The sequence below is a fragment of the Tenrec ecaudatus genome, chromosome 12 (assembly GCF_050624435.1).
Source record: "Tenrec ecaudatus isolate mTenEca1 chromosome 12, mTenEca1.hap1, whole genome shotgun sequence".
Classification (NCBI taxonomy): Eukaryota; Metazoa; Chordata; class Mammalia; order Afrosoricida; family Tenrecidae; genus Tenrec; species Tenrec ecaudatus.
This window is the reverse complement of record NC_134541.1, coordinates 107,704,059-107,830,265: the sequence shown is the minus strand read 5'-3', so window position 1 is coordinate 107,830,265 and position 126,207 is coordinate 107,704,059. Positions and strand designations below refer to the sequence as shown.

The 126,207-nt window shown below is 49.9% G+C and overlaps 1 protein-coding gene across 1 annotated transcript; it reads right to left on the bottom strand.

Moving 5' to 3' along the window:
- Nucleotides 1–5,731: 5,731 nt before the first annotated feature.
- LOC142462461 (histone lysine acetyltransferase CREBBP) lies at nucleotides 5,732–118,091 on the bottom strand. Its single transcript, XM_075564358.1, has 31 exons — nucleotides 117,856–118,091; nucleotides 89,130–89,842; nucleotides 57,605–57,781; nucleotides 49,404–49,644; nucleotides 48,052–48,165; nucleotides 42,098–42,340; nucleotides 40,443–40,545; nucleotides 40,014–40,160; nucleotides 38,864–38,981; nucleotides 38,281–38,452; nucleotides 37,931–37,975; nucleotides 36,156–36,280; nucleotides 35,139–35,327; nucleotides 32,984–33,400; nucleotides 31,608–31,787; nucleotides 30,634–30,823; nucleotides 26,809–26,927; nucleotides 24,988–25,227; nucleotides 24,502–24,590; nucleotides 19,622–19,702; nucleotides 18,415–18,471; nucleotides 16,462–16,539; nucleotides 16,085–16,152; nucleotides 14,403–14,553; nucleotides 14,045–14,191; nucleotides 13,312–13,425; nucleotides 12,419–12,584; nucleotides 11,991–12,158; nucleotides 10,136–10,297; nucleotides 9,712–9,993; nucleotides 5,732–8,991 (listed from the first exon to the last, which is right to left on the bottom strand). Exons 1-31 carry the CDS (start codon nucleotides 117,938–117,940, stop codon nucleotides 6,925–6,927), a joined length of 7,248 nt encoding a protein of 2,415 aa, XP_075420473.1. The 5' UTR covers nucleotides 117,941–118,091; the 3' UTR covers nucleotides 5,732–6,924.
- Nucleotides 118,092–126,207: the final 8,116 nt, after the last annotated feature.

The following is a 126,207-nucleotide window of genomic DNA, read 5'->3' as shown; positions in this document are numbered from 1 at the left end:
TTTCTCAGGTGGCAGAACTCTCTCTCACCAGTAACTTCCTACCTGAGGCCCTGCTTCTGTTGTGAACGGGTGAGATCAGCCACACCACTGTATTAAAAATTGAAGTCTTTCTTTAACAGCTGGACCAAGAGTAGGCTAGCACCTGGAAACCTATCAATTCACAACAAAAAAGTTCCAAACTTTTTTTTTTTCCCCAAACTTTTTATAGTTCAAAATAGGCTCCAGGGGAGGATATTCTAGCTTTTAGATTCATATCAGGTTGGCAGGGTAATGGGGTTGGGCGGACCAGCACAACTGCAGGTGCTAATTCAAGGTTTCACAAGATAGTGTACAGTTCTTGTGAATTGGGCAGGCAGGGTTTGGAGACATCTCGGAAGAATCAAGGTCTTGTTGGGAGACCCGGGAGAGGGGGGAGGACTGCTAACTGCTAGCAGGGGTTAAAGGCAGTTTGAAACAAGATGGAGTTCCTCATGTTAACCGAGGTGACTACACTTCGGCATCCCACGTCAGAGTCCCTCACTAGCTTTCTCATCACACCCCTGGGCCTACAGGCCCTGCATACTCATTCCTGTATTCCTTCAGGTCTCTCCAGCTTTGTCTTGCTCCCCTGCCCCCACCCCCACCCCACTGTTCTCCTGTGCCACAGGGCCTGGCCCTAGCAGAGCCACTACCAAGATGTCCCCGAAGTCATGCATGACGGGGAGGGCTCATTAGGAAATCATGTCTTTGACAAGAGTTGGCACATTGGTCTGTGGGGTAATACATTTGCTTATCCGTGGCCATCGGGTCCATTCCTATTCATTTCAAGAAGAGGAAGTGGTCTCTGGCAAAGGGCAGAGGGAATCCTGGGCTTCAATTAACTTTGGTGGCAACAGGGGGACAGGGCAGAGGGGGAAGGCAGCAATACCGACAAGACCCAGGCTCTGGAGAAGGCAGGAGCCTAAGAACTGCCTCAGGTTCCAGACAAGGACTTCCCTCCTCCATCTGTGGCCTGAGGTCTTCAGAGAGAGAGATCTTTGGCCACAGATCCTCATGGCTCAGCGTCCAAGGCTAGCCCAGGACACTAAGGATTCTTTGGATGTCTAGCATTCAAGGATTTGCCTTGATGGGTCTAAGGGCAGATCAGTAAAATGGAAAGAGGAAAATCATTATGGTAGAAGTGCTTGAGTTCAATTATTGGAGACTGGTTTGGTGTTGAGGAACCCTGGTGGCATCGTACTTAAGCAATGGGCTGCTAACTATAAGGTTATCAGTTCGAAACCACCAGCCACTCCTCAAGAGAAAGAGGAATCTTTCTACTCTGGAAAAAACTTAGTCTCAGGAACCCACAGGGGCAGTCCTACCCTGTCCTATAGAGTCGCTATGAGTCAGAATTGACTCCATAGGAGTGCATGTGGAGTTGTTTGGCGGGGTGATTGGGGAAGGCAAAGGGAAGACCACTACTCCCCCAGATGTTGCTCCCCCACAACCCACTGGAGTGGCCTGAAAACTGCAAAAGAAAAGCCGAAATTCAACTGCTTTTGATCTTTCTGTTTTGTTTTGTTTAGAACATGAATTAATCTGGCAACATCCTCAGTTTCTCAGACTAGCTTAAAGCAGGATACTCTTTGGCAGAAGGATACATCTCAGCGTGGGAGGTCCCAGTTTGACCCCATGTCATGGTCTCCTATTATAAGGCAAGCTGATTTTTTTTTTGGGGGGGGGGGCGGAGGACAAGAAAAAAAATAAGAGTGGCAAGGAAAGATTCTTCCAGCCCTTCCTGAGATGCTGAGTGTTGTCAGAACATTCTGGAATGTTCCTAGTGCTCTAGCTCAGAGTGATGCTCTCCCAGGCAGGCTGACTGAAAAGTCTGGGTCTGGAGATGGCAGCTGCAACATGGAGGACCCCTACAGAGCTTCCGAGACAAGGACTCTCTCGGGTTTGTAAATAGCCTTCACGCCCAGAGAAGTGACGTCGGCAGCATTTTGGTGTGTTTCAGCGTAGTGTGGGCCCAGTTGGTGGTGGTGGCTGTCCAGATGTTGATTTCAGTGCACAGTGACCTCAGGTATTAGGAAACAAACGTCGCCAGCCTTGGACCGTCTTCTTGATCCTTAGTGTGCCTGAGCATTTGCGTGGCTGTGAGGTCAACCTGGTGTGTCTCGGAGGGCTCCCCCATTGTCCTGGCCCTCTCCTTTGCTGAGCACGCTAGCCTTTCCTAGCATTTTGGTTTTTTTTCTGATGATGTGTCCACAGTAAGTATTCAGTCTCGTCAGTCACACTCAAATGTAAAGAGCACTGTGGCGGCATCTCTCACACGGATTGGTCCTCTGTCATTCCTCTGGATGTACAACATTCTTCATGAACACTACTGTCCAAATGGATCCTATCCTGACCTCCTTTTTCATTGTCTGGCTTTCCCAGGAACAAGAGGCCTTCAAAAAGACCATGGCCTGAGGCCAGCGGAAGCTGGAGTACTTGTTTACTCAACTTGACCTTTATTTCCCAATCTGTTTGATGAACATTGGGCCCCAGCCAGGTGTGAGGCCTAGCCCAGGTAACGGCCAGAGCTGGCTGGAACCAGGCACTGACCCCCAACTCCCACATGTGCTGGCATTTCTTCCTGGGGTCAGGAATTGGACATCCTGGGACTTAGTGGAATAGTCTAAGTTCACTGGAAAACATGGGAGACTTCTCCAAATGGCCTTGTTCTGCCATGCCGCTGGCCACTTTGAGTTCATCAGGATGGGAGAGCCACTCACTGGCATCCACAGTGCTTCTGCCTACCTGAGATGGCATCCCAGGTACAAAGTGGGTGCCCTCAGGCAGGGGTCTAGCTCAACAGGGTGTTGGAGGGAAGGGCTCTGATGGGGGGAATGAAGACCTTCCCATCGACCCTGCTCCCTGACACCCAGAGCAAGGACTCCCTCCCAAGCCCAGGACCAGAAGTGACACTGTCCGTGGAATCAGAAGCAGCTGAGAGGACAGCACCCTCTAGGGAGCTTTAAGAGTGGGTGCTGGGAGGGCACCACTGTCTCCCAAGCTGGTTTGGAAGCGGGGGAAGTTCGCTAGCCCTGGTTTCTGGGCAAGGGGGTCTTGAGTGTGCCCCAGCCTCAGGCAGATGCTACTGTGGGGACACAGGCTGCGCACATCCATTCTTGTCTCCAACTGGGCAGCAAGCATGGGGCCATCGCCCTGTGCTTGTTGTCCCAAGCTGGTGGACGTGGGCACCAAGGCTTCCCCTAGGGGTCACCTGCTCTCATGTGTCACTCTCCAACCTTGCCCCTCACCCTGTCTGGGGACCTGATTTGCTAGAAGTCCCGCCCTGTTCTCATGGATTTGGGAAAAGGCAGGGGGCAGTGGGGTGGTGAGTACAAGGATAGACAAGAGAATATTGTGGAGAGAAGCGTCAAGTGTCTTCTCCCCCACATGCTGACGGCGAACATTAAGGCAAAGGCAAGTTCTGAGCCCAGGTGTTCTGTTCTTGATAGAAAAAGGGTAAGGCCTCATGACTCACTGTGTGGAAGGGAGGGGACAGCCTTGGCCCCACTGTTCTGGAGTTTAGTAGCAGCATCAGACAAAAGAGCACTGTAGCCAGCAGAGGGACCAGAGGCAGGAGTGCCCCTTCCCCAGAAACTGTCCCCTGCTGTCTGGGGGGTCATGGCAGATGCAAACTTGCTCACTAAAAGGTGAGGGGGACTTAGTGCCCAGGCAAGGGCAGCCCAGTTTAATGGCATCTGGAGGCAGCAGCAATTACGAGTTGGGCTGCTAACTGCAAGGTCAGCAGTTTGAGACCGCCTGCCACTCTGGGAGAAAGATGAGGCTTTTTATTCTCTCCAAGAATCCAGTTTTCCAGCTGTGTGCTCCTGCTGAATTCTCCAGCCTGGTACAGGGACTCTATGGGTTCCCAGCCCACCCACTGCAGCAAAACGGGCACTAAGCAAGTACAGGTGAGGTGGAGGGCAATGTGGTAAAGTTCCTCCAGGGTCCAATGGTTAGCCTGGAGCCTCGCCCACCCAGGAGTTCTCAGGCCTCAAATTCCTCCACTGCCCAAATGACCCATCTCCACATCCTTTCTTCAGTGCGGACAGTAGGGTGATACAGGAATATGCATGACATCGGCACAGGGCACCTCGCAGGGGTCAGTCTGTCTGTATGCTCCAGGGCTGGCTGATGCCTTCTGGTCCTACACAATCCTGATGGAAGCCTCAGAACGACTCTGGGGTGGGCAGCTACGGCAGCTGGCACTCAACCTTCTTCCCTTGGTGTATTTTCCCCATTCTGGGCTCGAAGCATGTGGCCCCTCCAATGGAGGTTCCAACTTCTCACAATCCCACGTAGTAAGTTACCATCTTCACCCTGAGCTCTCCGGGGGTGCGTGAGCCCTTCCCTCTACCTCATGTGACTTGATGGGATCTGTCAGTCACAGCATGCTACATACTCACAGACATGGCCCCACACTTGCGCTAGATAGTCGGCCGCTGAGGCTCCTCATAGGAGTGTGAGCTGGTGGGAAGCGTCTTGGAGTCCAGGCAGTGTCGCAGCTTTCACAGTCACTTCAAGTGGCGTCTTTTGGGTCCCATTTCTTCTCCTTTCACGGATACAGCAGGAGATGCAGCCCAGGGCTGGCTCTCCGGCTTTCTTACAGCAGCCCTGTGCCTATCTGCAGACCACACTTCGGATCTGACTGCTCAGGGCGAGGGCCAGGGGTGGACACCTGGATGTGTAGCTCTTCACTTGCACCCCCGAGGAGGATGCCCCATCCACACCCTGACCCTTGCTCCCTTCTGGTTTTACTGCTGGCCTCAGAGCTGTTATAGGTGGTAAAGCAGGCTGAGCTAACGGACAGGGACAGCTGACCTCCACTGGGGACAGAAAGGTCCTCCGAGTCCTTCCTGGAGTGGGAGGGGCCAATGGTCTGTCTTACCTGATACTCACCTAGACTCAAAATAGGCAACCTCATGCCAAATTATAGACCCCCTCCAATTTCTTACAAAGTTCCTTCAAATTCACATCCCTAAGTCAAATATTTTGGCCCACAAAGAGGCAGCTTGAGCCGTGATCCTGAACATAATAGCCCGTGATCTTGACCATGGGCCAGCCTGGCCGAGATGAGCAGCTCTGCTCTCCCTCCGAGATGTGATCCAGTCTGGAGCACTCGGCCCTTCCTGTGCCACCACGATGGGACCCTGAGGGCACAACTGGGGCTGGCGACAGAGTCCAGTCTCTCAGTGACAGAGCCTTTGCCACTGCCTGTCCCCTGCCACAATCCTCAGTGGCTGTGCCAGAGTCCTGCGTCCTCAGGACGGTTGGGATGAGCGGCTGAGCCCTATCAACCCTGTCTGGTGTTCTCTCCCCGTCGATCCCAGATCTGAGAAGCAGAACCCCACCTGCAGTCCCTGCAACATGCCTGCCATCAATCCTGGGGTGCAAGGCCAACCTCCCTCTCTGATCGCCCTCGGGGCTATGACAGAGTGGACAGGGAGCATAAGGGCAGTGTCGTACCAAGTGGTCACGTAACTGGGCGGATGAGCCATCAGTGAGTCTCAAATGTGTGGAGCCAGGGCCAGTCTTACAGCCCCAGCCTCTGGGAAGCAAGACTTCTAGACCAGTGGGTTGGCCCGACACAGGGTCCCCAGCTGTCCCTCACCCCCCACCACCCTGCTCCTAGTCTCACCCCAGGCCCACTGGCCCAGGCCGTATGTTCACGAGCGAACCACCAGAACCATGTCTGACAAAGGACAGACTCCAAAAATATATGTAAATAAATAGAAGCCTTAAACATTCTTACATGGATCTTAAAGAACAGAGTACATGTTAAAAACTTCAGTAATTTATATCAATTTTGAAGCGGTACTTTATATACAATGGGGAGGGGAAAAAACACATGCATAGTCCAAATACAATGTTGAAAACAGCATTTTCATAACAAAAAACCCCCGAACACTAAGTGTTACTAATAGCAATGTACATGGATTCAAGAAGGACCACCTCCGTCTGTCGCACACAGTTTATTAACAATCTGATGTAGGAAATGAGTTGGTACGTTACCATTCTATACAGTGATTGAATCTTCTTGAATTTCCTTATTTATAAGTCATTATAGCGCTTGCATGATTTACACTAGAATTGCTTTTCCTCATTTCAAGTTTCACGAAGAAGAAAGAAAAGAAGGCTTCTTCCCTAGGAACATTAGCATGGTCTAAGAGAGTGATCAACCCTATTTTTTGTCTAAAACCAGTTTTATCAGAGAAACAAAGCAACAATTTCTACATCTGCAAGACAAGAGTTTGGCTTCGGCCGGTATGTATAGATAAAGATGTGTGTGTGGGTGTGTGTACGCACGCACGGGTTGTGCGCACGCCGGAGCCCATCCCTACCGTCCAGGGTAATACTTGGAGAGCGCCCACAGAGTTCACTACAGAAAAGGAGAAAAGAACAAAGGAGAAAACAAAAAGATCTTCCCGTAACATTTGAAAGTTATCGGGATACATTATAAGCTTTTGCATTATTTCAGGAAATCAGTTTCTGAATATTATTTTTTTTCTTCTTGCTTTTAAACATACATGTTTAAAGTCTTGAAAATACAAATAAAAAATATGAATATAATGAACTTGTTTTTCCCCCTTTAAAAAAGGCATGAGTCACCTGCCATGACAAAAGAGAAAAAAAGAATCCAAACCAACCCCCACCCCCTAAACAAAAACAAAGCAAAAACAAAACAGAAAAAAAAACAAAACATAGAGAAAGAGAGAGAGAGACCAGATATTTAAATCAACTGGTTTTTAACAAAAAAATATATTCTTTGTATTGTTTCTTTAAACAGCAATCCCCCACCTTCCAGGGGCTGGAAGGGGCAGTCCCATCTAGGGGGAAAAGCACCTAGATGTCTGGGTCAGTACAAAAGGGCCGAGAACAGGAGGGGAGACTGGGCACCATCGCCCGCTGCTACAAACCCTCCACAAACTTCTCCAGTGTGTCCCCCGTGGTGTCCCCAACCAGGGACAGCTCACTGGACAGTGCCTTCCGGGTGGGGGTGTTCAGCTGGGGGAGCATTGCACTCTGTTCGGGGTTCCCCAGGTGCCCCTGATCCATGGAGCTGGCCATGGTGACGGCGAGTCCGGGGTGGGGGGAGCCAGTCTGGGGAGACACGTGGTGAGGCGAAGGCTGGGGTTGTATCCGTGGGGACGGGCTGGAATGTGGTGGCTGGGACTGAGGCCGTGGAGATTGGACAGGGGCCGGAGAGCGCACCTGGCTACTGAGGGACGTGGCCATCTGCTGGCCAGGGAGGTGGGAGGCCGGTGGCTGTCCTGAGAGCGCGTGCTGCTGGGGGCTCATGGGACTTGGTTGGCCGGGGGAGCCCATCTGCTGCTTTATCTGCTGCTGCTGCAGAAGCCGCTGCTGCAGGGCCTGTTGGATGCTGGCGGTGCCGTCGGTGCCCAGCCCAGGCTGCCCCAGCTGCCCCAGCTGCGCTGCCATCTGGCCCATGGAGCTGCCCTGCATAGGGAGGTGCTGTGGCATCCGCTGTGGCGGCATGGCTGGGGGGTAGCCGCCAGGTCCCTGGGGCTGCTGGAACTGGCTGTGCCCGGGCATGCCTCCGGCTCCCTGCTGCTGCTGCTGCTGCTGCTGTTGCTGCTGCTGCAGCAGCTGTCTCCTCAGCATCTCTCTGTATTGCGGATTCATGGTCGCCATGTTGGGGTTGTGCCCCGGGTTCATGATGCTCAGCGTCTGGCCTTGGGGGTTCAGGGCCCCCATGGCCTGCTGTGGTGGTGGCACGCCGGGCCGGGGCACACTGGCCTGCATGGCGTTCAGGTTCTGCAAGCCAGGCTGTGCGTGCATGCCGGGCTGGGGCTGCAAGCCGGGCTGGTTGGCCACGTACTTGGCTGTGCGCTGCTTGATGAAGGCGGCCATAAGCTGCGGGTTGGACTTGAGGATGTTCAGCACCTGCTGCTGTTGCTGAGGGGAGCTGGGTGATTTCAGGGTCCGCAGCAGGTCCTGCAGGGCGCTGGGTGAGATGCTTCGCGGCGGCTGCACGTTGGGCATCCGTGGCCCAGCCACAGCCACGGCCGACTGCGCCGGCATGGACATCACTGGCCTCGGCATGCCTGCCATTGGCTGCTGGGGGGGCAGTGGCCCCTGCTGCCACTGGCCCGGAGGCATGGTAGGCAGGACAGGCCCGCTGACCTGGCTGGGGCGAGGCACAGTCAAGCCCACAGGGCCCATCTGGTTCACAGGGGTCACCAAGCCTGTGCGGCCTGGGGGCATGCCGTTGTTGATGTTGACGCGGTACAGGTGCTGCTGCTGCTGGGCCTCTCGCTCGATCTGTCGAGCAGCCTCCACTGCTGCAGGCGGTGGCTGGGCGGGCGGTGGTGGGGCCGGCACCTGGGCGGTGGGCTTGCCTGTGGACACCGTGGTGGGGGGCTGAGTCCGGGCCACACTGGGGAAGCCAGCCGGGGACATGCTCACGGGCGAGGGCTGTGGCGTCTGGGGCGTGCTGGGCTGCTGTGTGGGGGTGCCAGGTGGCGCTGAGGTAGGGGAGGGCAGGCTCTGCTGAGGCACATTGCGGGTGTTCATGGTGGCCATGCGCCGGCGCATGAGCTGGGCCTGCTGCAGGCGGTGCTGGATCTGCTGCTGGCGGAGCTTGTGTTTGATGTTGAGGCAGAAGGGCACAGGGCATTTGTTCTCTTGGCAGTGCTTGGCATGGTAGCAGCAGAGGGCGATGAGCTGCTTGCAGACGGGGCAGCCGCCGTTGGTCTTGCGCTTGCAGCCCTTGGTGTGCTGCACCACCCGCTTCATCTTCTGGCAGGACGGCAGCGAGCAGTTGGCGTTGCGGCACTGGCAGGCGTGCACCAGTGACTGGATGCAGCGCTGGATGCTCAGGCGCCGTGACTCCTGGGGGCTCCGGGACTGCGGCTCGCCCTGGCTGCTGCCCTCGTCGTCCAGGCCCAGCCCCCACTTGACCATCTTGTGGTTGTGGCTCTTGGTGTTGTAACAGTTGATGCACAGGTCGTAGTCCTTTAGAGAGAAGCAGGGACACATTAGCGAAGGTGTGGGCCCTAACTAATGCCACCCCCACTGCCCAGGCCCCAAATCACACCCAGAGGACACGCACATCTGCTCCCACTCCTGCACTTAGAGACCACCTCTTGGTCTGCTCCCCTGAACCCTCTGCCCCCACTCCCACTGTAAGGGTGTCTGTGCTTCCTGGGCCCCACCACTTCTCAGAGGCTGTGTTGGAGCCAGTGGATGAGTAGGATGAGGGGTGAGGCCAGGCAGACAGTCTGCCTAAGGCTCCTGAGGCCAAAGAGAGCCACAGACTTTGCACTGTACACTCTTCCCCCACAATCTGCTCTCAGTGTCACAAAGTGCAACCCCCCACCCCGCCCTGCAGGGCCACAGGACAAGGCAGCAACTGCATACTCTCCCAGGAGGGGTGTTGTGGCTGGGTTGTAGATCCCCTCTGGGAGTCCATTTGAGCACCGCTCAGCATAGGCACCAGACACATTAGGAGGCTACCGTGTGGGTGGCAGTAAAAAGTGTAGCGGAGGGAAAGGAGGGCAACAAGGTGAAGTTCCCCTTGTGCAGAGTCCACTGGGCCTTGGGCCTCTGCAGAGGGGATGGTGCAGCAGGGGTGTAAGGACTGGTGTGGACAACAGAAGGGGCTCGAGATCCCTGAGTGGTCCCGGTCACCCAGCCAGACAGCCCTCTCCCAGACCCTGTGGCCTGGACACCCACCTCGCAGACGGTGCAGTGCCAGCGTGTCTCCACGTGGTGCTTGCATTCGTTGCAAGTATAGACGAAGCGGTCCTGGCCCTGGGTGTGCAGTTCCACCAGCATGCACAGAGTAGACCACTGTGAGCGGCGTAGCGAGGAGAACTCCCAGTGCTTGTCCCGGGCCAGCGTCAGGAAGGCGTCCCGGCCATCCATGAGGTCGCAGCTGAGCAGGGGGTCAGGGTCCACTATGGGGGGCAGAGTGTTGATGACAGGCCCAGCGTGGAGGTGGATCACAAAGAAGACCTGCAGGCAGAGTGAGACATGTTGTCAGTGCTGGCAGCTCTGTGCAGAGGGGCCAGGCTAGCCTCTGCTCATGGGAGATCTCATGGCCAGGGTGGAGAGATGCCAGTGGGGGATGGGAGTGGGTGCCCAGCACAGCTCCCACCTCCTTGTGCTTCTCCATGGTGGCGTAGAGCTTCTGCGACAGGTCGTTGGACACGTTGGGCACACTGGGCTTCTTCTTGTTGGCCCGGCTGATGCTGCTCTTGTTCTTGTTGGTCTTCTTGTTGTTCTTTTTCTTGGCATTCTTGCTATCACCCTGGCTGCCCTGCAACAACAGAGAGCGCTGTCAGATGGGCCCAGACTCCTCCCTGAGCACCAGGACGGCTCAGCTCCTGGGCCAGGGGGCCCGGGGAGGCAGCCCCAGGCAGGTGACCCTGGCCAGTTGCCACCATGGAAGAGACAGCGAGCGCATGGTTAGAGAGGTGCTCACTGCCTGACAGTCCCAGCACAGTCTGGCATCCAGGGCAGCCCAGCCCCTCCCTCACTACTATGACACGTAGGATGCACCAGCTCAGGTGCTTCTGGGAGATGGTTCCCACAGCGCCCCAGCATCCAGTGACTCAAAGGCAGGGATAGACCCCCTGAGGTCATCATAATCATGACCTCTGACCCTTCCTTTATGCTGGGGGTTATTAAAAAAAGAAATGAAAAAAAAATAGTTGCACAGTTGTTGTTGGTTTGAGCTCCCCTCACTGTGGGAATGGGTTCTTCAGGAACACCCCCCCAACTCTCAAGGAGACATCAGGTGAACCCCAAACAAGGCACAGGCCCTACAACAAAGCCAGTCTGAGAAACTGCTCGAGCCAGCAAGGGGCGGGCAGGCCATGTTGGCAACAGAGGACATGAGGGAGGGTGGGCTTTGGGCGGTGACAGCGTCACTGTTAACAACAGTCAGTCTGAGCAACAGGAAGGGCCTCGAGGGTGGGTGGTGCGGACTTCTGAAAAGCTTCTCGACTGTTCAGCAAATGTCTCAAAATTGCTCTAAAACAGCAGCATTGTTTAAAAAACTACAGGAGGAAACTGCCATCTTTGGACAAAGTTTAGAAAGCATTGCCAAATGATGGGGGAAATGAGACTCAGATTTCGCCACACCAAGGGGTGACCTGTGGCGTCTTCTTCCCAGACGGTCAGCCGGGGTGGCCACCCGAGTCCACAAGTGCATGCCACAGCTGTGACCCTCGTGACCAGCCAGGAAGAGCAGTGCCTGATGGCCACCATGCCATTCAAGCTCAAGGCGGTATATCAAAGGGTGACCCCTTCTCTGCCAGACCTGGTCTTGGGGCTCCCTACACAACTCCACAGCGTCCCCTGCACAGGCCATCCTGGCTCCACTCACAGCACTGGGGTTTACCCACCCCCCAGGGCCGGCTCACTTGCCAAGGGAGAGAGCAACGCCTCGAGCCCCAGTCACCAGGTATGGTGAAGACCTGCCGACACAGAGCCAACACGCCTCCTGGGGACGGAAAATCGCAGTCCCAGTGTCCTCCTCAGGTGCCCATGAGGCACTCGCTTCCTAATGTGGCACACGGTATGGAGGTGCCCACAGAGACCCCAGCCCAGAGCCCAACCACATCCTCAGGTTCTGTGAACACGCCCTGGAGCATGCTCCTCCCTCCCTCTGCTGTTCCAGCTCAGTGATGCTCAGGGGCGAAATGCAGGGTGCCTCCACCCATATCCCCTGTCACAGCTGCCAGGGCTCACCCCCCCAGTGCTGAGTGTTGCTCCCAAAACACCCCACGGGCCTCCCTGCTGCTCCCACCACTAGGATGTCTGGTCTGGCGGCAGCCCCACCCCCACCCCCACCCCCCACGGCAGGCATCCTGCGGTGCAAGGGGTTTGCTCAGTCACAGAGTCAACCTGACTCCCAGCGGTCCTACAGGGGTGTGGGGGCATTCACCTTGGGGGGGAGGGGGAACAGATGGATCGATCAACTGTTGGCCTGACCTCAGGGGTCTTACCTCAGGGGTCTCGCTGGCCGCTGTGCTCTCCTCCTTCTTCCTCTCCTCTTCTTCTTGCTCTAGCTCCTTGATGCTTTCTTCCAAGACATTGGGCCAGAAGTCCCCTTCAAAGTAGGGCAGCTCCTTGGCGCTCGTGAGCCTGTCCTCTGTCGCTTGTTTGAAAATGTCCTGATGGAGACAAAGCACAGTGGTGAGATGGCAGGGCCTGCAAACATCCTGGAAGATGCCTGCCTGCTGTGGTTACAGCAGGACTCTGTCTCAGGGGCTCCAGAGCTGCAGCACGGGGTAGCACCATAGGGGCATGGCGGATGGCTCTGCCTTCTTATCTGAGGCTTTTGATTGCTTGTGATTCCAAGTATACGACACCTGAGGACTACAGGCAGGGGCACAAGTGTACGGGGTCCCAGACAGGGGCAGTCCCCCAGTACCTTGTAGTCATGAATAATGCGCTCCGCGAAGGCCTTGTCCAGCATCTTCTTGTACCACTCCTGCAGACGTTTTGGCTTCGGGATTTTCTGATCCGGGGGGTGGCAATGGAAGATGTAGTCATCTCCTTCACTTGGGGGACAGGCCCAGATGTGACCAGTCACATATCTGCAGGACACACACACACAGTTCAGGTGGACATGCTCAGTGACACCGGGGCCTGCCCTTGAGGAGTGACAGCCACAGAGCCCAAGGCATTGCCACATCAGGGAGGCCAGCCCCTCCTACCCCCCACTTATCACCAGGGGCTTAGGGAAGTTGGTGGTGAGATGGAATTCTGTCTGTTTAGGCTGCATCTACTGGCCTCGCCCCACTTGATGGAAACAGTGAAGCTGACTGGTACCAGTTACTCCGGGGTGCACACACAAAACACTGTCATCTCTCCACACCCCAGAAACCAGGGAAGGGGGGAAGGAGAGAGATGTCTGTCAACTCGTTCCAACTTTCTCAAACTTGGGACAGGAAGGGAAGAGATCTAGCAACAGGAACAAAGGAACAAAGGACTGGAGAGAGATCTAACATGGAGCTACCCCCTCCCGTAGCAAGACTCCGCTTCACAGCCGGCCACCCAGAAGGGCATGTGTCTAAGGATCATGACAGCTGATCCTCTCGGTAGGGCTCACAGGTGCTGTATTTATACACCCAGAGCTGGTGGGTTTAATGACACAAATAAAATACACCTCCACAAAGATAAACACAAAACCAAAGGGCCTCCGAAGGAAAAGAATTCAGAGACCAGGCTGGAGCTCTGAGAGGGTTCTGGAACCTCCTGGAATGCTCTAAGGAACAGCATCATGCTGCTGGATGCAGCCCTTGGGCTGCAGAGCATACTCACCCCAGCTTCTTCACGTATTCAAGGTACCCGATGAGGATCTCATGGTAGACGGCGGTGCGGAGGCAGCGGGGTCGGAAGAAGTGGATGCTATCCAGGTAGGATATGTACACCCGCCTGGGAAGACGAGAGCAGTTACACAAACCCAGAACTGTCAGCTGGTGGGGCTGACCCTCAGTGAGCTCACAGGACAGAGAAGACCTGTCCCCCAGGCTGCCAAGGCCAGCGTCTTTACAGAAGTCATTGGCCTCATCTCTCCCCTTAGGAATGGCTGGTGGGCCTCTACCACTATTCACATGCCTGGCAGCTGAACCCTGAACCTGCTACACCACCAGGGCTCATTAGCCAAACACAAACAGCCCAAACAAGCTCCACTTATGTGGGCACCAAGCCCTCCTTACCGAGCGGTGGGGTCAGCACTGTCAAACCAAGTGCGGGGCCCTCTTGAGAGCTCCTCCTCCCTCTCCTGGTTCTTGCAGGAACAGAAGGGAATGCGTGGGGTGCACGTGGCCTTTACAGTGGCCTGGCTCCTTGAGCTGTTCCACGCTATCCCCCAGACCCCACTCTCCCTTGAGTTTACTGTCCTCAGACAGATGGCACAGGAGTTGGACGCTGACACAAAAAGCCCTGAAGGCTAGTAGGTAACTGGGGCCCAGGGCTTCCTGGCCTTGATCCTTGCCGTCTGCTTCCCCGACCCACTAGGCTACTGCACCCCACCCAGGCGGCGGCGAGCTACCTTGTGTTTGGTGGAGGGCAGTCGGAGCCGTACTCCTGGACGTGCATTCCGAAGAAGCACACGTCCACCCCGTCAATCTCCTCAAAGGCAAAGAGTGCTTTGGTTCGGTATGGGAAAGACTCAGACATCTCCCCAGAGTCCACAAACCTGGAACACAAGGACAACGAGGCTTTGGCAGGGTTGCTGGTGTGGTGCTGACCCACAGCCGCCCTCCTAAAGCAGGTGGACTCCAGAGAGCTAGGGGCTGGCCTAGCTGGTCTGTTGTCCATTCACTGCCTTCCAGAATGGGGAGGTGATGTTGGGGGGGCACCCTGGGTGGAGAGCTCCACCTTCACCTCCAGCACACTGGCACACACACCGTGACTTCATGCCCGGCTTGACCTCCACAGTCTTGTCCGAGCTCGCCACCACTCTGACGAAAACCTCCCCAGCTTCGGGGTGGTTCTGCCGCCGCAGGAACTTGTTCACACGGTCTTCCAGGTGGTTCCCCAAGCGAGTTGTCTGCAGCCCTACAAGCAAGATGGGTCATGAAGGGTGGCTGGGACCACCTGTGGCTAAGGAGCTCCACAGACACCCTGTCCCTCCCTGCCTTTGTGCTGGTGTGACTTCCAATCAAACCTCAGGGCGAACAGACGCACCTGCTCCCCTCCCAATTTTCCACCCCACCTTTGCTAGGCCGCCCAGATTTCCTCAAAACGGGCAGCGCTGCCCTTGGCACCTCTTTCACTTGTGACATCCTGTCCCTGCCTTTTGTGCAGCTCCGAGTGATCACATGCAGGACAGGGGCATCCCAGGGAAGCCACCGGGGGAGAAATGCTCCTTTTAAACCAGGCGTTCTCCACCAGCTTTCCATCTTACCCCAGTGCCAGCCTGGACCACGGTCCTGGATGAGCAGTCCTGCGCTGGCCCCTCTCTGTCTCTACACTCTCCGCCCTCTGTGGACAGGCATCCTAGAGCCCCATAAGCTCCCTCCCTCGGGCCTGCCCGACTGCACCCAGAACAAGGTTTGCTCTCCCTGCTGTGCAGTTTTGCAGGTGGCGTGTGCGTGTGTGCACCCAGGCACTTGGGGAGATGTCAGCCATTCAGGTCCAGGCCTGGCCGGCACACAGCCAGAACAAGCACTGGAGCGCAAGGTCTATGTCCAGGACGCAAACCTTTACTCCTGACCCTCAGACACCAAGAGACAGTGCTCGCACACTCCTACCAAGACCTCGGGAACAACAGAGACTCTATGGCCACTCCTGCCCCTGCACCGCGTGTGTCCCCGCAGAGGCGGAAAGGATATTCCCACCTCTCTCCAGACACCTCGGTGGGGTGGGGTGGAACAGCCGCATTAAAGGACCATGAAGTTTCCCCAGGAGCTTCTCGAAGGCCCCTCATACACGTGTAAACTGCTGAAGGAGTGTCCGTTCTGCTGTACTTCCCATTACACATTGCCCTCAGGACATGCCTCCCTCTGACAGGTTTAGTCACCATAGGCTGCTCTTTTTTTTTCCCTATCTGTACGCCACCAGCTGCTCAAGGGGGCAGGACAGAGCCAGCTGGTGCTTACGGCAGTCACTGGTGGGAATGGTGGCTGTGTGCCCACCACCAAAGCCCATCAGTGTGGGGGAGAGGGTGCCTCGTTTCTTTAAGCTTCGTGATGAGAGCTTTCTCTTTCAGAACTCACGGTCTGCTGTCCATTGGCCCTTTCACCCAAACCCTGACCATAAAGCAGCGGTTCTCAACCTTCCTCATGCCGCGACCCTTTCATACAGTTCTTCATGTTGTGGTGACCCCCAACCATAAAATTATTTTCATTGCTACTTCATTACTGTAATTTTGCTACTGTTATGAATTGTGCAACTCCTGTGAAAGGGTCATTCTACCCCCAAAGGGGTCGAAACCCACAGGTTGAGAACCACTGCCTTAAATGCAGCTGATGTTCACACAAAGACCGGGCCATGTGCTTCCCTAAGGGCCAGTCAGGAAGGCGACCAGGTCCAAGAAAGCAGCGCACAGTCATGCACCCTGGGACACAGATGCCTCTCGCCCACTTACTCTTGGCGCTGAACTTGTTTTCTTTCCGTGTTCTCCCAGTTTTCTTCAAGCAGCCGTCACAGACAAAGCTGCAGAGAAAACCAGGGGTGTGATGAGCCGGAAACGCAACCTACTGCCACTGAGCTCAGGCGGACGCCGAGGGGTCAGCACCCCACACGGCAGGGGAGAGCTGCTCCCAGGAAGTCTCAGGCAGCCTCCCCACCAGCCCCACCCAGGAAAGGGGCAGCCTGCTCTCCGCCTCCCATCTACAGCACTTGGTGGCCGCTACCCCCCTGCTGCTCAGCAGTGCAGGGACCAAGGCCTGAGCAGTACTTCCTCATCCCCCTCTGGTTGGTGCAGACTGGCTTCCCACCCCGAAAACACAGGCAATGACCCACCCTGAGGGCCAAATGATGTCGTAGTGCAGCACGCAGATCTGATGCATTTTCCGGCCACACTCCTTGCAGTCCACAAACCTGGAAACAAAGACACCAGCCGTCAAGCAGGGGTTCCATCCACATCACTTTCAGAGCCGCACCTGCTCCGCCCGTGTGACTCGGACGAAGGGAAAAGCGAGTCCTGGCCTGCTCACCACCCTCGCCCTCTCCTCCCAGTTGGAAAAAACAATGTCTGCTTTAAAGGTGAGGTCCCTGTGGCCACGCCAGTCTCTCCTGCCACTCTAATGGGTATCCCAGGGGAGGGGAGGCTCCAGACACTTGCTCTTTAGTCTTAACAGATTTCAGGACACCCTAACAGATTGTGAGCACCAGCCGCTGTAAGCAGGTGACAAAGGGCACCTACTGCCCATGGCTGTAACATCACCCAAGTCTGCCCCACTGGAAAAGCACGAGGGGGCAGTCTGCTCCTGATGACCACTGTGTATGTGTGTGTGTGTGTGTGTGTGTAATATGCAGACAGCACTTTATACCTGGGAGCCAAGCTTCCAGAGCAAACTCAGCTTTCTGCTCTGCTGCGTCTGCATACCTCCCTCCCAAGAGGCTAAGGGGACTGGGACACTCTACTATTCCCACAAGAGCAGGGCCAGGATGTTCCTTGCAAGCTCTGAACCCCTACCACCTGGCCAGACCCCACTCTAACCTCTTTCCAGGGGTGGATGGGCCAGCCTTCAACCCTGGTCTGTCGACCGCTCAGCCACACTGGTACCTCCAGTCCGCTGTCTATCCTTACCCACTACTGGCCTGGGTCCTTTTCCATTGTGACCTTCCCTGCACTTCTGCCCCAGGAGCCCAGTCATGGAGACCTCTCCAGACACATTCCAGGCCTGTGTGTGCTCACCGCCCCCCAGCTCCCCACATGAGCTGCGTCATGGCGGAATGTCCTGCAGATAAAATGTGTGCTCTCTTGACCCTCGCAAGGGAAGTTCACCAAAGTGTCTAGGGACCCTGCACTGATCTTCCTCACTCACTGACCAGCTGACCGGAAGGGGCTCATGCATGAGTCTCACAAGGCAGGAACCTGCTTCCCTGGAAGCTTGGCACATGCCACAGTCCACAGCACCCAAAAGCACTGAGCAGCCCTGCCTGTTGGCTCCCAGCATGGCCCAGGCATCTCGTGGGGACTCTGGGGGCCCTTTACAGGTTATTTTGGAGCACAAGTTGTAAACGCAGAGTCCTCATCCACCCCTGGAGCAAAGTCACGTGCTTGACAACGGCCTTGGAAACCGGACAAAACCAAAGACAATGGGGCAAGAGTAGGCCCGGGGTTCTGCTATTCCCGGTGAGAATGCGGTTTCTGAGAGGGTCTCCCTTCGTAAAGGCCCTTCAATGAAGCCAATGCCAAGTCAGCCAAGCACTGCTGCCTCCCCTCACCGCTGCCCTAGCCCCAATCTGTGAGTGTGTTGCACTGTGGAGACTTGCATGTGGCTGTGAAGCTGGAAGCTACACCACCACAGACATTTCAAATACCAGCAGGGTCACCATGGTGGGCAAGTTACTCCCTAAAGACTCGTGCACAATGGCTTCTTAAAGCGACGGTCACTATTGGGGATTGAGAAGTGCAACCCCTTCACTCATTAACGTTAAAACTGCTGTGACTGGAGGGGACGGCACCTACAGTCCCACTGGAGCCAACTCGGACCACAAGAGCCCTGAGGGACCGAGTACAACGGCTCCACTGGGTCTATGAGCAGCCTGCCTTCCCCTACCTGGTGGGTTTGAACCACCAACCATGGTTGGCTGGCAGCCCAATGCTTAAGCCACGACTAAGCGTGTGGGAGAGAAGCAGTTCTACTTGTGTGAGTACCAAAGAACCCCTCTCTACATGTCTAGCTCCATGAGACACATCCCAGTGTGACCTTCCTGGACCAGGGAAGCAAACAGCAGTCGACTCACGGTTCAGGGTCTAGGGTGTCGTTCTTCTTCTTTTCAAACTGGTCCTTTGAAATGGTCCTTAGTAAGAAAAACAAAAGGCGCGAGTTAACTGCCGTTTATCCGTTGAGTACCAGCTGGTGAGACCTGTGCCAATACCCCACAACTAACAAGCGGCTCCCCTTTATTGCTCTCCACACCTTGTTCTTCAAGTGGAAAGCAAAGGGTCAGCTGGCATGAATTCAAAGCTTATTTCTGCCGAAAGCATGTCCATTTTCTTTTCTCTTCCTTCCATGGAAGGCATTTCCTTCCAACTAGCATCGGCATTCACCACAGGAAATACTTCATTCACAAAGGGAAGGCCTGGGCTGGGAGTTCACAGCCCTCAACTGCTCTTGGTCCAGCTGACCCACCCATTAACAAGCTGCCTTCAACGCAGCCTTGCCAGCACCCACTTGAGGGGGACCATTGACCTGGGTGCTCACTGGGAGGAGGCAGCCTCAAGTAGTGAAAGCTCACAGAGGGCTGGACACTGGGGCTCAGGCTGGGGAGGGCAAACTCGCTGGCACTGGCAGCCCTGGGGGGCCGGCAGATGTTTCAGGAGTCCTGAGTATAGGCCCATCAGTATAGGCTGATTACCTAATGTGAAGACGTGCTACTGCCTTGCCAGCCTGGAGTTGTTCTACTACCCACTGCAAGGCCATTTCGAAGTGGGGGTAAAGTGAACACCACTGGTCTGTTTTAGAATCTGTGGGCAGGTCAAACCAACAGGAAGGAGACACGCTAACACCTGGGGCCTGAAACTCAGTTTTGAGAGTATTGGAATCATGTCACTAATCTGCCTTCTATTGGCTCGGTAACTTCAAGCCAAGCTGAATGTAAAGCCGTGGCTTGTACACGAGACCGTCCTTCGGGTACTGCCCTATCCTATGAACGTGGACCATGTGTTGCAGGCACCCCTGGATGCTGACCACCTCTCGGGAAGAGCAAGTCCCAGACCTGGGAAAAACCTGCATTCATGTCATGGGTGGGCCGTGCCAGAGTTGGAGGAGCCACCGGCATAAATGTGTGCCCTGGTTCAAACGTGAGAGCCGTTTTGTGAAGAAGCACATGGGCACAGAAGCCAGGACGGCAATAAGACCTTGCCTCTTCATCGTGGGAAAGGGGGAAAGTACTCAGAGAGGCTCCCTCAGACCCCAGCCCCCGGGACACAGGAGAAGATGGTACTTACGTCTGGGGCTGTGAAGGGTCGTCACCCAGGGTAACATTCTCCCCCTGGATCTCTGTGAAACACTTCTCACAGAAATGATACCTGTCAGCGAGAAGGCCATACTTGGGTGAACTGGTCCATCACAACACACAGCCACCCAAGCCACGAAGCCACCAATCACAGCAGGGCAGATCACCACGACGAAGGGGGGGCGTTGTTGGTTGATTGGTGGGTCAGTGAGCACAATGAGAGGAACAGGGGCGGGGCAGGGTGGGGTTAGAGAACGGGGAGGGGACAGATAGCACAGACAGGTAAGACGCACACACCGAGACAACACAGAGCAGAAAGCCAAGGCAAAGCATCGATTAGCGCTAGGTCTCATTGCACACGTCACAGGCCATCACCCTAACGACGACAGGGCCATCCGGCTCCAGGAGACCAGCCGTTCTCAAGGAGCTGGTAAGACGAGTTTTGAAGAGAGCCTCCAGTTAGGAATCTGACTCCTGTCGTCTCTTAGAGAAAATTGAATTCAGCTCCAGGATTCGAGATGGAAAAAATGGACATTGAACCAAATGGTCCAAACAAAAGGCCGTAAAAAAGGCAACTTAAACTTTCATCACTTTAATTTTTCCAAATGGCAAAATTATGCTCTGCAACAGTTCAGAAATTTGTTTCCAGCATGAAGCCAGCTCTGTAAATGTATGGAAGCATCGAATGCCCAGAACTGGTTTGAATTTTCTCTCGTGACTTTTCTCCTCGTAATCATTTGGTTAATTGGGCTACCATACACATGAAACCAAATCCATAATCTAGACAAACATTTAACAGAAAGGCAGTCGGGGTCAAAGACTTTCCAGCCATTTACCAATAAGTACAGACAGAAGAAGAAGCTATGATATATTGTATAATTTATACAATATATACAAACGTATTGACAATCTTGAGATGTTTCAGGTTTGGGTATAGAATTTCTGGTCCTGGACCACCTGCTGGTCAATCTGAGCCTCAGTATGGGGGGGTGGGGGCTCTGACGTGGCGGCAGTCCAGATTCAGCAAATTGGAAAACGTGAAATTTGTAAGGCACAATCTGCATTTGAGAAATCACCCATTCCCCCCCTCCCCCCAATTTTTGGTCAGGTCACTCAGAGCTTGGGCTCAAGCCATCAAACAGATTCGGTTAAAAAAACAAATAAACAACTATTAAATGCTTGGAAAGGTGGGGGAATAAAGAGGGGAGGAAAAGAAAAATGAAACAACAAAAAACCAACAAAAAAGCCGGCGACAGCTGCATAAACGAGATGGGCACACAGAGAGAGACCTGACAAGCAGAGGGCACAGGTAAATGCGGGTGCAGAGCTCAGGACTACAGCTACAAGGGGCCAGGACGATTAGTAATAAAGACACTGTCACGAGACTCAGAGTGCCACACTGAACCAACAAGTAAGTGCAGGGTGGGTGGGGTGGCAGGGCGACACGCGTGCACACGCGCACGTGTCTCCTCCCACAGCCTACTGCTAGCCTCGATGTGTCCAGCAAGCTGTAGACTGCCAACCATTTTTCAGGACGGACCCCTCGGGTCCCTTACGCAGCTCGAGGGCATCCTCTGGAAGCAGCCTGTGCGGGCCTGTCTGCTAAGAGTTTCTAGCTGGGCTGGCTGATTTGGGCCAAATTCAAGTCAATCAATTCTATCAAGAGCAAAAACCTGCACCAGGAAGTACCAAATTGACATTGCTATTTTAAGTGAATATATCTTTTTAAAAAAATTACCATGTATACTCGAGTATAAGCCGACCCGCCTATCAGCCGAGGCACCTAATTTTACCACCAAAACTGCATTAAAAGTGTGCTTAAAAACAAACAAACAAAAAACCCTCGGCTTATACTCGAGTACATACAGTAAGTGAATGCTATTAAATGTCTTCTCACTGTGTGCCACTCTGTCCAAGTTTTTAGTGAGACTTGAAAATCATATATTAGAGAGGATTTCCCTGTGTGGAAGGGGGCTGATATCTGTGGCCAGAAAGTAAAATCAAACTACTGAAATAATCAGAATACAAAAAAGTATCCCTTTAAGGCCAAGTGCTCCCCTCCTGAAATGTAAACCTGGACTTGAGAAACCACCACAAGGATTCCATGTGGGAACAAATGGATCCAAAATCTTGGACTAAGTCTTTGTTTTCATTCGGGCAGGATCACCCTAATAAATAAAGTAGCCCAGCAACATCCAGCAAGCAAGACTCCTAAACCCGCCATTTTTCAACAGAGACAGCTGATGGAGAAGCTAAGCACCGCTGACTGACGCGGTGGCAGACCCTGGAGTGTTCGAGGGCACCTAAACTCTCTACAACCCAGTTCCCAGTATAGAAAAATCACGAGAGACAGAGTTAATATACTCAATGCTTGCCTCCCCCAAATGCTAGAGAAATCAGAGAACACTACCCACGTATACTCTCGCAGGGCAGAGGGCAGTGCCCCAACTTCAGTCCCTTTGGAGAGTGCAGATACCAATAGAGAGAGGAGTTACGAGTCCAGACATCCCCCCTGGCAAGCAGAGGGGGCAGGTGTTGGGGCCAGATTTCACTCTGGCTCTCCAGACAAGGTTAGGAAGCCTCAGGCCACTCTGCCTCGTTTCTAGAAAGTGGGCACATGGGTATGGAAGGGTGACACTGAGCATCTGTGGAAGGGATGCGTGTCTGGGTGCCTACAGCTGGCTCCAAGTTCCCGCCTAATTTGTCATCAAATATATGGCGTAAGTTTTCAAATGCAGATTGTTTAAAGTATCCATTACATGTTAAATCGCTGGAAAATCTGTAGACAAGTTGTCCCAACATGAGTTACTTTTAAACTTTCAGAAGTATGGAAACAAGTGAAATTGCATACATGGCTTTAAGTAAGACTTTCACTTGTTGAGGGGTCTGGAGAACTTCTTACTGTCCTAAGAGCCCCAATAGTTTGGGACTCTACACATGCCAAAGCAATCATCTGAAGCTGCGCTAAGATTAAGATGCGTGTCCCACCCAGAACCTGGCCACTGCATTCTGAGAATGTCACCATGCAGGCTGCGAAGGGGCCCTGGGAGGTTCACTGAGAAGCAGTGTGCCCTCCGGTTTAAAAACACAGACCTCCAGTACTTGTGTCTCCACTCTTAAGGAAAACACAAGACTTTCTACTTAGGTTAAAAGAAAGACGTTCTACATTAAAAATACAGATGGAAATGTCCGAACTTCTGAAAGAGTGCTGTATTAGTACTTAGTGGAAGTTCAGGTTTCTAAGCCAGCACCCTCAAATCCCATCCGTTAATGTGAGCGGCTCTCCAGACAGGTTGGCAGGTGCCCAGAAAGCCCAGGCAGGTGAGGCCAACAAGAATGTTCCCACACACTTTGGAATCACCTGTGAGCCTGGGGGTGGCACCTAGGCACTGACAGGTTCTTTCTCCCTGGGCCATAGTTGGTGCCCCCACCCTCACCCCTGGAGCAAGGATGTCCTTTGAAGGTGCTGGGGTATTTTAAACTGTTCTCTGAACCATCGATAGCATCTGCATGCTAGTGGGTTCATGGCCATTATCTCATTGGAGTCAGGCAACAGACGGTGGCCAGCTAGGGTAATTCAGTGCCCTTGGCCTCCAGGGGCAAGATGGCTATGCTGGACATGCTAAGAGACATGCTCAAGGCCACAGGAGGAAAACAGTGAATGGAGGCACCGGGGCCAGAACTTCTAATAGAACCCAGTGTCAGGATGGGGCTGTGGGATCGTTTCAGCTTTGTCTTAAGATGTTTCTACTGAGAGAAGGGGAATCTGGTGGAAATTAAGCTCTGAAGAGAAAGGGATCTCAACAGGTCCTTTCACCTCCCCTAGTGCATCCTGGGGCTCCAGGCTTAGACACCCTTCCGGAAACATTTTTGTGTTACCTGTTCAACATGGTTAAGTTGAAAAATAAACTTAGAATAACTAGGAAAAATACTAGGAGGAAAAAGAATTTCAAAAATCGCAATGGTTCAGGACTGTGCAGGTAACTATGGGCCCACTGATCAAATATCTTATCTTTCCTCTTTGAAACATGGGAATATATATACTTGCTCTCCCCAAACAAGATCAGAAGAGTTGGAATGCCAGTCCCTAATGCTAATATTTAACACTGGACCTGAGGAAAGAAAATAACTTTGCGTGTCATGGGCTGAGTGTGACTGGAAGCTGCATTTGTGTGGGAGACCCCTAGCTAAAGGCATGCTTCCCATCTTCCCTCTGCTTCCGGTGGGCAAGCTTCTCTCCAGCCAACTCAGAGAAGGAAGGGCAAATAGTTCTCATGCACAACCTCTGCAAAAGCCTCTTTACAACACATGGGAACAAGTCGTTTCCTAACTCCACACCCTAGCTCAGGTCGTGCTGTGCCGCTAATTGAAAATTAAAATAATAAGGACAGGTTTTCCCCCTTTTCCGTTTTTTCTTTTTGGTGGAGGAACACATATCCAAGTCTTTCTGTCAAACTCAAGAGTCTGGCCAAATTCTCTAGACAGATTTTTTTTTGAAAACGGGCAAAACACATTTTATTTTCGAGTATCTTGGGGGTGGGAGTGGGACAGAGGCAATGTCAGCCCTTCTCAGAGTTACTCTCAGCTTCGGGCTCTTGCTTACATGGTGACATCTTAGAAAGACAGAATGGGCCCAATCCAAGTGGGGAAGCAAGCAACTTTTAAGCTTCAAATTTTATGCTAAAAAGGATTGGGGGGAAAAAAAAAGAGCATTACAATTGACAAACAGTGGGCTTATTTGCATGACCAAGAAACATGGGCATCATGGCTCTTTCCACCATGCCAACAGTAAGACACAAGTGCTATGCCCTGCCTCCCTCTGCTAAGCCACCATGTCCTCCCGCCAACCAGTGCAGGCCCCCGCGAGCTTACCTGTTCTGGTAGCTGTAGTAGGCAGCGTCTCTCGGAATTGTGCACAGCTGCTTCCCGTAACAGCACAGAGTCTGCGGGGAAAACTCATACTGCAAAACAAAGGGGGAAAATACTAAAAACACATCCTATCAATCCGCATGGAAATGTTCTAGTTCACTCTGGAGAGTGAAGGTTCAACTGGGAAATGGCTTCCTTTACTGTACAGAGAGACTTCTGGCAATTTCCACATGCCAGTGTGAGTATGGCCGTGGGTCTAAAGATGGTGGACCGAGGAGTTACAGCTAGAAATGCTACCAAGCAACACAAGGCCTCACCCAACAAGAGTCTCCTGTCACAAATCTTCTGGCAACCAATGGCTTTACAAAAGCTGAGGGTTCAATCGGGCACCCCCATCAGAAGGCTGACTCTCTATCGTGGTATAATCACCACTCTCGGACCACTTTGGGGAAGATTACCCAGGAAAGCTCACTGAAGGTGGAATTGTACCTTGCGTCCACAGCAGTAGCCAAGGTTCTGCATAACCGGATCAATCTCCTGTTCAAAGACCTCAGCAAGTTTGCTGCAAAACTTATAAACCCGAGACGTCTTCCGATTGTAGAGCCAGGCATTATTGAACATGAGCCAGACGTCGTCCACGTACTGCCAAGGCTCTTGGTACTGCCCTGTGTCCAGCTTTCGCTTGATGGTAGAAAGGTCCATGGGATTCTTCACAATGTCAAAATAATCCTGGAAAACAAAATAGTCTCTTAGTCTAGTGGGTCCCCAAATGCTAACTGCAGCCTGGAAAACAGTAAGTGAAGCCCAGACAGAAGGTACTGGAACAATTCTCATTCTGCGAGGAAGAAAGGGGCATGGGACCAAGAATCACCCTTAACTCCCCGCTAAAATTGTCGTCTGTTATTTTCCAAGGCGATCAAGTAACCTCAATGCAAAGTGAGTGTGCAAAAAGCATTAGGTGAACTGTGCAGTGAAACTCTACAAATAAGGATTGCAATCTAAATGAATTCTAAAACCAACATTCCACCAGACAACACGGAGTTCTAGAGGAACTCCTAATAAGAAAAACGAAATGCCAGCAAGAACAAAACCCAACTGCAAAGGAGAATCTTCTGGATCACCACGGCCCTTGTAAGATGACACAGGTATGTTCACATCGCTCACCAATTCTTTACACCCTTGTCTGTAGGTCAAGTTGCTCCCAAACTCCCAGACTTAAGGGGAGGCCCCTGAGGCGACTGGCACTAAATGGAAGGGTGTCTTCCTCCCCATCTTGCCTTGGGTGCTCCACAGAATGAGCTCCAATCCTCTCTCTCTCTCACACACACACTTTTTATTTTTTTTAACATCAGTCAGCTAAAGGTACAAGAATACTTTGCCCGAAGACCAGTTTTTATTAGAGGCAGATCTTCAAAGGAAGGGGGCTATTTTACTCCAATTTTAAGAGATAAAGCTGCAGATATACAAGAGTTTTGAGGAAATCTTCCCTGTTGCTATGAGTTATGGACTGAATTTGGTCCCCCTCAAAAAATTCTAACTCCATTTTGCCACAAACGTGTTGAAGCCTTTCATTTGTGTTGTAAATTCTAACCTCTATGCTTCGTAAGGAGGGAGCAGGGTGGTGTAGTGGGTTATGGGTTGGGCTTCTAGCCACGAGGCTTTACACTCGCATAAAGAGTTATACTCAGAAACCCACAGGGGCATCTCTACTATATCCTACATGGTGTCACTATGAATCAGAATCATCAACTGGATGACAGCAAGTCTGGTTAGTGTTTTATGCCTGGCGGAGTACAAGGAGTCCTGGTGGTGTATTGAGTTACATACTGGGTTGTTACACACATGGTCAACAGTTTGACTCCACCAGCCATTCTGTGGGAGAACCATGAGGCTCATCTCCTGTAAATCTCTAGTGATGTAAGTCTCAGAAAGAAACACAGAAGGCCAGTTTCAGTCTGTCCTACAGGGTCACTGTAAGTTGTAATCGACTTGGTGGCAGTGTGCTAGGTTTTTTAGGTGGTTAGAATCTGATTTGGGACTGGGTTGGCTTTGTAATGTTAATGACCTAGTGCTGGTGTGCAGTGTGTCTCCTGAGATATAAAAGAGATTGTACAAGCCAGAGATTAAGTAAGCAGTACAGGAAGAAGAGAGGTGCCAAGACACATGGCGGAGATCTCCGGAGAACCAGGAAGCAGAGCTGAAGGACAAGGATCTGCCTCCAGAGGAAAGCCTTCCCCTAGAGATGGCACTCTGGAGTTCACTGCCAGCTACCTCCCAATCTGAGAGAACTAGGGCACCATGGGAACTTACAGGAATTCCTAGGAGCTGGGGATCCACAGGCTGCCGAAAAGGCAAGGACTCTGGGTCCTGTCGGTACAGTGCTTCCAGAGTCGGCATGAGGGCCTGGCGCAGCTCCTCGGGCTTGAAGACTGAAATCAGAAAAGATCAGGGAGGCTTGGGTTACACGCCAATCAGACTCCTTCCCCTTCCCTTCTCCTGAAGCATCAAGTGCTGACCGTGGCACGCAGCTTCCTGGCACCTCCGGACCTTTGGTTTCCCCAGGAGCCTGTGGACATTCTAAAGCTACAGCGCAGGGCTTCCAAAATGCGGGACCATAATTCAAAAGAAAAAAGGGCAGCTAGGTCACAGGGCAACAAACCCAACAATGAGAGTCTACTTCTCCAAGGCAAGGGTTTCCAGTACAAGCAGTCTACACTGGGCTCCACAATGAAGCCAGCCCTGGGCTGGCTCCCAGAGCCAAGTAAAGGAAGGTGTCTTCAAAGAGCTTGTGAGGAACTTCCTTTACCCAAATTATTAATACATGATTAATAAGCCAATGAAGACAAACGAGTGATAAATAAATCAATCAACCTACCACCTACCTATACACACCTACATATATGATTCAACTTAGGAGCCCCAGTGGCATAGTGGTCACACATTGGGCTGTGATCCACCTGCAAGGCCAGCAGTTCAAATCCACCAGCTGCTCCGAGGAAGAGAGACAGGGCTTTCTACTCCCGTAAAGAGTTAGTGTCGGAAGCTCACTATGAGTTGGCATCAACTCAGTGACAGTAAGTGATCCTTCAATTTACACACACACGCTTGCTTCCAAAAATGTGGGGGGAAATTCCACAATCTCTTTATTCCATTGTTCTATGACAAATTTTTGGAAGGCCTCTTAGGGACAAATAGATATATTCTGTGGGAGTTCATTGCCATCAGCTCAGACGGCAGGCTTCCTGACTCCCCACTTGGGATGTGGAACATTCAAATAGGGCCCTTTGCAAGCACACACTCCCCAGATCTGGAGAGTGACGCGGAGAAATGTGCAGAAGGCTGGTCTAGCAAAACACCTCCAACAGTCACGCCACACAGGTGCCCAGACACGCTTTCTGCCGGCTAACTCTCCTTTCCTCCCGCTTTGTCAGGTATAGAGATGAAATAGTATTGTATATCCCATGAATAATACCTCTATTAGAAAAATGGTGATTTAGTTCATCAAGAGCATTTCCATTTTTCTACTGGAATCTATAGGCCCAATCTGGTCAGCCATTTGCTTCTGAATGATCCCAGGGATGAGAACAGATTTCACACTTAAATGGGGGGTGGTGGCAAGATATCCAGTCAGAATGATAGGCCTTTTACTGGGGCCTGATTTTTAGCAGGTCGCCCAATCATCGGTTGATTCCTTCCTAACCCGTGTGAGGAAAGCATCCTTGATCCTATGTCCAATGTAATGAGATTCGGAACAAACTGAAGGAGATAGAGGTCAGAAGCTACACTTGAACCCAGCTCTCTGCTACCCAGCAGGACAGTGTGCCAGGAAGGAGGACACTCCACTTCGCAGGCCCCCAAACCACATCCTTATAGACAAAAAAGCACTTCGCCACGCCTGCAGTTCCTCAGGTACGGCCCCTGGGGGCACCCTGTGCTGCTTAATAGGGTCGCCCCTGGCCACGTAGGGCAACTGACATTTAAATTCGTATGAAGTTAAATGGTGAATTTTACTAATTCCTCTTCTCATCACACTTCCAGCTCGCAACTCAGCCAATGTGGAGGAGAACTTCAATTTCTGTGGAAAGGTGTGGTGCCGCCTGCCGAGGGCTCGTCTGTGATTCACAATCACATCCACGATGCTGTTTTCGGAGGGTGGGCATTTGCACGGATGAGGCAAAAGCAATGATGGTAGGCCCCACCGCCAGAAAACCCTTCAAGGTGGCCGCTCCAAACTGTACCTCGTAGTCACTACGCCCTCAGCTGCGGCCACACACCCAGGAAAGAAGCGCCAGCCCTCCTCAGCACACCCTTGGTGAGGTGGTAAAAACAGCCCATTTCATCAGACCGCAACCGACGCATGCACGCTCATGCCCCCCCCTTCCATGTGAGTACGTGGGAATCCGCGTAAACCATTTCCACTGCAATGCAATGGTTGGTTCCAGAGCGGGACTGCTGGTTGCTGAAGTAGCTGCGGTGGTTTTTAGTGGTTGTTGTTTTCCATGCAATACCACAAAACTCAAAACAAACAACATCTGGCAGACATCACTCAGATCCGAGTATTTGGAAAAGTGAGTTGTCCCTTCAAAGGCAAATGACCCTGTGTGCTGTCGCTGGTGAAATGTGGGCTTTCAAACAAAAACTTTAGTTCTAAAAACATTGGTTTCTCAAAACTATTGAGCCTTCTGAAGAGAATATTACTGATAAGAACAAGTGTGATTTAACGAACCCATTACATAGTGAATGAAGCACGCCAACACCTGGGAGGTCTGTGAAACTAAGAGAAGCAGTCACTTCCAAGAAACTGTCACCACAGAGCATGCAGCAGGCTGCGGGTGCAGGTGCCACAACCCAACTGGTCTTTCAGAAACCATCATTACTTGATGGGGTTGGGTGTGGTACCAAATGAATCCAATGGTAGTTATGGGGACGAGGCTAATATTTGCTGCATTTCTAAATGGGTACTTAAAATCTGTTCTCAGGTATAAGTTCTTGGGCAGGAAATAAGGGTCGAATGAGCCCTGAGGGTGCAGTGGGTTAGGTGTTGGGCAGCTAACCACGAGGTCCGTAGTTGTAACCTACCAGGCTCTCTGAGGCCATCTGGCTTCTCCTTTCATAAGGATTCATGGCTTTGGAAATCCTAGGGAGCAGCTCTTTGACCAGCAGCAGGGTCGCTATGGGTCAGAGCTAGCTCAAGGGCAGTTGGCTTGGGTTGATGTACACCACAAACAAAAACTCCCTGGGGCCCTAAATGTTGGTGCTGGAAAGGAGTCTGGCCAGATAGCGCATTTGAGATGTGCTGAACCACAAGAGCCCTAGGGCCTCCTCCTGGCATCGCTCCTCAGAGAACGGGGGCTTCCTGAGCCCTTCCTGCCTCACAGGTCCAGCGTCAATCGACATTTTCCCAATTCCTTGTTACCTCCTTCAGTTCACCATGGCTCTAATTCCAACCAACTGTCAGCAGGTTCACCCTACACTCCCCACTTCTCTGATGCAAAGGACTCAGGTACCCCAAACCCACTCTAGGGAGTCACTGGGCCCTCCTTTCCCCATCACTCCATCGCTACCTTCCTCTGAGTACCCCATCCTTCATTTCTAATGCAAACCTTTCCTGATGGCGTCAGCAGCACCTCCAAGTCCAGCACACACTTGAACCGTCAAAGGCATTAAGTTTTCCTCAAATCAGTTTTTTGGTCATCTTTAATTAATTTTTCAGGTCTCGCTAAGTAACAACCTCCCCAAAAATGCTGTTTACGGGTGCCATGTAAGAGAGTTACTATTAATTTTAAATGGCTTATTTATGTTTTAGAAACTTCTCATTTGCTGCTCAAAGACACAGGTGCCAACTTCCCTTCTAGCTCGCCCAACCCTGAGCATCTCAGAAGATGCTTCCTGCACTGTGCTGGCCTCACTAGGAGACATAACTTCCCCTTCCACAGGCAGAACCTCTGGTTCTGGGGCTGGCTACAGTGTCCAAAGAAAGAAGTTCTGTGGGGGGGGGGGGGGGGGGGCTGCTGGCAAGAAAGATAAGGGGGAGATTGGACTGTGCTTCTGTTCTAGCGCTGTCCTCTGCATGGACTTACAAAATGAGAAAACTGCTTTTGTTCTGCTCAAGAAAGGGAAGCAGCGAGGACCTACTTTTTTTGCGTGGCTGCGAAGGTGACGTGGCCTGGGCGGCTGTGCCATGGGCACCACTCTCTTCCTCCTCTTTTGCCTCTGCTTTGACTTCAGGCTTCTTGTCCTCCACCTCCATCGGCTCTGCTTTTGGCTCGGCTGTGTCGTTTTCCTCCTTGACTTGGGAAGAGCCTTGTAAATCCCCCTCGATCATCTTGAAGAAAACAAAAGTGCAGGTCACAACAGATGAGTATCAAAGACCTTTCTTCTAACCTGGCTTCGTGGGGAGGCTCTTAAACTTCCAAATGGGCTCATTACAGAAGCCATGCCCGTCAGGGCTGCATTCACCTTTCCTCTGTCAACAGAGACACTTGTACGCAGCACTTGTACGCAGCACCAGGGCAAAAACCAGGCCTGGTTTTAGAGTCTTTTACATGTGAGAATGCTTACAGAAGAAGAGGAGGAGATTTCATACACGGCCTGGCCCCTGCTCAGCTGTTTTCACATAAGGCTAGTTCTAGCTCTCTGACAATCCAGCCCCGGGCAGCCAGTGGAGACAGCAGGGAGGGTGGGAAGTAGGAAGAAAGGACGTGGAGGGCTCAGGTGCAGACTGGGGCCAGAGAGGGTGGGCACACCATACTGGCTGAGCACCTGGTTCTTTCAGAATAGTCTGAAATCTGGAGTTTTCTCCGCAGTGGCCCAACTGGATTTCTTTACAGGCCGATGCTACCCATTCTGCAGTCCAGGCAATGAAACAAGGACGGCAGGGAGATGCTGGCTGATTCACTGATGTCAAATACACACGATGTGCTTCACGTCTGACTAATCAAATATTCCCAAACCTCCTCCTGAAGAATGAATAACCAACCTTCTACACAAAACAGGTGACCCAGATGCAAACGCTGAAAACAATAACCAGGGCATTTACAAGGTGTCCCTAGGAAGCCTGGGGGTACTTCTTCATGTAGACACCTGTGCCCCTGAGGTAGGGCACCCACCTCCGACCGAGCCTCCCCTTTGGGTTCACGAGGCTCAGGCTCAGACTCCTCCGTCTTGACCTCAGCCTTCACATCGAGCATGGGCACATCGGGTCCTTGCTGTTGGGAATTGGTTTCGGCGCTGGCCACTGAGGATGGGGTGGGGACCCTGTTATCGATGCTAGCTGCTGCCTGGGAAAGCTGTGGAGACACCAAATAAGATGCTATCAATGGTCTTCAACACGACAAGTCATCAGATGCATAACCTCTGGCTGACACCTCCCAGTGTTGCCCGACCAAGGAACCCTACTGGAGAGAAGTGGGGCCTGTTGTTCAAGCGGGGTTCCCAAGGAAGCCGGCCCCAGAGAACGAAGAGCGAAAAGAGGAGCACGTCCTGAGTTTTGACAGAAGACCATTCCCAGAAGTTTCCAACGCCAGCTACAGAACCTCCCATTTTAAAACGAATTTCCGCCACAAAGTACATCAATGATTTGGATAAAAGACTGAATCATAAATACTTAAATATATAGAAAAAGAGTATGTAATTAGCTGGAAATTATAGGGCAAGTGGTAGTGGTGGAGTAAACTGACAATAAGAGAAGGAAGCATTACAAGAACTGAAGTATTTCAAAGTCTTAGCCAATGGAGTTTGAATAAAAATGTAGGCAACATTAAACCGGAGGGGACCCTAGCTGGAAAGGGAGAGACGGAGGAAGGAGGAACCAGCATGTCCTGTTGGAGAAACACATGCAATGCCATCTTGGGGTTATGGCTGGGTTCACGGTGACATCAATATGGACCAAATAAGCCAAGTGCCCAAGAATAAAGTTCATGCAGCGAAGAGGTCCAGAGCAGACTGATGGGAAAATGGAGCCCGAGCTTCAGAGGGAGCAAGCGAGAATGGTGTGGCAACAGGACTGGCCTTGGAGCTCTGGGTGTACGTGGGGAGCAGCCCGAGAGTGACAGGATTACAAGCCTGCTCCGCCAACTCAGTTCATGAAGGAGAAAGGGGATTCTCCAGTCTGGGAAGAAAGCTGACAGCCAGGCAGGGGGACCAAACCGACCTGAGGCTGGAGAGAAATGGCCGGGACTCGGGGAGGCACATTTAGAACCAATCAGGGGAACACACTGTTCCATCCCAGACAGCCTGAGCTTTTCTAGAGATGACCTGGAGATAACTGCTTAGAAACTACCAGCTTCTGAAAGTGAGTTCCCTCGGGGAGGCTTGTCCTAAGTGCTCCCCCGTGGAGGCAATGTCAGGGTCGGGCCACTGTAAATTATGATCCACTGGTGGCACAGATCCTTCTGGGGGCTGCACCAGAGAGTGACAGCTGGCTGTTTGACCTGGCTGCCCTCCTGGTGCTCTCGCCTGTGATGGGGCTGTGAGGGGTGCTCACCGGCGTGCCTGGTGGCTGAGCGTGCACAGACGTTGGCTGCTGCTGAGATGACTGCGGGGTGGGGACCGATGGAGGCTGCACAGGGGTCGGAGGCTGAGGAGTCACCTGGGCAGGAGCTGTGGCCTGGACTGTTGGGGTGCTCTGGGTCTGGGTGGCACTGGGCACTGAGCCTGGGGTGGGGGTGGGGGTCTGTCCTGATGACGACACAGGGGTAGACGGCTGCGTGGGGGCTGCTGGCTGGGGAGGGGTCATCCCAGGTGGGGTCGGGTGCTGCAGAGATGGCATGCCAGCGGCCGTGGAGGCGGGAGGGGGCGTCTGGTGCAGAGGTGATTGGGTTACTGGTGGGCAAGGCAGTTGGTTGGTCTGTGGCCCCATTATGGTCAAAGGGTTCTGAAGAGCAGCCCCGGGCACCTGTCCCTAAGAGAAGAGAAAAGGAGAGAGAGCAGATTAGCATAACCTCCTGCTGAGTCCACCGAGTCACACGTATGAGGGGGCCTGCCTGCTGGCTTCAAAGGCACGTCCAGCCTGTGGCAATTCACCAGGTGCACACTGATCACAGTGCTCACACCTCCTGGGCAGGGGGAGCACTACAGATGCTGTACCTGCTCTGATTATAGCAGCACCAAGACAGACAAAAGACAGACAGACAGACAGACAGCATTTATCAGCTCTGTAACACAGCTCCTCATGTAGCACACACACTGGAAAAGGTCTTTCTCTGTTTACATTAAAAAGGGACTGAGACACTGAGATTTAGGACTTTGGGGTCAGTATGGCCATCTGACAGTCACCCAAACACACTGAACCTCACATGGGTGCTCCCAGACATTCTCGGTGCAAAGCTTGCTGGTGGTGTTGAAGCTCTGCTCTAGAGCACTGGAAGGCATACAATGGTCCAAGGGCTATATGTGGCTTGCTGCCTACTTTTGTAAACAAAGTTTTGTTGGCACACCCTTGCATTTACAAATGGCCCTTTTTTTGTGCTACAAAATAACACAGAGATGCCTACGGCCAGCAAAGTTGAAAAGATTTACTATTGGGCCTATTGAAGATAGAATGTTGTCTGTCCACGCTCCTTCCCCTCCACCCCCCAATTTTGTGTCAATCTGCTAGGTCATGATTCTCAATATTATACAATTATCCACCATTTTGCAATTTGATGTACTTATCCTATGTGCTGTAAATCCGGCCTCTAAGATGTTAATGGAGGCAGGGTACAATCTCTAGGACTAGGGTATCTGTTAAGCAAATACCTTTAGAGATATAAAAGAGATCACACAACTGAGCAGAAGTTAAAGGGCTCTGACTACCACTAAGACAGAAGAGCCAAGGGCAGAGCATTTCCTTTGGACCAGGCACCTTCGTGCTAGGAAACTCCTCAACCCGGGGGAAGACTGATGTTGATATATATATATAAAATCTCCAAGAAATGCTGGTCCTACAGATGCTGATAGAAGACAAGGACTTTTCCTCAGAAAGCCTTCCTCTGGAGCTGACAGCCTGAATCAGACACCTATCCTACGAAACGAGAGCACAAACTTCTGTTTGTTAAAGTCATCCACCTGAGACATTTCTGCGGTTACAATAGCCCTAGATAATGAAAACATGAAAAGGTTTGCTGACTCCTCTTCCAGAAAAAAGAAATGTAGGAAAAATAAGAACAAATAATTGTTTCATAAGTAACTCAAACATTATTTAAAAACACATTCAACAAGAGAGAGCTGGAGACACTCAAATTATCCAGTTGGTGTGAACTTAAAGTGGGTGTGGCTGAGCATCCCACCCGACAATCACTAGGAGGGCTGGCTAGGCCCCCTCCTGTGCTTTTAGCCAGGCCATTGTCCCTCAGGACCTCCTTAGGAATTAGAATCTAACACCCCCAACAAAAACCAGTAAGATAACTACAACCTCCAAAGTCCAAAGATACAACAACAAGCGCATCGAGACACAAAGCATCCCGCTTCTGCAGGAAGAGCAATTCCAAACCAGTAAGAGTTATAGGACAAATAGGAAAAAGATAAAGAAGTATAAGGCACATGAGAATGAAGTGTCCAGTTAGGAATTCTCGTCTTCATAAAATAAGACCTCCTTGTGCCAGTGGGGAGGCGGGAGGAGGCTTGAGGGCAGGACCCGGATGTCCAACAGAGGACAGTACCTGTGTTACTCCTGGCTGGGCCGCTGGCTGCCCCAGGCCCACGCTGTTCACGCTCATGGCCCCGCTGGACGATGGGAACTGGTTCTGCGGCAGGAACTGGCTCTGCGTGGGTGGCTGGGCCATCATGCTGTTGGTGTGTGCACCCATCATGCTCGAGGGCTGGGGCATTCGGGAAGGTGAGATGGCCATCTGAAAACCAGCAAAGTGCACCCAAGGGTGGCCATTCAGAAGCCTGGCCTACCCCTGAGGATCCCATACGGGGTCCCTAAGACTGCGCCTCGCTTCCTGGGGCAATCTCCCAGAGGAGCCAGTGTCCACACTGCTTTGAACAGAGGTCAGCAGCCAAGCTTGATGACTTTTCCGAGGTGTTGAGGAAGCATCAGCCTTAAGTGTCAACAGATATTGACTATTCTTTCCTGGTCAAGAATTGGTAGAGCCCCATCCCCTGTGAAAATGCCATTCTGCTATAAATCAACTGTGGCCACATCATTCTCCTTTCACTAGTGACAGCAGTAAAACACAGGAGCAATACAGCATAACTCAAATTTGGGTGAGCAAGTACCCCACGGTTATCAGATAACAGCGATGTGTTTCCAGTAACATCTGCGTCTACTTTCCAGGTCTCTGGTTACAACCCCACAAAGCCAATTATATTAAAAAGTCCAATGGCTTGTGATACCAAATGCACATTACTATTACTGGACTGTAACCTGGAAAGCTTTCGTAGGCACAGAAAGGCATACTCTCCATACAGGCACTCAGGCAAACACCGGATTGACTGATATTTCATACCAACTGTCACTAGCTGTTCATTCCCATTTCATTATACATTCAGTGTAGGATTAGCATTAGTTGATAATCTGGGGGCTGTCTGCATATAGTATGGGGTTCACACAACGTCCAAATCACATAATGACCTATTTTACAGAAAGCATGGCAACACATAACTACGTATATCTGAATTTTACTAAAGCCCAGACTTTCTTGGGCATGATCAAGGCAAGCCCAAGCACTTACCCCTGGAACCGAGGCCAGGCTATTCATCTGGACAGAGTGGTTCATGGGGGAGGCTGCGCGAGGTCCCATGGCAGCTTGTGGCAACTGCACGTTCCCCAAGGTCATTGGGTTAAACGAGCTCATCCCTGTAAGAAGGACCAACAATGGTTAAGAGATGCACCCACAGCAAAACAGAATCACATCTTGAAGAAAACAGGGGAGAAGTAATATGATACACATACGTGACACGTAAAATCAAAGGCATGGGGGAGAGAGCACCGAGACTCAGGAGACAGAAGGACTAAGGAAAAGGTGCAGCCGCCTCAGGACAGTGCCCCCACCATCCAGACACCATGCAAGCCCCCAACACCCTCCCTCGAGTCTTCTACCCCACCTGCTCTGAGCACCCTGGCTTCCATGTCTTCACAGGCATTGCTAGAAGACAGGATGTAAAAACTTGCTGTTCCACTTTGCAAGCATCCTGAGTGTGCAGAAAGTGCCAAGAGGCTGGCAGTTCTCAATGTCAGTGTCCTTTCTAGACTAGAGGATTCACCTCCTTCTCCACTCATTTCCCAGGGGAGCTCTTAACCCACAGCGAGGGGACACCACCCACTGGAGAACACTTCCAGCCTTTTGAGGGACCACAGTACTTTGAGAATTCTGAGGACTAAGAAGTGCCTGCCAGAGTGAATCTTGGGAAGTGCTATCTCACCACGGGAGTAGCTGCGAGGGTCTCTAAGAACCCACCTGCGGAGGCACTACCTTCCATGTCACCTCAGACCCGAGTACCAGCATAGACTCAGGAGGGCATTGCAGACAGTCTGTAAGAGAAACTTCCCCCTGCCCTCGAGGACTTTATTAACTAAGTCAGAGAAAAAGAAACTAAGAAACCACACCAAACTCAACACTCCACAGACCTGCACTGTGGGGAGAGGTTGTTGAGTGGTTAGCTGTGACACACCTCTTGCAGCATTTGGCTATAGAACTACCAGCAGTGCTTCCCACGGGGGCCATAAGCCCGCCCTCCAGCACTTTCCTGAGCCTCACCCCTCCTGTCCCAGGCCCAAGACCAGCCCTCAGAGCTTACTCTGGGATGCCAGTGCCTTGGCCACGGCTGGTCCAGTCCTCTGCACAGACAGCACCACAGCCTTCTAGAAGACATGTCTACTCCCTCGCCAGCTGCCTTTTCTTAGAACCTTCTGGATCACCACTCTGTCCCACAACCTAAAAATACATCAACTCTCTGTCCATCAAGGGCTATAAGAGCTTTCAAAAGTGGCCTTTCCAAATCCCCATGATAAAAAAATGGTGGCTTTGACCAGGGAAATTGTATTATATTCTTACATAAACACCACCTGGACAAGTTGTTTAGACTAGTGCTGCCCCCTACTTCCCAGGCCCAAACTAAGGCAGAATCTCTCCATCTACAAACTCTCCTCAAATGGAAGCCCACTGGGGCTTGGGTACCTGCTCTAGTTGTAGCACTTGGCATTCCTCACTTCCAGGGATGCTCTCCCACAGACCTGCCTGCCTTCAGAAAAAGGACCTGCCCATTACAAACAAAGGTGCCCCCTCCTTCCCATCTCATCAGAGCTCTTCCCTGAGTGACCTCTGAGTTTCTAAGGTCAGCGCTGTCCTGAGAATAGAAGTCAGCAAAAATAAACAGAGAGGAAAAATACCAAAGTGAGAAGGACCCACCACCACAGAAGCAACATAGAAAACAGAAGTGACAAGAACAAGACCAATGGCTATAGCTGCAGGAAACCCCAGCAGGACACAAGATGACCATGACATACCCTGAGAAACCTGCATGCGATTCACCGGCATGGGGAGAGGTCCGTCTGCATGAAGAGGGGAAGAGTTCATTAGATTCATTTTGACTTCGGAATACGGGATTTTCTCTGAGGATGATTTCAGTCTTAAAAGGGAAAATCCAGCCCATGATATTTTCTGATGGCGGTCTCCCCACGAGAGAGCTTCCACATTTACAAAGAGCCTGCGCACAGCTGGTGGCATTCCAGCAGGAGCAGCTCGGAGGTGAAGTCCCTGCCGCTGGGGCTTTGCGGCGAGAGCACTGCATTCTTAGGAATACACCGGGCAGAGGAGGGACCACACGACCCCACACAAGCTGGAAGGAGGCCCTTACTTGGAGGCCGCACAGGCTGTCCTGGTGGAATCCCAGGGGGCTGGGCTCCTGGGGCTGGGAGGGCTGGCTGGTTACCCAAGATGCCTTGCTTATGTAAACGTGACCTCCGCTTTTCTTCTAGTTCTTTCTGTATTTTGTAGATTTTCTCTGCCAACAAATGATAGTACTCGTCCTAAAAAGCAATGACAGTCAACATGAGGCGGTGAAGACTGTCCAAATTGATGAACGGTTGAAACCATGTAAGCTGCCAACGCCAGTTTGCATTTGTAACTAATAAACCAAAGGCCCCCATTCTTGCTGACTGTAGCAGGCAGTTGAACTACTCGCACACTGCTTTTATCCCACCGTTGGGAGCTCTGGGCCATCACTGCTGTCAGCCACAGAGCCGAGCCTTCTGCCCAAGGTCACCCCAGATGGCAGGCCATTTCATCTCCTTGTCCACCATGAGCGCCTTCCATAGGGACATCTCCCTAGCCTATCCTGGTGCTTCCTGAGCCCCAGGTTGGCAACCAGACAGAGGCCGCCACTAAGCCTGCTGAGTCTATCCATGCTATGGAGGCTGGGACAGTAAGTCGCAACCTACCCGGCTGTTAGCTGACTCATACATGTCTCCCTCCACTTTCTTAGCATAGGCGACCAGATTCTCCATCCGGCGATCCTTCAGTGCCGCTGGGTCAGGAGTTGGGAAGATGGCTTGGACGCTGAAAGAACAAAGCATTTCATCGGCCTTCTCCTGAATCAGTCTGATCCTCACAGTGGTGGCCCGCAACGAGGAGTGCAGCAACAGGTTGAAATTGCAAGCACCACTGAAGTCACTTCCCGGGAACAGTAGTGACCCCCATACCGGCCAGACACATTGCCACTTGCTAATAACTAAGTGCTGGGCCTGACACAAGAAGCATTTGATTTCAAACTCCTGACTTTTACACCATTACGAACCAATGGTTTGACTGACAGCTGTTTGATGGTAGGTGCTGGCAACCTTACGGGCAACAGAATGAAACGCACTGTCTGCGAGATAAGATGGCTGCTCTGTTTGCATCTCCTGTTAAACTAAGGAAGGAAAAGAACTCGAGGGGAATCTGGCCGGTTAACTTCATCAATAAGTTAACTGCCTCAAAAAGGCACGTGGCTGGATGGTGAGAGGACCAGCCATGCCACCGGTTTTTAGCTGACCACCTGCACCCGTGCAGCAGTGGTCTTCTTTGAATAAGGCACGAGCTGACACTGACCCAGACCAGCTCATATGCCCCACGGCTCCGAGGCCCAGGCTGCCCGCCCACCCAGGAGCCCTGCCTTTGAAACTGGCCATGAACAGCATTGTTCCGTGGTGCAGAACCAAAGACATGTCTATGCCCGGGGACCTGGGGCCTGAGAAGCCCTGCCCTACCCATTGGTGGTGGCTGTGGCTCTCAAAAAAGTATGCGGGCGGGGAGGGAGGGGCATAAATGAGGAGCTGAAACCAAGGGCTCAAGCAGAAAGCAAATGTTTTGAGAATGATGATGACAACAAATGTACAAATGTGCTTGACACAATGGATGGATGGATTGTGAGAAGAGTTGTACGAGCCCCAATAAAATGATTTGAAAAAATAATTAGCACGCGAGGACTATCATGGAAAGCCCAGTGGATGCCACAGGAATGAAAGCAGACACCCATGAGACTGTAAAACTGCCACATCGCTTTCAGCCACTGAGTCCCCCACCACGAGTAACTCCCAGCCAGACACGTACAGTTTATGCACGAGATGGCTGCGCAGGTCCTGAGTGACGTGTTCATGCCAGCCTTTCCGGACGCCGGTGCTGGAAGGTGGTGCTGCCGTGGGTATGGTGCTGAGGGTCCCCATGTTCCCAGAATTCGAGCCATCGTTCATCAGTGGGCTAGGGCAGAAAACGGAGCCTTGTCCAGTCCACTTACTGGAACAACTAGATGCACTTCAAGTCAGCTTCCTCTTCCACCAACTTGGACCCACACAACCACCCGGGCACCAGTTTCATCTCTCATCCACTCACAATCCTAAGAACGGCATCTCCACCCCTCACCCTGTTGAAATTGTCATCTGGACCACACATAAAAAGACCAACCAAGCCTTGGGAACTTCCTTGGTCAGTTCTCAAGTGCGATATCACTCCTACATGAACCAACTGAAACGTGGGTCTTACTTGGTGGCCCCGAGGGACGTTGGAAGAGCGGATTCTGAAATCAAGTTTGGTGGCTGCTGATCTGTTGTTATTCCTCCTGCTGGAATGTTCATTGGGTTCGTTCCTTTGAAAAAATCAAGGGGGGGGAGAGGCCATTAACCAATTAACAACTTTTTGATACCAGTCAACACACCAACACACACACACACACACACACACACACACACACACAAAATCTCTCTCTCTCTCTCTCTCTCCCACCCCCGTAAAGTAACTTGGATGCATTGGGCTCCTGGGAGATATGAGCAGATTCAGTGGGGTGGGTTCCTTCCCATACTCCCCTGGGACCATGTCCCATACTTCTATGGAGGTTCACCCCAAACCCACTGCCATCGAGCTGATCCCGACTCATGGTCACCCTGTAGGACAGATCAGAAATGCTCCCTAAAATTTTGGAGGCTGTCAATCTCTATAGGAGCAGAACACGTCACCGATCTTCTGAAGAGTGACTGGTTGGTTAAAACTGCTGACCTTCTGATTAGCATTCCAATGTCTAACCCACTACGACTAGGGCTTTTTGTCTGCGGCCAGTGGCTAACTATGGTCAAGGTCATAAAGAACTCAATGGCAGCCTCAAAGGAACAAGGTTCCATGGTTGTCAGACCCTAAACAACTGTGCTGACCTGCCACAGGTCTTTATCAACACCTCAGAAAAGAAATGATCGGAACTAATATGAGAGATTACAAAAACCTTAAGAGGGCAATGGTCCCGAGGCTTTCCTTTAAAGGAGGAATAAGGTGAGGCTCAGTCAGTTAGTGGTGTTACACCACCAATGAGCGGTGGCATTGGATCTCAGGCCTCCAGGCCAGCCTCTCAATTAGCTTCTCGTCCATAGCAAACGAGATGGTCCGAGCAATCATTCTGAAGAGTCCAGTGCTCACTTCAACCTCATTTGGCACCAGTCCTACAACACCACAGGCCTTCCTGGTACCCCATGTCGACGTTTCATAGGACCGACGTGTGGAGGAAACCATGGAGGGTGCATCTTGCAGAGGTGACAGACGTGGAGGTGCGTGAGCAGTGGTCTCGAGTGCCCAGTGATGGGCTGAGTAACAAGACACCACAGCATCTAGAAAGCTCAGATGGGAGGTCTTTGGCGAGCCCTGTCCAGCTCATGACCTCAGCTCGTTGGGAGCCGACAGACCAGCTTGCTGAATGCTAGCGCCAGGAGCCCACAGAGCCCTGGCCCAAGAGCCTCGGGCACCACTGCCCACTAGAGGTAGTGAGACCGGCTGTACACACAGACATGTTGACTCCTTCTTCACTCGTACTGTCCTCTCACGTCACACACCTGGGCTTTTCCTGACAGCTTGTCATCGTGGCCACTTAAAGGACACCATGCCGCCACTACATCCACTGCTGTCAGGCTACCTCAGACTCTTAGCTGCCCCTCAGGGTTTCTGGCACTGTGAATCTTTACGAGGGGACAGACTCACCTTTCTCCCACAGAGTAGCTAGTGAGTATGGACCGTCATCAACTTTTCCATTAGCAAGCAAGCAAGCACATAACCCACTGCGCCACCAGGCACCTGCCACCACCAGGTAAGAGTCCAGCCCGGCTGTCAGGGAAGCTGAGGGTGGGGGGTAGCAGCAGGGGAGAGAGGACTTCACCTACCCAGAGGATTGATAGGCCTCATTTGCTGGTGAGTTTGCTGCTGTGCTGGCTGCTGGCCGGGCACCGGAGGCTGCAGCTGCGTCTGGGGCTGGTTCATGTAGGGCAGTCCGAGGGCCGCGTATGCCCGCTGCATAGAGCTGGGGTCGATGGGGTTCGGGTTGCTTAGAGATGTGGCATTCTGCTGGCCTGTGCCAACAGATCCAATGGGGCTTTGAATTCCACTCGCTGGAGACCCCAGGATGGCTACAACAGAGAGAAAAACAAAAGGTACACCACAGGGGGAACAGCCTCTGTGAGTGAGGCGCAACTACAGTTGTACCCACAGCCAGTCACAAGGCACCCAGACAAGGCTCCGGGGAAAGGGGCTGTGCTGAGCTGTGAGCAGAGAAGCCCACCTGTTCATCTAGCCTGTCTGACCCTAGCTGAGGATCACAGGATCCGGGGCACGCCAGGCCTCCATCAAGAAAGCAGCAAACCTGAAGCCACAGAGAACCCCCTCAGCAAAAATGAGTATGTATCAGCCTCGAGACTCATGGAGTCAGTCCAAGGGGAGCAACCAACAAGTCACAATGTCCGGTTTTTGTGTTGTCATATTTATTGCACTATGCTAGGAACGCACCTCACACAGTGTGCCCCTCTGGGCCATTAGACCCTTCTGTTATTGGCGACTAAGCCACAGGAAGTGAGCGTCCACACAAAAGCATTGCATTTCCTTGGTACCTGCACGTATAAGGACACACCACCCACCAGCACCCTACACTGGCTACAGGAAACGATCTCAATGCACCGACTGGTCTGGCAGCTCTCATGCTGGCATCTTCGGGTCCGCTGCACACATCTATTGGTGCAGCAATAAGACATTCCCTCTGCTGCCCCAGGAAGACAAAGAAAAATTCTAACCCTCCAGGCTCCAGAGTTCCCTGAGGGTTGACTTCCACTCTATATTGTTGGCCATTTGAAGTTCCATCCATCACCATCCATCCAACTCCCCCCCCCCCCCCCCGATTGCCATCATATGTGAGTAGTGAACGCCTGGTGGGAGTTTCAGAGCACACTAATGAGCCTTACTCTGATGTGGTCCTTCCTAGCTAATTTGTCCACCTTTCAGGGTCACATCATGATGCCCAGTGATTTCTGGAATGGCTACAGAATGTGTGCTCGTGGATACGCCGCCCTAGGGCCCTTTCCCCCAAACTCAAGGCACCGCTAGGTGTAAAGGCCATGCTCGCACACACACCCCACGAGTGTGACGCTCGCCCGAGCAGACAAACAGCACCAAACCAAGTGGGTTTTTTAAAACCACGGTAATTACACATTCCATACTATTAACTTTTCTAATAAGGATATTCCGATCTCAAACTCATTAGCGCTCATTAGACACAATTATACCCCAAGCACCTCATTATTATAAATGAAAAGTAATTCCCAAGAGGCAGTTTATGACAAGTGTGTAGCTGAAATACACCATATCTACAGTATATTGAAGTCTTTTCGTCCAGTAGGTAAACTTTAAAGATGTACTGTACTTCTGAAATCAACATCCCAAATTTCCTAATAGAACTATGATGTAAGAGGGCCAGTAGACACTGAGGGACAACTTGTTCTGGTCGGTCTTGGGAACGGCAGGAGAGATCAGTTTGAAATTACGCTTGAGGTGCAGGGCAACCATAAGAAGCAGAGTGGGGAAGTGAGGGGATAAAGGAATCACGTAGCCTTGTATTCTGGACAGCAAGCGAGGCACTTACTGAGCATGTCTTCCCGTTTATGCTACTTTTCTCTGCTCCCCCGCATATGGCACCCATTTGGTCAAAATGCCTCATCTTTAGAGTGAATGTCATTTCTAAGCCCAGGCCACTTCTGGAAACTGTGGGCATAGTCGATGTATTTTGTATTTGCATTCAAAGCATTCATTTTCTAAATGTAAACATAATTTACACACACACTTGATGTGTGTATTATGCACACAGTGTATTATGCACACATACACACATTACTTTAAAGAAAATACACACCTATGAGAAGACCAGCAAATATTTAAAACCTGACATTTCTAAAACTTCTGAAGGAAAACAAATCACAAACAAAAGGGTCCCTGATATTTCCGTGGGGCCAAGTATGCCCCAGAAGGGGAAAGACAGGAGGGCACCCACCGCGGCGGCGGTGGACAGCTGGCTAGAAACGCAGTCCCTATGGACGGCCCCCAGAACTCTGTCTTTTGACCAGCTCCTTGGTGACGCTCTCCTGGCAGATCTGCTGACAGTGGGCCTTCTCTAACTCCCCAAGGTGCCTGCTGGGGCCCTGCGTCTCCACACGCGTGTACCCAGGAGGCATCCAATCCATCTCTCTTACTACATTCAGTAACTGGGCATGGCTCTGGGGTTTGGTGTGAAAAAACACAGTCTGTGCTCTCAGAATTCAGGGCCGGTGGATAGAGCAGTGGCTTCTCCCAAGTGTAGCGTGGGGACCATCACAGACAACACTTCTCCCTGTGCCCTCGTGGGGCAGGATCGGCAGGAAGCCACTGCGGGGTCTGCCTCCAAGTCTGAGCTCATGGGAGGAGTTCAGGGGCGTTGAGGTGTGGGTCTACTTGGTTTTGACGCACGGAGACCCTCTGCAAAGCACAGGGAAACATTGCCCGGTTCTGCGCCATCCTCACGGAGTGATGTTCGATCCCATCGTGGCAGCCACCGTGTCAGTCCATCTAGTGAAGGGTCTTCCTCCTTCCGCTGCCCGTCTAGTTTGCCATACATGGTGTCCTTTTTCAATGACATGTCTAACGTGTAAGAGGCAAAATCTTGATAGCCGTGTTCCCAAGGAGCATTTGGGCCATGCTTTTCCCAAAGACAGATTTGTTTGCTCTTTGGGTACTTTTAAAGTTCCTCGCCAAAACCATAATTCAAATGCATTGATTCTTGGGTTTTCTTTAGTCGATGTCCAACTTTCACATGTATAGGGGGTGACGGAAAAAACCATGGCTTAGGTCAGACACACCTTAGTCCTCAAAGTAACATCCTTGCTTTTCAACACTTTAAAGCAAGTCTTGTGTAGCAGATTTACCCAATGCAGTGTGCCTTTTGATCTTGCGACTGCTGTTCCCATGAGCATTGACTGTGGTTCCAACCAAGATGAAATCCTCGGCAACTTCAATCTTTTCTCCATTTGTCATGATGTGAGCTACTGGTCCAGTTGTGAGGGTGAGGGTTTTCTTTACAGTAAGTTGTCTTCCACATCGAAGCCTGCAATATGCACCTGCTTAAATAACACACAGCCACTTAGTAAACTACTGCACAAGGGGGTTGTGCGGTTGTAGTGGCAGCCTGGTATAACTCCAGTGAGATTTACATAAAAACTCGGTGACTTGCGGTTTCCATGTGACCGGTGTCTGTTTCTCTCTTTACAAGGCAGAACCTGTTGTGGTCTTCACCTCTTCCATTGTTCACACACAATCCAGGCTCTGGGAACACAACCTGGCTTGGCTCTTCTGTGCTGTGAGCTGCCATTTCTGCCATTGGCAGAGCTGAGAGAGCCCCACCCCTTCTCTACATTACTACTCCCTTCTATTGGTAGCTAAATTAGGGGCCCAGCACCTAATGAACAGTAAAGCCAAGCCATTCATTCTAAATTCAATGGGGCCACTGGGGGGGAAATGAACATGATACATTTTCAAGTTCTATAAGGGGTGTGTGTACAGTGTGTGCATGGAGGCCAAGGAGAGGGCTATGACTCGTTGCTAAGCAGTCACGACTTCCACATCCAAAGAAAGAGCTGTGCTTGAATGTCCCTTGTAGGCTGTGTGTGCCAGACCTCCAGGACAAGAAACTACCCAGCCAGGGTGTACAAGCTCTCAGCATGACCTCTCTCTACCCTATCATCATCTGCCATCAGTACTGTGAATCCCTTGTGTGTAGCTCTGATTTAAGCTCCTGGAAGGAGGAGCCACGTATCCCGGAGGCCAGAAGAGCACCAGCACAATTCGCTTTAGATTAGAGCTAACGAGGGCAGCATACAGGGCGCTGCCCTCACTCAGCACGGCACACGGCTCCCTGTGGCCAGGGCTCCGTGCTAGAGCCAACAGCGCAGCGCCTCTGTGAGCGGGGCTGCACCTGAGAGACCGTCTCAAATGCTCATGCCTAGGGTTTTCAAGAGAGACTACCAAACTCTCCATGCTCTTTATCACCGCAATCTTCTCTACCACTGTCTACTATAAAATCACCCAGATGACACCTTCCTTATGACTAACAGCAAACTGTGGTTTACCACTTGAGAGAGCATGCACCAAATCCGTTTTCACACTGTTGGGCTGTCCTGAGGATGTCAGAAACAAACAACCCACAGCACACCTAAGTTTCTTTTCCTTTTTAAAACTCAAAACCACATGTGTTTCTTAAAAAGACGAAAGAAACTGCACGTTTGCCGTTGCCATGGCAACACAGGTGCACAGCAATACAGATTCATGACAGAGAAGCCACACCCACACTGAACGATCAGTACTAAGTCTCTGATCACTGCTGCTCACCAGTCTTTGTTCATGAGTTCCTACTGCAGGGCTCAAGCTACACCCGCGATTTACCACTTATGGCACTTGTTACCGAAATGTGTGCTGGCACATCATAATTATCACGATATGCTAGTTGCTGATGTTGGGTTGTTGTTTTTTTTACGTTTTACACTAACTTGGAGGGAACACAAACTGTACCTCATTAGAACTGCCCCAAACTTCTGCTTCTGAAAGACCCAGGCCCCTAGAACTTTATGCAAAAGATGGCCTAGAACATTGTGTAGGGATTAAAAAGCCAACTGAACTGATTTGGGAAGCTGACTTTGAAAGGAAACTGAGGATGACTTCTTTTGTGGGTGGGGAGGAGGTAACTGGGCCCACCCCCATCACCCCTCTCCTCAGGGGTCTGGACTCGACGAGACCCTGCTTGCTGCCATGGGTGCCCTGCTCTGTGAAGTTCCCCACCCCCCGAAACAAAAAGAAAAGCAAGGAGAGTCTTCTCCCGGCAGCAGTGGGGTCTTGAGGAAGACGACTGAGAAGGATGAGTGTGATGAGTGAGCATCTAACATGCACACAGGTTGGGTGGAGGGCTGGTTAGGGAAGACCAAGACCGGGCTTACGCCCAGTGAGAATGTGACAGATTGGGGGCACCTTATAACTGGCCAGTGGAAGGAAGCACCAAGAACAGAGTTTCCTCTGTGAGAGTAGTAGAAAGGGCGCCATAGGAAACAACGTCCACGCTCCCTTCAGCACCAGGCAGGGGGTCTCTGACTGACGGACCCTAAGGGACTGCCTGCGCTAAAGGCTGCCCAGCTGGCTCCAAAGATGTTTCACTGAAGAGCAAGCCTTGGAGGCGGCTAGTCCTGGGGCCGCACCACAGGCAGGAGGAAGGCCTCCCAGCGCCTGTCATGGACTCTGAGACAACCCAGTCTGACAGGCTCGCCTTCACACTCACGGTAGGATGGGTGTCCCTGTATATCCCCCAGAAGATCTTTGTCACGACAATGGAAACCTGAGGTACCAGATGCTCAATTTACAATTGGCCACGGGGGTGGCGCTGGCCTGGGCGATGGTTCACTTCTGATGGGCGTGGGTCAGAGTTCAACCAGCTGGCAAATGACAGGATGCTAACAATCATGGCCATGAATTCAAACTCTCAGATACCGGCATTTAGGAAGGGGAGTGGGGAATCTGGGCTTGGTCTCCATGGCTGTCCCCTCTGTGACTACTCCTTGGCTACCATACCAAGTGCCCAGAAGTGGGGGTCAGTGACCCACTACACCCTTGATGGTCCCCAGAGGACACCTCTGCCTGCCTCGGCTTGACACGGGGCTCCTTGCGTCTCTAGCTTGCGTACCTTTGCTGACAACTCCCTGCCTCCGACACGCACCCTGTGGTCTCTGGGCAGAGAGGGTTTTCTCGTCTCCAGGCTTCTCTACCCCCAGTGCTCACTTACTTTGTTGGTTTCGCTTGTCACTGGCATTTTTCAAAGGGAGGCAAACAGGACAGTCATGTCGTGTGCAGTTCTTCCAATGAGAGATGATTTGTCGTGAAGATGCACAATGGGCAACTATGACCAGAAAAACAACGAGATGTTATTTTTCTATCCAAATCGTCACACTTCATTATACCTAAGTTATAATGCCAGAGTCCATAAGAAAATGGAAACAAGTGTAACCGTAACACAGGACAGGCCGGCCTCGACTTACAAAGGGCTATTACCCAAAATGTTTGTAAGTCGATAGTGGAGAATTCCAAACAAAAACTTCCCACAGAAGCAATGTTATGGAGGATGGGTGGTTAAGGTTCAGGCCAAAAACATAAACAAAGCAAAATCCAGTGACCCTGAAATACGGAGCGAGGTCAGGAAAAGGAGAACATGAATATAGTTCTGCCACATCACTATTTTAAGGTAAAATGCCAAGATTTGTTTAAAGATGAAAACCAGCAAACAGTGTAGGTGAAGAACTGAGGGCAGAGATGCTGCCGGGCAGCCAGGGGCTCAGGGACCTTGGCAGCATGGAAGTGCTTCTGAGGAAGCAGATTCTGGCCACTCCCACCTTGGTCTTCTTCTCAGTCTCATGGTCTAGCCTTGCCCCATTGCTTCTTTGGGGACTCACAAGTGCCACAGAGGGAGAGGGAAGACAGGGAGAGGATTTCCCATGGCTCAGGAGCACAAATAAGCAAAGACGGAAGGAGGACACTGAAGAAAGGAGAGCACAGCACTTGATCAGAAGGGCCCTCTGGTAGAACTGAGGGGTCTGCTGGAAGACAGGGATAAAGGAGGCAACAGGATGGCGCCTGGCCTGGGTGGCCCCGGCCACCATCACACAGATGGACAGCCAACATAGTGCTGCTGTCCTCCTGAGGAGCCTCAAGAGGGAAAGGGAGAGTGCCAGGCGGGGGTCCCGGAGGTCGGAATACAGGAAACAGCTGCAAGACAGATGTCCCATGTCTGGTGGTGTGTGTGTGTGTGTATGTGTGCGTGCGTGCGCACGTGTGTGCGCACCCTAAGTAGCCCGCCCAAGAGAAAACTAGGGCCTGGAAGTCTGTGGGGAAGACAGTGTTCCGAAGTGACAGAGGGAAGAAGGCGCAAAGAGCACACTCAGGGCACAGCCTCCTCCAGGGTAGCTTCCCACACACTATGAATGCAGCTGCCTCTGCCCTCGACTGGCAAGGGGCCGGGTAAGGGAGGACTCGAGAAAGGTTCCAGGCTATCCCAAAAGGCTGCTGCCTGTTCACTGACAAGAGATACAATTCCCATCCTAACCCCCCACCTCTAGCACTCCAGCACCCCAGGGCACCCACCTTGACAAGCTTTCCCAGCCTGGCAATGGGTCATGTGGTTCAAGACATTTTTCATGGTCCGGCAATGAGGCAGGGAGCAGGCCCGGACCTCACCATTGGCTTGCTCTCGCCGCTGACACTTGTGGGCATGGAGCAGGAGAACCAGCTGCTGTTGAATCAGTTTGCGCTTCTCTGGGTCGGCAGTTGGGCCCGTGGCGATGGCTTGTGTTGGTACAATTCCCACCGACGTCTGCATCTGGGACTGAAAAGAATGGGGGTGGGGAGAGGGAGAGAGAGAAAATCAAACTTCCCCAATAAACTCAGAGGTCAAGGTCATGTTCACTCACTGTATTTTCAGCCCATTGGTTGAGCTGATGGACGTCACCGTGTGATGGATGCCACTGTGATCAGTCTGCCACCCACGGATGGAGGCCCGTGTACTTCTCCAGAGCCACACTAGTCTCTGCGAGACCAAGAAGCATGGCTCACTGAGGCCCACTTGCACATCTTGCCATCGGAGCAAGCAAATGCCGCGTATTCACAGCCACTATAATCAAAAGCCAATTCACACTGCCAACCTGGTCGCATAAAGAGCTGTGAGGAGTGTCTGGCTGAACCACATGCAGCCATTGTTACAGCTGCCACCTGTGCCGCTCCCCATGGGCCAAAGCTGGGTTCCTTCATTTGGTATAGCCTGGCTGGAGAAGGCCCTGGTTGGACCACTTGTACAGTGCAGCAAACATCCCACAGTCAGGAGAGGCGGAGCCAGCCTCCAGACTTCACAATCATGTGGCCGAAAGGGTAGTATGCTCGGCCTGCATTTACACTGTCCTGTCCCAAACTGCTGTCGAGTGGATTCTGACTCTGATTCTACAAGGCAGAGCAGAACTGACAACTGCTCCCACCTTTCCCCCTTGGAGCCACTGGAGGATACAACCTGCCAGCCAGCCTTCCAGTTCACTCAACATTTCATCACCCGCAGAGCTGCCAGGACTATTCACAGGACTCTTCAAAACACACCTTTCCTTAATACAACCAACCAGACAGCGCAGCTGATTCTTAGGTTTTAGGAACGCTTTTCTTGCCAATAAAATGTCCACTTGGGTGTCTAGCAATCATACTTGCAAAGTGTTTTTGATGGGATGCTGAAAAGACAAAAGTTTGGGGTTCTTTCATCTGCCCCCAAACCACAAGCCTGACTCAGCCCCCCTCTCCACTGAGAATAAAGCACCGAAAGGAAGATGTGACCCAGGGCCTTTTAAGTCTTGAAAATACCAGCAAGGTATTCTTTGGAGAAACTTAAACTGAGGAGACTCGTGAAAGGAGAGGCCTATGTGATGGTCCTTGCAGGTGCAATGCAAACAGAGTCCTAGAAGTTAAAGTTTCTGGATGATGTTACCACCCCTCAGAGGATGACAGCCAGTTGTGTTTATTTTCAGGAATCAAAACTACCTATTGTCATTGGGTAGGAAAGAAACGACGCCGTTTCTCACAGAATCAAGAGTTCGTGTTTCACATAGTTGGACTCGTCAGTCCTCACACTCAGAGAGCTTGCCCTCTTCCTTGGGGTCTGGCTCCCAGGAGCAGGGCTGGCATAGATCAGCCCCGCTTCAGAGGGAGCCCTCAAGGACAATGCATTGTTCACATGTCTGCTTCCTGCTTCCCCCTGGCAATAAACATAACACGTGTACATGATAACAAATTTGAAAAGCAATACAACTATTGAGAAGATAAACCCCACCACCTGGGATCCAGCAGCCAGCTATACCAGCTGTACTACAGATGGAAAATGCTCTCGGTTTCTCTGCCATCCCGAGTGTGGTGTGGCTCCGACTTCACCATGTTGTCTCATAAGACTTTCAGGATCAAGAGATTTCTGGCCAAGAAACAGAAGCAGAATCGGCTCATTCCCCAATGGATTCGAATGAAAACCGGTAATAAAATCAGGTACAACTCCAAGAGAAGACATTGGAGAAGAGCCAAGCTGGGTCTGTAAGGAGACCCACGAGGGATGGCACGCATGGCCGCATTTTCCCAGGCTCAAATCATGTGCTGAATTAAGAATTTTGTCCCCATCTGGTGAATTGAACTTCTATGGCAAATAATCTGGTTTATGCCTTGTTTTTTTTTGGTTTTTTTTTTGCTTCCTCATCAAGTTTAACAATAAATACTGTAAGGCTGTTGGTTTGAAGAAAAAAAAAGAGTGAAAAAATAAGGGCATGTTCTCTTTCCAGCATGTACTTATACGGTGTCTTGGCTGACAGTGTACTTTGCTGGCATTTCCAGTCTGAATGTCCACTGAACTCATCTTCCACTGCTGGACATTTAAACGATCCATTTGGTTGCGGTTGTTGTCATACTCGTTATTGAGGTTTTAAATGAATTTTAGTAAATCGTTCTTGTTCTTGGTGGCTGAATCCTGACACGTGGGAAAGGTGGGCCAAAAGATCAGATCATACTCAAAGCTCTTGCATAGGAGGGAGCTTCAAGAAGTCCATAGAAAAAATGCCATTATTTAAACTTCCATCTTTTCATGAACTTCTGGGAAGTTGTCAGATTCTTCTCCGGGAAGGTATGGCCCTTCCCACCAAGGAAAGGCACCTCTGCTTTCCCTGCCCCTCTGTCGGTGTTCAGGAGTGCTGGGGGCTGGCCACCAGCTCCAAGAGATGGGAAGAAAGTAAAAACCACTGTATTTAGGAATATTTCAGTTACAGTGGGAACCCGAGAGGAAAAGACAACCCATCTCAGAAAACTAACACTTTAAATCATGCTAATCAAAAGAGTTGAAATGGCATGTCCTCCCATTGGTCCCAAGTGCTCTCAGAGCTGACTTACTCAAATCAGAAGCCAATGAGGGTCTGCCCTGGAAACTGATTTGTCATTCCGTGAGGTTCTTCATCTGCTGTCCCCTATTTCCTGTCATACTGATGTCTGAAGAACCAGGCCAGTTGCACATGCCATTGCCTGGCCTCCTCCCCATCTCTTAAAATATGGAAAAGCTGCGTGCACAAGAATAAAATAAACCACGCTGAAATTGGGTAGAAGGCCTCTCCTGACAATGACGTTACAAGTAGGTGATTGGTAAGTGACCAAGTGAACTCGTTGTTCCTCAGCTGGGGTGTTGTTGACAGGATTCCTGGTGGAAGGAAGAACCTGCACTAGGTAGAAACATGTGAAACCTGGTCTAAGGTTTCTGCGCCTGAGGGCAGAGGCAGTGCAGTGAGATGGGGAGAGCCCACCACATGGTCTTCAGGGGTCTCCAAGGCAGGGATGTGACTAGGCGGCGGCAAAATGGCACCAAGACAAAGCTTCTGTCCTATGATCTGGTCTTCCTTGTGGCAGTCGTGGAGGTCGGGATGGTCCAGTTGAGCCTGGCCTCCATTCTCAACTCACAAAAATCATGACAGCTAGGAAGGCTATGTGTCAACCCTTTACGGCTAAAGCTGCAGCATACACGTCTGAATGTTTTACTATGCCTACTCTATTTATTTAGGACCGAAAAGATGTTTTACCAGAAAGAACACTTATGGAAGTGCAAAAAATCAGAATCATTAAAACATGAAAATAAAAGTGCCAGTAGTCCAGGGAAACGAAGGTGAATGCTGAAACATGCAGGTGGTTGTGGGCCCTGGTCAAACCCGCAGAGCCAGCAGCACCTTTGAGTAACATACCCCCTTCGGGGCCTGGGTAAAAACCCGGGCAGTTATGGTTTCAGAAGCCTCTAGGGGTGCTTGATCGTTTTTAACTTTCTACTTTCCCCCAATGTCTTAATGTGTATATGTGTGCACTTCTATTCTGAGACTGAAACAAAACATGCAAGAGAAACCAGTCTCCTAAGATTCTGATGCAGGGAAGGGTGGGTTCAGAAAGCAAGAGCGAAAGAGGTCTGAGGACACAACGGCACAAGGAGGAGGCCACCAGGCACAAGCTGGAAGGCCAACATCATACGAAGAAACACAGGACCCACCCCCGCTGCCATCAAGTTGAGTCAATTCCAACTCACAGTGAGCCTGGTGGGCAGAACAGAAGTGCTTCGAGGGTTGCTGAGGCTGTCCGTCTAGCCGGGAGCAGACAGCCTCATCCTTCTTCTGCGTGGCTGGTAGGTTCAAACTGATGTCTAACATGGAACCCACGGTGCCACCAAACACATAAGGCAACATCTATTGCCAATGGGTATTACCTGTCCCCTTCCTTATCCTCACCTGGTTGATATTTCCTCTCAAGCCCATCAAGAAAAGTGGCAGGCTCAAGGCAATGCTTACCTGCCTACTTGACGAGCGTGTCCCAGGAGAAAGCAGGCTCAATGCAGGGTGGCCACCAACATTCAATGTGTAAGGCACACAGTAACTGCACAGCACCATGCAACACAACTATCAGAACTCTGGGATCTAAGCCCCTCTCGTTCATGTCTGCAGCCCGTGGTGCTGTACAAAGGCGCTGAGCGCCGAGCCCAAGCCCGAGTTCCAATTTGCCTTTTATTCCAGTCCAAGGACAAAACAGGCCTTGTGTGCCCCACACTTCGGGAGCAGACAGGGGACTGGCCTCTTGATGGAGGCTCCCCTCTCCCTCTCCTGCCCCAGGCTACCTGGAAGAGGGTGTGTGTGGTGCTCGGTGCACACGCAAGTCTTCCCTCGGGGTTCTGCCACAAGTGAGTGCATGGAGACACCAAGAGGGGGAAGGCACCGACACACTCCCACAGTCCGGTGACGGGCCCAGCTCTCCGGTGGGTGGAAGCAGAGTTTGAATGGCTCTGATGGTATCAGGCCCATTCACAAGTGAGAATCACCAATTCACTAACAACCTGTGGAGGATTATTCCCCAACTACATACTGTTTAAGAATACTTGATATGCTGGCAAATCAACTGACGAATAGATCTGTGGGGAACATTGCTGTTATGGATAGATGCGGCTGGGTTGGTTCTGGGTCAGGGACCCATGCACCCTGCACTGTCCTCACAAGGTTTGAGCCCACTGTAGCTGCCGTGGGTCAATTCATCTTTGGGGGGTTGAAACGAAGTCTCACCATCCTGGCTTCTATGAGCATTCTGGCTGTACTTTGTTCAAGACAGGTTTGTTTATTCTCTGGCAGCTCAGGGTACTTCCAATCTTCTTCTCCAACAGTGTGATTCAAAGACATCGATTCTTCTTGGGTTTCCCTTATTCCCTGTCCAGCTATCCCCTGCACGAGAGAGGTCTGAGAACACCTTGGGTTAGGGCCAGGTGTACCTTCACCCAAAAGAGGTCATTCCACATGCTAATGAAAAAGGCAGAAAGTCTTTGGGGTGAATGGGGCTGTGGGAAAAGGAGGCAGTTTCTAACTCTTCAGACACAGTGAACTAGTTCTTCATCTCAGTGCTTGCTGTGATGGCGCCTACCTAGGCCCAGGGAATGAATGTGCTGCCTACAGCCTTCTCGCAAGAGTCACATCACATCAATATTATACTGCTTCCCTTCTGATATGTATCGTCCCCAAGAAGATGGGAGGAACATAAACAGTGAAAGAATTTATACAACAACCACTACGACGGAGAAGTGAAGACGAGAGAGTAATGTCGGAGGCCCCCAACAAGAGGGGGCAGCAAGTGCCAACTCCTCCAGAGCCCCCAGCACCCCAGTGGTCTGTCCATCGCTATGCTGACGCAGAGGGAGAGTGGGTAGCCAGCCCTTCTTAAATTCCACTTGCAAAGCGAGGGGTCCAGTGTGGTACTGTTGTGGGAGGGACACTGGCTTCCCTGAGCCCAGGCTCGACAGTGCCAAGTGCTCAAGGGGCTAAGAGACAAGTCATGTCCACTGACTTCAATGAGGACAACCATCTCCATAGGTGGCTCCCCCACCCCCTGTACCCCGGCATCCTACCAAGGGGGCTTGTCAACAAGACTCCAGTTGGGTGGAGGGTGGGAGAGCGCAACCAGAATCTGTCTGGGAGCTGGCCTGAAGTCACAATGGGAAATGACCCAGTGCCTTGGAGCCGACTCTGACTCAGCAACTCTACATATGGTTTCTGAGGCGGGAAATCTTTATAGAAGCAGACAGCCTCATCTTTCTTCTATAAAGAGAATTGGTGGGTTTGGACTGCTGATCTTATGCTTACCCAACCCAAACTGGAAAATGGGGAAAGAAAACAAAGGGTGGCAAATAATACCTCCAACACCTCACCCCCTGCCCACCACCCCCACACTGTCACTGAGTTGTAGCAGACTCATATAATAACCCTATAGGGCAGATTGGAACGAATCCTTGGGTTTCCAAGGCTATACATCTGCACAGGAGCAGAAATCCTCAATCTTCCTCCTGATGAGGGGCAGGTGGGTTTGAATCAACAACCCTAAGGCCAGTGGCGGAAAGCCTAATCTGTTGCACCACAAGGGTGCCATGGAAACACTCAACCCCTCACTTCTAATGGAGCTGATTCTGGCTCATAGCAACAGTAGCAGTAGAACTGCCCTTGGGGGATCCTAACACTGACTCTTTCCACAAGCAGAGTGGCTGGTGGCATAGCTAGCAGCCCACTGTGTAACCCACCAGGGCTTTCTTTGAAAAACAATAATGGTCACAAAACCACGACCCCCCCACCCCTCTCCCACTCAAGCCTTCGAGTCACCATCAAGAGGGCTGCTCTGAGGTCCAGGAAGCCCCTGCCAACAGCCTACTGCCTGGCCTCACCCAAAATCACTATCCCAAGACACGCACCCCAACAGCATAGTAGCACGTCTGCCTTCCCGGTAGAGACTTGGGTCAGCCTCCCCATAACATTCTGGCCTCGAGCAATATGTGGCAGCACCTCTTGCAGTTACACAGGGAGGTCTCCCCCAGGCAGGTCTTCACTGTTTCTCAGTAACATTCGCATCACACTCAAGGCGGTCTGGGCCCGGCTCCACTCATATTTCAGCAGTCCGTCCCCAAAGTCCCCAGTGACCTAATAGACAAGTCCAGGCTGACTTGACCCCCTTGCCTGGTGGGTGCAGAAGACAGAAGGATTAACAGAAGAACTCACTGTGAGTGCTGACTGGGAGCTCAGCCCCCCCCCCCCAATAGCTTCCTATCCCTTCGTGCAGACCCCACAACACTGACCTAACCTGATCTAGCCTCACCTCCCCACCCCCCACCAAGCCTACAAACCAAACTCACAGCTCTTTAGTCCAACTCACAGCAAGCCTACAGGGCAGAGTGGCACTGCCCCACTGTGTTTCCAAGGTTGTGAATCTTTACATGTCAACTGCCTCACCTTTCTCTTTCAGAACAGCTGGTGGGTTCGAAGCACCGATCTCTGGGTTAACACCCCAAGTATTTTACACACTAGGCCACCAGGACCCCCTCCTCTGCCAACAGAGCTTCAATAAACCCCAAATCCTTAGGCCTGTGTCACATTCTGCATGGCATCATCTTTGTCACCTGCAGTAATGCAGTTCATGAATGAGCCCTGAGATCTGAGAATCCTTTTGGTCAGCGGTTCTCAACCTTTAGGGGTCGAACGACCCTTTCACAGGGGTGACCCAATTCATAACAGTAGCAAAATGACAAGTTATGTAGCAACGAAAATATATGGTTGGGGGTCACCACAACATGAGGAACTGTATTAAAGGGTCACGGCATTAAGAAGGTTGAGAATCACTGCTCTGGGCTTTGGAGAAGTGACAAGATGGGGAGGAAAGTGATTCTTGAGATTGCATAATATATTAAAATAAACAAAGTAATAATAAAAAGAAATTGTGCACTATAATAAAATGAGACACAGTTTTGTGATGAAGCTGAACTCTTCGTCAAGGAAAGAAGGAAGGCAAGTGAATAGGCCAAAGCCAGGGCTGCAGTGGGGCTGGCCTGGAAACGTGTACTCCTCCCTCCCAGACACTGTGCTGGGGACACACGTCCTCCAGGACAGGGGTTGGCTCATGGTAGGGGCGCACTCTGCACGAAGCCTCTTTGACAGGTTTGGAGGTGGGGTGGGGTGCTGGGTACAGGACACACAGAGTTCTCTGTACCACTGGCTGAGTCCTCTGGAAGTCTCAGGGACCTTGAAAATGAAATGACAAAAATCTATCTTTTCTAAACAGGTCTGTGAGCTTTCTCCCACATGTTTCCAAAGTACCTGCTGTCAGAGGCATGGTGGATGGTGAAGGCTGGCTCCCCAGCAACTTCACTGGCTCCTGCACAGCTTCAGTACATGAGGAGGCAGGACCCCCGCACCGAAGCCCCTCCAACACTGAGGGCCATGGCGACTCACCATGTTTGGCACGTTGGTGACTGAAGCATTCTTGATGTCCGTGGGGAAGGGAGGCAGACTGTTGACCAGGCTCTGCTTGCTGGACAGCTGGGAGTTCACACCGGCAGCGCCCATCTGCTGCCCGCCTGCTTGATTGAAGGGCTGTCCAAAGGGACTTGTGTTGCCCGTCATTCCCATCTGAAACAAGAGGGGGACATTAGCCTCCATGATGAGACAAGAGAGAATGCAGAGAAGAGGCCTCAGGCAGGTGAGCTCTGGGAGGCTGGGAGGACAGCGATGAGAACAGCCCACCCCAAAGGACAAGCAGCTGGCCTGTTCCTGTGGTCCTCATCTCCACATTAGCAGTGTGACCCACAAGGAGATGAGACAAGAAGAGAATAATTGCCTTGCAAGGGAGCCTCTCCAGCTCAAGCCTGAAGTGCTCTGTGACAGGTGAGCCTATCTGGTCAGTCCCTTTTCTTGTGGTCACCTAGTCTTCCAGGGACACGTGAAAGGATTCTGCTGGAACTTTTGCTTTCTACCTTTTCCTCTCTGCCACCAAGAATGCACACTGTCTCCACTGTCCCCTGACCTTGTCAATTTTGCTGAGCATGCTCCCTCCTTTCCCCCAAGCAAGGCTCCTTGTCACAAGTTCCCCAGAGCCAGGCAAAGCGAAGGGTGTGCTGTCGCCTGCCCACCACAGACTGAGAATGAGCCTTTCATCTGAAGAGACATCTAGGGCTGAAGATTTCTGCTCTGGTCAGGCTGCTCCCTGGCCCAGGCCAGTCCGCATACCTTTACACCAGTGCTGAAGATAAGTTCACCAGATCAAGGTGTCTAACAACCCCCAACAACCATAACCCTGACACTGCTGCTGCTACCTGACAGTCACTGGATTGTAACTTGAGGGTGACTTGGTTTGCGACCGATAGAACTAAAGCAGAAGAGAGCAACATTACGTATACAATAGGGAACAAATCCAAGTCTACCTACACAGACAGTTGGCCTCACCCAATGAACCCTTAAGAGCAAAGATCCCCCCTTCCACTTTTACCTTCCTAACGCAGTCCCTCTGAGCATAACTGAAATCCCATCCACAAAACAGGAGCAGTGAACCACAGCGATACCCAGATCCGAATCTGTTGCCTTCAAGTCGGTTCAGACTCCAGCAACTCTCTAAGGTTGAGCAGCACTGCCCCATGGGATTTCAAGCCACCATATTTATGCAAGTCAGCTGCCACATTTTCTACTCCGTGGGAGGTTGCTGGGAGCTAACCTCCTGGTTAGCAGCCCAACGCGTCACCCAACACAGCACCGGTCCTCTATGGGGTTTGGGGGTGGGGGTGGGGGGAAGAAATGTGGCTTCTGCCCACAGAACCTTTCAATGCTGCATCAGACATGTGTCAAGAGACAGGACCTCAGTGAACCGTGCCAGCCCACCTACTGGAAACTGTTCTAGTGAGCAGTTCCACCAGTGCACATGGGCTAGCAAAGGGGTGGGTGGCCAGCCTCAGCATCCTTTTCAGATAGAACCACTACCAGGTAGCCCCCTATACCAGGTTGAAGGGCCAGACACTGCTTGGAAGCCCTGAGGGGGATGTCACCCAGAATCAAGTGCAAGAGTCTCTGCCCCCTGAGGGCCAAGAACCCTGTGATGAAGGGGACCCACCACCACCTCATACCATCCTACACCTGTAGCCTCCTGCCCCAAGGTGCCAACCTCTCGGTTAAGATGCCAGATAACCACCATCCTCCCAAGTGAACTGCAGTTGAGTCTCATCCTCGCAAAACAGTCGTGAGAGGGTATGAGCATAATACTCACCATCTTAGCTAAAAGCAGTCTGGGGACACGCCACCTTATCTGCAGGGACTGTCTGCAACAGGGTAAGACGGGAACTTGATGGGCCTGAGCAGGGCACCCACAGACAGGTAACTACAGCTCCTGGTGCATGTGGAGTCGCCCAAGCCACCTAAAGCACCGTACATGGAAGAGACACTGACTTTGATGTGGTTTCAATGAGACCAGTAGACACTTGTTCTCTCAACACTCAGTTCCTTAGCAGCTTCTTCAGGGGCCTCTCGAAGGTGGTGTCACCTCCCCCAGGGAACTCCTCCGTACCAGACCACACAGGGTCCTGGGTAATGTTCTTTTTCCATTTTCAACATCAAACAGTAATGTGCTACATACAAACTGCATAAATGCAGTATTTCTGAAATGACGTGACCACTAACCAAGCTGTTCTGCCAAAGCCTTCTACGCTGAATTACACTTTTAGTTACAGTGACTTGGTAAAACCTTTTGAAGATTTTTTCCCTCCTCCTTTCTTTAATTAATATTTCATTCCCCACCCCACCAAAAAATATTTTTGTTATCAGTTCAGAAGTACTACTTACGCCACAGTATCATAGCTAAAACACCAGAAAAGTTGACAAAATCAGTGACTATGAAAAACCCCAGCAGCCATAGCGCCAAAGGCGTGTGCACATAGATGAAGCCAGGGGCCTGCAGTGCCACTGTCACCCGACCATCATCAGGTAGTAAGGACAGCTCTCACCAGAGAGCATCTTCAGACTCTCCAAGCCCACTGCCACCAAGTCGATTCTGACAGATAGATTCTGGAGACAGATAGATCCTAGAGGGCAGAACAGACAGCCCCGTCTTTCTCATTCGGCGTGGCTGGTAAGTTTGAACTGCTGACCTCAAGGCTAGCAGTCTAAGGCAGAGGACCCAGGGCCCCCAGAGCTGCTCTGAACACATGAAGAAGTCCAAAATCAGCAGAGGGTTTTGGCTTTCGTGTGTACACTGATACCTGATCTGGGCTTTCAGAAAAATGTTTTTATTATGACTACACAGGGATATGCTTTCATAAAAAGAGAATTCATTCTGCAGACAGTCATTTTGGTGTCACCCTCTCTGACAGTTGCACCACCACTCACCCACCCCTGTGACACCACTCGGTTTCCTGCCCACCATGATGCTTTCTTGCTTGGAACCTCAGCATGCAGCAAGGAAGCCTGCCTTGGGAGTGCAGTACCAGCCAGAACTAGCCAGTGGGGCACGGAAACAGGGCACATGCATTAGAATCTTCCTCAGGAAGGGCTTTGGGTTATTTGGCTACAACCTGTCACTGAGCATGAAAGCTCATGACCACCCCAAATCAGCGAGAGGCACTCCCTGCCCTACTTCCCATCAAGTAGATTCTAACATCTATCAGTCCTATAGGCTATAGGTTTCTGAAACAGCACCTCTTGATGAGAGCAGCTAACCTCATCTTTCTCCTGCAGAGCAGCTGGTAGGTTTGAAATACAGTACTTATGGCTAACAGCCCACTGTCACAAAGACCAAATGTGGGCCAAATATGACCCACCACCTGTTTCTGTAAATGAGGCTGTACTGGAAAACAGCCATACCTAAGTGAGACTTCACTCAGCAATTTTACCTGTTCAAGTGTTGGCTCTGTCACCAACTAGCAACTTCGTAGTAGGGAGTAAACAAATCAACAGAGGTGCACTTAAAATAGCCAGCGTGGAGAAAGGTGGCCAATAGCACAGTGGAGTATCAGAGGGTACAAATGGTTCACAGGCTGGCTGCTTACCACAAAGCTGGAAGCAGCCACGAAGAAAGGCCTGGTGATCCACTTCTGAAAAACCAGCCATCCAAAACCTTGTAGAAGACAGTTCTATGACTTCACAGAAGTGGTTTTGCTTTGTTTCTCCTTAATGATACTAAGATTGGTTCTGGGAGAGACTTACTAGGGGTATCATTTCTCTCATCATGAGGCTTGGGGTAATAATAATAAAGTCAATGAGCATCTGCAGAGAAGACGTGAGGGTGGTGAGTGGTGCAAATCTGCAGGATGATGTGGTGAGGCTGACTGTCGTTCCGCTCACCTGCATCTGCTCTAAAGACCATGTTTCTAGACAAACCAATGCAAAAACAAAAAACTTGACACCCAAAGCTGTGCGCTGCTTTGTGGTGAAAAATATTTTATAAGCCCACTTATTCCCAGGGTCCTAGTAAATCAGAAGTTGCCCTGGTGGTGTGGTGGGCTACAAACTGAACTCCTACCCACATGGTCAGCAGTTTGAGACCACTAGCTGTTCTGAGGGAGAATGAGGCTGTTTACTCTCCCCGCCCCCAAAGAGCTACAGTCTGAGAGAACCCACTCAGGCCATTCTATTCTGTCACACTGGGTCACTATGAGTTGGAATTGACTCAGTGAGAGTAAGTTTCCTTTTGAGTAATTCACAACACGGCCAGTTCTCCTCTGGATTATCACCTGGCTCTGAGAGTAACAGGCTCAGAAGGGCCATTTCACATTTAGAATCTCCCATAACCAACAGAAAAGACATTGTTGTATTGTTAGGTGCTGCCTCCATTCCGACTCACATGCACCACAGAAGGAACCACTGCCCAGACCCGCACCACCAAGATCTTGTTTGAGCCCCTTGTTAGAGCTACTGCCTCAGGCCCAATAAGATGCATGCGATCAAAGCATTAAAACCCAATCTTCAAGTGTTGAAGTGTAAATCAAATCAGAGAGACACACACAAGGAAGAACATGTCCCCGAAGACGACAGTGGCAGCTCCTCTGCCCAAGAGCTGGCCCAACAGTGCGGCCAGCACTTCAGATGGGGCTCCCACTACACCTTACGCCTGCCTGCCCAGCAGAGACATGCAGCTCTTGCCTCGCTCATTGGTCCCCGAGGCAAGCCACAAAGTCCCATGTGGGGTGTAAACGACACACGTGTGTGTGCCAAGGGCAGTGGATCTGCTAGATGCCTGAGGCTGGCCTCCTTTGCACAGACAACCAAAGCAGCGCTCGCCCAGACAGCGGCCACATCGTGTGTAAAGCCGAGAGCAGTTTCTTTTGGCAAGGACCCACTGCTGGCAAGGAGCCAAGGAAAGCCGTTTTCATGGAAAGACATAGCTGCATTCAGTTGTCTGCGATCGCCCGCTTGCTCTTGGACACCGTCCAGCCCCTCGACTTGGCACACACGGAGCCCAGCGGACTGCCCAGCTCACCGCAAGGCTGCTGACAGAGTGGTGGCCACTGGAGCACACCTGAAGACAGCACTGACCACCACCCTGGGGCATCCTGAACCCCTGTGTGCCCTCCACGGTGACCTAAGCACGGTGACCCTGCATCAGGGAAACCAAGCAGAGGTAAGTGAAAAGTCCTTAGCAACCCTTGTGCTATTTCAATTGATGACATGTCTGTCAAGAAGTGGTGACCAGAATGTGCGTTGAAGAGAATGTGACAAGCAAAGAGACATTGGACATTGGTCTTGGGACAGGAGCTCACGTCCCTGCCAAAGCTGTTAGTGATGGAACACCACTGGCCTACCCTGAGAAGGGTCATTGATAGTGCGTAAGCCTCTAAGCCTCGAGGGTGCTCCTGCTCATCTGCACTACATGGCCACAGCAGAAGCAGGCAGTGCTGGAGAGAAGACCGCACAGCCCCTATGCTGTCAATGGGATAAACTGTGCTCCCTGGAAGCCTGGAGCCCCACAGCTAGCAAACAAGCTTAGATACTGCCTCTGACCTTGAAACGCAGTGCTTTGGGGGCTTCAAACCATCTTGGGAGGCACAGTCTCTCGGGGGAGCCAATCACCTAGGTTTGAGACACATGGGGAACAGGGACCTCACCTCCACAAAGCCAATGGTGACAACCCCCCACCCACCCTCGCCGTTCCCTACACTTTCTACAGCTCTGTGTCTGCCACTGCCCTGTATAGCCTTTGACAGACAGCAGGGTGACTCCAAGGCAATATGGGGGGTGGCAATGACGGACTCAGCTTCCCCCTAAATCCCCCATCTGATGATCTTATGGAGGGTCCAAGTGGTGCCAGTGGTTAAGAAGCCAGAGGAGCCTCGGAAGAAAGCCTGGCAATCACTTTTTGATAAACCAGCCGCCGAAAGTCCTGTGGCATGCAACTCTCCTCAGAGACACACAGGGTCGCCACAAGTCGGAACCCAATGGATGACAGCTAGTTCTTTTTAGAAATACACCATTTAGAAAAGCTAGCCATCACAGAGCTTGGGCCCTCATTACTTCACAAATGGTTGAGCTACAAAGCTGTCAGCCCCAGGGGTGTTGGTAGTGGTAGAGTGTGTGTGTGTGTGTGTGTGCACACGTGTACACCTTGGCCCAGCGGGTTCCTGGCCTCACCTGCAGAAGACGGCTGGAGTGGATATGGCCAGGTCATGCCGATACCTGCTACACACCCACAGACAGCCACCAACTCCAAGACTGGACCCTGTTCAAAGACGCCACAGCTCCGCCTCTAACCAGAACGGAAATGTGGAAAGTTCCCATGAAAACACACGTGTGACAGAATGGGTTCTTGAGTAGGAGAGACAAGAGGGACCACACTCGCCTTCTTTCACCAAGAGAGTGCTCTCGAGGGTACTTTCAACGGCAAAGGTACAGAATCAACCAGGCAGGGTGGGGTGGTGCCGGCAAGAACAAAATGATGCTCATATTACTGGCAAGAAAAAAGGCTCCTTGTGAACTCAGTTTAGACAACAACAGGTACAATCTCAGCAAACACACAAAATACCAACAGTGATGACTGGTCAGAGGGCTTAGAGCTGGCTCCCCTTTTGTTTTTCATACTTTGTACATTTTTCAACTTCTCTCCACATGGAAGTGGTTTGTCCTAAGGAGGAACTCTTTTAAAGCCATTCTCAAACATCTGGCTGCCCATGACAGCAAGATGACCCACAGTTTGACTGCCTAGCTACACTTTAAATATTAATTTATGGCATCAGCAGGCACAGTATAGACCCTGGCAGATCAAAACGCTAATGTCTGTCAAAGATTAGTCCCAGGTGGTGATCTAAGTCAAATGCATCCCAGTTGTAGCAGGGTTGTAAGTTGTTGTACTTGCCCCTCATGTATCAAATGCATGCAACCAGAAAGGAACCCGTATGAGGCAGACATCTACAACCCTTTAGCACAGAAGGCTGGGAGGGAGAAAAAAACACAAACCCAGACTAGACACAAAAAGCTCTAAGTGTTTAAGTTTACCTCCCAGAAAGCACAAGGCACTCTTGGTACAACAAAAGTATAATTGGCCCCACTAAACTACTTGGTTCAGTTTGGGTCACAAGGATGGTTAGTTACTGCTTCATTTAACTCTATTTAGCACCTAAGCTTTGGAGGGCACCCAGTGAGAGATTGACTCATAAGGGATTTATGTGAACTTATTTCATTCCCAAGTGCAAGCACTTGTCATTCAGATGTTGAACCCACTTCCAGGTCCCTCTAGGCAGCGAGACAACAAGCAGCCCTCGCACCTGCCTAGCTCCTTCTCTGAAGACCTCTTACCTCCTGGCACTCCCTCAGCTTAGAGAAGGGGCAGGAGATAAGGAAAAGGCCATCTATTAACCACCTGCCAGGAGGGGCACAGTGGTGCTGCCATGTGCAGCCCACAGAGTCAACTTTCCACAGCCCAAGGTGAGAGACAATGCACGTGCTGGTGTCAGACAGAGATATACTTATAATGAGCTCAGCTGGTACTCAACTGCCATCAGTTTCTCCTTGCCCTCCCAGTCAAGATGCCTATTATAAGGGAAGGACAGCAGGGGTGCACACTATGACCTCCCTCATCAGATCCTGACACATTCCACTCAGAGTCAGAGCTGCTGTCGTCCTACACTCAGCCTTCCATACCCTTCCCTCTACATCCTTCCCTCAGTGGACCCACTGTGGAGGCCACCCAGCAAATTGAAGCCACTCACTGACATCTGGACAGGACAGCAGTCCAGCAGGGCAGCACCTCCCACCCCGCAACACCGTAAAAGCATGAGCTGTTTCTCCAGGGGGAGAAAAAGACTTGTGACATTCTACTCCAGCGTTGTGCCTGGTCATTCTGGCCCCTGGTGGCTGAGATCACATGCACACAGGGCTGCAGTGAGCTCAACTGTGCAGCACAAGGACAATGCTCAGGAAGCTACTAAGCCCTGCACAGCCCAAGGCAGCTTTGAGAACCCCTCCACGCAAAGTGCGCACAGACAGCCTAACATTTCTGAAAGGATCGGGCCTCTGACAACTCCATGTTGTGTTGCATGCTAACTGTGGTAATCTGCTAAGTTCGTCCCAGCAGGATCTCACACATATCCCACTTGCACGGGGAAGGAGCTTTGGTGGTGTAGTGAACTGAACCCACCAGCTGCTGTGGGAGGAAAGGTGGCCTCAGAAAACTGATCGAAGGAGCTCGATTCTGTCTTACAGGGCCCTTATTCTGAGTCAGAACCAGGGGCGCAGCAGGGGCAGTTTTCACTATGTCCATTTGAGGGGGCTTCGAAACAGTGGTGGAAAATGGGACTCGGAGTCCATGGGATTGCCCATGTCCTTTTGGAAGCCTTCCCTAGCATCAGCTAATGCTTGCCTTCTTCTTGAACGGATTTGAGGCGGCTCATGCCTCATACACTTGGCAGAAAAACATGACCTGAAGAATACAGCTGCTAACTGAAGGCACAGAAGTTTTTGCTTGGTTCCTTCAGAACAGCCACAAACTCAAAAGTGCTGCTGTGCCATGCCCGACAGTGTGTGATACCACACACAGGTCTGGGCACAGAACTCTGGCCCCACAAGCACAACTTACTGGTAAACATGCATCTCTTGTCGGGAGAGGTTCTGAACCCGCAGAGTAGATTTTCCCCAAGTCTTAAGAGTGAAGCTGGCATAGGGAAATGCCAGTGCAAATCAGTAAGCCTTTATTAAGGAGCCTTGGTGGCACAGTGAGCTAAACATTGGCTGCCACCAAAGGATTCATGGTTCAGACTCACCAGTGGCTCCTTGGGAGAAAGATGAGGCACAGTCGGTTCCCATAAAGATTTACAGCCCCAGGAACCCTATGGGGCAGTTCTACTCTTGTCTAAAGGGTCGCTATGAGTTGAAAGTGACTTGACGGCAGTAGGTGTCTTTCGGTGGCACCAACAGTTAAGCACTCACTACTTGCGGAAAGGTTGGTGGCTTGACCCCGCCAGCTGTTCCACGTGCAGGAAAACTGACAATCTGTGACTGTTAGAATCAGCTGAGCTCGACTGTGTCACACGGGGTCGTGACTCCAGAATCCACTCGGAGGATGCCCGAACAACAGCAAATGCCTTCACTGGAAAACGCTGGACCTAAACCTCAGGTTCCTGCCACCCGGCCAGCTTCATGAATTACAGCTCTTAAAGGGGATACTACTACTTTCAAGCTTTTGTAGCGGTATGTTACAGGTGCCCTCACGTGTGAACAAACAGCAGAGGTGGAAAAGGACAACAAGACAAGGCAGAGTTGAAGAGCTGCGTGAAGGAACGGAACACAAAAGTTCAAATAAACCAATCAAATCTAAGTATCAACTTTAGTAATGCTATGTTTTCAAAGAGATAAATAGGCACTGCATTCTAACACTCATATATATGAATGTATGTGTATGTGTGTGTATCACATAAGATGCTCTTTTAAGTTGAGTTTCATTTATATTTTCCCGAGCACAATTCTGGGGTTCTAGGAAAGTAATGGGTTACACTTAGCTATTTAACCATAAAAGGTCAGCAGTTCTAAACCACCAGCTACTCTGAGGGAGAGGAGGCTGTCTGCCCCCATAAAGATTTAGTTTGGGAAACTATAAGTAGAAATCGACTTGAAAGCAGTGGTTTAGAGGTGGGGTGTGTCCTACTCCCAAAATGTCAGTATGAGTTGTTTGATGTTACTGGGTTGTATATTGTTAAGTGGCAGGTCTGGAGGACCTTGGTGTCTCGGTGGTATGTCTTTTTATTTTTTTTTTAGTGGTGTATATGAAGGAGACCCAGGTGTGATTTCCCACCAGTGTACCTGGTGGCATATTAATTTTGTAGTGGACTGCTAACTGCAAGGTCAGCAGTTCAAGGCCACTAGCCATTCAGAGGGAGGGAGACAAAGCGTTCTGCCTCTGTAAAGACTGACAGTCTCAGAAACCCATAGGGGTAGTCCTACTCTTGTCTAACAGGGTCACCATCAGTCAGAATTGGTGAGAGGTCAGTGAGTTTGGAGAATCCTAGATAGATGACGTAGTCACTCCACCCTAAAGGAAGTGGCATATAACTTGTTTCCCTCTTCCCTGTAGAACTGCCCCCCCTCCATCCCACTCCCACCTCTACCCTCACCCCCGGCGGGTGGACTCTGCCAGGTGGCTTTTATCCAAAGGTATAGTGACTGTGCACTAGAGAGGTATGAAGAGCTCAACCTCGGCCAGGAGGCCAAGGTCACCACTACCAGTGATCAATCATGCTGACAACGAGTACCCTGGGTATGATGTGATAAGGAGACATTTATCTTGAGCTCTTCCGCCCCCGAACTCATCACACCAGTCTAACCACCACACTCCAACAGAGGAGAGTCCTGTAGAATTCTGGCCCCAATTTCTCAAACTGTCAAGGTCACAAGCAACAAGACAAGTCTGAGAAACACCCAAAAGGAGCTCGAGGAGCCATGTCAGTGAAATGTCATCTGGCCTCCTAGGTGGAAGCCTGGTTATTTGGAAAAACTAAGGAAATCTGACTAAACACGGGACTTGATACTAGTGGGTCCATGTAGCATGGTGATGAGGTGCTGAGCTGCCAACACAAAGAGCAGGGATTTAAACCCATCAACTACTCTGTGGGAGAAAGGGGTGGCAGTCTGCTTCCTTATAGATTACGGTCCTGGAAGCCCTCTGGGGCTATTCTATGAAGTCCTATATTGAGTGCTATGAATCAGAATCAACTCTATGGCAGTGGGTTTGTTTTATTTTTAAGTTGTTGACAAATGCATTTCATGAAGGGGAAACTGCCTAGTCTAGGGAGACTTCTGTAGCTTACAAACTTCCTGTAAATCCCAAACTGTTCTTAAAAATAAAGCCTATTTTAACGTTTACAAGGGAAACAATAGTGCATGTCATCAACATGTGTCTATGCTAACACACACATTAAACTCAGCTTATTTTTACACCTTGAAAATACATAAATAACCCCAGGACTTTACAAACCAAACCCTTCTGTGTCACAGCCATGGCAAGCAAACTATAGATGCAGAAATGTCACCTAAAAAACCCTGTGTGGGAGAAGGCCACTGTTATGGTGGTGACAGGTGAACGTACCTGCGTGTGAAGCACACACAAGATTTTTAACTAGCCTAAATGGTCAAAAGTCTTTATGGTCTTGCAAAACTGGCTTGAATAACTGTCCTCTCTGCAACTAAGCGCCAGCCCGTGGGCCCCAGAGCAAGCCTCAATGCAGACGAGGTGTCAGCAGGAAATCTTGGGAAGTGAGGCACCCCACTCCTGGTTGTGGGGGTATGTGTGAGTTGGGGCAGCTGGCTGTTTGTCAGACAACCTGGTCCCAGGTGATCAGGGAATGAAGTAGTGAGAAACCCCCCAAGCTTTGGAGCCACTTTCTGCGCAGTCTTCCATGATGTCTGGGGAGGTGGGGACAGGACTCAGACCCTTTCATCCCACATGTCACCTCAGAGGAACAAGCAGAGGCTGTGAGGAGCCCAGGTCTGCCACGTCTCCTGTCTACTAAGCAAACAGAGTGACAGTTGTCCTGGTTCATGCTATGTGTGAAACACTTCGATTGATCGATCTCGAAAATCCAAAACTAACACACGAAACCATCACAAAAACCTGAAATGCTTGAACTGAGGAACAGATGGGCAGCACACGACAAGGCACAGTACCATACCTCTTCCCACCACACTGGGACCACTGTGGAGGAGACCCTGTGGAAGGTGTCTGTGGTACAAGGGGTCCAGTGCACAGCTGCTTACCAAAAGGCTGGTGTTTTGAGCTCACCAGCCACCATTTGGGAGAAAGACAAGGCTGTCAAAGAAGATTTACAGCCTTGGACACCCTATGGGGCAGCTCTCCTCTGACTGTAGGGTCACTGTGCAGGTAGGTGTGTGCTGATCCCTAACCTAGGCTGACCTGATCCCTTGGATAAACCAGAAACAGTGAAGAGCAGTGAAGAGCAGAGCCTGTGCTGACCGAATAGCACATGCTGTCATCATCGCTCGTGCGCGCACAGAGCCTGACTCAGAGGCCACTCTGGAAGACCCAGCTGATCACGGCTCACCCCAGGGTGGGAAATGCCCTGAATGGTGTTAAGAATGACTTGTGGCCAGGTGAGTGTGCATACATGGCTGGAAACTGCTCTTGAGAGGTACAGAAGACAGGCACCCCCGCCCTGCCCCTCCCCCGAGACCTGAAAAGGACTTCATTTGAGTCACAAAATTGCTCCCCTCTGAAGAGGCCTCGGTGGCACTGTAAATTAAGCACCAGGCTGCTAAGAGAAAGGCCATCGGTTCAAATCCATGAGTCCTTCCTCGGGATATAGTTGAGGTTGTCTGCTCCAGTAAAGATTTCGTCTCAGAAACCCTGTACAGGGTAGCCATGAGTTGGAACTGACTTGATGGCAGATGGTTTGGTTGGGGTTAGTTACAGGGTAACTTTAAGACTTAATTCAAGGACATTGCCAAAGGAGCCTGCCCATCTCCAGTACTTGGATGTGTGTACCTGAGGAGGGGCTGGCAGAGTCAGACCTACAGCTTCCACCCTCCAGAGAAATTCCAATTTATTCGTGCACATAAAGTCAAATGCAAGCAACCAAGAAACAATCAAACAGAACAGGCGCTGACCCTAACCCAAGAGGAGTCTGGGGTCTGACAGAAACACACCAGGAAGCCCCTGCTGGGTTTCCTGGAGGCTGACGAGAGAAAATGTCTTCGATCTGGCCACTGTGAGGGGGACACTTGTTAGAAGTTGGTTGCCACAGTCTGGGCAGGCAGGAGAGCAGAAGATGGGATGCCTCAGTTCAAACATGTTCCCATCCACTGTGTTGCTCCCCCTGTCTGTGATACCACAAGGCCAGAGACTCAGCAGATTCCACCCACAGGAGGCAGGCAAGCAGGCCTGGATACAAGCTGAGAGCCATCCCCATGGCTGCTCTGGAAGTGCTGCTCACAAGGCCATCAACTGGACACAGCTAGTGGCCCCACCATATAGCAGGCTACTCAGGAAGGGAGTTGGGGGGAGAAGCTGAGTCTGCAGGTTGAGTGTGAGGTGATAAATGGAGCAAGGGATTCATCTCTGGAGCACAGGAATGGAGTCAAGGCCACCATCAGTGCACAGAGCTGAGAGGTGGGGACCACCAGTACACAGGGGGCAGTTAAGGCCTTGGATGTGGAGACTGTATGCAGGGGAGGGATGAATATGCACAGAATTCAAAATCTGCAAGAGGCTGAACTGAAAGATCCCACAGATAAGGGACTAGCGATCACGGCAAAGAGCTGCCAAGAAGGCAAGCAGAGTACAGAGGCAGTTGTGACAAAGGTCCTTCAGGCAGTAGGGCCAGTGTCAGAGGAACTGGACAGGCATCTAGATCAAACTCCCAGGTCTGCTGCCAAGTGAGCAGGATGGACTACGTGGTAGGGAGAGGAAGAGAAGAAAGCTGAGCGCAATGGGGACCAGACATTCCAGAGGCGTGGCTGTGAAGGGGAGCTCAGCACGCTCCCGACTCACTAGAAAACCCACTGGATGTTTCAATACCATTACCAGCAACTCTGAGGGCAAGAGCCAACACCAACACTTGTACAGGAGATATTCGCAGAGAATGGAATTGAAATATTTTTGTCTTCAGACTATTTCTGATTGTCTACGTATGTGGACTACTGCTTTGGCCATCTGAAAAAAGCCCACTCTTTTTGTTCTCGTGGGTCTTTAGTCCTTAGATTCTGGGCTGCGGGAGACTATGAACCCAAGAGACAGGTGATTCCTGAGACCCTCTGGTCAGGGCAGTAGGGAGGGCAGTGAGCACTGCAGCAGGCAGGGCTGGCATTCTGGGCTGCAGGTGTCTGGGTGTGTGGTGGCAGCACTGCACTGGCTGATCAGAAAAGAAATGCAAGGGATTGACCTGAGTCCATTTTATGATTTCAATGAGGTGACACAGAGCTGGGGATCCAGAGGTGTGATAGCCAGAGAGTCAAGACCAACTTAGAGACCACAACAAGACCACACCCCAGCCCACCACCAACAAAGATGAAAAGCCAGCTGGACCTCATGACTTGAGTATAGACTGACTACCAGAATAATGCTCGATGTTCCCCCTAAAGGAAGAGGACACACATAGCCCACAATGTCCACCCAATAGTCAAAAATGACTGGACCTGCAAAAAGGCAAGAAAAGGTGACCCATTTGCAGGATGAAATGAAACCGGCTCAGAGATGACGGAGGTGTTGGGGATGGGCGAGTGATGGCTTCAAACAGTTGTTAAACACATTTAGAGATTTAAGAAGAGATGAATGTGATGAGTAAACAGAAATAAACACTTTGAAAAAACAACATGGAAATTCTAGAATGAAAAAAATAACAGCACTAGAAAGACAATTTTATAGATGGAGCTGTGGTGACAATCATGCAACTCTGTAAATTTACTGGGGGGGAAAAAATCACTGTGCACTTAAATGGAGTGAAGCTGTTCGTTTGTTTAATAAATACACAATCAGAATTGTGAACCCCTTCAAATTTGGTGAAGCATCATAAATCCCACACTGGGATATGTTTAAAAAATGAAACAAAACCACACCTGGGTAAGTCCACGTTAAAATGCTAAGAAAATTATAACACAATAAGTAAAAATAATGTGTAAGTAGGAGAAAAAAAAGGCAATACAGGGAATAATAGTATCCCCAAACTTCTCATCGGAAGCAATGCTGGCCAGAGGATAGCAGAAAGACCTGCAAAATGTACCATGTGTCACACTGGGGCTCTACCTGTGGGGAAGGTACCTGCCAAACACCAAGATGGAAGGCAGGCATTTCCAGATAAGCACCAGCTGAGAGAACTTGCCAGCAGCAGACCCTCTGTTGGTAAGAACTGTCACAGAAAAACTTTTTCAAGTTGAAAGACAAAGGGCAACACAAGAAGAGATGGAGCTGTAGAGTGTTCTGGAAGGCAGCGGGAATGGTCCTTACCTAGTTAAGTAAGCTGCTGGTAAAGAAAACTTCAAAATAGTGTTGGGACGGAAGAAGGACCATCCACATGCATGGGGTCGCGGATCCCCAGAGTGACCAATGAATCACATGCATGGGGTCGCGGATCCCCAGAGTGACCAATGAATGCTTAATGTCATCTTCAACAGGAGCCCAGCAGGCTTTCCTCCTAGAAATGGGTAAGTTGGTCCTAATAGTGAAATGGAAATGCATGCATGAGACCCGAAGAGTCAAAATGGTGTTGAAAAAGGACAAAACTTCATGGCTCACACTATCTTAGCTAATACTTAATACAAATCAACAAGGATTTATTTCATGTTGCTTGGATTCACAAACAATGCTCATAGAAGCAGCAGTCAAGAAACGGAAGAAGATTTTGCACTGGGCAGATCTGCTGCACAAGACCTCTTTAAAGTGTTGAAAAGGATGTTACTTTGAGAACGAAGGTGTGCCTGACCCAAGCCATGGTACTTTCAATCACATCACATGCTTGTGAAAGTCGGGCACTGTATAAGAAAGATCAAAGAAGAATTGATGCATTTGAATGATAGTGCTAGTAAAGAAAGCGGAAAGTACCGTGGACCTCCAAAAGAACAAACAGGTCTGTCTTGGAAGAAGTACAGCAAGAGTGCTCCTTAGAGGCAAAGGTGCCACTTCATCTCACATATTTTGGACATGTTACTGGAGAGACCAGTCTCTGGAGAAGGGCATCATGCTTGGTAAAGTGGTGGAGCAGAGAAAAAGAGGAAGGCCTTGGACAAAATGGATAACACACCCGCTGCAACAACAAGCTCCAACATGAGTCGTGCGGATGGTGGCAGACGGTTGCACACTGGGAGGCTATGTGCTAAAACCGACTTGACGGCACGGAACAATAGCATAAGGCAGCAAACCAAAACCAACCCGCTGCTGCTGCCAAGTTAATTCTGACTGACAGTGACTCTCTTGGACAGAACAGAACTGCCACTGACCCAAGGCTGTCACTTTTATTGTTACAGAAGTAGACAGCCACATCTTTTCTCCCGTCGTGTAGCTGGTGGATTCGAACTGCTAACCTTTTAGTTAGCAGCGAAGCACTTTAAACACTATGTCAACCAGGGCTCCTTATTATTTCTAATAAAGCTACCAAAAACCCCCCAAAATCAAACTCACTGCCATTGAGTAGATGCTGACTCACAGTGGCTCTACAAGACAGGGTAGAAACTGCCTCTGTGGGTTTCCAAGACTGTGACTCTGTATGGGAGTAGAAAGCCCTTTTTCCTGAGGAGTGACTGGTGGTTTTGAACTGTTGATCTTGTAGTTAGAAGCCCAACTCATATCTACTACTCCACCAGTGCTCCCACAAAGGGCAAATGATGAGACAATGAGCAGAGGCAGCAAACTTCTGCAAAGTGCCCCTCAGTGTCTCTCATCCTGCATGGGATAGACCGTTTACAGCCCTGTAGATCATACAGAGCCATTCTTAGAAGCTGGGTTGGCTGGGGCCAACCCATGGACTAGTCTAGAAACAGACCCAATCATATCCAGTCCACACTATCCCTAGCTATTTATTTCCTATGAAATGAAACCACCACCCACACAGCCTCCACAAACAATGAGCACACAGCTTTACACGTGGTGGCTCCAAACTGGAAACTTCCCAAATACCCATCCCCAGAGGGTGGCAATGAGAAAAGCCATCCAACCAGACTGGTGAGTCTCAAGCACAGGGCTTGGGCAGGAGGGGGCTCTCAGCTTGAGTCCACTTATATGAAGTCTGAGAAGGGGCAAAAGAGATCTGAAGTCAAAGAAATCAGCAACTGTGGGAAGGGAGGAAAAGAGAAGGGATTGGGCAAACAGTGTACCTTGAGAGGGGCGTGGGGACAGGGACCTTTGACAAACGCCTTGAAGGGTAACACTGGATTTGTCCATTTCATGTTATGTAATTATAATTCAAAAATATTAAAAAGGAAAAAAATTTTAAGGAAAATACTTTTTAAAACACCGTAAGATACTTAGTGTCACCTTGAGGTGGTAGTGTAATGAGATTGACTGATGTTTCCTAGACACTCAAGCTTGTTACAGAAAATCACTGGTTACAAAGTTGCACAGAGGGCGGTGTCGCCAAAACAGGACTCCATCCTGAACGTAAATAAGATACATAATTACTCATAAAAAGATTGGCAGGGGGGAAAAAGACTGGCAGGGAAAACATCCAAGGAGCCCCATGGCTCAATGGGTAAAGCACTCCCATTTGGAGTGCTTCCAAGTTAACCCATTTGGCAGGGCAATCTGCTCTAGTGAAGATTGCCACTGGAAAGACAGACCCCAAGGGACAGTGCTACTCTGTCCTATAGGGCCGCTGTGAGTCCAAACTGACCCAGTGGATATTCACCAAGGAAAGACATCAAGAAATCTAACACTAAGCATGTGACAAGCAAATAGGCAATGCTTTCCTTGTCTATGCTTTCCTGTGTTCAAATTTTTGGTGCAATAAACACCAACTATTCTTAGCGTTAGGACAAAAGATAGGGCACTTAAAGAGTTACAGTCTTGGAAATCCACAGGCGAAGGTCTACTGTGTCCTATGAGTCGTACTGACTCGATGACAGTAAGTATTCTTACCACCAGAAAGCAATGCCCTCTACCAGCAGCACGAGAAGAGCTATCCCTTCAAGCTTACTGGTGGCTACTACTGAGTGTCACCTAGCTCACAAGTGCTTAGCCTGATGCTATGGACTTCACATACCCAACCCAGCCCAATTCCACTAAACAGACTATTAATTTACTACAGCTTTTTAATCCCCACAGCTCTCAAAGGTTGGTGGTATTATCATCATCTAAAAGAACAAAAACGAAGGCTTACAGAGATGAAGTATTTTCCCCATGGTTAGTCAGGAACAGAGGCTGGATTTGAACCCAAGTAGCTCCGTCCAAGGCCCAGGCTCTAGCCTCGGAGATAGCCTCTGTGCCAGCCTCTGAGCCACTGCAGAGCAGAAGAGACATGTGGAGCACCCCCTTGCTGATCATTCGCTATCCGGACACAGCCTCATTAATTAAAAAGTTTTAAAACTCAGGGATGAGTAGCAGATATTCAAACCACATATTCTAAATACCTTCCTTCCACTCAAGGTATAAGATTATGGAGTTGGTATAAAATGGTTTGATAGGGATGCCTTGTACCTATGCCCACAGCAGCTGCCACAAAAATCTCCAGGCTCACTGCCATCGAATCAATTCTGGTTCACATGTTCCCCATATTGCACTGTATCCATTCTGGGACAGGAGGGTTTTGTTCGGGGCTTTTAAGAAAGGCTAACAGGATTTGTGTAACGCGGATCAGAAGAGAAGAGAGGGATAGCATCAGACAGACGTACAGTCTTAGTTCTCTTACTATCGTGTACTAGGAACCCTGATGGAAAGTGTTGGGCTGCTAACCAAAAGGTCAGCGGTTAGAAACCACCATGGGCCTAAAGAGAGGAAAGACAGAGTTTTCTACTCCTGTAAAAAGTGACAGTATCATAAACTCACAGGTGCAGTTCTACCCTGTCCTACAGGGGAAGTAGGAATCTGCATCAACTTGGTGGAGAGTTTGGTTTTCATCAAGTACTGGAAATGGCCAATCAGCTTTCCAAAATAAAGTGGACTATGTATCCCTTGAATCACTAGTATGGCAGTACCCTGGTCTGATTGGCTCTGAAGTGACTGCTGACCATTAACTCACAGCATCAACACCCCTCACCACCATCCCCAAGCTGGTAAGAAATGCAGATCCCATGTCCTGCTGGTTCTGTTGGATGCTCATGTGTGAGGACTGTGCTTTCTGGTTCCTGCTCAAACGGATATACAGTCTTATTTGAAAAGGCAACTAACTCAGACACCGAGAAAGCAGAGAATTTACAAGAATTCTGGTGGAGCCTCTAAGTTACCATGCTACTGGCTTTCAAGGGCCCAACAAGTTTGCATCCTAAACCGCCTGGCAGGAGTCCAGGGAAAACTCCAACAAAGTAGGGTCCCTTTTCATATGCTCTCCTTGTAAGAAGGAATGACAATGGCTTCCTAGGGCACAAAAGCAGCTTTTCATCAACCTGAGATACTTGCTTGACAAGATTCGGGACCTCTTGGCCAAATACATCAACAGATCGCCCTCTTTCCACCAGCTCTGGGATTCCTTCCACCACCACCTGTGACCAGGAGAATACCCTCAGTGTAATGGGTCTCCCTTCCAAACTCACCCTTTTACATAGTGCGCTCCCCTTTCCAAATTTAGAGGATAAGCATTCAGGGCATTTCCAGCAGAAAACCAGAACATGCTATGAAATATGTTAATCTGATAGATTTTGCTCTGCTTAATGCGGTGCCACACCTTGTGGACATTACAGCCATGTGATGGGACATTACAGCTATGTGGTTGGAGTGGCTCGTTCCCTGTTGGAAACATTCCTTTAAGAGTCGCACAAAATTAGGTAGGAGAAAAGGGAACTAACATACACACTGAGAAAGGGAATGTACAATAATTCTGGAATAGCTCTAAGTTGCCAAGTTCTAAAATCTAGCTCTAAAGAGCAGTCTACTAAAATAATCAGCAATAAATGGACACAGGCAGCATGGTGAGCAATCAAGAGACCATGAATGGGCTGCCTGGAACCCAGACGTGGGTGCTGCTCATGGGAAGTTGTTTAATTTCTGCAGTTCCACTTCTTAAGCTGTAACACAGAAACAGCAGCAGTACCCACCTCATCACCTTGCTTTAAAAAAAAAAAAAGTTAAATATTTGAGTTCTTAAAATAGACCTAGCCTTTTCTTAAGAGTACAATGATCCAAGAGACCAAGTCTTTTGTTTGAATGAGACCAAGTCTTAAAAGATGTATTTGCCATCACAATAGTAAAAGAAGCTGTCAAGACCATTAGTCACCTCCACACACACACACACACACACACACACACACACACACACACACACACACACACACACACACAAAAACGTGCTAGGGCCTGGCAGTTGTGTGGTGCAGCCTCTTCACTCTTGAGGGAACAGACCTTTCAGCTCCACTCTTGAAACTGCCCTAGAGAACGGCTGTTCAGATAGCACAGCTATCAAGACCTAGCAGAAGCAGCACAGCACAGAACTGGGGATCAACCTCAAGATGGATCTGTGAGAAGCAAAAATGCCAATTGAAATGCCAGCAGATAAACCTCTGCAAGACATTAAACTTTTAATTTCATAATTACACAGACAGTTCAATGTGACATAAGGAAACCTACTGAGACAATGTGTCACATAAATAAAACAAGTGTGGGGGGAAGTGTGGGAGGCCAATTACCGTAGACATTGAAAAGGTATTTTAGATAATCCAACAACCAACAAATGAGGAGAGACCATCATTCCTCAACCTAAAAAAGAAGTACGTTTGTTGGCTACAAACCAAAGCTAACATCATGCTTAAAAATAAAAAAGCGGGATGCATCTTATTCAAGTCAGACATGAGGCAGGGATGCCCAAGAGCAAAAACACCAGTAGTAAGAAATACTGGCAGGGAGAAGACTCAATGGAAAACCCAAGAGACTCATCTGAAAGAGAATCAAAATAAATAAGAGAATTCTGTAAAGTCATCAGATCACCAAAATGACAAGGGTACTCCAACCTCTTCCCTTTAATAAAAACAGCAACCTAAGTTAAACAGATAAAGACTCATCGAACTTGCCCCCCAACAGTGACAAAATGTAATACATCCAGAAGCAAGAAAGGTACAGTGCTTTTATGAAGAAGGGGTGCTTGCTCTGCTCGAAATAAACAAAATTTCTACTACTACGATATGTGAAAATCAATTTGTCATAATCAAAATGACAAATCTCTTGGCTTTTGGCATTTGGAAAACAGTTCCAAGTTGATCTCAATTCATGACTTCCCCACCCTGGCCACGGACAACCACCTGAGGCAGCACAGAGCAGGTGAACACTCAGGCTATGCTCCCAGAGTCTCAGCTAATTGGTCTGCAGTAGGCCTCAAGAAACGTAAAACACGTTCACGGCCACTGAATTGATTCTTACTCACAGTGACCCAATAAGACAGAGTAGAACTGCCCCGTGGCTTTTCTGGGTTGTAAATCTTTATAGGAGCAGAAAGCCTCATCTTTCTCCCTTGAAGTGGCTGATGACTTTGAACTACTTAACCTGTGGTTAGAAGCCATGTGTTTGTTGTCCACTATGCCACCAGGGCTCCCTGTAGTGAGGGCTCAGGCCCCAGCTAATTCTGAGACACAGCCAAGGTAGAAAGTCACACACAGGAGAGAGTTATACAGAAAAAAGGCAAAGAAAACACTGGAATCCTGAGAAGGAATGGAGAGCAATTCATCCATCACACATATGAATGGGGCTTCCAAAAGTTGGCAGAAAAAAATTCCACGTTTAGTTCCATTTTCTCACTACCTGTTTGAAGCCCCCTTTGTTAAAAAAAAGGCAGATAAGAACTGGGGTGTGTGTGTACACACCAAAATAAGACGTAAACCCTGGATATATGAAAACTTAATTACATCTATACCAACAAGGGCTTGCCTCGTCAATGGGGAAAAACACAGATGGGCACTATCTATACCAGTGGCATGGGATCAACCACAAAAACCTGGACAAAGAGCTGGATCTGGCATAGATGTTGTGGGTTAAAAATATTAAGGGGGGGGGGCACCTAGATATATGTTGTAATTTTGAAATATGGAAAGCATCTGTAAATGTGACACAAAAGCTAAAAAGAAAAGAAAAAGTGGGGAGGGGTAGAAATGGTAAGAGTATTTCTATGAAAATGAAAAACATCTATTCGGTCAAATCACATTGCAAGCTACCTGGTCATATCCCTGGCACAACCAGATTTGGCAAATAAAAAAAGAGAGAACTTGGATGCATTCATTAAAAGGTTTGTATCTTTAATATATAAAGAATTCTCACAAACCAACAAGACAAAAATGAGAAGCAATTCCACAGAAAAGTGGACAAAGGCATAAGCTTATGAACTAAAAAAAGACCCAAAAGCCAACGAATTTATGAAAAGAGTCATAACAAAAGAAATCCTATGAATATAAGGAAGAAAGGGGGAGTGGGGGCATCGGGCACTAACCCACCCAAGGGGAGGGTATTGTTTATATCTCCACAGGGAAAGTGGGACCAGACTTCAATCCAGTGCTGCAAGGTGTGAATGCAACATCCCGGCGTGGAGTAGGGAACCAGTGGAGAGGTCTGGGAGGCTGACCCCAGCACCAAAAATTAAGTGGATTCCTGCCCCTCCCACGAGAAGAATTTGCTTCAAAGGATGACATTGATTCTGCAGCTCCGGGAGATGGACATATCTGATCAGAGCACACGAGAGCAGATGAAGGGGCAGGAGGAGAGAGTGGAACACAGCCTGGCCCACCAGGCCGTGAGGATGATGTTCCTGACTAGAGCAGCTAGTCCACAGAGAGAACAACATGGCTGGCCCTACTATGAGACATGATGCCCCTCAGTGACCAAGGGTGGTACAGGGGACAGCACCAGAGACACAGTGTGCGAATTACACCTGACCTGATCCCACCACACCGAGGCAAAGTGTGGTGGAGAGCAGCGGAACAGCAAGGGAATGGAGTGGCAAGGTCCCCAGGAAATGCTGAAAGTGGACTTTGGGGCCAGGGCGTGGTGCCCCAACAGACTGGCTTGGAAAACGCTCCTAAGGGCCAGCAAACGATCCTTGAACTAACTACAAACTCTTCTTTCTTGATGTGTTTTGTTTTGTTCTTTGTCAGTGGTTTGTTGTTGTTTTGTTGTCTGGTTGTATACTGTTGCTTTGTTTTCCTCTGTCTTGTTTCCGTGCATGTTATTGTCTCCACAGGTCTGTCTAAATAAGACAGGCTGGATGAACTATCTGGAGGAAAAACAACGGGACCAACAGTTGCGGGGGGACTTGGGATAGGGGGACGTGGGGGGGGGTAAGGAAGTGGTTAACAAACACAGGGACAAGGGAACAACATGGGACCCAAAATGGTAGTGACGGAGGAGTGGCAGGCCTAGTAGGGAATGATCAAGGGTAAGGTTACATAAAGAAGAAGTATAGCTGTAACCCAGGTGGGGACGGAGCATGGTAGTGGGGCAGGAGGAAAGTCAAGGGAGATGAAGGAAAGAGTTAGGAGTCAAAGGGCATTTATAGAGGTCTAGGCCAAGACATGTACACGCAAATATATATATGAGGCTGGGGAAATAGATCTATGTGTCTATATTTATAGGTTTAGTATTAAGGTGGCGGAAGGACCTTGGGCCTCTACTCAAACACTCCCTCAATGCATGAATACTTTCTTTTATTAAATTGGAACTCTATGGTGCTCACCCTCCCGACACAACTGCTGAAGCCAAAGCGGGTGAACAAGTAAATGTGGTGAAGAAAGCTGATGGTGTCTGGTTATCAAAAGAGATAGTGTCTGGGGTCCTAAAGGCTTGAAGATAAACAAGCGGCCATCAAGCTCGGAAGCAACAAAGCCCACATGGAAGAACACACCAGCCTGTGTGATCACATGGTCCCGAAGGGATCAGTTATCAGGCATCAAAGAACAAAAAAAATCATATCATTGGCAGCACACCTCCATGATACGATCGCTGAAGACAAACGGGTGCATAAGCAAATGTGGCGAAGAAAGCTGATGGTGCCCGGCTATCAAAAGAGATAGTGTCTGGTATGGATGTGCTTTATACAATTGATGTATGTATATGTATGGACTGTGATAAGAGTTGTATGAGCCCCTAAAAAATTGTTAAAATAAAAAAAATAATAAAAAGAAAAAAAAAACCAAGCTCTAAAAAAAAAAAAAAAAAGAGAGATAGTGTCTGGGGTCTTAAAGACTTAAAGGTGAACAAGCGGCCATCTAGCTTAGAAGCAACAAAGCCCACATGGAAGCACACCAGCAGGTGCGATCACGAGGTGCCAAAGGGACCAGGTATAAGACATCATGCAATATATATACACACACACACACACACACCATAGTGAATGAAGGGGGAAGGGCAGAGTGGAGACCCAAGACCCATTTGTCAGCCACTGGAGATCCCCTCATAGAGGGGTTTAGGAGAGGAGATGGGTCAGTCAGGGTGCGAGGTAGTACCGATGAACACAGCTTTCCCCCAGATCCTGGATGCTTCCTCCCCCCAACTACCATGATCCGAATTCTACCTTGCAGGGCTGGATAGGGCAGAGGTTGTACACTGGTGCAGATAGGAGCTGGAGGCACAGGGAATCCAGGGTGGATGATACCTTCAGGACCAGGGGTGTGAGGGGCGATACTGGGAGAGTAGAGGGTGAGTGGGTTGGAAAGGGGGAACCGATTACAAGGATCCACATGTGACCTCCTCCCTGGGAGACGGATGGCAGAGAAGGGGGGGGAGACTCCAGATAGGGCAAGATATGACAAAATAACAATCTATAAATTATCAAGGGCTCATGAGGGAGGGGGAAGCGGGGAGGGAGGGGAAAAAATAGGACCTGATGCAAAGGGCTTAAGTGGAAAGCAAATGCTTTGAAAATGATTAGGGCAAAGAATGTACAGATATGTTTTATACAATTGATGTATATATATGTATGGATGGTAATAAGATTTGTATGAGCCCCTATTAAAAAAAAGGAAAAAAAAAAAGAAACCCTAATAGAACAAAGAGAATTTTTAGGTACCGAAATAGCAAATAATAAAAAAAATGACCATAGCCAGTGTGATCTGGGAGTGAATGAATAGGAATTCTTTCACTGTTAGCGAGGGTTTAATCTGCACACTAATTCTGGAGTGTATTTGGCATTATCTGTGCTTATTCAAAATGTCAATATTCTTTCATTTGGAAATTCACAGCCAAGAGTTTATTCAGCGGCTATGTTCAATCCATTACACAAAGGTGCGTGTACAGGCATGTTCACTGCCAAACTGTTGCCATCCTCAAACACTTGAAACCACCTAAATGTTCAGCCAATAGGTCTTAGTCTTTTTTTTTAATCATGTTATTGGGGGCTCTTATAACTCTTATCACAATCCATACATGCATCCATTGTGTCAAACACATTTGTACAATTGTTGCCATCATCATTTTCAAAACATTTTCTTTCTACTTGAGCCGTTAGTATCAGCTCATTCTCCACCCCACCCCCATGATCCCTTGATAATTTATCAATTATTTTTTTTCATGTCTTACACCAACCATTGTCTCCCTTCACTCACTTTTCTGTTGTCCATGCATCTGGAGGAGGGGGGAGTTACATGTCGATCAATGTGATGGGTTCACTTTTCTCCTCAAATCTTCCCCTTACCCTCCTGGTATCGCAACTTTCATAAATGATCCGGAGGGGTTTATCTGTCCTGGATTCCGTGTTGCGAGCTCTTGTCTGTACCAGTGTACATGCTCTGATCTAGCTGGATTTCTAAGGTAGAACTGGGGTCATGATAGTGGGGGTGGGGAGGAAGCATTAAAGAACTAGAGGAAAGCTGTGTTTCCTTGGTGCTATACTACACCCTGACTGGTTCACCTCTTCCTTGTGTCCCTTCTGTAAGGGGATGTCCAATTGTCTACAGATGGGCTTTGGGTCTCCACTCCACCTTCTCTCATTCACATTGATGATTTTTGTTTTGGGTCTTTGATGCCTGATCCCTTCGACACCTCATAATCACACAGGTTGCTGTGTTTCTTCCAGGGGGGCTTTGTTGCTTCTCAGTAACTTGTTTATCTTCAAGCCTTTAAGACCCCAGACACTATATCTTTTGATAGCTGGGCACCAACAACTTTCTTCACCACACTTGCTTATGCACCCATTTTCTCTTCAGCGATTATGTCAGGGAAGGTGAGCATCACAGAATGCCGGGTTACTAGAAAGTGTTCTTGTGTTGAGGGAGTACTTGAGTGGAGGCCCAATGTCTGTCTGTTGCTTTACTCCTTAATAAATATATGTACATAGATCTATTTCTCTATCATTATACATAAATGTATTTACATATGCACATGCCTATATTTAGACCTCTATAAATGTTCCTTGCCTCCTAGTTATTTCCTCTATTTCCTTTTACTTTTCTCTTGTTTTACTATCATGTTCAGCCTTCATTTGGGTTTCGGTAATACCTCTTGGCAACATTGCCCTTCATCAAGCCCCACCAGGCATTCTATGCCCCGCTGGCCATCAATTTTAGATCACTTGTTCTCTTCTCCCTGGGTTTGTTGGCAACCCCCTTCTTTTCCCCTGCCTCCCCCTCCTCCCATGTCCTCCTGGAACCATCAGTCCTGATATCTTCTTCAGATTGTTTATCCCACCTGTGGTAGTTACACAATCTTGTCAGTTTGAGGCTTAAGAGTGAAGGGGTGGAGTTTAGCCTGTCAATCAATTCACAGCTTGATGACCTCATTGAAGGAGACAACTTATTGGAGACAGCACAACTGCTTACTCCCTGTGAGACATTTTTGTTAAGAAGACACACGTAGCTATGTGAGATCCCTGGAGCTGAAGGAGTCACGTGGAGACCCCTGTCAGCGCTGAGATACTTACACCGCCACTGCCTCCACAAAACTTTCCACTCACTGCTTTCTGTGTTATTGCATGTGTTGTGTGAGTGTGAAGAAAAATTTATAGATTGGTATCAGACATATGGGTTATTATCAGACTTATGGACTTAATCTGGACTGGGCTGGGATGTTTTCTCAATATTCAATTGCTCATGAATATAAAACTCTTTCTTATACACATGTGTCTATGACTTTGTTTCTCTAGTCTACCCAGACTAACACACCATCTATCTTATGTAGATAAGACATGTGACAAAAATGAGCACAAAAACAAGAGAAAGCAAAACAACAAAAGAAAAAAACAAAACAGCAATAACAACATCAAAAAACACCAACAGCAAAAAAAGAACAACCTATAAATAGTTCTAGGTCTGTCTGTTGACCTTTAGGAGTGTTTTCGGATCCAATGTGATAAGTTGCCATGCCCTGCCCCCAAAGTCTATTTTTTGGTATTCCTCAAGGACTTTGTTGCTTTGCTCCCCTCGCTGTTCTGTTGCACACCCTTAGTATTTTGCCCTGGTGTGGTGGGGTCAGCATGGGCACAATTCTCACATAGTCTTGTGTTGTCCCCATAGTACTATGGGTCAGTGAGAGCTATCATGTCTTCTGGTGGGCCTGCTCTATGGTCCTCTCTGCATTGGTTTCTCCAAGCAGGAATATTGTCCTCGGGGCTGCGTGGGCTAGGAAGTGTTCCACTCTCTCTCCTTCCCTCTTCATTTGCCCTTGATCAGAAGTGCCCCTCGCCCTGAGTAGTTTCCGCGATGTCCTCTGAAGTTAGGCCTTAATCTTATAACTCAAGAGATACCCAAGCCAGGAAAATCTACAGAAGAATTGGAAGCACTGATACTTTTGAATTATGGTGTGGGTAAAGAATACAGCACATAGCAACTGTCTGAAGAAATACTAAATCAAACTCCTTAAGACTCGAGGATAGGGAACCATCTTCAGGAGGAACAGACACTGGGAAAGGACCTCATGCTTGATAAAGCAAAAGTTTAGTTAAAAAGAAGAAGTCCCCCAGAGATGACCTGACATGGAAGCTGCAACAATGGGCTCAATCATAACAATGACTATGAGGGTGGCACAGGAGTGGGTTCCAAACCAACAGCACAGGACACAACACTGTGCTCCTGTGAATGGTTGAGAACTCCATGGAACATGGAACCATTTCCAACTTACACTGAGTGTGTTTACATACATATCCCTCTCTCACACGCCCATCCTCCCCACTCATAGATGGGTAAGCACTAGAGGAGAGGCAGTATGTGCACCCCCCTCTGTGCACAGACCCTTTCTGGCAGAATGGCTAAGTAGCAGGAGAGGGCACTTGGGAGAATAAAAAGCCAAAAATTCAAAGTGATCAATTTTCCAGTTCTTGCCCTTTGTGCTGCTTGTTTGGTGTTAATTTGCATGCACAATAACATTTGAGACACAAACCCAACATATAGGTCTTTGACCAAGTCGCTTTGCTTTTCAGAATCTAGCCCATAATGCTGTGGGCATGCCTATACAAAGATATCTAGTTGTTGCTATCCACTGTACTGGTGAAAAAGCTGACATAATCTCCTGTCAATTTGTGAAGAGGTGGAGTCTAACCTGTCAATCCGGTCATAACCAATGAGGCCTCTACGTGGGCATGGCCTGCTCCCTGAGGATTCTGGGAACCCCTATCTTCTTCCCTGGAAGTAGGGCACACACTCTCTCTGGTTCTTCTTCCTGCTGGCAAGACACATGAGGCTATGCTGATGGAACCAGAGCCCTGGAACTGGAGAAACCACGTGGAGATCCATGGCGCTGAGATGCTTCCACCACCACTGGATCCACAAGACTTTTCACCCAATGGCCTCTGAGCTTCCTGCATTCAGCGTCATTGCATGTATTATGTGGGTTTGAACAGGAATTTAGACGGGTATCGGGCATATGGGCTAATATCGGACTTGATCTGGACTGGGATGTTTTCTCAATATGCAATTGTTCTTTTATATAAAGCTCTTTCTCACACACAAGTGACTCTGAATTTGTTTCTCTAGTCAACCCAGATTAACACACAGACACAATCCAAAGATTCACCACAGGGGTGGGGGTGGGGGTTGTGTGTGTGTCCAAGCAGGCGATAACGCAATACTTTGCTCTTCATCGAAAATAGCGACGAAATCTGTGGGCACTGAGGTGGGACAGCACCTAAGACGGCATCCTGTTCATGACATGAATGAGCAAAGTGTGTGTGTGTCCTTTTGGTTCTATTTTGTATTTTAAATATATGAAATAAATACTTAAATAAACCTATATATTAGTTGCCTAGTGGTTACACGTTCGGCTGCTGATCAGAAGGTTATCGGTTCAAAACTACAAGCTGCCCCATGGGAGAAAAATGAGGTTTTCTGCTCTCATAAAGAGTTACAATCACAGAAACCCACAGGGGTGCAGTTCTACCCCATCCCGTAGGGTCGCTGTGAGTCAGAATCAACTGCAAGACAGTGAGTGAGTTTGTCTGAATTTGGGTAGAGAGGCAGCTGTCAGGAGCACTGTTCTTTTTAAAAACTTTTTTATAGGGAATCTGGCCTGAGGAATCAATTTTTAAATGTTTTATTTGGGTGAAAATAAAAGATAGAGTGTTTCTACAATTTCTCCACGTACAGTTCAGGGGCATGGATCTCCTTCAGGCCAGGCCACTTGAGTGCTAGGGGGATCCACTTGGAAAAGGACAGCAAGGGCAGCACAGCGGTCAGCCACACTTCTCTGGGCAGAGGTAGCTTTTTAAGAGGCTCCTTTCCCCAGATGTCTGTGAAGATCTTAGTTGCTGGCCCTACAGTTAGAGTGCAGCAGAAGGAACAGCTAAACTGCCTCTTGGTCTTTCCGGGCCTGTCCATCACAATTTGTCTTGTGTCCCACCCAAAGGGCACGTGAGTCCATCCTTCAAGAAGTCCAGTCCATTTGCCCATAAGGGGCGCCTACAGATGATGGAGCTGACTGAGCGCCACCACAGCATTGGAACCATGCTGTTCTCCACGTGTTCCTGTTGCACAATGAAGTCCGACGACGGCAGGGCTACCCCGGACCGAGGATGCAACCGACGAGCCCAAGAGCACACATGCCATGCCCCAAGACAAAAAGCACAACCACCGTACCGCCACATACTCCAACAAAGTGTGAGGTCCCTACAAATCGGTAGATCCTCAAGAGATATATCAACTGATTAAAATATGGATTAAGAATTTGAGTAAACATCTGTAAAAAATCATGACCTAAGAGATGACTAGAAATTTGAAGATTGGCAGCTCTCCAAGAAGCTACTGAAACCGTCTCTGCCCTTTGCACTTCCTCCAAGTGCACCGGGGACTTACACCCTCAAGTCCATTCTGACTCTCACAACCTCAGACAAGGTTTCCAAGGTGGCCCATCTTTACTGAAGCAGACAGCCTAGAGTCAGCAGTCCAGTCCTCATCGACAGCACCTCCAGGACTCTCAGATATAATCTCTATTTTAAAATATCTCTGACTGGTCTGCATTAATTTCGAACAGCCCTGTATTTTCTGAAGATCACTCTACTCACACAAATAACCAGGAACACACTTACAACGTGTAGAGCCCACAAAAGCAAACCTTGGGAGATGGCTGTCAGGTTTGCAAAACAAGAAGCTACACAGTGCGTATACATTGTCTGTGTACAAGGAAGGGCGCTTCAGAGGGTCCTAAGACTAAAAAGCCTGCACAGCTGCCTCTCTACCCAAATTCAGACAAACTCACCTAAACGTCACCTACCCACAGGAACCACCTACCTAGTAGCTAACCCTTCTCAAGCCAACCCAGGGAGACAAGTGCACACAGGCAATCTCAAAAGCCAGGTACAACTGAAGTATCAAAAGAAGCTAGAGGCAAATGGGAGGTGATGTGAATACTTGGAATTGGTCCACTTTACTGAGTTAAAAAAAATCTCTCTCCTTACCTGAATCAGCCCTGGGGTTTGCACCAGCCTTGGGGGGAGACTATACTCCCCAATTCTTCCCTGCCCTCTTTTGGGACCTGGTTGGTCTTTTTCTTTGGAATGTGCTGTGGCAAAGCTGCCAGGAGGGGTGTGCCAGTTGCTGCAGTTCTGAAGCCCTGTCACAGGGACCATCCGGCCTCCTGGCCAGCTAGCTCATCCTCACTTGCCAGCTCTCACCTCCTGCTTGTCCTCAGCCTTGACTCTCCCCCAAAGGCTAGCCCTCCACTCAACACACTAGCTGTTAGGCTCTCACACAGGCCTCACACCCACCAGTAGGTGCCATAAACCCCAGCAGAGGGCCTGTGAATCCCCAGGGAATGCTGATGCTGCTGGCCTGGCAACCCCACATGGAGAACCACTGCTGGAGGGTTTTCTCCAGACCCAACGACCGGACTCTGCAAATGGGCCTGGGCTGAACAGGGATGCTCCGTGCAGCTTCTTCCTAGAGAGAAAGCGCTGGGTGACTATCAAAGGAAGGGAACATACAACTAGGAGCCACAGGAGGACAAATGGCAACCTCGCTCAGCTCCTACCCAGAGGCTGGAGGCTCAAGTCCACCCAGAGACACCTCAAAAGAAAGGGCTGACAATCTACTTCCCCAGGATGAGCCATGGGAACCCCATGAAGCAGAGCTCAACTCTTAACACATGAGTCAAGTGGCCAGGAAAACATTGATGAGGCCTTCATTGGTGGGACAGGGCTGAGTCTTCACCCCCTTTTCCCACTTTGCTAATGCTATGAGTGGCTGATGCCCAAGAGGAGTGTGTGCCTGTGCCCCCCCACTTCACCCAAAGAGAAAATGAACCCCCATGCCTTCCAAAGCACAGGCTGCAGCCACATTTCCCTGGTGGCTTCTCTGAGAGGCCTCATTCTAAGGACATAGGGCAGAGAGGCTCTGGGTGACAGGCCTATCCCTTCCAAGGTGGGGCACATAGAGAGCCCACCAGGAGAGGTAGGAACAGCCCTGTGGTCCTTGTCATCATGTGCGACAGCCAAGCTGTAAAGGAAGCACTCGGCGCTGAGCCACTCACCTTGGTCATGCCTCCGGCCTGCGCTGTACTCAGTCCTGCGTGGCTGGCCATCTGGGGGGACACCTGTGTTAGCGTCTCAGCCAGCACACTGCCAGAGGCCCCCTGCATAGCTGGGGCAGGGTAGGGCATCCCAGCACCTCGTCCTCTGCCCGCAGCCCCGAGGGAACCATTCATGACTTGCGCCTGCCCTGGCTGGGCAGAGCTCATGAGGCCGTGGCCTGAGTTGGTGGTGAGGAGGCCCTGGTGGGCCTGGTTGAAGTTCGCGTTCATGCAGATGCCAGGCCCAGCTTGCGCCGTGGCAGGGCTGCTAGTCACCAGTCCCACTTGCTTTTGTGCTTGCGGGTTCAGTGCTTGGGAGGCAGGGGGGTTGGGCCCAGAGCTGCTGGCCACCTGTTTGGGCAGGCTGGAGGCTGAGGAGTCTCCCTGGGTGAGAGGGCTCTTGCCCATGGCGCTCAGGCTGGCCATGCTCGCGCTGCTAGGCGGCCCCTGGGCCTGGCCCCCAAGGCCCTGCTGCACAGGACTGCTGGAGCTCACACTTCCGATCCCCGGGGGAAGGCTGGAGCCGCTGCCTCCACGCAGGAGCTCTGACAGTTGTTTGTGTTTGGAAGCAGCATCTGGAACAAGGCTCCCACTGTTTAAAAGGCCTAATTCTCCTCCGTTGGGGATCAGTTCATCAGGAAGATCATTTTCCAAGTCAAACAATGATCCAAAATCTAGAAATTAAACAGAAATGAAAATGAGACAAAAAGTTGCAACAGCCCCCTCTCCCCTACCCCCAATGGCACATTAGCGTTCTCAGAAGCCTCAGGGCCACCTCAGGAGTACCCTCAAGACAGGGCAGGCGTCCAGATGAGAAAAGAAAGCAACAAAACAGTTTTCAAATTCTAAGAGAAAAAGAATTCAGTGGAGCCAAGGAAGACAGCCCTCACTCCCCCACTGCCATGGAGTCGATGCTGACTTAGAGCCGACACTACATGACAGGGTAGAAATGCCCTGTGGATTTCCGAGACTGTCACTCTTTATGGAAACAGAACCCCTTCTCGTTCTCCCACAGAGAGACTTATGGTTTCAAACTGTTGATCTTGCAGTTAGCAGTCCCTCACACAGCCCACTACACCACTCGGGTTCCTAGGGCAAGCCCTGTGGCCTCTGAAACCACCACTGAACTGTGCTGGGTGGTCAAGTACAACGACACAAGCAGAAGGGAAACAAAGATAGCGACACAGTCCCAAACTCCCAGGATTCTATAACTTTCCGAGCTTTGGGGAAAGAATGTGGATTTAAAACCAGCCCAAGCTGGCTGGTCAGATGGGGTCTGGCAGAACCCCAGGACGGTGGACCTTAGTAACCCTGTAGCTCTGGAACTGAACTACTCAACCCCACGGCACAATAGACAGGCCTACAAAGGGAAAAGTACACTAGTGGGGTATGTATGCCTTGGAACAATCGATCATTTGAGATCAAGGGGCAGCATTTGCCCAAGAACACAGTTCAGCAAGTGGGGAAAGGGGGACTGAGGTGGGGAACACAGGGGAAGGTGGAGGGACTGCCTGGAATGAGTGAGCAGAGGCCAAATGGGCGTGAACTGTTGAATGGAAAACTGATGATCCACTCAGCAAACCACCCAATTCACAATGAAAAGTTATTATTTTTTAAATAAAAAGGAATTGACATGAATGAAAAGAATTGGGTATCTGGTTCAATGAAAAGTAGTTTGGGAAAATTGAAGTAAAGCCTGAGTGTAATTGATTACATATTTAAACATTAAGTTAACAAGAATACTACTGGTCTTAACATAAAACAAGATCAGTGATTTCTCAAGGTGCTGAAGTTGCAAGGACAACTTTTAACAAGATGTAAACCAGTCTAAGAGGTTTTACAAAGAGGGTGAGCAGGGAGAAGCACTCCGTCTGGGGATCAAAGGGCAGCCGGTGGGAGCAGATGGTCGGTCATCACAGTAAAAGGGAAAATAGTGACCAAGCAAATCCCCTCTACCCCTTTGTGAAGCCTCCCCTCAATGGGGCATCCCTTCAGAGAGGTGTCCCTCTGTCACTTCTACACTCTCACCTCCTAGTACTCCCTCATACTCCACCAACCAAATCACCCACTGCCCACGGCTTGATTCTGACACAGGGCAGGGTAGACTTGTGGGTCTCCCAGGCTGTGAATCTTCCTAAGAGCAGCAAGCCTCATCTTTCCCTTAGGAGCTGCTCGGTGGGTTCTAGCTGCAGACCTGCGGTTAGCTGCCCAATGTGTAGCCCACTAAGTCACCAGGATTTCTTCTATGTGTGCCAACGACCCAAAAAACAAACATACCCAGTGCTGCCAAGTCCCACAAGGCAAAGTAGAAGTGCCTCAAGAGGTTTCTGAGGCTTTGATTTTACTGCAGCAGATGGTCTCATCTTTCTCCCCAAAAGCAGCTGGTGGCTTCGAACCGCAGACCTTTGGCTAGCAGCCCACTGTGCCACCTGGGCTCCTTCCCAGTAATGAGAAGCCTTAATAAATTGCCCAGCAACATTACAAAATATTACACATCTACTGAGATAATAGACAACAAGCCATGTAGAGATGCGGAGAAGACGTAAAAAAGCAGACAAATTAAAACACATGTGCAAAATGGCCCAGAGAATAAAATCAGAACTAATTAAAAACACAGTTCACATACCAAAACCCAAGTGGAATAAAACTCAACATCCTGGAGAGAGACCAGGCTGACTGATGGGAGAAAAGGCGGTGGACCCAGAGACTGTGACTTTCAGTCGCCCTTCAGGTCTGGAACTGATTTCCCCCCTGGGACTCAAATTTTGGCCAACAATAGACAAGTCAGTCTTGACAACAGCAACACCAGAGAGGGAGGCCCACCTTCCAACAATCAGGAGAGATCACAGGGACTGCACTGACTCAACGACAAAGTTCAGGGGGTGAGGAGAGGAGGAGGAATCAAACAGGGAAACACAGGGAGGAAGTGGGATAAATGATGTCACATTGTGGAAATTCCAATCAATGGGATGAAACAAATTATTTATGGTTGGTCGAAGGAAGACTGAAATGCTCTAAAAATCTGCACCGTTAACAAAATAATAGTAGTAGTAGTGGTAATAATAATAAATTATTACATCCTAGAGGAGGAAGATTAAAACAATACAGCTAGATAAAGTAAAAAAAAAAGAAACCAAAAACCCAACCCCACTGCTGTGGATTCACATGGGACTCAGAGATGGCACAGAACACAGAAGTGTCTCCGCAAGACTTTTCTTAGGGATGTACATCTTTTCACAGACAGACTGCCTTACCCTTCTCCCATGGAACAAAAGATGGGGTTGAACTGCGAACCTCAGAAGTGTCTCCGCAAGACTTTTCTTAGGGATGTACATCTTTTCACAGACAGACTGCCTTACCCTTCTCCCATGGAACAAAAGATGGGGTTGAACTGCGAACCTCTCAGCCAGCAAGTAGTCCAATCCTTCACACAATGGTGGCACCACAGCTCCTTTCATGCCTCCTCTCTTGTCAAGGACCACCTGAGCGCCACCCTCCAGATGGGGCACACTGGCTAAGCCTTTGGGGTTTGAGGTAGAGGCCTCCAACTCAGCTTCCTTTCAGGTGTTAGAGAGCCCTAGATTAGGGACACCCACAGAGCTAAGCTCAGACCTATCCCACCCTGGAGCCTCACTCTTTTCCGGCTTCTTTTTCTGAGATAGCCCTCATTCTCCAAGTTCGCCACTTTGACTGGAGTTCAGCATAACTTGCCATGGGAAGCATCCTGCCCAAGGGAGACATACCCTCCCAGCCTCTCAGTGCAGCACTTAGCACACAGCCCCTACTCCCCTCCCTCTCACCTGCCTCCCACCCTGATATGCAGCTGATACCTCCTACACCCATCTCTGCCACTCCTCTCTCTCTCTCTCTGTGTGTTTGTGTGTGTGTGTCTAGAAAACCCACCGGCAACCTCCAACCCAACCAAGTGACAGTCTTGAATAGCTACAGGGACGTCTGAGGCCACCCCTGCTCAACTGAGCCCCCAAAGTTCTCTGTCACCTGGAACCCACAGGCTCTGCCAGAGCCAAGATAGTGCTGGCCATGTGCCCCTAGCCACACACCCATACCCACTCAGTTTTTGAGACTTCGGTTGCAGACCATCTCATCCTGTGCACACACACACCCCCCCAGCACTTTAGTACATCCTTCCTGAGAGCACTCTTTATGTGATCACAGAGTGGTCCACCAGGTTCAGGAAACGGAACACAAGACTCAAGCTCCCTGATAATTACCACCCCACTCCTGCGCCAAGCAAGAGCCCATTCAGGGTTCCAGCACAGTAAGCTGCTGGGCCTGCTCCAGCGTATCCTTCAGGCCTTGCCTGCCCACCTTGACTGACAGCTGTGAAGTGTCAGACACTGTCCATGAAAAGCCCACCCTCCAAAAGGACAGGACATTCTGAGGGTCTGGCACCCCACCTCAATCTCCAGATCATGTGCAAACAACAGGGACACAGATCAGATATTCTCACACCCTAACACCAGTATGGGCTGCCCTCCTGGCATTCCCCGCTGGCACAAACTCGCTCAGAGCATTCAAGTACCAGGAGCCCTGCGGACATGATGGTTGAAGGGCTGGGCTGTGACCCAGAAGGTTGGGTGTTCAGGCCCACCAGCTTCTACTCAGGAAATGAGCACGGCAGTGGTTTTTGGTTTCTGCGTCTTTGTGCAGAAAAAGCAAACTACTGTATATAAATAAATCAAGTTTTTCAGCACATTTTTAATGCAGTTTCTGTGGTAAAATTAGGTGCCTCAGCTGATATTTGGGTCAGCTTATACTCGAGTATATACGGTATGTCTAACCCAGAGGGCGGCCTGTGGTGACAGAAAACAGCTTCCGTGCTTGGGTGCCTGGGTACCGTATGCCTGAGCACCATATGGCTCCCCACTATGATATAGAGTGGTTCTTGCAGGCCAGCACCCCGCACAGAGAAGCACAGGGAGCCCGGTGGCCAGTGCCAACTTCAGCGCCAAGCACTTGGAGGCGGCAATGCTGGAGGCTGGAGATCACTCCACCTGCACACCTGCATCATGCAGCACGGGGACCATGACACACATGTGAGCACCTCACTATGAAAAGGACAACTTTTCACTCCAAAGTGATTATAATTCTAAAATGTCACCTGCTGTCTGGCCACTCTCATGGTTTCTCGTTCTCATCCGGATTTGCACAGCCCACCCTCTGCCGCCATGTCCCACTCACTGTGGCTGTTTAACTGCGGCTACACTGTGTCCGTGTGTTCCCACCTGAGGCAGTCCCTAGGCAGGAGGATGGGGGAAAGAGAAGGCTGACTAGTTCCCAATGACACCCACCCCATCCTGGCAAGCAAGCAAACCAGACATGAACTATGCGCACCCCTACATAGAGGGCATGGCACTCCCCAGAGGTGAGCTGCCCGGATGGGGCTGGCAGAAGGCACCTGCAGACCCACAGCCCAGCCTCCCTTCACCAGCGCCTGTCATCACTGCTCCCACCAGCAAGTCCAGAAACCCCACCAGGGGAAGTGGAGGCAGGACATTGCAATAGCGCATCCACGCTTTCTCCACATCAAAGTGTCCCAACACCCTCGGGGTTGAGCAATGGCAACCTGAGTCACTAGCTGTGTCCAATCCCAGGGTGTCCCTCCAAGCTGAGGTCCCTCCTGGGCACACTTGCCATTCTGTCCGACCCAAAGCAGCAAGCAGTCAGTCACGTGTGTGTGGGTGTGCACGCACGCACATGCGCGCACACACAAGGTGGGTACCAAGGCTAAGCCGCTGCAGCTAGCCCCCCTTCCCTGCCCTGTGCTCTAGAGAGGAGACATCCCCATCTCCTGTGGCTCCCACTGTCCCACATCCAGGCTAGGGACAGGGACCTTTTCTGTTTTGGGACCTCCTGGCAACCAATGCTGAGTTTCTCTGAGAGAAAAGAAGGTGATCTTGAGGGAGGGAGCCCGCAGACACTGGCCGACCCAGGACACTGGGGGAAGTAGCCAGTACCCTAACCAAGCCACAGAGGCAGCAGGCTCCCAGGACTCTCCAGTCAGCATACATCAACCAGGGTGTCAACTCTGCCTGAGCTCAGTCTCAACCGCACCTGCTAAACCAGTAACATTCCAAAGCCATCATTCCTCCTCAGGTTTTCAACAGTTTCCTCGTTGTGTCAGAACACTGCTTCCCCCCAATAGAAATGTATGTGGTGCCCCAAATGCTGGTTTTCCAAATGCCTCTGTATTGATGGAATTGGTTTTTTCCTGTCAAAACACACACAAACTGCTTTATCATTTATTGGCATGCAAGCACTTATGTGCAATCAGCATAACAAGGGCACTTTAGGCTACCCCTCTGCCTTTCATGTACCTGCTGCCCACCTTCCACCCTGCACCCAGCATGCACAAAGCCCTAGGTAAGGCTCCTGGGCTGAAGAAATCGCAGAGAACTGCCCCTCGAAGTGATATAAGTAGCAACTCTCCCAGTTACTTGTCTGGTCAAACATACAAAGTATTACTCCTTCCCTTTCTTAAAACAGAAACAAGGAGAACAACACTCAGTAACAAGTCTCTGGAAATGTTACATTGTCCTCAGCCTCTTTTTCTTACCCGCTTTATCCTGCTGCCTTTCATTTTCTTCCACTTAAAGGACCATGCTAAGGGAACAGGACACTGTACCCATGTGTCAAAGACCTTAAACAAGACTAAGGCTTGGACCCGGCTGTGCTGTTGGCTCAGAGTTCTGGAATTCCAAGGCCAGAACCCCCCTCCCCATGGTGGGCAGTTTCTCTTTCCTACCCATTTGCTGCTGTTAGTGCTTCTGCCAGATGTTTTCATATTTCTTTAGATTTCTGTATGGCATTACTGGACCATCATGCTGATGACTCCAATGCTTCTTCTAAGTCTTTCTTTTTTTAAAAAGTCATTTTATTGGAGGCACATACCACTCTTATTAAAATCCATACATATATCCATTGTGTCAAGCACATTTGTGCATTTGTTGCCATCATCAATTCTTTTTTAAAAAATCATTTTATTAGGGGCTCATACGAGTCTCCTAAGTTTTTCAAGAGATAACTTCCACCCACTGCCACTGGTTCCATTCTGACTCATCAGGATCCTACATATATAGGGTTACTGAGACTATATGAAGTAGCCCTGGTGGTATATTGGTTATGTGCATTGGGTTGTGATCTACGTGGTCAGCAGTTCAAAACCACCAGCAGTTCTATAGGAGAAAGACTGGGCTTTCTACTCCTGTAAACAGTTTACATCTCAGAAACCCACAGGAGGTCACCATGAGTCAGTAATGACTTGATGGCAGTTTAGTTTGATTGGGGGGGGTGGGGGCGCGATACAAAGCATTATGAGAGCAAACAATGTCCTCTTCCTCCTAAGGAGAAAGGCTGGTGGTTTGAACCGCTCAGCCCACTGTGCCACCTTTATTCATCCACTCTGGGAGAACTCACAAAAAGGCCTTTCAATTCTCAGCTCAAAACTGGGTACAAGACTTCCTGAAGCAGCTACCTTCTAATGGCAAACTTGGTGTGTTCTCGTGTTCTTCTCCTCCTCTCTCTCTCTCTCTCTCTCTCTCTCACACACACACACACACACACACACACACACACACACACAAAACCAGGGCACTACAAAAAGTTCATGGAAAAATGGAATGAAAAAAATCATGAAATTTTTTTAAGGACCAACATCCCTGCTTAAGACTTTCCAGAAGTCCTAAAATCTGGGCTGCAAGGCTTCATTCTTGGACCAATAGTATTTTTCAACACTTTTAAATACCCAAAACGCACTGTCATCAAGTAGATGTCGACTCGCAAGGGCTCAAGAGGACAGGAAAGCACTGCCCATGTGAGGTTCTGAAACGGCAACGCTTTGCAGGCCTAGAAAGCCCTGTCTTTCTCCCTCGGAGTGGCTTGTGGTTTCACACTGCTGACCTTAGAGTTAGCAGTACAACACATAACCATTATACCTATGTCATGGTACTTTCAATCACCTCATATGCATGTAAAAGTTGGACACAGATTAAGGAAAACTGAAGAATCGATGCATTTGAATGATGGTGCTGGTGAAGTCCCATGGACTGGCAAAGGAACAAACATCTCTCTTGGAAGAAATACCACCAGAATGCTGAGAGGCAAGGCTGGGGAAACTTTAAATCATACTTTGGAGATTCTGTTAGAAGTCAGACTCTGCAGAAGGGCATCATGTTTGGTAAAGTAGAGGGGCAGTGAAAAAGAGGAAGGTCCTTGATGAGATGTACTGACACAGTGGCCGCAACAATGGGCTCAAACACAGTTACGGTTATAAGGATGGCGCAGGACCAGGCAGTGTTTTGTTCTGTTGTATAAAGGGTCGCTATGAACTTACTCAACGACCACTAACAACAACTGTAGTCTAGCAGACACTTCCCATGGTTACTACATTCTAGAATGGCCTATAGACAATTCTGGACAGTCTCAAAACACCCAACTCCGATGTTCTCAGGTAGACATGGGCACGGGGCAGGGACTGTAAAGTACAAACCAGTCAATATGCACAGCTGAGAACCCAAAGGTTGGAACACCTCAGAAGAAAGGCCTGGCAACCTACTTTTGAAAAAACAGCCAACGAAAACCCCGTGGAGCAAAGTTCTACTCTCATGACCTGGTGGCCCCTGGCCACTGCTCACTGGACTTGGACAATAAAGGGGGAGCAGCGTGGAGTAGCAGGGAAGGTCCCAGCTGTGCCACTTGCTACTCCTAGTTCTCCAGTTTCCTCAGCTCTGTCTACTCCATAGGGCTGTTGGTGCGAAAATGAAGCCTTGCAATGTGGGCCCAGCCCTCACACTGGGCACCAGGAGAGGCCCAATTTCCCAAGGTTGCTGGCAGGTCTTGGGGCACCAGCATATATATATACAGGTCCTAGCACAACCCTGGCCTGGGCTCAGGGCTCGCTGACCAGCACTTCCTTGCAGTCAGACTGGATCCTAGGCAGCACTGCTGATGTGTACTGACCCAAGGAGAATTGAGGCTCCCTCTGCTTTGAAACTTCCAGGGCGTGTGCAAATAAATCACGGAACTGCATGCCACAATGGAGAGCCAAGACACAAAGCCAGCTGATTAGAAAGGAAAGAGGAAAAAAATGGGGCTGTTTCACCAACACTGACACCATTACAGATAATTTTTATCTAGGCACTAAAGAGACTTCCAAAAGACAACTAACCTTTATTTTTATTTTTTTTAACAATGAATATAAGGAAATAATTTAAGCAAATTTCTCCTGCAATCTCCAGTAATTCAAGCTTCTTTTATGCGGGCACATACCCCCTAATTAGTGCAGAATAATGAAGTGTCACTTGATTCTAAAGAGCGATCTTCCACTAAGCCACAAGTCCCAGCCCCTGCCTGGGAACCACCAGTCCTTGCTCTGGCCAAGACAGACACCTTGGGGAGTCTCTCAGCCGGCCTCCCCGGGGGGCCATCTGAGATTAGAGGAGGGCCAAGTGGGGGGGGCGCTCAGAGTGTGTCCTTTAGCTGTATGGTGAACATCATCTCTGGGCACGTGTGGTCCGCAGCACACAGAACCAGGGGAGAGGAGAGGGAGAGAGAGTACAAGCACAAGCAGGAGCGCTGAACCAGAGCTAGCAGGAAAGGATGCTTGGAGCTGAGAAAAGGGCAATCCTGAGAGGGAAGGAGCCAGGGCAGTATTGCTGGTGAGTGCCCAGAAAGCTCAAACCCTGAAAGAGCTAGGTCCAACAGGCAGGACCCTGCCACACATTCCTAATCGGATAAAGGCAGTGGGAGGTCAGCTTTAAAAGGGCCACCTTCACTGATACAAAGTAGAATGCACACAGGAAAATGAGTACAACCCAGTTCTAGCTGCTCATCTAAATGCTGCTGGCTGTAGGACAAGCCCATCTGTAATGTGTAGCTAGCTATGTTATGTGACAGATGTTTTCATATGACAGAGGGCTCTATCCATGGGATTCTTCTACAAGGGAACTTACCTGTTAAGTCTATGTAACTACTTAAAACCTATAAGCTGTGCTGTTTGAAGTCAGGGGGACTGAGAAGTTATCAAAAAGTCACTGTCATCAAGCTGATTCCAACTCACATCAACTCTATAGCACAGGGTAGGACTGTCCCTGGGGGGTTTCCTAAACTGTAACTCTTTATGGGAGTAAAAAGTCTAGTCTTTCTCCCAGGGAGCAACTGGGAGTTTTAAGCTGCAGACCTTGTGGTTAGCAGTCCAACACAGAACCCACTAAGCCTCCAGAGGTTCTGTAGGTACCTGGACACGGAGTTGTAGGTAGGGGAACCCTCAGACTTACAGTCTGCCCAGATGAATTCTATTTGGAGAAAAGAAAATCTCCACAAGAGTCACTATTACACTCGTAGCATTTTCCCTTTTTATTCTCAAATGCACCACACGGCTCTGCTGCATCAAAACCAAAAACCACTGAGGCGACTCCGGCTCCTACAGACGCTAAAGTGAAGAAGCTGTAAACCTGGAAGGGAAAAAACTGCTGGTGGGTGTGCACTCTCCTTGCACTGGGCCAGCAGTACTCCTGAACCACTGTGCCTCCAGAGCTTCACAGCACCCGGTCACCCTGCTTCCCCGGATGTTTTACTATTTTCTTAAAGAACCCTGGGTAGCCCTGACTTCTGGTCCTTCCCCCCACCCCCACCCCCACGTCACAGGCCTGGATCTCAGCGGTCACTGGAGTATCTTCTCCCAGGCAGCTAAGACAGTTTGCTTCCTAAATGTGGCTGGTCAGTGAGTGTCCCCCTCAGCCTGAAGGAGAACAACGGGGTGCAAGGCCAGGACAGGTCATAGTTATCAAAGCTATAAACCACTATCAGGCCAACTAGAATGACCTCATTACCCATAATCTTTCACTAAGGGTCCGGAGCAAAGGGTAAACGAGGGGTTCATCCTCCTGCACCATCACCATGGGGTGGGGGCACCAGGACCCCAGTGAGGCATTGCCATCAGCTGCCTACCCCACCCCAGCTGCTCTGGGGGAAGGTCTTCTTAGGGTCTACCCCCCCCCCCATCTCCCAGGTGCCTGACTACTTGAGATCACTTGGCCACACATCATGCTCTGAGAACACGTGAGTGGATACCCAGAGACTAGGCCCTTTGCAGCAATGCACAGAGCTTCACTGAGCTCTGGTGGTCCAGGTGTGGGCAGACAGTGCAGGGGTGCTAAGAGAGGCAGTGGGGAGGAGGGAGAATGGGGCATTTTAATACACAACATCGGCCTAATGTCCAGCAGCCAAATGCCACCAGCGTTAAAGCTCTCAGAAGACAATTTGATGATGGGATCAAAGTTCATCATTCTATTTTCAGAAACTAGTTCTATAGACACACATGTGCATGTCCTTGTACATGGCCAGTACTACAGCTCTGTTTCTGAGAGGGCAGGACAGAGGGCCCAAACTTCTCTGGTGGGAACCGGATTCTCTCAGAACCCAGCTTCAAATTGGCCTGCCTCAGGGTGACCTCAAGCACAACCAAAAGGTAGCCCAGTCCTGTGCCATCCCCCGCCCCATGAATAGCAGATGGGATTGCTGAGATCCACAGGGTTGCCACTGGCTGACTTTTGGAAGTAAGATCACCAGGCTGTTCTTCCTGGTCTACTTCAGTCTGCAAAACAGGCTAAAGACTGTTCAGCATCAAAGCATTATACATACACCAGACAGAAAGTGAACTGGGTCTCCACTGCCCTTGAATGAAACCCTGCTGTTGTTGTTAGTTGACGCATGTGTCCTTCTCCAGGGACTGGTGCTTCCTAATAACGTGTCCAAAGTATGGGAGAACAAGTCTCACCATCCTTGCCTCTAAGGAATTCTGGCTGTACCTACTTCTTCCAAGACAAGTGTTTGTTCTTTAGGCAGTCCATGGAACTTTCAGTATTCTTCACAAGCACTGCCATTCAAATACATGGATTCTTCTTGGGTCTTCCGTATTCACTGTCCAACTTTCACATGCATATGAGGCCATCTAAGTGCCATGGTTTGGGTCAGGCATATATATATACCTAAGCCTTCAAAGTAATGTCCCTACCTTTCAACACTTCAAATTGTGAGGGTTTTTTTTACATTGAGTTGTAATCCACACTGAAGGCTGCGACCCTTAAACTTCATCAGCAAGTCCTCCTCACTTTCAACAAGCAAGGTTGTGTCATCTAAAATGTCAGTTGTCAATTAGCTTTCCTCCAATCCTGATGCCACATCCTTCTTCATATAATCCAGTTTCTCTATTTGCGAACCATACAGATTAAATAAGTATGGCGAGAGGATACGACGCTGATGCACATCGTTCCTTATTTTAAACCAGGCTGTATTCCCTTTTTCTGTTTGCACAAGTGCCTCTTGACCCGTGTACAGGTTCCCCAAGAGCACAGTCAAGTGCTCTGTAACCCCCATTCTTCTCAAGGCTATTCATAGCTTGTTGGGACACACGCATAGTCAAGAAACAGTAAGGTAACATCTTTCTGGTGTTTTTTTCTGCTTTCAGTCAAGATCTATCTGACACCAGCAATGATATTCCTGGTTTCTCCAAGTCCTCTTCTGAATCTGGTCTGACAGCTCCATTATTGGATGATCTTCAGCAAAATTTTACCCACATGTCAAATAAATGATATTATTCTACAATTTGCATAGTCTATTGGGTCAGCTTTCTTTGGAATGGGTACAAATATGAACCTCCTCCAGTCAGTTGGCCAAGTAGCTTTCTCAAATTGCTTGGCACAGACAAGTGCTACCAGTGCTTCATCGCGTGTTAAAACATTTCAATTTCATCAATTCCTGGCATCTGGTTTCTGTCTAATGCTTCAGTACAGCTTGGATTTCTTTCAGTGCCTTTGGTCCTTGCTTATATGCTACCTCTTGAAATGACTGAATGTAAACGATTTCTTTTTTGGTACAGTAATTCTATCTTTGGATGCTTCCTGCATCATTCAGTATTTTGCCCATAGAATCTTTCAATACTGTAATTCAAGGCTTGAATTTTCGTTCAATCCTTTCAGTTTAAGATATGCTGAGTGTGTTCTTCCTTTTTGGTTCTCTAACTCTGGACTTTGCACATTTCATTATAATATTTTTGTCTTCTCGAGCTGCCCTTTGAAGTATTCTGGTCAGCTCTTTAAGTTCATAATTTCTTCCATTTGCTTTAGCTCCTCTACAATCGAGAGCAAAGCTTCAGTCTTCTGACATCCACTTGGATCTTTTATTTCTTTCCCGACTTATTAATGATCTTTTGCTTTCTTCATGAATGGTGATCTTGATGTCCTCCCACACCTCATCAGGTCTCTGTCATGAGTGTTTTATGTGCCAATCTGTTCTTGAGATGTTCTCGAAATTCAGATGGGATACACTCAAGTTTGTATTTTGGCTCTCGTGGACTTGGATTCTTCTTCAGCTTCAACCTGAACTTATATATCAGTAATTGATGATCTGGTCCACATTCAGCCCCTGGCCTGGTGTTAGCTGCTGATATTGAGCTTCTCTATCATCTCTTCCCACAGCTCTATTCCATCATGAGAAGCCCATATATATAGTCACCTTTTATGTTGTTGAAAAAAGGTTATTTCCTATGAAGAAGTTTTTGGTTTTGTAAAATTCTATCATGTGATCTACTGTTTCATCTCTATTATTAAGACCTTATTTCCCAAATACTCGTCCTTGCTCTGTTTCCAACTTTTGCATTCCAATCACCAATAATTATCAGTACATCTTGATTGCAGTTTGATCAATTTCAGATTGAAAATGATGGCAGAATTCTTCATTACTAGTTTTAGTGGTTGATGCATAAATTTGAGTAATAGTTGTACTGACTGGATTTCCTTGTAGGAGGATAGTTATTATCCTATCACAGAGAACACTGCACTGCAAGCTACACTTTGAAATGTCCTTTATGACAACAAATGCAATGCCATTCTTGAACGTGTCATCCCAGGCATAGTAAACCATATGATCTTTTCATTCAAAATGGCCATGATCAGTCCATTTCAGTTCACTAATGCTTAGAATATTGGTCCTTTTGCATTCCATTTTATTTTTAACTTCCAAATTTCCTAGATTCATACTTTGTACATTCCAAATTCCAATTATTAATTGATGCTTGCAGCTATTTCTTCCCATGTTTAGTCATGTCCCATTCAGCAAATGAAGGCTTTGCTCTCACAGGCTTTACTCCACTCATGTCATTATAGTCAACTCAGTCATATTTTTAGTGTCTTCCAACTTGAGTATTCTGCATCTATTGATGAGGTGTTTCAGTAACTGACAATGGATGTATGCGATCCATAGGGGTTTCAGAAGCTAATTCCTCAGAAGTGAACAGCCTATTCCTTCTTCATCTTAGTCTGGAAGCACTGAAAAAACCCCTATTCATTTTGGGTGATCCTGTTGGCATTTGAAACACCAATGACACAGCTTTCAGCATCACAACAACACACAAGCCACCACAGGACACAAAGCGACTGACTGGAACTCTACCCCAAAATAAGTCAAACCTATGGCCACTGAGTCCATGCTGACTCACAATGACCCTAAAGAACAGAGTGGATCCATTCCCGAGTTTGTGAATCTGTAAAGCTTTACCAAAGTAGACAGAGCAGCTGGTGGGTTAGAACAGCGGACCTTCAGTTAGCACACCAGAGCTTACCCCAGCACACCATCAAAGCGCAATAATGCAATCCCAAGCAATTGCACAGAGATCCCAAGGAACTTGCCATGTGCGACAGGCGGAGGTGTGGGCTCCCCAGTGAAGAAAGCAGGATAGGCAGAGGTGACTAGGAAGTTCTTGAGTAGGGATACAAAAGCTGGGGAGAGAACACCAGCAGGTCTCATGGGCTTACTTGGAGAGGTGGGGATGGGGATGGTGCTAGCTGGGAGAGGAAGGGAGGCTCACTCTGCAGCTCTCTGTCCTATGTGGAGTGATGATGTTTGTGAGGTGGATGACCTATTTAAGTAATGAAACCAATAGCTTTGTTTTGTTTTTTAAAGAGACCTCCCTCAAGTGTCCAGGCCCACCTAATTGGCTTCACTGGGGTGTTTACAACTTTGAGGAGGAAACCAACACCAGGTTCATGCAGAAGTATGACATATTTTTAGGGTTTCAATGAACTTGAAAGTTAGAGGAGAAAAATATTTTCAAAGACTTTTCAAGAACTTTTCAAGAACAGGATCTTTTAGAAGGATGTGGCAGTCAACAGACGTGCTTGTCCCCAGTGAGGCGACAGGATTAAGAGTGCACACATCCTGAGAGACCCGACGTTATATCCAGGAGGTGTTGAGTCTGGTGCTGGGTCTTGTAGTTCCCAGGATCTCCATGAAGAAATTATGGATGTATGGGGACGCGGGAGATGCTGGAGACAGAGGAAGTGAGGAGTAGACATTATACTAAACATAACCCTGGCTTCCCTATCTGTGGGGACAGTGCCTCCCAATCAATTTGCACTCTGTTCTTTCAAATAATTCTTGGTAAAAGGTTAAAGGTTTTACACCAGGAACTGACCTAAACGTTGTCTCACTGTTCTCCTGTTACTAAACAGTAAAGTTACAAGTTTTTTTCTTTGGCTAGATTAGCTTTTGTTGTTGGTATTAAAAAGAATATATGCCCGAAAGCAAACAATGAAACCCAAACCAAACTCACTGCCACCAAGTCGATGCCGACTCACAGCAATCCTGCAGGACAGAAAAGAAATCCTCCTGTGAGTGTCTGAGACTGGCCATCTTTACGGGAGCAGAAAGCCTCATCTTTCTCCCTTGGAGCAGTTGCTGGGTTCAAACTGCTGAGCTTGCAGTTATCAATCCAATTCATAACTTACTATACACCACACCAGGGCTCCTAAGTTTGACTAGCCTAGGAAAGAAGGTCTCGAACATCATACTCCATTCAGAACTATCTACATGGGATGGAACTGACAACGGCAACTTGAAAGGCTAGATAGGAACGTTAGGGGGCAGTGAGTTTCTATCACTGGGAAGGAAATCAAGAACATCACCAACGTCACACGGGAAACCATTGAATTGGTTATGTCCTACAGTGTATATTTCTCAACAATAAATTATTTCTAAAAATAATGAATGTTGGGTGGGAGGGGAGGAAGGAGGGGGAAAAAAGAATTGATCCCAAGGGCTCAATGGAAAGTGTCTAGAAAAGAACGATGGAATATATGTACAAATATGTCAGATACAATTGATGTATGGATTGTAACACGAGCTGTAAGAGCCCCCAATAAAATGATTGTAAAAAATAAAAGGAAATAAAATAAAAATAATGCATGTTCATAGTTTAACAAAAATAAAACCAGCACTCAGAAGTGAAACGTGGGAGCTCCCAAGGACACCCCCAGCTCCTTACACCAGGACGAAACTTTTAGAATTCCCTGTGCATTACTGTATGTCTCTGTGGTGGGTTTGAACTGTCGGCTTTGCAGTTAAAGAACATTCCTCTGTAAAGGAAAGGTCAAAGAATGGGGCAGTATGAGGCCGCCAATCCTGGCTGTGTGAGGGGAGGGGACAGGGCGACTCGGGAGGGAGCAAAGAGGAGAGTTTTCATAAACTCAGCTTTTGTTCTTCAATTTCAAGCATAGGATCAACACCTATTCCAAAGAACTTTTTTTTTCAAAACAAAGAAGAAAATCTTTCTGTTGTCTATACCAAATTTTCTTAACATCTAAAGTTTTTCCCTCCCCAAGAGAGCTGGGGCAGGGACTTTGGCTGTTACCTTCAGAGGGCTGAGCTACATAGTGACACCCCTTGGAAAGGTGGATCTAGCCTTCTGGAAACACCCAGGGGAAGTGTCCAGATAACTCAAGCCAGCGGCCCTGGTACCAGGTCCTACACTGTGAGCCCTGAGAGGTTGCCTCCGGGCACTGAGGTCTAGCCCTCTAGACTTTCCAAGGTTGACCCCCACCCACCTGCTCCTCTCATGCCGTCTGCAGAGGCCTCAGCTGGGGGCTTCTCCCATCCCCACTGGCCCCAGTGGATGCTGCTGGATGTTCTAGTCCCATGAGGTGGGGCTGTGCTCACTGACTCAACAGGTCCCAGCAAAGGCCCCATATTGACCCTAGATGGACACATGGGTAGTCAGAAAACAAGGCTGTAGGGCGGGGGCTGAAGTCAGCCTCCAACGCCCCAGACAGGCCACATCACTGGCCACTGCCACTCCAAATCAGCTCCTTGCAGGCTCCTAAATGCAGTGAGGCCATTGAATATGAAACAAAAACAAAACTGATGCCTGCAACAATTGTTCCCACTACAGGCTGGCACACTTGCCCCCACCTCCCCCTCACCAGCACCCTGCAACTCAGCCCTAGCCCCTTCCTCCAGGAGGTCTTCACAGACCCTGCAGAACAAGTTCCACTCTCCCCACCACCTCTTGAAGGCAGGGACCAGGTCTTAGGGTCTACACAACCCTACAGATGATATGTAAACAAGTAAATAAGCTTAAACAGGACCACCTAGCGACAGAATGGTCCTTTTGAAATGAACTTGATGCTGTAAACCAGAGGTAAGTATGCCCTACAGAAAACTCTAGATATGGGGGAAGGGGGACATCCACATTCTTACAACTGGGCTGTCTAGTACAGTGGCTACCAGCCACCAGCGAGAATTCACGCTCACCTCAATTAAAATGAAATTATACCACCATTTTCATGTCTGAGTCTGTCTGGGTCTCCCTGGTCACATGTCAGTTTTTCAGTATGTGGCCTGGGGCTCCAACACTGGACTCAGAGCACAGCCATCATGGCAGAGCACGCCAAACAAAGGAAACGCCCACATCCATTCTCGCACTGCTGCTTCTTAGGCTTCTTGACGGAGCTGCTGGTGAGAGACAACCCTGCCATAACCTACCCTGCTCCCTCAGACAAGTTTCAGGAGACGGTCAGGTTCTGCTGTCAAGCAAAAACGGACTTCAACGGTGATAGGTGAACAATTCAATCAAATGACACAGAAAGTCAATCAATATTTGATGCCCTTTGGTTATTTTCAATAAAGGTTAGTTACCAAGCATGTACGTGAAATTTAATGTAAAGCTATCTATGAATTAAGGGGGAAACTTTTTCTGTCCACCACGTGACAGCCTTTGGGAACAACAACAAAAACCCCTACATCTACAATCTCTAGATTAGAAAATAGTCCCCCACTGTTGAAATAATTTCTGTATCTATTGTAGAATCAAATGCCCTGTATCCCAGTGATTAAAGCGCTGCGCTGCTAACTGAAATGTTGGTGATTTGAGCCTATCAGAAGAAAGCTGAGGCAGCTTGCTTCCACAAAGACGGCCACAGCAATTGTACTGGGCAAATCTACTCGATCCTATAGGGTCCCTATGAGCTGGCACGGACTGAATAGCCCTGGATTTGGGGGTGATTGCAGACTGTGCAGGAAGAGAAAATCCACAATGGTTATAGCCAAGGTCGGGCCCATCCTATAAAGATGTGTGGTAGCTGTATCACACTGGAGGTTCTAGTTCATCCTTCCTTTATTTCACCAGTAAACCTGGCTCAAACTGAATCAGAGGCCATTTCCCATTTCCTAAAGAGAAATGGACTGTTTGTTTAATAATTTCTCTACCCGTATTATCCATCCCTCTTTTTTCTTAAGTCCTAACCTAAACCAAGCCTTTGCCTGAACAACCAGAGAAATCAAAGCCAAACCCAAACCCAGTGCCACAAAGTAGACACGTAGAGACCCTACAGTATAGAGTAGACCTGCTTCCGAGACAGCCTAAGCTTTCTTCTCAGAGGGGCTGGTGGGTCTGAACTACTGACCTTGTGGTTAGTAACTCAATGAGTGACCTGCTGTGCCACCAGGATTCCTCCTGAAGAAAAGCCCCATTTAATTGGAGTTCCATTTCCCAACAAGAGCTGAGACTTAAAAAACGCTGAGGAAGTAGAGTCAAGCTAGGGGCTGTTCCTCCCTGGCAGCGGTGTGCACTGACTCCATGGCTTCCCTGCAGAGAAAGATGGCTGACTCTTTCCCCTGTGGAGCTGCTAGTGTGCTTTAGCAGCTTTGGTTCGTGGCCGAACTCTTCACCACTGAACCACTAGCCTGCCCAAAGGCCACGCTAATCAAGACAAGCAGAGACGGGGAACTGCCAGAAGACTTGCTCTACCTCTCGTTGATGAGACCCCCAGAGCCCCAAGGGGAACTCAGTCACTGGCTCAAGCCACTCAAGAGCTGATGCCTGGGAGTGGGGACTCGGCGTCCACCCAGAGCTGAAGCCAGCCTCCTCCCTCACGCCATGCCACCCATTATTAAAAGCGCTGACATTTCCTTCAACTCTGAGTCATGGGTAGAAGGCTATACTTTTAAGTCAGGTGACAAATACTCCAAATACTTTAATCCAAAGGAATTGGGTCAAGCACTTGCAGTCCGTAATTGTCAAAGCAAACCCTAATTATTTGACAGATTTCAGTGACTCCTGGAGGCCATTAGCCCAGGTGCAGTCAAACACCCAGACCGAATCGAGTGGAAAGCTGCACCACCACGAGTGATGACTTCTTTTTCTGGCCCTCCCCTTGGCTATTCTAACTGCCAAGTGAAAACAGGTCCAAGAGGTCCCGTTCTAATAAGAAAACTAAATAAATAAATGCAGGGGCCAGAGCTGGGAGCATTTCTGGGCAAAGGGAAGTCTTTGAATTTAAAAAGAACTTGCTGTATGACCAGATCACACAGTCCCATTACAAGTAGCTCCAAGTTCTCTGCTTGGTGCAGGTTTGTTCTATTCAGAAAGTTGGTCCAGGCACCAGGGGAAAAAATATCAGTTACTGTACATACAGTAAGATGCAGCCAGACGAGGCCTCCCCAGCAGCAGCAGACATTCTGTGGGCCCAGAATGGGAAAGGGGGTCACATTTGTCAAGCACAGCCCTTCTCGTTATTAGGTTCTTAGTAATGGTTCAGCCAAACAGTCTTTTGACTCATGGAAGCAACACATAGTGGGGGGAGGGGGTGGGTGCTGCCCAAATCCTTCTTAAGGGTACCATTTCAAATGAGACCTTCGAAAACCAGAGTCCCAAAAGCCCCTTGAACCAGAAAACACCCTAAAGGCAGTTTTTCTAAGACAGTGAAAGAAAGTCACTCCCAATACTGTCTAAGAATCATTAAAGGCAAAAATAAAAGTTTTCACATTTTCTGCCTCACCTTCAGAGGCCTCTCCCTGGTCTAAAACATGCTCCTTAAAATCTGAGTGATTTGAGGTCTCTTCAAGACCAAGCTCAGGACCAGCAGCATGCTCTGGCCCTGGGGACCCTCAGTGGTCACCTTGTACTCCTTATCAGGAATACACACACACATACTCAAGTGCCCTACAAAGATGGGCTGGAGTTTGAGAATGGGGCTGGGGTAGTGCCTGAGGAACTGAAAAGTATGCCTCCCCGCACCCCCACCACAGCCCAGGAGCCCATCAGTCAGGCATGGGTCCCTCAAAGTGGACTGGGGAAGAAAAAAAAACACTTCACTGTCGAGTTGATTCTGACTCACAGAGACCCTTCAGGATAGAGAACTGCCTCCACTTGTTTCCAAGGCTATGAATCTTTATGGGAACAGACCTCATCTTCCATCTTTCTCCCTTGAGGGCGGACTGGTGGGCTCAAACTGCTGACCTCTGGTTAAGAGCCCAGTGCATAACCCACTGCACCACCAGGGCACCTCTCTAGGGTAGATGATGGTACAGCAGGGGGAGAGAGAGAAGCACTGCCTCAAGAGGCCACAAAGCAGCTTCACAACCAGTGCAAGGGTTCAGATGGCACAACACCACGTCCTTTGGGTAACTTTAAAACATCACTGCCAATTAGAAAAACGCAAGGACAACAGAGCTGGAGATTAAAATAGGATCAACCTCCGCGCGGCCCCCTCCTTCCGCCGCGGCACCCATCGAAGAGTCGCAGTCAAGGCTGTGCGCTACCCTATGGCCGTGGGCCTCGACAAGGGCCACAGGTGACCAAGAACGTGAGCAAGCCGAGGCACAGCCGGCGCCACGGGTGCCTCACCAAGCACACCAAGTTCGTGCGGGACATGATCCGGGAGGTGTGCGGCTTCGCACCCTACGAGTGAAGGGCCATGGAGCTGCTCAAGGTCTCCAAGGACAAGCCGGCACTGAAGTTCATCAAGAAGCGGGTGGGCACACATATCTGGGCCAAGAGGAAGAGAGAGGAGCTGAGCAACATGCTGGCCGCCATGAGGAAGGCCGCTGCCAAGAAAGACTGAGTGCCGTGCCCCCATCTCCCCACCCCCAAAATAAAGTCTTTCCAGAAAGAATAAATAAATAAATAAATAAATAAAATAGGGTCAGCGTCCTCTCCTTGGTGACTGTGTGCACCACACATCATGGCCCCTTTTCCCAATACCAGTGACAAGCGGGTTCGGGTCCCATCAGACTGGCACATCCTCCCTCCCTGGTAACCACAGGGTCAGCTGCCATGGGGCACTCCCTCCCTCTCAGGCAAAGCACCCCCAGGGTCACCATCTGTCTACCCCCAAGACTACCTTGAGATGGGAATTGTAGTATCTATCATATGAATGGGGAAACTGAGGCTCAGAGATGATGGCACTCAACCAAGGTGGCATTAGCATGAAAAGCTGAACCCCAGCCATGCTGCCTGGCTCCCAAGCCCAGGCTCTTGTCCCTCACATCACTCTAGTCCGTCCACAGCACAGCTGCCCTAATCTACTACACTGGCCAGAGCTCTAAGGCTAGCAGGGCATCTTGGTGACAACACACCTGTGTGCAGATCCAAGGCTGTGAGCTCCAGAGTGGGGAAACAGGGCACACTCGAAGGTTTATGGCAACTGGCTTCCAAGTCCTGGTGGCACAGTAGTAAAAAGCTGCTATCCCAAAGGCTAGCGTTTGTACCCACCAGCAGCGCCAATGGAAAAAGCTATAGCAGTATGCTCAACAGATTTCCAGCCCTGGAAGTCCTCTGGGTCATTCCTACTCTGCCCTGCAGGGCCACTATGAGTCAGAGCACCTTGACAGCGGTGGACTTGGGTTTTTTCGTTTGGCTTAAAGGCAAGATGATAGAAGAGGTAAACGTGAAGGAGAAGTGCCAGCTGGCACTCATTTGCCCCAAGATTTCCTGAGGGCACACTATGTGCTGATTCTTGGGAAGATGGGGGAGGGGCCCTCAGGGCATAGCACACAGAAGAGGGAAGTGCTCATGAGCCAGTGGGGTCAGCAAGAGGCAAGCACACAGAAATGGCACCTTCACAGACCCCAGGGCTGTCCCAACTAAGACAGAGAGCTGCCATGTTCACATGGCAACCCAGAAGCAGGTAAAGAGGAGCCAACAACCCTGGCCTCCTGTAGGCTGCTCCCACCAACTTGCTTCAGCTCAGGGCCCCCAAGATCACACAGCTGGCACTGCTCCCCTACTTTGCTTTTCCCAAGCTGCTGGCTCTGAAGCCTGGGGAGGGGGGCAGTGCTCCCACACGGCTCCTTAGAGCATGAGACCCCCAATCCCTCAGAGGTCCATAAACTAAAGTCTATGGGCCAAATCTTGCTGCACTGTTTTATAAGTCAACCTGTACTGGAAGGCAGCCAGGTCTGGGGCCTGCCTATAACTGTTTTGTGCCAAGGTAGTAGAGGGGAGTCATTGCCACATGTAACCCATGGTCTGGAAAGCTGAAAACACATACTCTCCAGCACCTTCCAGGAAAAGATTGCCGACCCCAGTATTACACAAAAAGGGGTTCACTCTTAGGGTACATTAGATCTGGGATGGCACACACAGCAGCCCCTTTCTCAGAGCATCAGCAAACTGCTCTTAGAAACCTGATGCCTCAGCTAATCCCAACCCTGTTTGGGTCAAACCAAGAAACCAAACTTACTACCATCAAGTCTATTCCGACTCTTAGCCACTCTACAGGACAGCTTAGAACTGCCCTCCATGGGATGCTGAGACTGTAACTGTTTATGAGAGTAGAAACCACCAGTGGAGTGGCTGGGGTTTTGAACAGAGGAATTTGCAGTTAGCATCTAAAGGCATAAGAATGTTTTGTTTTTTTTAAATCAAGCCTTAGCAAGGTTCCTGGCCTCACGAAGACATGTACATTTGTGGAACATGAGGAGGTGACATCCCAAAACTAAAACGGCTTAGAAGCAACTCTGGGTTCTCACCTTCTAAAACCTACAACCAGCTACTACACTAAAACCAGGGAAGGCATAGTTTAGCGAGGTTGTTCTTCATTGTCTTGGCAAAGTCATTCTTAACACTCTCATTTTAATATACTGAAAATGCAGTCGGCTCTCCAGTTGCTATTAGGACACATGCGCTAGACAGGCAGAGCTTTCGAGTGTATTTTGTCACACAGCCTTAAGAGACAGGAGAGCAAAGGTCGCAATCCAGCCTTGGCATCAACTTCCCATTAGAACACAACGCTTTGTCAGTCATTTCCAACTCCAAGCAATCCCCAACTTACAGCATATTCAAGTTACCACCAACCAGCCACACCTGAGGACTCATTTTTCATGGGGGGCGCGGGGGGGAGATCGCATTAATATTACGTGCTACATATAATATTGAAGCATGTAATTATTCTCAGGCCAATCCCTAAAGACAAAGGCTGAATGTATAAAGATACTGATGCTACAAAGCAGTAATCAAAACGATAACAATTTATAAATTATCAAGGGTTCATGAGGGAGGGGGATGGGGAAGAAGGGGAAAAAATGAGGAGCTGATACCAAGAGCTCAATTAAAAAGAAAACGTTTTGAGACTGATGATGGCAACAAATGTACAAATATGTTTGAAACAATGGATGAATGTATGGATTGTGATAAGAGTTGTACGAGCCCCCAACAAAATGATTAAAAATAAAAAGCAGTAATAATTAAAACAAATAAAAAAATTTTAAAGTAAGTACAACCCTTACATCAAAACCAATGAAAGATGGAGTTGTTGGAACAAACCCTTTTTATAAGTCAGGGAAATGACTGTATGTTCAAGAATCACAGCACTAAAGTGACAAATCGTTAATGATTGACATTGCTAAGGCTCTGGAACCTGGGAATCCAAGGGTTAAGAGTTCAGTCATTAACCAAAAGGTCAGTGGTTTGAATCCATCAGATGCTCCTTGGGAGAAAAGATCTGGCAGCTTAAAAAAAAAAAGATCTGGCAGCTTGCTCTCCTACAGATGACAGCGTGGGAACCCTGTGGGGCAGCTCTGTGCTATCAGTCACTGTGCGCTGCAATGGCCTTGAAAGCACCCACTGATGACAGGGTCCTTTTGGTGGGTTCCCTTCACACTTCAGGGGGTCCTTTTGGTGGTTCCCCTTCACACTTCGAGGGGCAAGAACAGTGCCCCTCTGGCACAGGTAATCCAAAGTCCCTTTTATAAGGCAACATGACAGCTTAAAAAGCCCTAGAGTCTCAATGAAAACTTTTCTTTCCTTTTTAGCTAGGACTCAGTGATAAAATAAAATTCACTTCGCCATCTCTCAATTACCCCTTCCAGTAAGCAAGAACGTAAGCCTATGGGGGTGCTGATAACACCCTACTGCAGAGGACAAGGAGGGACCTGCCCCCATGGTAGAGGATTGCTTCCTTTGCTGCCGCTGTCCCCCCCCAAAAAATAGCTGGTAGCTAATTTTCCCCTTAGAGATTTAATTCCCTTGTTCAGAATTGTGTTAAGAGAAATCGACAAGTCTTCCCAGGTCAGTCTTTCAAGCAAATTCAAAGTTGCAGAGGTAGACTTGCAAAATAAATACTCCTAACAGTAGGGAGTAAAAAGAAAGCTTTAGTAGCACAGCGGTTAAGCACCCAGCTGTTAAACCTACCAGACAGCAGCTGGGAGTGGGTGGGGGGGTGAAGATGAGGTAGTTGGAAGCCCCCTGGGGCAGTTTACTCTGTTCTGGAACCAATTCCAACCTCAGTAAGTTTGTTTTCAATTGGTAAGCCGTCTGGGCTCAGAGGTTCTGGTTTGAATTCTACGTTGATTTGGACAAGTCAAGTCTCTCACGTCCGATTCCTTGCACAGACTGGCAAAAATTGTACCTAACTCCTCCTAGCGCTAGAAAAACTGGGAGCCTCCGAATGAGAAAACTCACTCCCATGGAGCTTATTCTAACTCACAGTGACCCTAAGACAGAGTAAAACTGCTTCTGTGGGTTTCTAAGACTGTAATTCTTTACAGAATAGACAGCCTTCTTTTTCCTGAGGAGCAACTAGTGGTTTTGAACCACTGCTCTGATTAACAGCCCAATGCAGAACCCACTACCCAGCATCAGGGCTCCTACCAAAATGAGAAGGTATCTCAACCACCACTCGAGTGATGGGAGCACATGCGGACATAGGAGGCAAAAGACCCACAGTTCTGAGACAAGTGTTCTTGGCGGGCACCAACTTTCCCTAACCTAGTCACTCTGCTGCCTATCAAGGGCTGCGCCTTAGGAAAAAGTGCTACCATTTCTTGGGAACACAGAGACACAGCACTGATGAAATATACAAAAACCTACAAACTCACTGCCATCAAATTGATTCTGACTCATAGAAGCGACCCTACAGGACAGAGTAGAACTGACTCTGTAGGTTTCCTAGATTGTAACTCCTTTGTTTTTTTTTTAGATTGTAACTCTTAATGGGAATTGAAAGCCTCATCTTTCTCCCTCAGAGCAGCTAGTTTTGAACTGCTGACCTTATAGTTAGCAGCCCAAAAGGTAACCACTTTGCCATCAGGACTTCTCCTGATGAAATATACTTGTGTTCAATCTCCAGAATGCTGATTTTAAAAACATGTTTGTTAGATGTCAACTTTGTCTCCATAAGCTGACCTCCCCCCATCCTACCCACACACACTCAGTCTTCTGATTCCATGGGCACTGATTTCCCCTCCACTTTTAATACCAAACCACTCTGCTGAAAGGCCCAGGAGCAAATGAGTTAACGTAAGGACATTTCCGACGCACACACATCAAGTGGCCACTTCTGCTTTGGGAGGAGCCACATGTGTGAGCAGGGCAGAAGTCTTTTGTGTGAAACTAGAGTGCTGTCACTTTGACACGAGCTGGTGCTATCAAAGGCTGGGGTTTCACTGGTGTGACAAGTTATGTCACTCCTCTTTCCTCTTGTCCCCCTCCTTATGACACCCCTTTCCCCTCCGTCCCAGAGCCAAATGCAAGCACCCTTGTGAGCAGGACCTGACTGGGAAGTCCCCAGGGGCACTATTTGGGGTTCTACCTAGCCCAATCTCTAGACCAGTGGTTCTCAACCTTCCTAATGGCGAGATCCTTTAATACAGTTCCTCAAGTTGTGTTGACACCCCTCCCCAACCATAAAATTATTTTCGTTGCTACTTCATCACTGTAATTTTGCTACTGTTATGAATGGGGCAACCTCTGTGAAAGGGTCGTTCAACCCCCAAAAGGGTCTCGACCACAGGTTGAGAACCACTACCCTAGACAACAATAGAAGTCAGTCAGCCTGGGGCTCACCTACCTTCTTCCCATTTCTGGGACCACAATGCCTTTACCTGTGAGGCTTTCTCCTGGGTGCTTCTGAAATAAGGCTGAGTCTCTCTAGGCGACTTCTCCCAGGACCCTGGCTACAGTCCTTGGACACTCGGAGTCTTAGAAGGGATGGTTGTGCCTGCACCCCTAAATGTGATGAGTCCTTCCTCCTAGGTCCCTTCCAGCCCCCAACACACACACACACACACACACACACACACACACACACACACACACACACACACACACTTCGTGAAAGCGTGATGGTGATGTGACTAAAGCCCAATGTGGGCATGGATTATTTAAAATGGAGTCATTTGCAACGGAATCTTTTGTTCCATGTTTGGAAAAGTACACGGGCTCCTGTTTGTTCCTTACAGGGTTTTTTTTTTTTAAGGCACGGAAGAAGACATGCCAAGAGCGGGAGGGAATGCCTTCCTGATACACCTTGTTATGATAAGCAGCACATTCAGTGATTAGTTGCTCCACAAATAACAGAGTTCCCCCCAAAGGCCACTTCTCGGGTCCATCTTGGAAGCCGTTGAATGAAATACTAGGACACCCCCTTTTTGCTAAGTCTCCTCTTGCTCAGCGGTCCCCTTTGTAAAATAACAAACCAGCAGTAACTCCACTCTATCACAGCAAAGCTACTCAGCCATCCATGTCACTGGGTTTGGGGGGACAAACTTCAAAGCGGAACTTTCCCAGTCCTGTCTACATTTCATACAGCAAAAAACATTTCCCTCCAACTGTGTGAGGTGAATCAAGCAAACAGGATCTCTCCTGCAGCCAGGAGGCATGTAAACGTGTGGGTGCTTCTGAAATGTTCACTTGAGCTCCACTGACTGCAAACCAAATCAAGCTCAACTCTTTCCCCGGGTTGAAAATAATTTTTTAAAGGAAAAAAAATGAGTTACCTCTCTTACACTATCAAGCCTCATCTATCCCACTCCACTCGTAAGCAATCTATTTTTTACTTGAAAAATAAATAAAAACCTTTTTCCTTTTTTTTTGCTTCACTCATGTCTACATTTGTATGACAGCCCTCTTTCAAACCAAAGCCACAAGATGCCTGCTGGGTCGCAGTGGCAGGAGATGCTGGCTCCGCTAAATGGACAGCCACACGCCTATTTCCACAAGTTGAACAGCTGCGTCTGGTGCGAATCTGAAGGCACTGCAGCAGCCACCTAATTCAATTTGGGCCCATTCATTATGGCCGGCCGGGTATTTCAGAGGCAGTTGCGACTGCAAGCCAGTGCTGGGGGCTGAAAGCGCTGGCAGCAGCGGCACCCAAGTTTTCACTGCGGAATCGCTAAGAGGAAATGCGGTCCCGGCTCACACAGCTACCCCGATCCAGCCTCCCAGCACGATCCCCCTGCCGGGGCAGCAGAGCAAGACCCTACTTTTCGTAGGCATGGGCGAAGATTACCTAAGAAAGTTTGCGGACGCTGTTTAGTATGGGGAGGGGGGCGTGGTGGCCCAAGAATGATTCTGCAGGCATTTTTAGGGAGGGTGTCCTTTCGACAAGATTCCGAGACGGAACCGCCTTGCCCGGGATGGGGTGGGGGTGGGGGCGAGGGGTCTCGGCTGTGAAAGCCAGGTAAGCACCAGTGGAGGCCGGGAGGTAGGGGGGGGCGCCCGGTAGCAAACCTGCAGTGAACTTTCAAAGTTTCTCTCCGTGAAATGAAACACATCACTGCAACTTTTGTGACAACATCTCGCCAAGGGAAGTTGGGGAATTTTTGAAGAACGTGATGGTGGAGTAGCCCCAAAAAACGAAACAAAACACCAACAGTCTTCAAAGTCGTCACTACGCAGCCTCCACTCACCCCCACCGCACGCACCCCTGCAAGAAACAGCCCGAGAAACTTGGAAGTTGCAACTCCGGAGCCCGGTGTGCTGGGGCGGCTGGCCCGGGGACGGACCGAGTGCCCGTGTCGGAAGCGGTCTAGGGACGCCCGAGGGGCTGCCAGGGCTCCTTCGGGGACTAGCGGTGGCGGGGACCCTCGTGGCCGCCCCGCCTCCGAGCGGCCTCGCCCGGACGGCCCTCCCGGCGGCGAAGGGACGCGAGGCACTCCACCGTGCCTCCCGCGAACAAGCCGGCCTCCCGCGAGGGGGGCGAGCAGCTCGGGCGCCCAGTGACAGTCCGGCCACCAACTTGGCCGCCCCCCGCGGGGCCCCGGCCCGCAGCCCGGGTGTGGGGGCCCCCAGCCCGGCCCGCCCCGCCGGTTGACAGGCCCGCCCGGCCCCCCTCACCTGTGCTGTCATTCGCCGAGAATCCGGGCGAGCTGAGTTTGGCCCGCTTGGGGTTGGGCGGTCCGTCCAGCAAGTTCTCGGCCATTTTCGCCCGCTCCCGAGGGCGGCCCGGCGGCGGGCGGGCGGCGCGGAGGCCGGAGCGGAGGCGGCGCGCAGGCCGCGGGGGGAGGCGGCGGCAAATCTCAGCCTCAGCAACAGCGCCCCGCCGCGCTCAGCGCGCGCCCCCGGCCGCTGCCGCCGCCGCCCGCCGCCCCCTCATGCCCTGCCCGCCTCCCTGCGCCGCGCGCCGCGGCCGGCGCCCCTCGGCCGGCGCCCCCCGGGCCCCTGGCAGCGCCGGCCCGGGCTCAGGCGCGCCCCGGGACCATGGGGCCGCTCTGCCGCCGCCGCCGCCGCCTCGCCGCGCTTTCCCCCGCGCCCCGCTCGGGGGCTCCGCTCGCGGCCGGCGATGAGGGCCCGGCTCGGCGCCCGCCCGGCCCGCCGCCGCCGGGAGCCACAACAATGCGCCGAGTGGGGCCGCGCCGCCGCCGCCTCCGCGGCCCCCCCACCCCCGCGCCGCCGCCGCTGCCGCCGCCGCCGCCGCCGCCGCCGGGCTCGGGCTCCGGGCGGCCGGGCCGAGGGGTGAGCGGGGCCGCCGGAGCGGGCGCCGAGGGCCTGGCGGAGCGGGCCGGCCGGCTGAGCGGGGTGCGCGGGCGGTTGCGGGCCCCGGGACCGGCGGGGCCGAGTGGATCGCGCTCGAAGCCCCGGTCGGGTCCGCGACAAGATGGCGGCTGTTGATTCCTCAATTAAAAAAAAAAGAAAGTTTTTTTTCTTCTCTTTCCAGAGCCTGAACGGGGAGGGGGAGGGGGCGGGGCACGCCGCTGCGTCACCCCCTGGCGTCAGCACGCACGGCCCCGCCCCACCCCCTCCACCTGCGCCGGCCGCGCCGGAAAGAGCCGAGCGCGCCCGGCGGAAAGGGCCGAAAGGGTGGCCGACGGGCGTGGGGCGACCCGGCGAGACCATGGGGCTGCGGCTGAGCGGGCTGGGCGCCCGACGCCCGTGTCCGACGCCACTGGGGTTCTTTCTAACAGAGCCTGGGGGCTCAGCGTGGGCCGAAAGCAGTACCTCGTCGGACGGCCAAGGTCCCTAGGTCCCGCGCCCCAGGACCCTCTCCGGGGAGGGACCCTTTTAGCTGTCGTGGGGCAGGCTGACCGAGAGCCAAGGTCGGTCCACTGGCCCTCGCCACATGCCTGCGATGTGGAGTGGTGCGTGCAGGGCCCGCCAGCATGTGTGACAGGGAAACTGAGGCAGGAAGTGTGAAGCCGCTGTTTGAAACCTGTTTCAGTGAAGTGGGGGCACGCAGGACTCCGGAATTCGGGTTCCCGCGCCCGACGGGGCTCCCAGGTGCGTCACCCTCACCTGGTGGAGGAGGCTGATGGGCACGCTCTGCTGCATCAATACAGGAGACGGCCTCGTGTGCCCAGGGCTCAGGCCCTCAAACAACCCCAGCCCCACCCCGGGGGGAGCCCTAAGACCCTGCCGCCGCTGCTGCCACCTTGCAGCAGCACCCTGCAGGTGCTCTATACAGGTGTGTAGAGGCATGTCAACACCCCTGAGTCAAAGTGCCACCCAAACCAAAGGTGTACCCTTTTCACTTCACTATCTGCCCCTTAACACTTGCCCGTGCTGTGTCCTGAAGGGCTTATCTCGAATGTATCACCACGACCCTCTTTCCTAAGCCAGAAACCTGTGAGTTAGCGCCACGCCTCCCCCTCTCCGCACTCCTCTCTACAGTGGAGCTTCGCAGTTCAGTCAGTCCCTGAGCACCACACTTCTCCCCAGGAAACAGCAGTGTTCTCTCCGCGGGTGGGGGAGGCGGGGCAGGGGAAGCAATCTTGGAAACCTATCTCCTAAAGGAATGGGTTTGGATATTCCAGTCCCCCATAGATCCTGACTCCTGGAGATAAAGATAACCGTGCAAATTGACCCCTGTCACTGTGCTTCAGGCCCACGGCCCCCCTCGGTGTGCAGTGTAGAAGGGTGCCCAACGCTGTGGCCTTTCGGAAGCAGATCGCCAGGCCTTCTGAAGTGACTCGGGGAGGTGTGAGCTGTCCACCTTTATGGTTAGTCAACCAAGGTGGAACCCACCCAGCCTCTCTGCCTGAAACCCACTTTTAAGGGATCGACTCAGATTCAGCTAGACAGCACAGGTTAGACCTACCCCCACCAAGTTTCCAAGGCTGTAAATGTTTATCAAAGCAGACAGCCACATTGCTCTCCCCAGGACTGGCTGGCAGGATCAAGCCACCAGCCTTTTGTACAATAAAGCACTTTAACCACCACATCACGGGCTCTTTAGCAACTGCACAGTCTTTGAGCTCTCCACCCCACCCCTCATATTTATTAGTATGCAGAGCCCTGATGGTGTAGTAGGTTATGGAGTGGGCTGCTAACAGCAAGGTCAACAGTTTGAAACTACCTTGGGAGGCATACTGTTCCCATAAAGAGCTAGTCTTGGAAATCCACAGGGACAATTCTAACTGTCCTATAGGGTCACTGTGAGTCGGAATCAATTCAATGACAGCGAGTTTGAGTTTTGTTGTATCCCTCCATCTGCCTCTCCTACCCCTCACTTCATCGCAGACCCACACCCCACCCCTGTCGAGAAGAAGGTCCCATTAGGACCTTTGTGCAAACTTGCAACTGCTGTTCTCTGTGCCTGCCAACTCTAGCTTGTCCTCCCCGGTCCAGCTCACATACCACCTTACCTGAAATCTTTTTGCAAAGAGTTGAATAGTATGCCCCTTGCTAAATGTCATGTCCGCCCCCCACCCTACCCCCGAAACTCAGGAAGGAGGGTCTTTGCAGATGTAACTAGTTTAAAATTCTAAATGAAATCTTCCTGGGCTTAATGCAGCTCCTGACCCCAGTGACTGGTGTCCTTATGGAGGAGAGGACACCAAGACAGACGTGAAGAAAGAGGAGGCAGATTGGAGTGATGCTGCCACAAGCCAAAGACCACTGGGTCCACTGGGAGCTACAAGAAACAAGGGGAGGCCTCTCCCCTGGAGCCTTCCGAGGGAGCACAGCCTGAGACAAACATGCTGTGCCTCCAGAGCCTTGAGAGAATGTGTTCTGTTGATATTTAGCGAGCTTGGCAGACCTGGTATCAACAGCCAGGTAACACGTACCCTCCCAGCCCTCTGTAAGTGTCTTTCACAGCACTGTCTCTGTCTCACCACAATATTTCTTTTTCTTAAGAATACATTGAGGATATTCCCACTACAATAATTCTCCCTGTGAAAAAAATAAAGGCAGAAATTCCTATACATTCAAGGAGAACAGTTAGTAAGTCCTAAACAGCATAAGGAGTACCTGGGCCACACAGTCCAGGTGCTCTGCTGCTAGCCAAGGGGGCTAGAGGTTTCTCGGCAAACAGACCTGGCAACCTGAGTTTGAAAAGCCAGCCACTGAACCTGGGGGGTACATTCTACCCTGACACACATGAGGTCTTTGTGAGTCGGCCTGGACTTGAGGGTGCTTGGCTATTGTAGGGAACCAGAAACATGGATTTATGAAGTCAGTTTGCAGAAGGGCGGGCAGGAAGTATATAAAGTTTAGAAGTATACAGGGGTCGGCAAGACACTAGGTCCATGTGCCCGTCTCCCCTTGACAGAGCTCCCCAGGGCTTGCTGTGTCCCATGCATGGTACAGCACACCTTGAGATCTGTAAAGCTGAGCAAGCAATTGAGTGAGTGAGTGAATGAATGAATGAGCAGTGTCAGGTTACCCAGAGCCTTAAGTCCTTCAGGAAGACTGGAAGGCCAGTCCCCAGCCAGAGGTGGCTCCAGACCACTCCCAAAGAAGGGACAACATGCCAGGCCACTAGAGGCCTTAGCCAAGGCCTGCCTTGAGGCAGTGGCAGCCACAGACCAGCCCTCAGGGCATGTACAGCTGACACTGAGGTACACCTGAGCACTGTCATCCCCCTGCCGCCTTGGGGCTACTCTGGCCTGGGCCACACCCAATTTCACAGAAGAGGAAACAGAGCCCTGCCCTGCCCTGTAAATTGCAGAGGAAAGTAAGCTGGACAGGGCCAGGCGGACCTGGGACACAGGTCTTGGGACTCCAAACCCAGCCCTTCCTGCATCAACCCCCAGTCACTCCTGCCCTGCAGGTGTCTTGTTCTTCCTTTCTCACTGCTGCCTGCATCTGCTCTCCTTTCCAGTTCCCCAGCCCTCGTCCTCAGACCCTGCTCCACAGAGCCCCTTCCTCACTCAAGCACTGATGGAGAAAAACAAGCAAGGCTGCATGGGACAGACTGCACAAAAGACCACATGGGGTCTGATCTTATTCATAGGGAAAATGGCCAGGATAGTGGTTTACACATTGGCTGCAATCTGCAAGCTCAGCAGTTCAAAATCACCAGTCGCTCCACAGGAGAAAAATGATGAGGCTTTCTACTCCCATAAAGAGTTACAGTCTCGGAAACCCACAGGGGCAGTTCTACCCTGCTCTATTGGGTCCCCGTGAGTCAGTACTGACGATGGCAGTGACTGTTAGGAGCTGGACTACAGGAGTAGTTGTCTACCAACCAATTGCCATCAAGTCCATCCCAGCTCATCGCGACAGAGTAGAACTGCTCCCGAGGGTGTCAGAGACTAAACGGTTACCAGAGGAGATAGCCTCATCTTTCACACCAGAGCGGTTGGTGGTTTCAAACTGCTGACCTTGCGGCTAGCAGCCCAACTTGTCACCTACTATGCCACGTAGTGCTAGGGAAAGCGCCCTGATGGTATACCAGTTAACCAAAACATAAGTGGTGGTTTGACCCACCTAGGGGGGCATGGAGGAAGACCTGCAATCTGTGCTTGGAATGATTACAACCAAGAAAACTGTGGGCGCAGTTCTGCTCTGTCACGTGGGTTTCGTTCTGAGTCAGAATCAACTGCATGGCACCTGCCAACAAGCTCAGCTGGCCTGAGAGGTTGGGGAGAAAGAGTGACAGCTGAAAGGCAAAGGGGTCTCTTTTCATAGTGATAAGAACACCCTAAAGCTAACTTTCTGTGCCGCCGAAATGTACATTTCAGTGAGTGGGCTGTAGAGTCCATGAATGATCTCTCAGTAAAGTTGTTTTCTGAAAAGTCAGATTGGAAAGAAGAGAGACGAGGAATGGAGAAGAGAGAGGCAGTATACTGAACAGCCAGAGGAACCCCAAAACAAAATAGAAGCAACTAAAGGGTCCTGTTGGAAGAGTGACAAGTGGATTGGCATCGTGGAGCCAAGAGGAATAGGTCTAATAGAAAGACCCAGAGCCCTGGTGGCATAGTGGGTTATGCTTTAGATTGCTAATCACAAGGTCAGCAGTTTGAAACCATGAACTACTCTGTGGGCGAAAGATGAGGCTTCCTACTCTTGTAAAGGTTTGTACCAACCCCCCACTGGCAGTTCTCTTCTGTCCTTTGGAGTCAGAATCAACTCGACAGTAGCGAGTTTTGAGTTTTGTCAACCCAGGGTTCTATTAGATGTCCTTGTGCTCTGTGGACTTAGCTAGGGGGACAAATGGCGAGAAGGAAATGGAGATGAAGGGACGGGAGCTGGACTTGAAGGTGAGGAAAGGAGAGGTGTTTTGTCAAGGGAGAGACTCCTCTTCCAAGCTCCAGCTGCACATCCAGATGTTATAGTTTTAATTACTCACCCCCATCTCCCTAAAGAAGCAGGTGTGTTGACGTCCCAATCCTTGTACCTGTGCGTATGATCTTGTTTGGAGCTGGTGCCATCGAGTCGATTTCTAACACTATGGATTGCATGGGACAGAGGAGAACTGCCCCCTACGAGTTTCTTGGCCGTAACCTTTTTGGAAGCAGACCACTAGGTCTTTCCTCATGGAGAGTTACTTACTAAATGGGCTGTATCCAGAGTTCTTTTGGCACAAACTAGGGTCTTTGAAGAGGTTGTCAGTTAACATGAGATCCTACTAGACTAAAGTCGGTCCTGAGTTTATAAACTTGCTGCCATAGAGTTGATTCTGACTCATAGTGACAGGGTAGAACTGCCCCTATGGGTTTCTGAGAGTATAACTCTCTGCAGGAGTAGAAAGCCTCATCTTTCTCCCAAGGAGTGGCTGGTGGTTTTGAACTGCTGACCTTGTGGTTAGCAGTCTAACATGTAACCCACTACACCACCAAGGCTATATATGACTTTATAAAAGAGATACAGAGGGAGAAGATGGAGGCAGAGATCAGACTGATGTGTGTAGGAGCCAAAAGACACCTAGGATGGCCAGCTGTCACCAGAAGTTCAGAGGAACGTAAGGAACACATTACCCTTCAGAGCCTTCAGAAGGAAGCAGCCCTGCCGATACCCTGGTTTCCAACCCGTAGCTCTAGAAGCGCAAGATAGTACATGTTGGTTTCTATAACCCACTGCCATCAAGTTGACTCCTGCCAGGTCACCCACAGGTGAATCAGAGCCCTGTTTTAAAAGCCAATGAGAAGAGTTTCAACTGGTGTCAGTCAGCAGATGTCTGGCACACAAAGTATCTGTAAACTCACTGCCATCAAGTCGATTCTGATGCATAGCAACCCAACAGAGCTTATCCATCCTCAAACGATGTAGGAATTTCTAAAGAACTTTCCAAAATGATTGCTTTCCAATTTACATCCCACCAACAATGTATAGAACCATGAACCCACGTCTTCGTCAACATTTACTGTTAATTACCAGATGTTATGAGTTTAATTGTGTCTCCCCACACCACAAAATCCTCACCACTGAACCAATAGGTAATATCATGAAAAACTGAGAAAATATTGAAGTCAAGGATTTCATATTGCTTAGAGCCACAATCAGTGCTCGTGGAAGCAGCAGTCCAGAGATCAAAGAACACATTGCATTGGGAAAGGCAAGGATGTTACTTTGAGGACTAAGGTGCGCCTGATCCAAGCCATGTGTGTTAGGCCAGGTTGACTAGAGGAACAAATCCAATGACACACATATATGTACAAGAGAGAGCTTTATATCAAGAAGCTTTAGATATTAGGAAAACATCCCAGCCCAGTCCAACTCAAGTCCCTAAGTCCAATGTTAGTCCATAAGTCCCTCTTCAGATTCACGCAGCCACAGGCAATGATACAGAATGCAGGAAGATCATAGGCCGGTGGGTGCAAAGTCCCACGGATCCAATGTTGGTGGATGCATCTCCAGGGCTCTGACAGGTCCCCAGCAGGTCTCCAAGTGGCCCGCCAGAAGGAAGGTGAAAGCAGAAGGGTTCAGTGAGGCTCCCAGGACTCTCCTTATGAGGAGGTCACGCCCACAAGGGGACATCATCAGGCTGTCACCCGATTGACAGGCTAGACTGTACCCCTACACTTGCTGACATGAAATTATGTAACTACCACACCATGGTATTTTCAATCACTTCATATGCATGTGAAAGTTGGACATTAAATACTGAAGATGGAAGAAATGCCAATGCATTCGAATTATGGTGTTGGCAAAGAATCTTGAAAGTACCACAGACTTCAAAAGGAACCAGTAAATCTGTTTGGGAAGAAATACAACCAGAATAGTCCTGAGAAGCGAGGAAGGTGAGGCTTCGTCTCATATGGTTTGGACATGTCAGGAGAGCAGTCCCTGGCAAAGGACGTCATGCTTGGCAGAGTAGAGGGGCAGTGACAAAGGGAAAGACCCTCCACACCACAGATTGACACGGTGGTCCCAACAATGAGCGCAAACGTAACTGTGAGGGTGGTGCAGGACTGGGCCGTGTTTCATTCAGTTATATGTAGGGTTGCTATGAGTTGGAACCACCTTGACGATACTTAACAGCAACTCCTGACCCTCCAAAAAAGCTATGTTGAAGTTCTAATCCATGGCGTGACCCTGTTTGGTATGGTATGTTTGGAGATGTTATCAGTTAAGTTGACACAAGTCGTACAGGATCCTGTGACTCCTTATTTTTAAAAAGAGAGGAAGGAAGGATGGGCAACTGGAAGGCACATGCACATGCCAAGGGCTGCCTGGGGCGACTGGAAGCTAAGAGAAACGAGGAAGGCTCACGTGCTAAAGCCTTCAGAGAGAATGTGGTTCTAATGGCGCCCTGAATTAAGACTTCTCAACGATCAATTCCTGTTCTTTTTTTAAGCTGAGTTTTTCAGCACATTTTATTTATTTCTAAATCATTTTATTGGGGGCTCATACAACTCATCACAATCCATACATCGATTGAATCAAGCATGTTTGATTGAATCAGCCAAGTTTGTACATATGTTGCCTTCATTCTTTTCTAGACATTTACTTTCTATTGAGCCTTGTTATCAGCTCCTCTTTTTCCCCCCTTCCTCCCCCCATACCCTCATAACCCCTGATAGATTG

Excerpts from the sequence above, each read along its gene's own strand:
- LOC142462461 (XM_075564358.1), bottom strand. The coding sequence starts at position 117,940 with ATGGCCGAGAACTTGCTGGACGGACCGCCCAACCCCAAGCGGGCCAAA. Across the intron at positions 37,976-38,280 it reads ACAGCCTGTGCGGCCTCCAA|ACGGACCTCTCCCCATGCCG; the intron begins GTAAGGGCCTCC and ends CTCTTCATGCAG. Across the intron at positions 14,192-14,402 it reads AAGCCGGGCATGAAGTCACG|GTTTGTGGACTCTGGGGAGA; the intron begins GTGTGTGTGCCA and ends CTTGTGTTCCAG.